General features: G+C 37.4%; 2 protein-coding genes and 2 long non-coding RNA genes across 7 annotated transcripts; 2 read left to right on the top strand and 2 right to left on the bottom strand.

Moving 5' to 3' along the window:
* Positions 1–32,120: 32,120 nt before the first annotated feature.
* On the bottom strand, positions 32,121–47,920 carry MAP9 (microtubule associated protein 9). Of its 2 annotated transcripts, XM_021544760.3 has the most exons (11): positions 47,776–47,920; positions 46,823–46,940; positions 45,158–45,556; positions 43,342–43,535; positions 42,458–42,516; positions 41,831–41,996; positions 40,800–40,889; positions 39,973–40,134; positions 39,384–39,529; positions 38,489–38,621; positions 32,121–33,703 (listed from the first exon to the last, which is right to left on the bottom strand). In XM_021544760.3, the coding sequence occupies exons 1-11, from the start codon at positions 47,797–47,799 to the stop codon at positions 33,581–33,583; spliced, it is 1,614 nt and encodes a 537-aa protein (XP_021400435.2). In that variant the 5' UTR covers positions 47,800–47,920; the 3' UTR covers positions 32,121–33,580. The 2 variants fall into 2 exon arrangements, with proteins under 2 accessions (XP_021400435.2, XP_077639045.1); XM_077782919.1 differs by lacking the exon at positions 47,776–47,920 and having other exon boundaries at positions 45,158–45,577; positions 46,823–47,718.
* A 101-nt stretch (positions 47,921–48,021) lies between these two features.
* Positions 48,022–70,394, top strand: LOC144246223 (uncharacterized). Of its 3 annotated transcripts, none has more exons than XR_013339891.1 (4): positions 48,022–48,243; positions 48,433–48,631; positions 62,203–62,314; positions 70,244–70,394. XR_013339891.1 is itself a non-coding variant. In XM_077782920.1 (4 exons), exons 2-4 carry the CDS (start codon positions 48,586–48,588, stop codon positions 65,835–65,837), a joined length of 447 nt encoding a protein of 148 aa, XP_077639046.1. In that variant the 5' UTR covers positions 48,022–48,243; positions 48,433–48,585; the 3' UTR covers positions 65,838–66,114. The 3 variants fall into 3 exon arrangements, 2 of the variants coding, with proteins under 2 accessions (XP_077639046.1, XP_077639047.1); XM_077782920.1 differs by lacking the exon at positions 70,244–70,394 and adding an exon at positions 65,549–66,114; XM_077782921.1 differs by lacking the exon at positions 70,244–70,394 and having other exon boundaries at positions 62,203–62,432.
* Positions 70,395–74,310: 3,916 nt separating this feature from the next.
* LOC110478224 (uncharacterized) lies at positions 74,311–120,930 on the bottom strand. Its single transcript, XR_002466724.3, has 3 exons — positions 120,914–120,930; positions 120,785–120,828; positions 74,311–74,410 (listed from the first exon to the last, which is right to left on the bottom strand). It is a non-coding gene; the product is annotated as an uncharacterized LOC110478224 (long non-coding RNA).
* Positions 120,931–128,187: 7,257 nt separating this feature from the next.
* LOC116183608 (uncharacterized) lies at positions 128,188–138,279 on the top strand. Its single transcript, XR_004148261.2, has 4 exons — positions 128,188–128,651; positions 133,704–133,730; positions 134,456–134,547; positions 138,265–138,279. It is a non-coding gene; the product is annotated as an uncharacterized LOC116183608 (long non-coding RNA).
* The last annotated feature ends 5,900 nt before the right edge of the window (positions 138,280–144,179 follow it).

Genomic DNA, 144,179 nt, shown 5'->3' with positions numbered 1-144,179 from the left:
AACTCTTTTTGGTCTATTCTGACCTCCAGGGCAAAGGGGGGCACTTTGGGCTAATTTATTCAGTGCAGACAGGCTGAACATACAGCATTTTTGAGGCAGCTTTGACAAGAACTCAGTGTCTAATGGGAGAGAGCACTCAGAGCACCCAGCACTTCTACACAGCTCTGGAAAACCCATGTCTAGAATTAGGGTCTAGAAATGTATTTATTGTCTTTCCCTCAGAAAAACAAATATAGCCTAACCCAAAGCAATGCCACAGTGTATCTTAAATCCTATGTCTTTTAGTTAAAGATGCTGTGATGCACAGAAGGTCTACTACATTTTATCCTTGCAAAACTTCCTTCAGTGTTTTTCTGGCCAGAAACAGGAGGGAGCCACTAAATTATTTTCTCAGAAATGTTATTAAGGCTTTTCCATTCCAACATTTAATTAGCTTTGAAAAAATTCAGTGCAGTGAAGTATGCAGCAAATAGAGTGCAAGGTAAAAATAACATACTGTGTATGACAGAAAAATAAGGTTCACAAATTTACACTCTCAACACATAATGCTACCACCAGAAGAGATTGGTATTTAGTATTTTCATGACAAATAAATATTGAGATTGCCTTTGTATCCATACACAGCACTGCTCAGGGAATGATGTTAGAGGAGACTGCAGAGCATAAGAAAAAACCTTTAGTCCATTAGGAAAAAGGAAGGTGAGTGAACAAAGACAACATTAGTTATAATTACTGAAAACAGAAAATTTTTGAGAGTACAAAGTGAAGGATGTGAGCAAAGCAAAGTAGCAAATGTGTGCATGGGGAAGGTGGAAGACTGCTTACAGGGCAGCCTTTTCTCATGAGCCTGCAGAGGTGATTCTGGCTTTGAGACTCACTTTTCTGGGCAGAAAACAAATTACATTCTTCATGCATTTGTCTTCTTTTGGCAGAGGTTAGTTGAGGGACTACTGCAACCCAGCTGGGGTATCTCTACACTACAAAACCACTTCAGAAGGAATCTCAAGTGCCATTGAAAGAGGAAAATCCCACTGGAAATGTTGGGGCTGTGATAAGCAGTAACAAACATCAGCAGCAGGCTCATCAATGTACAGGTTCCAGACGAAGAAGAAATTTTATCCCAGAACAGGCTATCATGGCAGCAGTTTCCCTGGGTCTATCAGCAGCAACATCTCTGTGTGGAACACAGCCAGCCAAGGGCAGCAGACCAGAAAGGGCAGTCTGCAGGAAAATGGAGCTGGCCCTTGGGATGTGTGGGAGGCAGCACTAAATGGCATGTCCATTCAAGCACTCCTTGCTGAATGCCACAGCCACCAGAAAAATGAATGCTTGGGATTAGTGCCCATTACATAAAGAGACAGTGTCTGCACTTACAGAAGCTATAGTGATAAATCCTGATTTCTTTCATTTTGGCCATGACTATTTTCTCTCCATCTGTTTCCCAAGGTATAAGCCATTTTTCTGGGGAGCTGCTGGTCCACTGGAGGTACGAGGTGGCATCAATGATGGCCCAAGTGACAGTGCTGCTCAGCCAGTTGTTTGCAGCAGTGTGGGAACAGATGACCTTGACAACCCCAGCAGGGATGATTATAACAAGATCAAAGCATTAGGTAGTATGCTCATTTGCTTTCCTTCTTTTCTCAGATTTGTGACAGCAGAAACAGAAAGAACAAGTAGGGTGCAAGTGCACACACTGCACACTCTTTACAACAGTTTATAGGGACCTCATCAAAATGTGCCTGTAAAAGACACCATTAAGGTGACTGGGGCAGAAAAAGGGAATATTTTGGGGTTGTTGGGTTTGATTCATGCATTAAAAAACATAAGCTCAGGAGAATTCATGACATTATGGATCAGTGTCAATCAGTGTCAATCAGTTACTGATCAAAGCAGACTTAACTTGTCCATATATGTTTTACCTCTGCTCAAACTGTATCATTTTCATGGACTGAAAATTATAGATATGCAACTTTTACCTTATAAATGTTTTGCATTATAGACATACCAATAAAACCTTATCTTAAATTAGCAGGTCTCTAACCATTAAGGGAAATACATTGCTTGAACTCTACCTTCATACTGCAGTTAAATAGATTTTCCTTTGATGAACAGAAATAACTCTGAAGTCTGCTGGCATTGTAATTCATATGTGGTTTTAATGCCTTCTGAAGTTATTCTCTCAAGGTTTTTTGTCTCTTGCTGAAGGGGCGATTTACACTTCACACTAAAGAATCTCTTCAAACTGAAAACCCAACTGTGCTTGAATTATGGGACCCATAACATACATCTGACAATTCCTGAAGAATCTAGGACTAGATTTATTTCAAATGGATATATTTACTGTATTCATTCCAAAGAACTCTAAACAGTTAATAACATTGCAGTGCAATACTCTACATCACTAACACTTGTCAGTGTTACTGAACTGTGAGTTGCCTTCCTAGACACCACTGAAACAGGAAGCTGAACAAGAGATTAATCCATAAATTAATCCAGGCAACCAAATACAAGTGTCTCCTTAAAGACTAAAGACCGGCTCTAATGCTTTCACCTGTATCTCAAAGTACAACTATAAACAGGTTCCCTACTAGTTAATTTAGAGGGATTAATAACTGAGTGACTTTATAATTCTCTTCAATAAGACTGGGAAAACGGATCAGTAAATCTTGTCTTTTATCCACCCGCTTGTTCTGCAATCTGTTCTGCACCTATGAAGGATTAGCACCAGTTTAAAATAGTTCCCCGAAAGGTGCTAGTGGCAAGTCCCATTCATTCCTGGATCCTCCTGAAAACAGTTCATTAATTCTCCAGGATTTCAGACCTAAGTCCTGACATCCAACTTAAGGGTGAATCACATCGGTTTCCATTAAGAGACCATCAATGATCTTAGCCATTAGTTCAAATCTTCAGCAGTTTTACCAACTATCCAGTGCATTTTTTGATTTTTTTTTTCATAAAAGCCCACTAAAGACCACCAGATTCCACTGGCCTTTTTTTTCCTTTAAAAAGATAATTTGCATATTATTTTAAATGTAAGTCTTCCTGGAAACAATACTGAAGGTTGGAACATTGCAGTATTTTGAGATCCTGGGACCCAAGGCAGCTAAATTTATGTCACCAATGCAAGGTGTACTCTACCTTGCAAACAAGCGTCTGTAACACTTCTGATAGTACATTAAAATAATTTAATTATTTAAAAAAATCACATGTGTCTTAAAACACTAAAAATAGAATAAGTGTATTTGATGGAAAAAGAACTTGCAGAAATGAGGTGGTAAAGAATATTAAGAATGTCATCAACATAATCCAGTGATTTCTCAGTCAGAGCTAGGATTCAGTTTAATATGGTAAAAATGGGCTCAGTTCAGTCAATAGATGTCCTGTCTTTAGATACAGCAGTTAGAACCAATTCAGCATTGCAGCTGAGGCTGATGTGTGTTCAAGGAGTAAGACATTGCTTACAAAAGAAAAGCATTTGAGGATCAGTGTGAACTACAGCTCTGAGATAGCTCTTCCTTAAAGACACAGCTTGATGTTATAGATATTTCCAGAATAAGAAAAAAAAAAAACAAAACCCACAGATAAAAATTCTGTAGGCGAGCCCCTGAATCTTTGAGGAAAAAAAGTTATTTATGTGTAGTGGGGCATTAAGAGCAAGTACTGCACATGTACTATAAATGCAAATCACACCCTTGAATCTTTAAGCTTGGCCACGTTTGACAGCAGCAGCATGAAAAGGAGCATATTTGCAATGCTGCTATGACCTTTCAGCTGTCTTGGTTATCTTGATCATATATCAGCTTCCAGTCACTTGCAGCAGTGTGAGAAGAACTGACATCAGCTGAGGAACTTTGGGAAAGTTATATTAACTGTAATTATTACTACAGTATACAAAATGAAACTCTCTCCTCTTATCACCAGATGCCAGACTGGGTTACTGGTTTAATCATAGGTTCTGTCAAGAGGACTGCATGGCAGACTTTAGGGAGTGAGAAAAAATCTTTATGGGCTGCTTCTTCCCTTCCTTCCCCTGATTTGTTATATGCTTATACAGGCAGTCAAGGTGGTTTAGCTGCCAATGACAAAGATTGCCTGAGGCATCAGAGAGGAGCACAAATTAGGACCATCTCATTGTTACAAGGATTTTCTTCAGTGTCTAGGCTCTAAACAGCAGCTTTTCTAATAATGTAGGTTACGTCTTCCCATGTGACAACATTTGTGGGTTTTATCAGTAAACAAATTAGAACAAGTGCAGAAATAGCAATTCCTTCTATTCCTGCAAATGCTGGCATGAGGATGACTTTTATAACCCAACTCCTTAGTGAAGTGTAGAGAATTTATTAATCCTGACTTCCAGTTGCAACTATTTTATGCTTTTAATTCCTTTCTTCCTTTTGAATGAGGATAACTGTGCTACATAAGCACAGGCTAAGTTTTACCAACATTTTCTAGTGATAATGAGATAAAATTGTCCAAAACCTTGCCAGATTGCGGAGCTGCCTGTGAATGGAATGACGCATTAAGTGAAGATACCACTACAGCTTTTTTGATCAAGAACAAAACCCTTTAGTGAATCTCAAATCAACAAATACTGTTTGTTAAGATCTGCCAGGGGAAAAAAGCACCTTTGTTGTACTATACCCAGAGAAATGTTTTCTCTCTCCATAAGATCTCCATGAGAGAAGTTTCAATACCCATTCACTACTGCAAGCATGTTTGCTTATACCAGCCCAGGGCAGATAAAGAGAAGATGGACAACAGTGAACAGCAGAGCAAGAAAACACCTTAGAAGAATATCTATAGTCTAAGAGTAGTGACTGACATTTATTCCAGATGAAAAAGTCACTGTTTTTTAGCAAGAATTATCAACACTGGGTACTTACTCAGAATTAGTGGCTAGCACAGGGTATTTTTTGTTAATATTTCAGATGGTATGTTGAGAGCTTTTAAAGAGGATTAGTGGGTCAAAAAAAGACTTTGAACAGTCCCTCAAAGTTGCTCTCCACTTCAGTTGGTCTGTGCTAACATGTCACAGCTGAGATGGGTGACCTGTGTGTTTCCATTTCTGCCCTTCCCTGCTGCTCCAACAATTCCACTTCTATACAACCTCAGTTCTGGTCAGATATTTAGGCTACATGACTTCATCTAAACAACCCTCTCAGCCCATGCAGAATTTTCCATTCTACATTGGTGTCCATAGACATTTTTCTTTTTGTTTGGTTCCTATTCGTAAGCAGTATCAGCTGCTTTCCATAAGGAAATAGTTACTTTTCTAAGTATCAAATTTTGTTCAAAAGAATCTAGAGCTCATGCTCGGATCTCGTGGCTGAGACTGGATTAGGAATTTTCAAGAACACTCTCATGTGAAGAAATCACACAAAGAATGTGCAATTTACCTGTAGTATGTTTTGGGATATATTAATGTAATATAAATACTTACAATTATTAATTGTTCTTGTATTTTGTTCATTGTTCTTGTATTCCCTTTTTGTTCTTGACCAGATGTAAGAGCACTTTGAAAGAAAAGTAATCCAGAGAACCTAGAGCTGAATTAAACTTACAGAGAAAAATGGATTACTATATTAAAATATAGAGAAAAATGGCGAAAAATTGATTACTATATTAAATGCTGGAGAGGCAGTGTTAGCATGAATGCAAAACTGTTGTTTTAAGTTTCACATTATAAATGCTAGCAGCAAGCCTTGCAGCCATTTGCTTGAGACAGTCCAGAAAGATTCTTCCACTTCCTGAGGCAGAGTCAGAAGGTAAGGAGGTCTACTTCCAAAACTCTAGGACCGTACACCATAGGGGGTTATGATATTACAGAGCATTCTGATGCACCAAATGAAAAGTCGTTTGATATTCACTCCTTAGTGAGAAAATATTTCAGAACAGACTGGCCAAGTAACAACAAAGAGCATGAAACAGAAACACAGCATTTCATTGCACAGGAAGACATTTGAAATTCCACACACTGTTCTCATCTTTAACTTGGAAGGCTGTGACAAAGAACAGGCTATTAAAAATAAGTGTATATGGTTAGGGTTTTATATTTAATTAAAAACCCTGAAAAGGACACTCAGATTTTGATTTTCACAGTACTGCGCTCATGTCCATGGAAATGCTACAAACAGGTAGGATTTCCAAACATGAACAACCAAGTGATATTCAGAAGTTACACATTTTTTGAGCCTTCTAGCTCCTGTATTTAAATGAATTTAGATAAAGGCCAGTATTAGGAACATTTCAGCAATAATCCTGATTTATTAGAGGATCCTTATTGTCAGGTATGTGTAGCAGGATGCTCTGCCCTGGACTGTGGGCAAGGAAGCTGGGCAATGCTCTATTTACAGAGGCAGACTGACAGGGGCACCATGCTGGTTCTGGTGTTGAATTATGCTAAAAGCAGTCTGGCACATTAACCCCAAATTAACATTTGGGCAAAGATTTGGCAGATAAACTGCTAAGCTGATCTGGAAACATATGACTGGCAATCAATCAGTTTACACTATAGAAGTGCAATCCACTTTCATATGGTCAGGTTCTTCTAACATATCCCTTCTTAGAGTGTGTATGAAGATTCCCCCTTTTTGGTGGGGATGCCCATTGAAATTTGTCCTCAAGGCTGAACAAAAGAGATCTCTTTTGTTCACCCCAGATGTTGGCATGGGTGAGTTACATCAATCCCTACTTTAGTAAGTATTTATTTTTCCTATCTTTATTACAATTGCTTCAAAATAATTGTTTTGATAATGTGCACTATCCTGTAATACTTTACTAGTAGTTTTAGCTTCTGTACTGTCTAGTAAATAACTCTGATTAAGATCTTTTTGTCAAATCATTGACCATAATAAATAATTCATTTTTTATATAAATATATCTGATTTTCCATCATTAATCCTGAAAATGTACAAAGGTTCAATCACAATATGTAATTTCTTAGACTTGAACTGTTGACAGTGTGAGGATAAGATTGGATCCAGCCCCTCCTGGGCTTCTCTCTGAGAAGGAGTTTAGAAAGCAAGGAGGTCCTTTCTGCACCTTGTGACTCAGAAACTTTGTCTGAAGCTCCCACTCTCTCCCATGACACTGTGTTCCCTAGCACTAGCTGACATGCTGAGAACAGTGGAGTGTCTCCCTGCTCTGAAAAAACACAGATTAAGTGCTATTCAGTAAAAGTTTAGACACCTCTGAAGTGTCTATAGAGGAATGCAAATTTTCAGTTTCATGTTCTATTTTAAAAATCAGAACCATTTCATTTTCATCTCACCTTCAGTGACCTACATATCTTCTCATCACTCAAAACTCTGCAAATTTCTTAGCTACATTTCTCCTGGAAAAATAAAGAATAAAATGAGCCTGGTTTTATAAACCATATTGAGACATGCAGGAAAATTCTTCCAGACAATAAGTATTTCATAAAACCAAAAAGTAGCTGGAGATCACAAGCTGGAAAAACTTCTTCTCACTAGATAAAATATCAAGCCATAGAAGAGACCAGAATGTCTGTATAACAAAAAAAAAAAAAAAAAGGTGTTCTTGTGTAAATATGCAGATCCAGATAAATCCCATTTAAAGATACTTGCAGTCTGAGACTCTAAGCACTGAGCTGATTATATCTTCAGTACTTATTGGGCAGAAGAAAACATTTATTTTTCAGTTACAAAAGAATATATCTTCAGATGTGAAAAACAGATCGCTGATGTGCAGAGTGCCTATGTGCTCAGGGAATAAATGCACACATTGGCACATTCCCTGCTCCCTGTTGTCACTAGAGCCTTGCACTGACCATTCCACATTCCGCCATGATGCACAGGATGCATTCCTGGGGGTGCCAACAGCCTCACCAATTCCTGACCAGTGTGTGCTGGAGGAATTACTTTATATCCACAGGACCACAGATTATTTCAGATTTCTTCCTGTGTCCCTTTCAAATCCCTAGGCACAAATGAACCATCACACACACAGTCTGTATTTTAAATTGCTGAAATTGAGGAATATGGCTTTTTTTTTCCACTGCAAGTTATTGTCAAGACCTTGAAATATTGGTTTCCTTTATATTTTAAGAATGGAAACCTATGTGAGAGGAAGCAGCATGAAAAGTGTAGCTCTGACTGAAACTTGGCTGCAATGATTTAGATTGTAGGTGTCTTGCTGTGTAGCAAGACCTTTATCTTCATGTTTTCTTGACAGTCATTTGTAGCACATTTCTTCCACAGAACATATGTGATCTGTAACCACTCCAATGAGTCTGTTGGTATTATTGAGTATCTGTGAGTAACTAAAACCATGCATTTCATTTTTACTTTCTAGAACCATTACAGTGGTTGATCTCACCTTCCTTGACTTTAACATTTTTGGGATTATTTCTTTGACTTGCCTTGATAAAGGCCAAAGTGAAATTCATTGGGATCTACAGCCCGTCAGTAGTCCTGGGCAGAACAAGATATCAGAGACAGCTCTTAGCACTATGTAGAAGTTCACATTCCTCAGAAGATGTGCACGGGTGTACACACACTACTAAAAGTTAGTGAACTTATTCTCAAGCAGCCCTAGATGGATTAGCTCACATAAGTACCTTGTCATTCTAGTTACAAATTTGTGCCTGACACCATTGTGCCACTGACTTTACCTGGAAGTAGAAAGCAGACTGTACTGACAGAGCTCTAGCAGCAGCATTGGAGCTGCTTTTGTGCAAGGCGTGTGTCTGTCTAGACAGAAGCAGAGCACACAGCAGTTCAGCTATGCACATGAACTGAGCAGAAAACACTGCCTCAGCATTGCTACAGTGTCTGACTTTAGTCTCAATACAAGACATTCTTTGGTAAGATTAAAAGCATCCCACTGAAGATCAAGAACCGCCCTCTGTTATCCTCTGTCATTCCCACAGAAATAGTTTCCTGCTCTCTTGCCTATTAGAACAAAAAATAAAATAGCTAAGTAAAGATTACGTGCTTCTGAAATATTACCACTGCTAAACATTTGACCTGATGACAGAAATAAATACATACGAGTTCAAGTATTAGAAACAGGGTGCCAAGCATGTTTGACCCAGCCTGTGATGTTAATAGAGGTGACGCAAGTTTTGTATTATTTAAAGCATGATGTAAGACTGTAAGATAAAAAACTGTAAGAGCTTTATCTGCTATTGTTACAAATTAAATCCAAGATGACTGAGAGGGAAACTGATCAGAGAGACTGTTTCTTTTTTAGCTTATTTACTCAGTATGCTTGACAATACTTTGTGTACAGTCAGATTCTTCATGCTGGAAAAGATGAGCTTGTACAGATGCACAATCATTATGATAAAGTTTCAGCCAACATAGCTTAGGCTCTGTGTGTAACTCCTGCTCTCTTTTTATTTGCTCCAACCCCATTTAAGGACATGATACCAAGTAGCCTGCAGTCACATTAACTTGGTCATGCTCTAGTCCTGAATGCAGAATGATGGAATTCATGCAAATTTGCTACACGGGTGAGGTTAAAATGTGACAGCTGTTACTCACTAGATGTCCTTTAAGCAATTTCACTCCACTTTAAAGTCATGGCTGAATAGGGCTCCTCAAGCCGAAAACTTGCCTGTAAGAGCCTTTGGACAACCAGAAAACCCTCAAAAAAAAAAAAAAAGCCCAGCTTCACCTCGTCACACAAATGACTCCAGAAGCCCTTGCCAGAGAAACCATGTGCCTCCGGGCAGAACACATTGCTCTCATTTTGGGAGCTCTCCTGATTTTGGGGGTTCTCCTGATGTGACCAGTCAGAACAATGGCTTTCCACAGGCTGCCCTGGGGGCCAGAAACTCCTCTGTGCTCTGCCACTGCCTGCATTTCTAGCTCCACTCCCTGCACGCGGGTGCCACAAAGCAATTTGCTCTGACTTCAGACCCAGAGCTCTCTTGCTCCACTCACACCTTGCTAGCCCACTTTGATTTGCTATACTTAGCTCATGGGTTTAAAAAGCAGCTTTCTGGTAACAAGGAGCTGCTGGTGCACTTATCCAGCCTAAATTCAGCTCACAAATAATTTAGGTGAAAGCTTGTTCCCATTTCATATTAATTTCCCTTGAAATCTGTATTATGCCACTTTATTCCTTGGCAATATACCAGGAAAGATGTCCAATACCTGTGGGAGTAAAGGCAGCCAAGTAGCTGTTGTTTGAAACCACAAGCTTTTTCTCAGTAACACAGCAACCCACACTTACTCATCTAATAAAAATCTCATTAACTGTCAGCTCTGACAGTTAAATAATCAATAGGTCTAAGCAGATTTATCTGCAATAAAGGGTTGGAATATTTTCCATTTAAATCAAAATATTAAGACTTAGAACCATAGGAAGGAAAAAATACAGAATTCAAATAATTAATAATTACCAATTAAATGAAGGGGCAAGGAACACCCGTTCTTGAGTTTTTAACTTAAATGTAAAATACACTAGAGGCATTTCTATAGCATGACATCATGGAGGATAAGACCCACGAGAATTTGCCATTTTGAATCTCCCAGCCTTCAGCCTGTTTTTAAAGAAAAATAAAATTAAATTATTATATGCAATTATATGTAACTATTGTTTTCTAAAAATGTGTTCCATAGTAAAAAGGGCTGTGTTACATCCATTTTAATAAACATATTTTATTACTATGCTACTGTTGTATTCATTAATCTTATCCACCAATTTATATCCATACTTACAACATTAAACATTATATTCTCTCAAGAGAGAAAAAGCACAGTTCACTTTCTTGAGTCATTAATCCCAGGTTTTGACCAGTTACTCTCTACAAAAAGACAAGATTTATATTAGTTTCAATTAATTGCTGCAATACCTAATAGCAGGTGACCCTGCTTTCTCAAACATAAATCCTAACTGTAGAAGGAATAATGAAAATCACAGAAGTCACTACTTGCAAGCAAGAAACTTCTCTCAGTAAAATACCTTACCCCACTCAGAAACTTAGAAATGAACTTAGAAATGAAGCATGGAGAAATAATGTGATTCTGATAGAACACTGACTCAGTTGCTTCATAATCACTTAGACATTTCCCAGAGAACATTTAAGAAAAACGTTGTTAATAAACCTCCCCAAAAAACAACTAGAAATATTCATTATCCTCCTAGAAAAAAAAAAAAAATCACTGTTGGAACTTCTAATTGCTCTTGTTAAACATTGTAGAAGAGGACAGGAGAAAGCTGTGTAACTTTCCCCCTTGAAAGATTCACAGGTTGCAATAGTGTTTGTGATTATGTATTTAACTAATAATAGAAATACTGAGAGGAGGCCTAGGGTAAACCATTAGTACAACCAGATATCTAGGTATTTTTATAAATACACTTCTACTGAGAAGCAAAAAAATTCTTCTGTTAATTTTCAAAGCACAATCAGTAAGCTTATTAACTCTGGTGCAATCCATGAAGATATTTAAATTCAGAGCATCTACTTACTCTTAGTGGCTCTGGAAGATAGCATGGTGATCCCACAGTTATTTATTTAAACAACTTCTCACCTGCCACATTGCCAATAGCTCAACTGCCTGTGCATTTTAATTCTGTAATTCTATAATGTTTCCTAAAAACAGTCTTTGGCCAAATTTTCCAATACCATTTGGCACCATTAAAAATGTTTGAATCACCTGTTCAGATGAAGTCCAGTACAGTGTTGCATTTGGTTACCTCAGCTGGGAATCTAACCAGCTTTAGTCAATACCTACCCTTCTAGTTAGAATTGTTATGCCATAGTGATTTGGCCTTCATTAACGGACAAGATTTAGTGTTTGCTAGTCTTAAAAAGGAAAGGAATCTGATGAGCCAGTGTTGGCTTTGCAATAAAAGTTCTGCTATCACTCACTGCTGATGATTTAATCAAGAAAGTAAATTCCTCAGAAATAGTTTTCCCATTCTACTATTTTGGTACATTGCTGAAAATATTTTCATCAGCATTCTCTATGGAAACCTCACTTCCATCTAAACTTGCTCATGACAAAACCAAGGTTTGCTTTCTGGTCTTTTACAGGAGGATTTCAGTACAAATACATGGCAAAGGATGACAAATGACACTGGGTAGCCAAAATCCAGCATTCAAAGAGTAGGATCAGACAGACCTCAGACTCTGAGTGTCCACAAAAGCACAGTAAGAATACAAAGAGAGTCATCAACAAATCAAAGGCTAAAATAGCTGCACATACACATAATAGCTGTGTATGCCCCTTAAACTGTTGGTTACTCTTAGACTACCCAAGGAGAAGTACACTGTAGATTGCTGGAAAAGACATTCCTCACAATTTTGTTGTATTCACTCTCCTAATGGAAATCTCAGGCTAGGATGATTTCTTTGTTTCCTTACTTAGCATTTTGCTTTGGCCTTTATGGCTACTGCTTGTCTGTTCTCATAGGTAAAAAATAGTACACTTCATAAATATATACATCCACAATATGTAATCATATAAATATGAGCAGCAATATGTTTCTTTCTATTCCTCACATTATGTTAAGGGAAAGAGCAATTTAAGTAGCTTGTGATACTGATATAGTTTAGATTTAGAGATAATATTCCTAATAGTCTACTGAATAAGTTTATTAACACTCTTTGGCACAAGTCAGTTATTGAGTGAATATATGCTATAGCACTTGAATGTATGACTGGTGCCCCTCCTGCAGGTTCTATGTTTTGAAAAACTATTTATTACTTAAAGAGTGAGCTATTACTTCACTGCATTAGTACACATTCACTGCATTGGACACAGGGTAGGATGCAGGAATGTGGCACCTCTGGATGAGAAGGTATTTAGAAACATACAGAGATTTCAGGTTTTCATAGTGACCCAGTTTTTCTACGAAAGTAGAGCATACAGATTTAGTATTAGTGAGGACTGAGCAATCACCTTAAGCAAAGTGTTTGATCTTGATTGTGTATATTTTGAAAGGAGAAGAAGTATGCTTAAATATTCAAAGTGATTAATGTATAAATGTTGGAATTGAAGCTTTCAAGCAGGTATTGTCAGAAATATGGTGTCACAATTATATCCCTTTCCAGCACTAACTCCACTTTTGCACTTGGTTCTTAAAGTGTTTTACCTATATTTAGGTAAATTGTTTTCAATTTGCTTCAGGTTTGTTTCCATTTTCCTAGGGAACAAATTAGTGGACCTAGCACACAACTTGTCCACATAATTAGATAACATTTTTACATATTTTACTATGCAAAAATCCTCACAGAATTTTTAACAACAGAAATGGACACCACAATATTAGTTAACCTATCTTCTGACCCAGAGGGAGAATTTTCATTCCTAATATTAGTCACAGAATCACAATGTCTCAGTTGGAAGGGACCCATTAGCATCATCAAAGCCCAACTCCCGGCCCTGCACAGGGGAGCCCCAAGAATCACACTATGTGCCTATTCCTTGAGTCTGTTTTTAAACAGACTTCCCAGACTGAAGTGCCCTAATCTCACCATTGCCCATCCCATATCAGCGTTAGAGTACTTTTCTTACTTTTTCTAGTGACTTGCTTAAGTCTGCTTGCTATCATTTAAGTCCATTACTATTTGCCCTAACTGCAGCACATGGCAGGGCATTTAATTCTGTTTATTACATGCTTGATGCAACTGAAAACTTTGATCTCCTAAGTATTCTCATCACTAAATTTGAAGTTACTGTTCCCTCACCACTCTGGATACTGACATTTGATGTACATCCCTCCTGTTCTGCAGAATTCTGTGCTAAATAGTTTTGGATACTCCTATTTCAAGACTCTATTTTTGACGATGCATCCACTCTGGTGTGTGTCACTCCAGCAGCATGACATATTGAGTCATATTTAGTTTGCAATCCTCTATAATGCTTAAATCCTTTCCTGCAATTCTGCTGTTCAGACAATCTTGCCCCTCTAAACTTGGCATTCATTTCAAATGAACTGTTAGATAATTACTAAAGAGTCAGATAACCTGATCATGTCTTCCAAAGCACTTACAGACTTTTGAATATACACCTTCTGCATAGGTAAAACATTATTCCTTTAATGAAATCACTGATGAAAGTAATGAATAGTGCTAGACTCAAGAAAGCTCTTTGAATCATGTTTGATATTTTTTTGCCTTTTGGTTTGATATTAAAGCATTACATTTTCTATTCTAGAGTAGATTTTTCTTACCAATTCTGCATTTCCTGATAGTCTCACTTACTACATATTTCCCTAGTTCTTAGATACAGTGAAGGAGCACAAAAACCCATAAAAGTCAAATTATTTTACTTCTATTGCTTCTTCCTTATTCACTCTGTCAGAGAAGAAAATTAAATCAGTTTGACATGACTTGTTCCTGGTACATCCATGCTGGTTCTTACTCATCTCTTTATAATTTTCCAGGCACCTACAAATTGCTTTTTTTTGAGTAAATTCCGGTCTTTTTTTCAGGCTCTAAGTTGCGATGACATCTGCACAATCCTTTGGCTGTTATTTTTTGCTGTCTCAGCACAGGTAGCACCACAACAGTGCTGGCCACCACTGCTCTGGACTCCCTGAGTCACCACAGACCCGTGGGGGAAGTGACCATGGTCACAGGTCAGGTTGGTGTGTGACAGAATGATGTCTCCAAAACGGGGCTGAGGGGAGAGTCTCTTGGGAGAGGTGGGGGAAAGGAACCAGGGACTGCACACGGTGAGGCACAGCCCAGCTCTGGCAAGGATCACCTACAAAACAGGTGATCCTGAAGGGTGTTGGTCCTGGTCTTGAGGACAGAACTTTTTGCATTTCATCCCACTTCATGAAAGCCAGCAGAAAGATTCTCAGATTTATAGAATTCAGCATTGCAACAATTAAGGTGTGATTAAGGAGTAGATCTGAAGAAAAGAGTCAATTCTCTATTTCACCTTTCTCTGAGGCAGATAAACTTCTGTGGTAAGAAAGTAATTGGTATGCAGGTAACCACAAACATCCTCTTAGACAGATTTTACTACTGCTTTCCTAGAAGCCACATTTACCTTATTCATATTTATTAATGTTGTCAACAACTGATTTACCTACATTTTGCCTGCAAAAGAAAAACACAAGAATTTAGCTTAGAAAGATGCTGCAGTAGAAGATTCTATCACAGATGCACAGACAAACTTTATAGATAACAAACCTCATCTTTCACTGACTCTTCCAACTCTGTTATTTCTTTAGCAAGTATTTTGAAACTCCAGATCCAAATTACATAACACCCTGCAGTCTTTCCAAGTCTGCAAAGATGGAATCAACTTCACTTTATTATTTACTAAAAAAATCTTGTTGTTACCCTCCTGCTTGAAGCAACTGGTCTCAAAACCAACAAAATACCTTACTTCACACAAAGTTCAATCTTACTTATAGGCTGCAGAGATCTTGTCATGCTATTTGCATTTTATTAGTGCATTGTGTAATATGGGAATGAGGCAGAAATGCATATAATCTCTGACTTGCTTTCCTAACTGAGGATGAATGTCAAACAACAAATCTGGACTGCTCTAAACATCTGTCAATTATGCTGAATTTCCATTTGATGGAGCAACAGTCACTGAATGTCTCTAGAAATGAATGTAAAATTGGAATTTTAAACGTTATTCCAGACATCAAAAGATAACATTATGTCATCTGCTCCATCAAAGCTTTAAAAGCCCTGCTGGATAAATTAAGGAATACATCCTATTTAATTTAATACCTCCTATGATCACACAGCTAAGTGATATGATACCACCAAAATAACTTCTCAAGCAATGAACAAACTCCACCATCTTAGAACTCGGCAGTCATAAATGTGAATGATTCAACTTGCTACATATGTTGGATATTACAGCAACACAGTGCGCAAAGTGTCAGAAAAAGAGGACGTGACAAAAATACAATTTGTAGTTTTCTAAACAGTTCTAATTTAACTTTTTTTACAAGGTGAAAAAGCTACATCTGAGAGTAGACTTGTGTGCTATTTAATCCTAGAATTTCTCTCTAGTAAGACCCCTGTAGAACTTCTGTCAGATCATGCTTCAGCCTGCAATAAACCTGATTGCTATTACAAAACAAGTAAATAATTTGGAGGGTACGGTTCATTTAACTGCCATAATCTGTCCCCTTTCATCTTTTTCTGTCACACCACTAGGGCAAGTGGAATACAGGTCCTTACACTCAAAGTACCATGAAAGATCCTTTTGTTTAGGATTATCCCTCAAGACAGATCCAAGCAACCACATAATACAACTGCATTCTTGTCACAGAACATATGCTTACCAACAGCTAGTGATGCCTCCCCTGCATCTTCCTTTCTGCATTTAGGAAGTGTGGTGCTAGATTTGTCTGTAAACGAAACAAAGGTGTCAGGCAAGTATAAAGAATTAGTATAAACAAAAAATGAATTGATGGTTGAGTGCCAGCTGAATCATCTGAAGGAGATTATTTTCCTTACATTAAGGTAATTATGTGCTTATAAGCTATTAGGTATCATGGCATAAGAAAGCTCTGTTTTCTGTCTTTATGTCAAATAACATATTTCCTAAAGCCTTTTTAATCATAGTTTCTGGAGTTAGGAGTTAAAAACACAGGAAGGTAAATTATGAGACTCCAGGCCAGCTGGTGAACAAAAAGAAAGCAAGGAAAAAGAAGAGTTTAAGATGTTGGATATCTAGCTTAGTGTTTTTAAAATATATTAATGGCAAATGGCAAAGGGCAGACCAGAAAAAATATTGGCCTTTTACTTGATGAGGATGGTCATTTCACAAAGAGGGACACAGTGCAGAGATATCAAATTCTTTCCCTGGCTCAGTCATCAACACTGATGACAGGCTGGAGGGTCCTCAAGAAGCAGGACAATGACTGCAAGAATGATAAACACTCAGTCAACCCTGAACTTGTGGGATTTGCTGCTCCAGCTGCATCTCTGTGAGTTGATGGGGTCTGATTGGATTCATCCCATGGTACTCAAAAACTTGTCTGAGTCATTCCAAGACCTCTCTCAATGGTTTTTTAACAGTTTTGGGAATCTGGAAAGGTCCCTGTTGACTGGAAGCTGGTAAACATTGTCGCAATTTTCAAGAAGGGCAAGAAAGTTGAGCCTGGTAACTGCAGCCTGTCAGTCTCACTTCAGTGTCTTGTAAAATCATGGAGAAGATTATTCTGGGGGGCATTGAAAAACACCTGGAAGACAACACAGCCATTGGTCAATGGCACACAGTGTGATTCTTGAGGCTGTCCTCTGCAAGGCCAAATGGTGGACCTGATGATCCTTTTGGGTCCCTGCTGACTCAGGATATTCCATAATTTCATGATTCATCAGATAAAGCTGTAACCAGAATGGGAGTACTGCCTAAGTACCTAATGTTCTGCAGATCTCTGTATATATCTGGATAAATGAGGATAGGCATTTCTTGGAACTGATATGAAATATACACAGATTTAGATATGCTGATATTTTTCTATCCTCCTGTAAACCTGGGGAATGCGTTGCTCTGCTGCTGAAATAAGATTTGCTTAAGTATACAAAATTGTTTTCTATTGAATGAAAGAAGATGTATCAATAATCTGGATATGCAGTTATAGTGGATTGTCTTAATATAGATTATGCATGTTATGCATAATGAATTATGCATAAAATAGACCATACATAACTATTTATTACATATTATGCATAATGTAGAGTATGCATGTTCTGTTTTATTACTGAAGGCTGAATGTAGAACACTCAGTTAGTGTTTTACAGCCAATTAAGCAAGAAATCACTTGACAATAGCTTTAAATGATGCATTTATTTTCAATTCTAATTTCTTGGGAATAAATATTATCTTTCCAGATTTCTATCTAAAACCTTCAAAGAATTTCATTTTTTATTAATGGATAATTCAATCTTCTTATTTTTGTGGTTGTGAAATATGCCAAATATGGCATATGACAAACTAATTGTTCACATTGCTACAGAAAACACACAGGAATATATATTTAAAACCATTTCTCCCATTCACTCTAATCTGTACCCCAGAAGCATTACGTTTTATGTGATCACAGAATTTTAGTAATTCATGTCCAACTATGGTAGCACAGAAGAGAATTTGTCTGGATGGGAATAGCTCAGTCTCTGTGCACAGTCAGGGTTTCAGTCCTTTACCAAAAACTCAGTAAAGCCACCCAGCCATCACAATAAACACCCCAATAAGCATCTGGAAGCCTTTCTGCAAGACACAAGACTGAGGAAAACAAAACCGACCATGCATATATATACCACTGAATGTTGTCAATGTGAAGAAACATAGCCAGAAAGAATACAGACAGCTAGGAGTTGGTCACTATAGCATTATAGTTAGTCACTGTAACTAACTAATGTTCAGGCTCACAATTAACACAGTGGGGCTTGCAGACTGTACTGGAAGCCTAGGTCAACATGTGATGGCAAGCTGGTATCTCATCCAGGGATTTTATACAGACATCATGCTGAGAAAATTGTCATCTGGATATAAGAAAATCTACAGGTTATAGGAAATACAGATCTTGCAACCACTCTAGAGTATCCTAATGCTCAACAACAGTGCTGGAAGGTTGTGTCTGCTTGTTTAACAGTAAGTAAACACAGATAAAGTATGGGATGCTGACAGGAAAAACCTGACCAATATTCAGCCTACTCCCACCACCCAGCACTCTGAAGGCATTTTGCTGCCAATGGTTCCACAGAACCAGCAACTTCAGCATCACCTCCAGGAGCTGCAACTGCCAGTTTTGAGCTCAGCCTCCCAAATGCACAGATATTTTTCTCTGGAGGCACTTCACTTTAACAGAGTAATCTATATTGATGACTGCGTGCCTTTTTTTTTATTCCTTCACTTAGACCTGTGAGGTCCTTCTGGAGCTGCCTGCCTTTAGTGCAGAATTTAACTACCCAAAGGAGCCAAAACACTCATTAACTAGAAAGAAAGTTTTAGGCAGCATAACAGAAAAATGTTGATGCTTAGTAGTTGAGACACGTACTAGGGTAAGACCTGGTTTCTGTCTGGAATTTGTTTAAAGTCCTTTGGTATCTGGCTGAATGCAGCCTATTTCAATTTCAACAGAATTTGTAATAAAAATGTAGTCCCATTATCAGTGCACCGAACCATTTACTTACTCCCACACACAAGTCAGATGCATGGCAAATCAGTTTACAGAGATCATTTAATCACTCATGAGTGCACCTTGGGCAATATATCCTAATTCTCATAAATTATCTACAGTTTCTAATGTTTATTCAGAAGAGAAACATTTCAGAAGGTCAGAAAGGATTATTCATCAGAGGCTGAGAAATTGCTCCTCTGTCAGTTTTACATACAGTAAAGCAATACATAGTAATTTTCAGACTTGCATCAGGTTTTATTATTTTTCTGGTAATGGGCTGGTTTTTTTCCACAGAAAGAATAAATTCTCATTTAAAGGGTTTGTGATCTACTATTTTCTTTCCTATTTAATCTAGTACCAAACATAATTTTATGCAATCATCATAGGACTGTGAATATTTTTTACTTATTCTGACACTCAGAATTTGATTACTTTTGTATGCCTACATTTTATTGCAATGTACATAATGTGCCTCCCCCTAAACATGAGAAAGGAAAACAAGCCACATTAAATTTTGGACACTCATGAAGATTCATGCCATTACCCTGAATATAAAGAGAATCTAATTTTCTATTTTACTATTATAAATGCAGGTGAAGCCGGTGGGAAGAAATTATGACTTCTGACTCTAGTTCAGAAGGCTGAATGATTTCTTTATTATAACTATACTATAATACATTAATATACTATTTAAAAGAGATACTAAAACTACATACCTACTTTTTCTAACTACCATATTTAACTGCCTCACAACTCGTGACCCTCTCTCGCGAGAGTCCAGACACAGGCACAGGTGGATTGGATTGGCCATGAGGCTCAAACAATCCTCACCAGAATCCAATCAAGCAATCACCCCAGGTAAACAATTCTCCAAACACATTCCACATGGGAAAACCAAGGAGCAGAAATAAAAATTGTTGTCTCTTTCTTCTTTATGTGCTCCTCTATGAAAAAAATCTGAGAGAAAGAAGAATGTGCTTGCCACATTTAACTACAGAAAATTGAGAATGGTTCTACAAGGATAGAGGTGTTTCCATATGAATGAGAAATGCGAGGTAGAGCTCTTTGCCTTGCTCTCCATCCAGGTATGCCACGCAGGGAGGAAAGCTGTGTTCTCACACTGTGGGGCTGGGGAGCAGCCCCACGACTTGGGGCGCATCAACACAGGGCACCCGGTCACTGGAGTAAGGGTAGCTGGGGAGCAGCAGCACAGCCACAGGGAAACCCTTGAGATCCTGCCCCTCTGCCACCTCCTCCTTCTCCTCTCACTTCCCTGCTACATCTCTGCAAAGCTCCAGGGAATACATGAATCTCCCTGCCAGACAGAGAAGGAAGAAGGGGAGAGGTAGCATTCCCCAGCATGGTCTGCAGGAGAAAATTAGACTCTGCTACAGCTTACACCTTTCAGAGGGCAAGGTCTGCCGAAAGGCTTCCTTCATATAACTGGGAGGCATTGATTTTAATGTCATGACTCGCTTATTGTGTCTCTCTCTATAACTAAAAGATGCAATAATAATGATTGCAGTCCATTCAGCAGCCAAATTCAGAGCTGTGGTGTTCTAAAAGGTTGTTGCAGACAATGATTCTTTGGCTTGGAATATGTTTTAAATCTTCCCATCTCCCAGGAAACATTCATGACCTGCTTAACACACATTAGTGCAAATGCAAGTCTTTCTAAAGTCAGAATTATAGATATTACTATATCTCTACTTTCCTACAAACAGGTTGAAAAATCACTGTGGTTGAAATTTTCCTTGCTTAGTTTAAAAAAAATATTCTGAAGCCAAAGAGACACATGAATGTGAGTTTTAACCATTCAGGTTCCTGGAATTTCAGCAGCTGACAACTGAAAAAAAAAAGTGAAATATGAACTCCTGACAATAAAAATGTATTTGGAAAAGAGACAATGAAGAAGAATAAAAATTGAAATGGGCACACCAAAACCAGGACAGAAGCCATTGTAACTTCCCGACCACAGAATTAACAACTGTGAGGGCAGCCTGAATATCTGCATAGCTCCATAATTCTGTGCCATGTGAAAAGCCTGTGAAAGCTCTGAGAAGCTGCCTGCTCTATGGATTGCTTGTCAGTGCTGATCAGTACTGTTGAGTGCTTATCTGCAGGTGCCAGAGATATCAAATGACCTGAACCTAAGAGCAATGGCCTCTAATCTGCACATAAATTTAAAGACCCCAATTCCCTGCTGACTTAAAAGGGGATTCAAGAATCTCTCCAGCTTCAGACATTCACTAGTAAGAAACATCAAGGCAGAAGAATTAGGGAATATTCCTTGAAGTAAGCACAAGCTCACTGTAACCTTCTATCAGTCAGAAGATCCTGGGTAGCCTTAAACACCCTGCAGAAATAGGCAGCTTTGTGGTACAATGGCATTTGCATTTGAACAAAATATACTTAAGCAGCTAGATCCCAGCATCTCAGTTTCTGATTTATTCTTCTTCTCTTCAAATCACCCTAATAATATAGATAGTTTTTTCAAGGGTAAAGAAATTTAAAGCTGCCCTGTAGAAAGAGCTTCTCCATTTTTTCATATTCTCCATTAAGTTCTTCTAGACTCACACTCTTTAAAATTTCTACTACTGCAGATTGAACAGCTTTCCATAAAATTAATGACTGTACTCCAAGCCTTTAATCTTATCTCTTTTTTTTTTTGACCGATTAGAAACAAATAGCGAATGAGCTACAAAAGAAGTACTGTTCTTCTTCAGCTGACAGAAGGCAATTTACTCTCAAACTCCCAAATATGAACCTGCTGGTTTATAAATAACTTCCAGACAGTCAATCACTTACATCTAAGCCTCCCTAAAAGAGAACTGAGGGGAAGAAACATGTTTGGACAAAATCCCTGTTCTGGACCATTTAATAATTAAATTGAGCCAGGAATACAATTATTTGGCTACACTGTATAGAAATACTTGGGTAATATCTTTTCTATCAGGAGACTGGACACAATTACCCCTCTTGCATTTTTTTAAATCACAGAATCACAGAATTGCTTGCATTGGAAGGGACCCTAAAGAAGATCATCTAGTTCCACCCCCCACACCCTTACCTGGGATGCCAACCACTAGATCAGGTTGCTCAGGGCCCCATCCAACCTGACCTTGAACATTTCCAGGGATGGGGCATCCCTTGGAATTGCTGCCAGTACACCAAGATTGAAAATACTTTTAGTATTTTACTTGCACACTCCTGGTGCCTTTAATATCAAACAAGCAGCATAACAGGTAGGAAGGTGTGAGGAGCATACCTTGGTGCCCTTGGAGGTGACATCACATACCCACCTGCGCTGCACTGAGAACTGAGACTTGCATTAATTTGGCTTCCTGCTGCTTTAACACAGAAAATGAAAGCACCCAGAAGTGGTTGTGCAGGGATATTCAAAGAGGTACATGTTATTTCACGCTAAGCATCAGCACCAGTGGCCTTACCAGCCTGTGACTTTGCTCAGCAGGAGGGTGATGGGCAGGGAAGATGATAACAAAGTCAAGAAAAACACGAATACAGCTGACTGAAGATGCTGGCAGAAAATTTACTTGAACTACTCTAAATGAAAAGCATGACTTAAATCGACACCTTTAACATCAGAAAGGAATGTGCACTGAGCCTTAAGAATTTCCACCTGAAAAGCATCCTGCTCAGTTTTTTGCCACTGAGTAACTCCAAGAATATGTAGGGCAGGAGGGAGAGGAGCACCTTGGAAAGTGCAGATTCTCAGTTTGCATCCCCATGTCTACACAGCATCATTTCTAATCTTGCTCCCACACCAAAGTGTGCTTCACGCAGGAGCCACACAGCAGGAGATACCCATACAATTAGGACTGATGAGATTACACATTTAAAAATCAGTGTGCAGCTCCCAAGTTGCTTTGAAGAGCTGAAGGAAAAAGGAGAGCAGAGATGATTGTTTCCACAGGGCTCTGCTCAGGCCTCTTCACTGATGTAGCCAGAACTTAGCCCTCAAGATGAAGGTCCATTTTAGAACTGAGGTCCAGGACACATCTCCAGCGAAGGTCTTGAGGCTTACCATTTCCTCACAGGGTATCCCTGTTTTGTAAGGTACCCACTGGAATAAAAAAAAAATCCCTTCAAAGGAGGACACTGTCTCTTGGGCCATGTTTTACAAAATACTCTACACAGATGCACATAACTTCCGCTGACTACGAAAATTCTTTAACCTTTCTGATACTAAAGATTTCTATTAAAGAACACTTCAGTGAGCCAGAATCTATTTTCAAGTGGCAGTGCCAGTTTCTAGGGTGCCGTGTTGTAATTTAGCAGTGCCAAGTACTAGCTTGAATTTTAAAGCATGCTTTTAGCAGTTTGAACTGCATTTTCCACAAGACTCTTTCACCACAGATGCTCTGAGTTTGCTGTTACACAGTTGAAGAGCCATGCTTTTGAGAACATTTAAACATCACAATCAAAAAATGACTGCCTGATATCATCACAGTTGCTGTACCATGTCTAACAAAAACAGATTATAGAATGTCATACAATTAGCAAAATAATCTTACAATAATACTATTTCTGGAGAGCAGACATAAACATTCAAAGACACTATCTACAGCTCCTCCAGCAAACATAAGCAACCCAAGCTTTCCCCAAGACTTTTTGTTCTTGAGTAGATAACGCCAACCAACCTTTTCTTAGCTGTGCTTAGTCCCTTTTCTGTCACCTTTTAATTACAGTAATGTTTTATCTTATATTTTTCTTCATGCTTTTGTTTAGGTGCCAGAATTCAGCTTTTCTCTTACTTGCTCTGTACTTTCATTTAATTAAATCTTCCTTTGTTGCTACATTTGGTTTTAACTTTTGTATTTTCATGGAAAGTCCTCCCTCTGGCAAGGCTTACTGCAAGAATTACTGCACCATATTTCTTTTCTAGCACTTGCCAGGTATTTACCATGGATTGTCTGTCCCTTTCCCATCTGTGTGCTTCCTTTTTTGAAATATAGGAATTATACTGAAAGTGGACTGAATAGATAATAAATAACAGCAACAACAACGGTAATAATAATGATTATATTTATCTAGGGGGAGTATGAGTCTTATTGTCTTTCTGCAATAATATATAAACAATCACTTCCCAACAGGGAAACCTATGTAGAAATACGAGGCTGTTGCTAATTACAATGGCCAAATACACAGCCCTAATGCTAGCAAAAGTGTCCAGGAGAAAAGAATACAGAAGGGAGTGGATAGAAAGGACTTGTGACTGCTCCACTCTTTCCACTGATGCTGCCTATCCCATTCCTTAGCATCCTCTCCTGTTGGCCTCCATTTCTCATTCCCTGTGTGCAGCGCCGGCATCACCCACGCTTCCCTGGGCATTGTCCATTCAGATTTCCTCCTCTCCCAGTGCCTGCCACATCAGGCAACATCCCAGAGGCAAGTCAGGAGTGATCAGAGTCTGCACCACAAAACCCCAAGCATGAGGAGTGGAACCCAGGGTTAGACTGTACCTGAAAATACAGTTGAAGAGCTCCTGTTATTCCACAGTTCCCACAGCTGGGATACTGGCAGGTTCCCCATCTTCTGAATTTCTTTCCTAGCGACACCCTCCTTCACAATTCCTGCTCCTCCTTTACATATCTGAATCCTCCAGCCAAATTTGAGGGCACGTAGCCCCATAAAGCACATCTGGGTGACCTCCCTGACCTGTGCTGCTGCCAGGCTGCGGGTCCCAGGGGAGAGGCGGCTGGCAGAGCACGCGGGGGCTTGGTGCCAGGGATTCGCCGGCGTGAGGCTGAGCATCAGCATGCCAGCTGCTTCACCAGGCCTCCTCAGCAGCACACTGGTGGCAGCTCCAGACCTCCAAGTGCTGCTCTGAAAACCACACCTGGGCCTGGCTGACAGCCCCTCCCTCCCTCTTAGACGAGCACTTTCAACCAGCTTGGTGCTTGCTAGCATTTCAGCAAGGATACAGGGCACATGAATACAAGAGATGATTTATGCTACACCACAAGCCTGTTAGGTGCAGGGGTCAGTGTTTTGGACACACATCTAGAATATTTTCAGTGCAGTAATAAAAGATCTGTCTCTAGTTTCCCTACTGCTTTCAGTAAGTTTCTTTGCTGTAAGACTACAGCAACACCTGTTTTTTCAACAACTCAATATAAAGCATGAATGAAGAAAAATAAGCAGTTCCTGATGTCCTTCACAAACTCAGTGACAAATATATGTGTGCACTTGTGCTCAAGGGAGATAAGTTTTCAAGGTCTGCCCATGCCAAAGCTCTTCGGTAGAACATTCATGCTAACTTCTCTGTGTGTCACTGTAGCCAAGAAGGAGAGCTGAATAAAGGTGAAGCAGGGTGTCCCTGCAGGATCAGGCTGGTAAAGGAGACACTCGGGGCAAAGAGCGATTCTCTGCTGGCCGGGTGCAGATGAGGCTGAGTGGGATCCCTCCTGGCTGCTCTCCAGGGGTGTGGTAATGCACCATCTGTATCTGTATCCTATTGTTGCTACTGCCATTTAATGCAGCCTGCTTCATTAGCTGGCAAAGTGAACCTCAGCTGAAAATCAGCTTCCCAAGGGCAGTGAAGGGAGGAGTGCAGCATTTATCCCAGGCTGTAAGGCGACAAAAACAACACATTTCCAAAGCTTTCTCACTTAGAAAAGTAAACTAAGCTATTTTGAGAGTTTCAGTCAAAACAGACATTGGCTACCCATAATTGAATATGGGATTTGGGTTTACTGAGCTGCCCAAAGTGCTTTGTTTCTCTCTGTCTGAGCACCAGCCGGCAGCAGCACTTAGCCCTGTTTGAGCAGTCGCCTGGGAGAGCTGCTGGCCCTATCTGCCCTGTCAGCCCTGGTCCCTGGTCACACAAGCTTTTGTCTATTGGACCGCACGCATACAACTGAAATATTTATCATAATCATATTTACAAGAGGCTTTGCTCCCAGGAGGGACTGAAGGCCTGAATACCACAGCAGAAGTGAAATAACACGTAGTGTAATTTGTTGGGGCTTCTGTTTTTCAATTGCATTCAAAAAGTTTGGAGCCAGACAAAAAGCCAGGTTTGTTGGGGTCAGTGGCCACAAGAAATACTCAAACATGTCTGATGGGAGTCATAAAAAGAAGTAACTGAGCAGAAGTAATGCTTATCAGCAGAAAGCCTCTCTTGTTGGCAGCAGGCTCCATGAAGCCCTGTGCCACCTCTCCCTGCTACAATATTGTTTGCTCTATCCCATCCATCCCAGAGGTACAGCCACACCAGCAACTGCAGCAGGGCAGAGTTATAAATGTGTAATGAATGCTTTTAAGTCTCCCCACCAGGTGTGCAGCTTGAGTCCATGCTGTGATCTTACGTGGCTGGTAGGCTGTGGGACAGACAAAAGGGCTATGGAGAGTGGCAGTGGGGAGATGCAGGGAGCAGGGCCAGGCAGGAACACAGCTGATGGCACAGCTGTGGCAGGGCATCCAGCAGCCTCAAGTCCAAAAAGCAGGCAGATGAAAGCTCCTACTTCACCAGAGCTTAAAGGGCATAGAAAAGTTGAAAAGGTAATGGTTTTTGCTAAAGCTTTTGCCCATGTGCAGCACTGGGGGTAGGTCAGGTGCTGATCACAGGAGGCACCCTGATGTCTGTTTTACAACTGTGGTAAGGGATTGTGCTTGTTGGCTTCATGAATCACTGTCTGTGAAAGGCTGTGTGCTCTCATGTGATTAGCTGAGGGAGAAATTCAGCGTATGACTTCACGGCTATAGCTTGTTGCCTCTTCCCCTCAAACACTTTAATACAAACTTTCCTCCAACACAGAATGTATTCATGGTGGTTCAACATGTCTAGGTACTTTCTATTTCTCAACTTTTCCCTCAAGTCTCAGTGTGGGTCTGTCTAGCCAGTCACACTGGCAACAGTCCTTTGGGGTGAACAGTTTTGGGGTTTCTGTACTTGCCTTGTTTGAGGTTTGTCTCCACACTTCTTTTCCATGAAAACTCCCATGAGCTGTAGTAGAGCATGACACTGTGTCACCTTCAGCTAGCTTGGTGGATCTGCAACACACAGTGCTAATGTTCAGGCACTGAATTTTCTCCTAAATGTGGGTGATAGAGGCTACTGGCAACACTACCAGAATTTGGAGCTTAGAGCATCTTTCCAGGCACACTGGGTCGGTTGCTGAGCTTTGTTCAATGCCTATATGTAGCTCATCAATATATTGCACTGTAATTATCTAAAATATAAGTTCCCATTCCCCTCAACAACCAAAGAGTATGTATGATGGATGGAGCTGGGGGGGGACACAGTGTGATGTGGCAGAAGCTGAAGCCTTTGCAAGGACCTTTGCACAGCTAAAACTTCATAGGAAAAGCAGCAACATCTTCAAGGAACAATACAGATCTGGGAGTTAAGGAAGTGTGTGTTCTGACCCCTGATTTGGTCGTGACTTGGGCTTGAGAAGCCACATTTGTCTGACACAGGAGATCAAGTCTTATCCCTTCCCACAGGACATTGGGAGCATCTCTTTAATGCTTACCCTGCCACGCTAGCTGTGTGCTCTAATTTATACCAGGTATGGCTGGACCTGAACACAAGTGAAATCTCTGGGAAGTTCAGATGTTTAGCACCTGAAAATCTTACTTTGTTGTACAGAGCTAGAGCTAGAGTTCAGTATTCATGTGGCAAAACAGATCTGTCCTGCAGTTACTAAGATTTTAAGAGAGGCCAAAACAGCAACCTTTGCTTTTCTCCTTAAATATTCTTTGTATTCCAATGCAATCTACAAAATCTCATACAAAAGCCACAAATATGTGTGTGCTTATTCTTAGCTGACAATTTTTGCCAAAGATGAGTAAGACTCACTTATTGCCCATTGAGTATTCTATTGTGGCAACAGCTTATTCATTTATTAAAGGAATTATATATTTAAACTGATGAAAACAGAACCTTGGCAGCTAAGACTATAATACATTCTACTCATAGTAAATCTCTCTGGCATGTGTGGGCAGAAGCTTGTTCAGGGCATCTTCCCAAACATTGTCAGGTCAGAACAGGGACATTCAGCTCTGTGAAAGACTGAAATCTGTACAACACCTCACTGGCCAGTTTTGTCATTGCTCTGTTTTACCCATCAGTGGTGAGGCATTGTGACAGCTTGGGGTGTCATTGCAGCCTTGTGGCATGGCCCCACAAACCTGCTGGGTTTTTGGCACAAACCTGATGGCACAGATGTGCAGCAAATGGCAGCTGGGAGCCAAGCCCAGGGGCATCCAGTGCAGGCATTCTGAGACTGGATTGCAGGCTAGCAGACTTCACTTCCTTCCCTCGTGGCAGTACTTTTGAGTGGTACAGTCTTGCTAGTTGAATTTTATTAAGCAACTTATGTTTTACATCCATTCTCATTTCATAATTGTACTTCTACATGTACCTCTGACCGGGAGCAAGAATTTTATGTAGACAAAAACTCTCCCCACTCTTTCTCTTATGAGTGCTCTAAATAGTGCACATGATTATTTTAAAAATATCTGTGTAAGAAACTGTGAAAGTGAATCACAAAGAGGAGAGTGTAAAAGATATTTAAGTTGCAAATCAGTAGAAAGTCTTTGTGGAACATTTAATGTGCACTTGCTCTTAGTTAATCCAGTTTGTTTCCTCCTGTAATTGTCCTGATTTATTTGCACATAACCTCCTTTTCTAGTGATATTTCATGATCCAAACCCTTGAAAAGTTGGGGTCACCATCAAGAGCCCTTGCTCTGGATAGGTTACAAATGCATAGCCTATTGCAAAGAATTTTCCTCCAATGCAGCATTCCTACATTTTATTGATTCGTGTGACGAATAGAAACTTTAAACAGAATGTCAATTTTCTTGCAGTGCAATTTAACAGCTTGATGCACTACCATCTGTTTAAGGGAAAATAAGAATCAAGCTGATGTTAGGGTTTAATGCCATAATAATTCTTTAAATTGATGGCAGATTCATCCTTTGAGCAGATTGATCTCTTTTGGAGATGCTGTATAACAGCAAGAATTACTTGGTCTCTTAAGCAGGAAAGACAGGAAATTTGGTACATGAGAAGAAAGGAAGCCAGAGAGAGGGTGCTTAACCACATAGTCAGCAGAAGAGTCAAGGGGAAATTCAGCACATTGGCTTTCCTGCTGAAGGCAATATAGCAAGCAAGGACAGTTCTGGTGGACTGTGAAACCAAATTGCCAGGAGCTGTTACAATTGTACAACAGCTGCTGTTCAGCAAGATGATGCTGCCTTCCTCATTCTCCTTATGCTTTTCACTAAGTCTCTTTGCATGTTTTCTGGGATAGGGAGCCTTCTGTGGCAAGTCACCTTTACATTTTGCTTGTGTAGTATCCAGCATCATGTTCATAATGCTTTTACAAATGATAAATTGAATAATGACAATACTATTTGCTTTTATTTTCTCACTGCTATTCATTTTGCTTGCTGATCTCTTGCAAAGAAATCTTTCTGGCTCACAATTCAACAAAGAACATAGTCCAGCAGTTAGGCTCAGTGCTAAATCACCTCTGCATATCCTCGTTGTCCTTCAGTATTAGAAGTGCTAAGAAGCAATTCAGGGTAGCTAAGAAAGTTTCTTCCCAAAGCATCATTTATTTGCAGTGATTCTCCAGATGCTTCTTCAAGAAAGTTAAATAGATGGAGGACAGCTAAAATATTTCCCCTTTCTCTAAATTTATTTTCCTGTTGTTTTTCCTTCATGGTTTGGTTAGAAATCAGCATATGGCAATGGGTGCTCCATGTATTACAGCATGTTAAAAGGTGCAAAGGAAAATAAAAGTTAACCAGGATATTGTTAATACGATGCTCCACCTGGACATCACAACAGTTAAATTCTGAAAATTACTGATGTTATCCTTCTATCGTTTGCTGTCATCAAGGACCAGCCAAGCCAGTTTATACTTAATTAACATTAATAGATATTTATTTCGTATTCCTTTCATGAAAAATTATTAGCATATAATGGGAGTTCTTTCTCCTTCCTTAAATGAAAAATTACATGAAAAAACTTTCAATTGTTCTAGTCTGAAGTCATCCAGAAATAAAAGCATCACAGAGAAAGAGAATTCATAAATTTAGGAAATAGTAGAAAAGAGAAACATACCTTGCAGTACTAAAGAACTTCAGTAGAACTTTTCCTCTGAGTGTAGGTGCTAAAATAATGTGCTATGTTGAAATCAGCTCAACTGCCTGAATGCAATCTGCTAATAAGAGCAGACTTCCCCATGCTCTTGGTTGAAATAACAGGTAAGAAGTTTGCAATTACTTTATTAACCATTAGGGGAAAATCTAACTAATAAATGTTATTAAAATCTCAGAAATTGTTCTTTAAAAGCCAACAGGTCAGTAGATATCTGAAGGTGGAAGTGCTGATGCTCTAAGAGATGCTTGGGACTTGACTTTAGTTAATGGATGGTTACAGGGATGAACTAGTCTGGGTCTTGAAAGCTGATGATCTCCTGACTGCTCTGAGAATGTGAAACTTTTAATCATGTAAGAAGCAGCAAAGGAAATAGACCCACAACCTTGGCTTGAGGAAGGATGATAATGGCTTATTCAGGGATCTGTTTGGCAGGATCTCACAGGAGGCTGCCCTGGGAAGCAAAGGGACCCAGGAATGCTAGCTGACCTTCACTGACATCCCCATCAAAGAACAAGAAAAGTCCATTCTGACATGTGTGTAGTCAGGCAAGTGGGGCAGGCAGCCAGCATGCAGGAACAGGCTGCCCTGCTGGAGTTCAGAGAGTAGGCAAGCACAGAGATGCTGGAGAGTACTTGCACCATGGAGCAAAACAGAGACATTACTCTACATTGACTAAAACATGGAAGCATTTACTAAAGCCAAAGCTCAGCAAGAGTTAAGCTCATGCGGGACTCAGAGGTGCTCCTGGAAGTACACAGGCAGAAAGAAAAATGAGATCCTGCTCCTTAGGGGCCAGGTGACTTAGTGACACAGGACATGGAAAAAGCTGAGGTACTTTACGTCCTTTTATGCCTTTTTTTTTTTTAATGTATGAGCTCTAGCCTCAGACACTGAAGCACTAAGGAGAAAGACAGAATGGGGAGCACTTCAGTTATTTGGACACAACTAAATCCACAGAGCCAAGCGGGGTGTTTCCCAGAATGTGGGAGAAGGGGGTGGTGGGAACCTTTAAGGTCAACAAAGACAAACTGTCCTGCATCTGGGGCCAAATTACCTTATGCCAAGAGCCCAGTGGTCAAAAAGCAGCTTTGCAGGAAAGTACTCAGAGGTGCCAGAGGAGAAGCAGCAGAACATAAGCCAGCCATGGGCTCACACAGCAGGGAATGCCAATGGCATCGTGGGCTGTAGTAGATAAGAGTGTGCTCAGCAGGTTGATGGAAGGGATTGTTCCCCTTTATTTGGCATGTGTGACACTGCAGCTGGGAGTGAGACAGCATCTGGAGCATTATGTTCAGTTTTGGGCTCCCCAGTGCAAGAAAGATACCGACAAACTGTAGCAAGTCCAGGTTTTGATGTGCAGCCCAGAAAAGTTTATCCCTTTTAGTTTGAGTCAAGTAACTCAGTTAAACACATAATTAACCAAGTGAAACACAGCAGTCCATGATATACAGACCAGGTAAGATGATCTCATATTTTGTGAATATAAAAGAAAAAAAAAGATAAAACTGAAAACAGCATACAATTTTTCTTATCCAGAATGAGACTTGAAACAGAAAACCATTTATCATCAGCCTGTGCCTTTAGTGCACCAATAGAGCAACTTAATGCCTAAATCAAATACTTTGGAAAAAGTTAAGAGATACTAACCATCTTCTAAGTTACTGTTTAGAAACTATATTCCTTAAATGAATGTTTGCATTGCTGTGTCAGCAAGCGTCAGGGAGCTGGAGGAGACAACTGGAATGCTGTAGAAGCTTGCCTTCTGTGGGATACAGTTCCCTATCTACTTGCCATGTTAACAATGATACCTTGTGCTTAGAGACACTACCTAGTTAATTTCCATATATTAAAGCTTTATTTAAAGATTTGTATTCTAAAATACAATGAAAACATTGAGACTATTGTACTAAAATATATTTTATTAACACAAAATATTTTCTGTCATCAATAAACATATAGATAGGATCTATACAGATATATGTATATTCTTATACATTAATGTACATACATATTTTTATATTTATCCACTCTAAATCTTCTATTAAATTAGTGTTATGCTGTAACATGTGCAATTTTTTACAATGTAACATTAAATGAAGTCCCCCAAATTTTATTATAAAAGTCAAACATATCAACTGTTTTCCCTTGTCTACAGACTTCAGCATCTTTTCCTAATTGAGAAGTTGTGAATTTGTGAGCTTCTCCTCATTCCTCTGAAAAATGTCACCCACATCTTCTCACTTCTGTCTTCTGTCAAAACTTTCTATCCAGTTATAGAAAGGCTTAAAGTCAGTGAGGATGCAGCGTTCAGTTCAGGAACAGCCACATGACAAATTCTTTGATCTCTGCCACTAATTCTACCACACTTTTCATTTCCATCTCTCAAGTCAGCATAGGGACCTTCCTTGCTTCCTCTATCTGGACACTGCAAAAGTAAAGATCCAGACGATCCCTTTCTCACAGGTTTCCTTGTCTCATTCTCTTCAGGTCTGTTGTACAATAAACTCTGGTGCCTGCTACAAATGTCATCCTCCCATGATACTGTAGTTGGAGTTTCTTAACAGACTAAACTCAAATTCAAGGCTCCAAGTGCTAAAATAGCCCAGAGCACTAATGATACACACCACCACCCCAATCTGAAGGCCTGAAGTAATTTAGTGTTCTCTCATAAAATCCAGGACTGCCACTTTTGAATTGGCAATTCTTTTGCATTCTGCTAGGGCTGCAGTTCCTCTCATCTCTCCTGCTGCTGTCTGTAATTTTACTCTCTTACGTGAGCCACTGAAGCTATCACCTATCTGCAATAGGTATTTTCTCTGTGTCTTGTATATTAATGTATGAAAAAAACATTCTGCCTCCATACTAATAGTGTTTTGTCACCTACCACCACAAGAGAGCAAACATCTCCTTACTATTACCCTTACCCAAAGCCTCCCCATATAATTTCTTCAAGCATTAACTCCTTAAGAGTGTGGTCTAAAATAACCATTAAAATTAAAAATAAATTAAATATTTAATTTAAAAAAATTAAAATTAAAAATAACCATTCTGCTACTTATTGGGTAAAAAAATGCCAGAGTCCAGCTTTATGTATCCTGGATATAAATTTTCACCAAAAATGTATGACATAACAGGGAATTTAGCAAAAGTAATTTAAATGAGGAATTAGAAAAATTATTACATTTTCTAAAGCAATGCAAATGTGTGACAGTTTTATTTAAACTGCAGATATCAAATAAACTAAAAAGAAATAATTTAACACCTATAATGGATTCAGTGAATATCATCTGATAACACAAGAGCTCCTGGCTATTGACAGAACTTTGTAAACTATCTGTTCTTTGGGAAAGCAATAAATTGCTTAGAAATTACAAAAATATGTGACTTTGCCAGGTGGTCTCCAGGGAGGACTCATCTCATTCCCATGGACAGCCTGCAACTTCTTTTGGCTCTTCTCAAGCTGTTCTCTCCTCATTTTATTTTCCTGAGAATAAAAAGATATGTGAAAAAAAGCCCTAACCAAAACAATTCCCTCCCCTCCCCCCACAACAACAATTCTACTAACAGAAAAGTTACATTATTGTTATGCCTTTCTTGTGTAAAATTAAAAGAAAATGTGCAATGGAAATTTGCCTTTTGGAGCTCAGCACATCCTTTTTAGAGGCTCAGCCACAGACATTGCACAATGCAACACAAGAGGCTGCACATTGGGTGTCACTTACAATTAGGGTGACTGTCTCAAGGATGGGCTGGGTTTGTGCACTGGCTAAACAAAAGCACAACAGAAGGCCTACTGGATTAGGTATTGGTTTTGTAGGTAATTGGTCTCATATTAATCACTTCTTGTTTTTAAGAGGATACCTAAATCCCAATGCAAAATATATTGTTCTCATATAATGATGCATAATTGTAATACATGTCCAAAAACTGTAGAAAGCAAAGCAACACACTGAAATATCAACCCTATCAATATGATTTGAAATTGTGCCATTCAGCTCTTTGTCAACATAAACCTGAAGATCCAATTCATTTAGGAACATCTGGTCTGGCTAAACAAACACACAATAATTTCATGTCATTACTAATAAGGCTGATTAAAAGCAAGGCAAGATTTGCATGGAAAAGGAATGCCCTTTCCTAAAATAAGCAATACAAAACTTCATCACAGTCTAATAAAAAATATTATCTCTGTAAACATTGTTTCTTTCTGATCACATGGAGTAATTGAGATAAACTAGGCATGCAGCACTGTGACATTCTGACTCTTCTCATCCTTCACTTTTGCCTTCTTTCTCCTTCCATAGAGATTTTGTCAGATGAACATAACTACTGGCTTCAGGTCTTTAGAATAAATTCAAGATATTCTAAAATTCTTCAAGGGAACTGTTTAGTACCCTAAGAGAAAAGTAGTCTGCATTATCAGTAATGTTTTTCAAAAAAGACATCAGGATATGTGAAGCAGTATACATGAGCTTGGGAAAAATATGCTCTAATGGAATACATATATGATACATGCTCCTGTATCTATAATCATAGAATTATATTGTACAAAGATATGTATACCATCAGGACAGGTAAGTGAAAACTCATTAAAAGACTCTTTGCAGCAGTATTGCAAGCATTAGTGAAATTGCATGCTACAAAGAAATGTGCATATTTTATGTTTATGAAGCACTCTCTACTGAATACATGTTACACAACAGGCTCAAGTATGAAAAACCACAACTTAAAATAAAGCATATACCCACCCAGGAAAGGAACAAAAGTTGCTCTGGATTTTTTAACTGTGCTTCACTTTTGAATGTTTGGGTTTGAAGATCCAATTTGAATTAATAAATCCCAGTGACAAGGGAAGAGTCTTAAGTTCCTTTAACTGTTTTCTAAAAGATTAAATTCAAAGTGAAGATCTACTGGCCTCCTCCCTGTCTTCAACACACACAAAGTTTTTATCTTCTTGTCATAACCATAGTGCAAATTCTCACAAGACAAAACTGATAAAAATATTCCACAGAATAATAAACAAGATGTTACTTGCACTAATTGAAGAAGTAACAGAAACAGTGAAAGGTTAAATCAATAACTGTAGCTTGTCTTACACTAGATCAACTCAACTGTATGGCTTGATTTCTGTGGTAGTTTCCTACTCAACAGCCTAGTAAGATGAATATATTTTTCACTTATCAAATTCTGGGAAGAGTACATTCTTTAGCAGTATGACTGCCACATAGAAATTGAATTTTAGATATTACAGAAGACTGACAACATTTAAGAAGAATAACAATAGCAGCCTCATTTCTAACCTATTGCAATGACAGGCCATGAAAATTTCAATTTAGAAAGTATTTTCAGAGAGATCTTATGAAATTGATGACTACATGAAATTAATAACCCACTTCAGCTGTTTCTAACCCAGAAAAGCAACAAATCTATGGGACTTTTCCAGTACATCCTTTCTTGATGTTTTTAAATAGCCTAAAATAGATATTGCACATACTCAAATTCAAGATAAAATGTCAAACTAATTCTAAGGCTTTCAACATTACTATGCTGGTCTTCAAAAACTATTTGAGAGCAGCCTTACTTTTCAGAAGCTCACAGTAGATTAATTCTGATCACAGAAAATGGACAACATCAAATTATCTAGAGATGATACTCACTTCTATCCACAGTAAACAGGTATCAAGATTAGTATCTCAGAAATAACGGAAACTAAACTGATATGTCATTATAAACTTTCCACGTGATTCTTGTCTACATTCCACTCCTCAGAACAGGTGCATGTCAGTGACAAGTGTCAGACACTGGTATTATGCAGTAAGTAAAAATCATCATTTATCACGATAGATTGGCTTGAAGAGTTCTTGGCGAGTAGCAAGAAGCAAATTATATAAAAGAAACAAAATAATCAGAAGCTTGAATTTCCAGGCAATATTAAAGCATCTCACCTCAAGATTATCCTTTTTATGTCAGTATTTTACAAGTGTTAATAGTCTTTTCCAGGGCATTTATTTCCAGGCTTAAAAAGTAATCTTCTCTATCCACTTATGCTATCAAACATTCACACAATGACCTCTAAAAGCAGAAGTAACATAACTTCCATTAACATAAAAGCAGAATGTTTCTTCTATTTTAGAAGAACTACAATGAGATTTTTATGTCTGTTTTACTTATGCATTATGGTCAACACCTGCTTCAGGAAACCTGAGGATGAATGTGCACATTTCTTTCTGCTGAATGTTAATGAAAGCATATTAGAATACTTCCCACTATATCCCTCCTATTTTATTTCCCTTAAGAAAATTCCTTTTAGTTGAAAGAATACTTTTAAAAGACTTCCAAATTCTGCCCTCAGATCTGATGCCTATCTACCTGCAGACAGATGCCACCTGAGTTCTCTTGGTAATGCAATGATGACTTTACAGTGTTTCTCTCCTGCAGCTACCAATGGTCTGTATTTTTTCTGTAACTCTACAAAGTGAGGCAATATTCTGGCCTAAAATTATGATAAAGCCATTTCCCAATATGTTTTCTAAAATAAATGTGTGTAAGTTGCAAAAAGCACAAATTCTGAAAGTAAAAAATTTAAAGACTAGGCACGAGACACAGCAGTCAACACTTGCACAGACACTGAAAATGGGATCATTTTAGAGGTACCTCTGCCAAGCAGGTCAGTACTTATCCCACCCTACACTTGCTTATTTCTCATATAGGCACATGTATATCTAGTTAGATATGGTCTTTCCTCCCACTACTAAAATTTTCATTAATAATCCCACGTAGGTGATCACCTCAGGAATTCACACACAATTTGAATGGGAGAGCCTGTGCTAGGCAGCATCTTTCGCTTCCAAATAAAGGGATATTTTTTTTTACCTTCATACAGAGTCCAGGACAGCAAGGAAACCAAATGTACAATGAGAAGTAACATTTTTGCTTTGGTACAACTAAGCTGATTAGGACAGTCTCAGTGAACAGAGCATACCAGGGCAGTGCATTAGTTATCGCTCAAATCATAGTACTCCCTGCCTTGGCAATCAGGAATACTGACCAAGCAAGAAATAACCTAAAATCAGACAGTAATAATTTGCTAAACTGAGCTGAAAATCTCTTGACAATGGTGACCAGAAAAAAACCTTCTTATCAGTGATTACAGAAATGAGAGGTATTTCAACAGGAGACCAGGTCAAGCATCTATAAACCTAAGATTAAAAAAAGTTTGGAAACAAAGAGAAGGGAAAACATGCAGGCTCTTGCTGTTTTGTGCAACTATGTATTTCTGAGTTAGCCAAGTAAAGGATGATTGTCCTCTCTAAATCCTCTCTAAACCTGTCCCACACTTGAACAGCTGCCTGACTCAGCTCTCAGCTATCTGCCACCTCCTAAAAAAAAAAAATAAGCTATTGACACTAAAGAAGAATTCCTCTAAGGACCATAATCCAGCTGGGTTGCAAGATCCCGATCTTAAAAATGGCAGCAGAGACCATATGTACAAGGCATGCCAGAAATCACATGGAAGAGAGACAACAGAAGAAACACTTTCTAATTAAAAACCCTTAACAGTCATCATGAAGGAAGACTATGTCACAGGATTAAAACAGGTTCTTCTTTAACTGTCAAGTCACATACCTTTAAGAAAACAACATGCTAAGAATATTAGAGATCTCTCTTCCAGTCTGTCTTTCTGCAGCAAGGAAAAATAACCTGACTTATTTTTGGGACTAGAGCACTGGATTAATTTACTGCTTTACAACAGGGACACTGCTGTGAGAAAAATATAATTGGGAGCATCAGAGTTCCACCCTTTCTTGCAAATGGAAATCATCTTGAACCTCATTACAAGTGCTTTTATCAATTGTGAGGTCTCCCAGTCTCCATTTTCAACACTTCCTTGAATGTACACGCATTGATTGTTTCAGCTGGCAATGCTGTTTGACTTTGCAGGTTTTGTGCTCTGGCTAATTGGCCCTTCAGAGATGGTTACTCCTGATACGGAATGGCAAAAAAAATGAAGCCTAATGGAAATTGAAAATTCTATGTAGGTAGAGTGAATATATTTTCTGTGTATGCCAGATATCAAGTGCACTGTACTTAAGCAACATTTTGCTCGCAAATTCAAGGGGACAGGCGATGTTGCCACCATCTGGCCTCTCTCGTAACAGCACAACACCCCATGAGTATTACAATACTCAAGTGCTCACAGTACATCAAACATATTGACTTTGACAAAAGATCAAAAAAAAAAAAACAAACCAAACCCAACCAAACATACCAGCCATCTTTCATATTCCTCCATAGCCTTTACGCTTTTTTCTTCCTTTTTTGCCTGTTGTAATTCTTGCTTTCTTTTCTCTTGGAATTTTTCTACTTTCTTCTTTTTTATATATTCTTCTTTCTTTTCATTCCTGAGTAGTGAGAGGGAAGAGCAAGAGGTCATCATGTACAAACTAAAAGCTGCATCTGGGACCAGTTAAGTAAATTGAATCAAAGTATGTATTTTACACTTTTAATAAAAGATTGAGAATATGTATTTAAAATATTCCATGTCCATTTTTATATGTCACCAAGGTATAAGTGAATCGACTACTCTATCTATTATGGAATTGCCCTTTCTCTACTTTGTTCTCCCTTATTTAGTATCATTAAAAAAAAAGCATTCCGAAATTCTTTTTTTTTTTTTTTTAAAGCATTCTGAATTTCTATAGGTAACTGTAAGTTGTGCATTGCATGTGAAAACTCTTGGCTTGTAAAACAACTACAGAGTATCTCCAGCAGATACATCTCATTTCCTTCTTCCTACATCTGCATTCCTACATTGTATTCCATGAAACTTTAAAGATTTACCTTCCTTGCTATTGTTTAATAATGAAGCATGAAAATAACCATGTAAGACATAATACTACTAAATGAATTTTCTCATTTGCAGATCTCTGCCTGGGCTTAGTTAATATACTCTTGGGGAGGAAAGCAACTAAACTAATAAACGGAAGGGAGCTGCACAGCTGGTTTTCACTGCTAGACATTGTCTCTATTGGGAAGGAAGAGTCTGATCCCAAACATTCCATTGTCTTTCAATTACAAGCACATCAGGCATTCACGGAAGACCTACTACATTTATAAGCAAAGATTTTTGAAGCTATGAAATAGCAAACACAGTAGAGAAGTACCATTTTTCAACTGCTGATATACTGACTCTCCTCTTCTCTGCAACTAGGTCCTCTTCTATCTTCTTCTTCATTCTTTCAGACTGTTTTTCTTTCCTGCTTTGCTCTCTTAAATATTGCACTTTTCTTTCTTCCCATTTTTTGAATGCCTAAAGATAACCAGAGATCCATGAAAAAATCTTACCTCTCACCTTTCTGTCAATACTCCACTAGTGTAATCTGCATTATTATTTTTCATAATTACTACACATTCTAAATTTAGAATATTCACTTGTAGAATTGCTCAGAAGTGGGTATCACTATACCTAAAAGAATCTTATTTTTCCAGTAGGTAATAGTTAATTGCTAATGTATTTGTATGAAGCTTATTTTACACTCAGTTAATAGACTCCAAATACAGAAGCCTGTCTGGACGTGTAAACATTACATATTTCTTACAGAACAAAACCTAATAAAAGTTTTCTTCAAAAACTAAGCATGTCTAGATTTAAGATTCTGGTCCATTTCCATCTCTTTCTGGATTAACCAAAATTATTTTTACCATCTCCTGAAGCACATTCAAATACACACTTAGGTACATATTTCACATCACCGCTTGTGCTGCTTCTGTTTTTTCCTTATTTTGTTCTGCTGGTTTCTTTTCCTCAAGTTCCTCACGCTTTTTTTTTTCTATTAACTTCTTTGCTTCTTTCTCTTTCTTTTTTTTCCAGGCTTCATAACATGCAATTGATTCTTCTCTTTTAAGTGCTTCTTTCTAGATTGGAAATAAAAGTCTACATTTAAATCAATTTCAGTATAAAATTCTAAGTGAAATAGTATGCTTTAAACTTATTGCTAAATGGAGAAATAAAGAAACAGCCATTCATTTGATGACAGTGTTGCAAGTATTACAATTAAATTTTAAGCATATATAGGATTATTTTCTATGCCCATTTTTAATTTAATTGAATGAGATTAACTGCTCCTACAAAATATGTGTAGAAGGATATGAAATGCATGTTAAATGCTTAGAAATGAAACATATTAAGTACTTAAAAGATAAACCAAAGAATGTGCATGATACTATTCAAGACAGAGCCCTCTCTAGGTAGGCATCTCTTGAGACAGGGAGTGAATACCTCATGTTCTCATGCACAAAACAAAACTTGGCATCATAGGGCTGAGCATCCCAAGGTCTCTGTAAACTAACTTGAAAATTACTCTAAGAAGCAGATTTCTAACACACCTTATATAAATGTGTAGGGAAGCATTGGACAGACACTGCTTGCCACAACCCTAAGAAGTAGGACATGCCATTTGTTGTTTCACATCACCTCATACTATTTGGAGAAAAACAGATACCTTAAAACAGCAGAAGAACACTCCAAAGAGTCAACTTTGAGTTTGTCAATTTCTTTTTAAAAAACAATGTAAACAGACCTTTTCGGTATTGCTCCTTAGAATTTCAGCTTTTTCCTTTTCACTTCTCTTTAATTCCAGTAGAAGGAGCTTTTTCTTCTCCAACCAGTTCTGTAAGAATCATTAAAACATTTTTTAAGTCCTTTTAAGGTATTTGTTACTCTCAGTTCTTCCATATGCTAGTTGGAATGCTATGTGGAAAATTAAGATGTCACCACATGAACATTGCGATCAAAAAATTTAAGGTTCTAAAATCACAGCTACAAAATCTAAAAAAGCTTAAAGATCCTTTAAAAAAGCATCTTCCTAGAAACACCAACAAAAATGTAAGCATTAAGCAAAATTAAATAGAAGAATGGAATAAAGGTTCTTATCACTTGGTATATAGGAATATTATTTACATTTGTGTCTCTCTTGAAAATACCTATAATTAAAGAGAATAAAATCCTACTGGGAAAAGTGAGACTTCAGGCAGCCATAAAAGGTTATGAGCCATCTGCAGAATCAGGCTTAAATTTTCAAGAATTAGCTGTATATTTGATATGCAGCTCAAAGATAAAAGCATCCTAAATGAAGACTATTCTACCTTCAAAAACTGTGAAGACAATATAAATATGGATTTCAGGGTCTAAAATTAGGTTTAGGACCATAACAAGTATTAAAAATGCATACCAATATGAATGGCACCTGCTAATGGGAGTTGTTCTCAAACAGATTAACAAAAATTTGTTGAAACCCAGCTGTAAGTAGACACTTATGTTAAGAATTAAGAATGAAGTAGAAATAATGGCAAATATGTGCCTGAAAATAGTCTGAAACAATAAATTATGAGCCACATAAAAACATGATGTCCCTTTCACTGAGCTTGTTGTTCATAATATGAGGAAAAGGCAAAGCCAATGGAATAAAACGATTACTATACCTGTAAGCCAATTAAAAGAATATAGTAAAAAATACAGATTTCATATTTCAAAATATGAGTTCTTGACCCCTGTATCAGGACCCTTATATGCACAATTTTGTTTTTTGGCTTGTTCATTATTAAAACCTACCTGAAAAACAGCTGCCCTTAAATTATCTATTTTGTTGAATTCTGGACTTTTCTTCTGCATGCATTTATCATCCAACACCTTTAACGATCCCAGATACTGAGATGAAACGGGTGAAGTTGATGGAACAGCTTTCCCCTTTCTCTTTAAATGCACAAAAGTTGTAGACCTAGGAAAATACCAGGACACAAATACATTAATGAACTTTCCTTTTACTGTAGCTCATTCCAAGCAATGCTGCTCTTATTTCAGTGCATACCAAAAGTTACTTTGTTTTGTTTTTTTTTTTCTAGGCACTTGACTGGGGACTGGAGAGAAAAGGAGAAAGAACTTACCTCTCATAAGTTTACAAATTACTTACACATTCATCTAAAATCAGCTCAAAGCCTATAAAGACTCCAGTAACACACTCAGCACAGACACTGGCAAAAGATCTGTGAGTCTGATCTGACATAAAGCTGAGCAAGGGTCATAACAAGATGCCACATGCACTAAACTGTTTTCCACAGATGGTCAGAGGTTGTCAGCAGCAAAGATGACGCTGACAGAAAATGAGAGGGGAGCAGCATTGTTGGGGTGCTTACAGGCATCTTAAATGGCTCAGAACAGTGCTTGGCATTCTACTCTTACCTGTCAGATAAAGAAGCCTTTAGGTTTTGTGGAACTTTCTCCTTTGTTTCACTTAGTTTCTAAGAAACACAGAGGAAAAGTAAAGTTATAGAGTCTCTTAAGCAACAGATCAGGATGAAACAGGTTTTTACAAGATAACAAGGATACTGAGAATTGGACTCAGCCCTTATGAGTCCCTTCCAAGTCAAGATATTCCATGGTCTCATCATGTTATAAAACAGGCAAGAAAGACACCCTAATAAAGAGAGGGTATAGTACAGGGTAAGAAAGTAAGGAGAGAAAAAAAACCAAAAAACAAAACAAAGAAAGCCCCCAAACCAACCAACCAGCCAACCAAACTTTCAGAATGCCTGTATAATTTTGGAATGGCAACTAAAAATGTTCATTTGTATTATGTAAAAATACAGTCAATAATTTAGAAATAACAAAAAGCAAAAAGAACACAGATGGTTTTCTATAAACAGTATTTAAGTCTTTTGAATACTTAGCTTTAATAATTACATGTAGCTGCATTCTTTTTAGGATAAAGACTAGAGTGCTTTGCATCCTATCCATTATTCAGGTCACACATGGATTCCATCCTCTGCTAACACACACTGCTCACTGGTATTCAGCTATCCTCACAACAGACATTTGACATTTTCACTTTGAGAAGGGTACTTTCTTAAGGCTGGAAAACACATTTCAATACCTTTATCTGACTTAATTAATTTGTGGAAAAGGTATTCCTTATATCTCTCATAAAGCTTTAGAAACCAGACATAAATTGTCAGCTTTACACAGTGTTCTACACACTTAAGATACCAACAGTAACTTTACAAAACTCTCCACTGAGCGTTTTAGGACATTGTTCCAAACACTGGTAAACTGTGTATGAGCAATACCTTGACAGAGTTCTTGGATGTGTTTTTTGCCTCCCCATGCTCAGATTGATCATTCACTGACACCTCCTGCATTGTATCAATTGTTTGCTCTTCTGTTATTTTCATCATTCCATCTGAACTGTCAACACAAGGGGATTTCCTACCATTGTCCTCCAGCTTCAAGTCACTGGTGCTGACAGTCTTCTGATCTTGATCTAAAGGGAGAAAAAAGATTGAGAGGACACATTAACAAGAACTTCATTGGTTTTGGGTATTGTTTTTTCTGTACAAAATGTATTTCTAGAAAAGCCATCTATGACAGTTGTTAATTTTTTACTGAGTTTTATACAGTATAATGTATTTTCTGTATGCCTCCTTCTAAGAACTATATACAAATAAGAGCAGTATTCTCTTGCATTGTCATGTAAGAATACAGTAGCAACTGAAGCTTCAACTAATGTTAGTGAATGTGAGAGCAAGACAAAGGCAAAATTTTCCAGCTGCCTTATCGGCTCTAGTGCAGAAACCAAAAGCAAGAGTCATTGCAGTCACAGCAAGAACTCTTCTGACATCTAGCAAATTTCTAGTGAAGTATGCCAGTTAACACTCTGGGTAACAAATACTGCTTTCATTGTGTACTGTTTTTCAGGGGTGTGGGACACATGAGAGAATAACTGAAAAATTCCACAGCGAGGATTTAAAGAAAACATCACCTCAATCTGAATGTTTGCCTAAGTGGTGAAATTGTTACTTATGAAACACATTATTAATAAGACTTAAAAAACATTTTCATCAGATTTTAACTGCCAGTGATGCAGAGATCTAAATTTGTAAAACAATTCACACAGAAGCCAAAAAATGCCTGAATAAAACCAAATTAGAAGTCTTCCCCAAATTTCTGATGGAATTCTTTAGAAAAATAAACTTTTGGATGACAAATAAACTCCAAATTACCTTAAAAAAGGAACATTAATGTCCATAATCAAAGAAATTTACCCAAAGTTTACCCTAAATTTACAGTGATGAAGGTAAGTTCAAGGTAACAAGAAGTCTTAATTTACTGAATTTTAACCAATAATGCAGTGTGTCACTGCACTACTTTGATTCACATAAAGAACAGGAGTAGTTCAACTTCTTTTCTGCTAGTCTAAAATGACACAGGCACACCAGCCAGGAAGGAGAGGTGTTTGCACATTCAAATACCTTTGATGGCACTTTGGTGCCATCATGTGGAAAGGAAAACAAAATCATGCTCTATCAATTTCAAAGTTTCAATCTTCCATCACAGGTAATAACCAGCCATAAACTTATCTCAACATCAAACAGCACAAATTCCTCTCATATTAAAAATTCCATAAAAAAAAGTAAGTCTTTTGACACATATAGTTTATTAGCAGAATTCCAAATTCTGCATTGCATATTAAAAATGTATTAGCTATTCTTATACTGAAGTTTGGGGGGGTTTATGTGTTTGACTATACATCCAAACTGTGTTAGTGGACACTATGTGACTACAGTTTTCTGTGCCATGCACACATTTAAGAGGCATTTTGGCAGCCCTCTCATGCATTCCATGCACATGCACTGATGGAGAGCTGGACTTCAGGGACCTAAACAGCTGTTTTTCATCTTCTGAAAGGAAAAGGCAAACAGGAACTTCCTGCTCTTGGCCCACACTGGTTCAGTTTACTACCTGAGCATACAGTGTTTGTGTATCTTTAGAAGCTTTGGCTGTGAGCCAAAGCAGATGATAGTTAACACAAAAATAACCCAGATTGAAACACTTTAAAATAGTGTAACATGGCTAAGCAGCAACATTAAAATACTTTCTTTTCACCTGATGCTGAAGCATTTCCTTTTTTGTGCATCTGAGGCTTTGCTTTTGGTTGGTTTTCCTCTTGATTTCTTTTTTCATGTAGTTCGTTAATAGGCAAGTCATCACTTTCACTATTATCACACAGTACTTCTTCGTTATTTTTTCTGTCATTATCCTCATTTTGACCTTCCAAACATCCTTCTTCGCCATCGTTTCTGTCATTCTGTATGCGCTCCCCTTCTACACCCATTATTTGCTGAAGCTTCTTTTCATGAAAGGATAAATTCAAGTCATCAGCAGCTTCATTTTCCAAATCTACTGCTTTTTGTAAAGCATCATCATTCAAGAGAGGACTCCCAGCAACAGATCTCTCAGTGCTTGTAGAACCTGAATTACTTTCAGCGAGTTCTTTCCCAACATCTGCAAAAAGCATATTACCAACTTCTATTGGATATAAGTGGGGAAAAAAGCAACACAGAACCTGTATCTTGTATAACTTAACAGTATTTTTCATGTAGCACCCTTCTGATTTAAGTTTCTGAGCATTTCTTTTTCTGTGCCCCTGATCTCTGCAAAGCCACCAAACCTACAGCCTTATTCTACTTTCTTTCCTGTTATCTATTTTCCTGGACCCAATCCAAAGAAAAATATTCACTCATTAATTATTTTCTGCCATGCAATTTAAAGTCCTTCTGAAAAAAAAATGTCTCAATATGATAGAAAGTGCAAGCAAGTCATCACCAACAAAGCTGGGCACGTTTGGTATTAGAACCTATCCGCCCTTTCAGTCTCTTCACTTCTGCCCCATTTAAAGTCTACTAGAAGATACTCAAAGGAAGTATCTTCTACAATGCCAAGGTTCACATGTTTAACAAAAATATTTATCTTCCTCTAGCCTGTTATTGCTAATTGACCTAATTTTGGACCTCAAATGCTTGAGCAAGGTGACAAAAGAATGTCATGATAGTAGAGTAATGCATTTACTGCTAGAGAGCTTTTTTCCTAAATCTTGTCAGCACAGGGAAACCAAAGCATCCCACAAACTGTTAAAATATGTTTCAGGTGAGAATGAAAAAGAGGTCACAGAGGAAGTCCTTTTAAAAATACATTATCATATTTAACATTCCTACTTTCCTTAACATTTAGTCCCATACCAGGAAGGAAGAAGAGTCATTTGGCCAATCTTATCAGACTAAGCATAAACATTAGCAAACATCAAATGCATCCTACTCCAAGAAAAACAGCCAGATCAAACTGATTTCTGGTTTACATAGTCTACCAGGGAAGTGTCCTGCAGCCTTTATTCACTGATTGTACAGACTGGGAAATCAATAAGAAAAAAACAATGCCTTTCTCTCTGCCCATGCCTACTTTAATTTACAGTACTGTAAATTACTGTGCACTACTGTCTGATCCAGGTGTCAAGTAAACAAGATGCCTAGGTAGGAGAACTGGGGACCATAATGGTAGGGACCAGTACAGACTGTGTGTGGTCTAGCAGGCTGGCACCTCTGCTGATTTCATTGGGAATTCTGCTGCTAACTTGGCAGAGGAGGACAGTTTTAGAAATTGTTAAAATATGAAATCTTGGAACATTAAATCATATTGACACATAAAGATTGTCTAGGATCTAGTAATGAGTTAAGAAAGGAAGAACACAAGGAAAAATATTTAATTTTGTTTTACCATTTAACATGCCATCTTCATCACTTTCAAAGTCGTCTGAATATTCATCCTTTTCCTTGCTTCTTACATAATCAGAAATTGCTTCCTGTAGCTCGCCCTGAAATGGCTTCACAAATAACTTTTACAAAAAAGAGGATTCACTTGTTCAAGTTCAGCACTAATACTCCCTCCCACACATACATAAGTAAAACTGAGCAACAGAGATAAGCCCATTTAATTGACAATTATGCTGAAGCGTAGTGCATCCATTCTATCACCATTCCCCTAACATATCTGCATCCAAAAAAAAAGTCCCCAAATTTCCATGTATTTATTTCTATTTCTTCTTCATAAGAAATCTATCTTGCAAATCCCTTTCCCATTTTTGGGCGTGTATGATGTATAATCATGTGACACTTCTCCTCTTTTGTATGTTTTGATAGGCAAGAGCACAAGAGGAGGCTGTATGAGAGCAGGTGCTGTACGACAAGAGCCTGATGCAGGTGCCAGGTCCAAACCAATGGAAGAACTTCACATATTTTGGACTCTTTGCTGAAGGACATCACGGACACAGTACATTTACATGATTCTGAAGGGCACTGGCCTTAATTACAGATTGTAAACACATAAAGAAATGCACCAGCATCTCCAGACTGCGGACCCTGGCGCACAAACCACGAGGAGCAGCGGCTCATCCCGGGCCTTGCGCGCCTCCCGAGGCAGCGGCTGCCGGCCGGGCTGCTCCTTCATGCCGGCATCAGGGGCGGGCCAGGCGGGCCGTGGGGCAGCTCCCGGCGTCCTCACCGCGGGCAGCCTGCTTGTCCGCTTGCATAGCCAAAGCAACGCGGATTTTTGTGCGTGTGCCGCCTGTAGCAGCGAGTGACCGTACTCCCCATGGCACAAACCCGTCGGCAGGCCCCGTCCCCAGCGCCGCCTTTCCCCTGCCCTGCCCTGCCCCGGCCGCCGCCGCTCACCTGCAGCCCGCGGCCGCCCGCCATGGCGGACGGGTCTCGCTGCCGCCCAGCCCTCCGAGAGCGCTGGCAAACAGCCTCGGGGGAAAGCCCCGGCGGAGAGCCCCGGGGGAAAGCCCCGGCAGAGAGCCCCGGGAAGCAGCCCCGGGGGAAATTCCCGGCGGAGAGCCCCGGGAAGCAGCCCCGGGAAGAGCCGCGGGCCGGTCCCGCCCGGTCGCCCGGCAACGGCCGCGCCGGCGATCGCCTTCCGTAGTCGGGATCGCCGCACGCCGCCGCAGCGCCGCTCCCTCAGCCGGCCACGGCTGCGCTGCCGGGTGTGTTATCGATGTGTGTCGGTGCCCATTCTCTGCCGGGATTTATTACCGATGTCCCTGTCCTGCAGATAACCCCGTTCCCACAAGGAGCACGTCCATACATCCATGACACTCGTAGCAGGGCTGACACGTTTGTCAGACCCACTCTTGCAGTCAGGTAATTGTCCAAAACCTTCCTTCTTGGGATGAGCTTTACGAAAGAAACATACTCACTTTAATGCTTTCTAGAATACAAATCTGATAGCACCTGTGTGTTAGTTTAAATCAGATTTTAGGCATGGAGAAATTACAGTGGCATAGCCTCATCCTTACACCTTCTAATACTCCAATTTTTATATCCCCAAAGAGAGGTTGTATATCCACCTGGCGAGCTGCAGCCCCCCAGTGACCAGACACTTTGCCCAGCACACATCCCTGCAGAGCTGCTGTCCCAGAGGTCATCTGTCCCCTGTGTGGACCACGATGAAGGCACCCGAATCCCAGGGCTCTGGAAGCACCCATGTCGTGCATCAAAGGAAAGCTGTCCACTTCGGGACCCTTTACAGGTACAGACATTTCTATTCTTCCTCCAGTTTAATTGCTTCTGATCTCACCTTTCTAAAATAAGACTAGTGCTCCAGTTGTCTTAGTGATAACAAAGAACTTCTGACATGTTCTCTATACTGGTGTTATATTTATTTATATTAACGTTCCCCAAAATGCATTGCATTTTTGTAAGTTGTGCAGAAGAAAATCTCTCTGACAAGAAACAGGGAGAGAATATGTGGAGCACAGCCCAGAGCCTTAGGACTTGTTTTTCTCTTGTTTATTGATGTAGAGCAATATTTTAAAAGCAATGCAGTTATGCAAAGGGCACAATGCACTTGGGGAGAAAGAGGCCCTGAGTTCTAACAAGTAACCTTGGATTTTAACTAACAATTATTTGCCAGTGATTAATTGATATTTAGGTATCATCCGTTAGCAGCTCCTTTCTTTGTTTACTGCTGTTTATTTATGGCCAAATAATGCTTGATCTGCTGACTAATCATGCCATTTATTGAGAGTTATGCTTGATGCACAAATTTTTTTACTCTATTTTCTTCACATGTGAAAGCCTTAAATTTGAATATGTGCTATTCCATCTCTCTGTGAAAGTGAAGGGTGAAACTCAACATACTTGTTAAGAATTTAAAAAGGAAGAAAGAAGAAATGAATATATTCTTTCTCTAATAATGTTAGTGATTGCTGTTGAGGGCTAAATTATATATCCCTGTTACTAACTACTGAGATGCACATTTTATTTAATTCCAAAAGGTGGCAGCAAAATATTCTAAACTTGGACAATTGGTTGTTTTTTTTTTTCCAAATGTTGAATTTATTCTAGTTTCTTTTATATTATTGGCAATATTTTTGGGATTTTTTGAAAGACACTATATTCATTTAGCATTGCATACACTGTAGAGAAGGAAGACTCAGTTTAAATTATTGTGTTATTTACATGAGTCAGACAAGGAGTCCTCATATCACCTGTATTATTAAATATTCAATGTACGGAGTTGGTTGAATGCAGCAAAAAATGTATCAATACTGTCAGCACTGAAGAACTCAAAATGTGTGAAGATGTTTTTGTCAAAACACATGAACATCAGGTCTGAATCTTCTTGTCTTACCTGAGGCAAAAATCCCAATGAGACCTGCTGAGGTGGATGGGCCTTAAGTCTAAATATGAATCTAGTGCTCTGGGCATAAGAGACTTACTTAAAAAAAAATACCATGCACAACAACAAAAACAACAAAACCCACAAACAAACAAAACACAAGCCCCAACCAACCAAAAAAACCCTTACTGAGGACAAAAATCAGAAGATTTTATGGTATGAAAATAAGCATTAACCTCTGTTTTTTAATTAGTACCTGACTAATATATCACAAATGTAAACTGTACAGCTTTTTCTCTTGTGTAGAGATGGAGCATTAAGAATAAGGCTCCAAATGATTGCAGCAATTACATTAATTTGGATAAAATAAACTTAGAAGTAACATTTTATTCTGCTGACCAAATGCGTGTGAGTCTCTGCCATGCCTGGAGCCTTAAAAAAAGCACTTTTTAAAACAAGCATCATGATGCAATGTGATTACCATCTGCAGGAATGGTGTTATATTCAGAAAGCAGTCAAGTATGATGAGATTTTTGGATGGCTAGCTTATATGCATAGAAAGAACTTCCTTAAGTGGTTTATTTTATCAATATGTTTAGAGTTTGTAAGACAGGTTTTGGGATTCCTTCTGAACACATGACACATAGATCAAGTCAAAATATATAAAACCCTTTACTGGAGGGAAATATTCCGCTTGCCTAGGTTTTCCTTCCCAAAGTTAAAAGTTATACTTAAAAGGAAATGTAATGCCATGACAAAATCTCTGAGTTGGTGTACATTCCTGTAGAAAGTGATTTTTGTGTTGGTTGCCAGGGTCTCGGCTCATAAATGACTATTCTTGTTCTTGACATCGGTGGGAATTAGACATCATCTGCAAGTGCATCTGGCTCTTGGCCCTTGCACATGTATTATTTTAGCAGAGTAACAAGTAGCTTCAATTCTAAACAACAAAGTGCTCTTCTATCTAGGGGTCATCATCACAGACATTCTTAAGTACAAACATTGCCAATTATTATTCTCACATTCTCCTCCCAGTTCATATGAAATAGTCTATTACAATGTGCCATGTTTTGCAGGGCTATGCCTGTCCTGCCAAAATATACTATTCTTCTTATGCTTGTCTTGAAATAAAACCAGAAGTACAATCAACTTTGAGCATCAGATGGAAATCCCTATTGTCATCAAATTCAACCTCTCACTTTTACATCTTGACCTGACTTGTAAGTAAATAGAGAAGATGCTGTCAGGGTAAGAAGGTATGCAACCTTGGCTTAGTAGATTGTTGTTCTTAGGCATTCAGCCAGGAAAGTTGAATTGGATAAAATTAATAAATACAAAAACATAGATACTGAAGGAACAGACTGCAAAAAGAAAGAATAAACTAGGATGAATAATTTCATAACTACATCACTTACATGGCAGTTTATGAATACACGTGTTCTGGACTGGTTAATTTATTCCTGAGCATTAGACTTAGAAGTAACAGATGGAGGTAGATATCCCAAAAGGCAAAAAAAAATATATCCTTGACTTTTGAAAGTTATTTTAGGCTTTATTTTTTTAAGCTGTCTTTTTTTGTAAATAGTACTTGATGTGATTTTAAGGAAAAGCATTGGAACACGGAGGAATGAAACAGCTGTCTCGGTGTTGTGCTTGGTCATAGTAACAAGGCAATGAACTTTTCAAAAAGACAAAGCTTGTTTGTGTTGGTGGCAGCAGATTTGACTTCCTGTACAGGGTAGTCAGAAAAAGCAAACCTTTTCACATCAAGTGGAGTCATTTTGTGTGCAAATGACTCAAGCTACTGCTGTTGCTTGTATATGGATACATTCTTTTAAATCTTGCAGCTGTGAGCTCTGGTTAAATAAATAACTTTGAGAGAAACCTGGCAGACCTGTAATTGCTTAAAAACATCTCTCACTCTCAAAATATCTCCATGTCTAATGTTGTATTAGTGCTGTCAGGAGAAGCCAACAGCTGTTAAGTGCTGAGCAGTAACTCACTTTAATGCTGTGGCACGTTTCACAGAGAGAGGAACCATGCTTGTCAGATTATCACCTATGTATTTGAGAAGTGTCAGGGCTCCAAGCTGCTGGCACCTGAAGAATCACCAGAGAGCCAGACACAGGACCTTGGGGGAAAGACCTGTATAATGTCCTGCAAACTACCAGCCCCAAGGGACAAGAAATCTGACATCATAAAAATTAATCAGAGAAAATGGATGCAGTAAAAGGCCAAGTTAAATTGCTTTGTGGTTAGAAAGACTGGCTGGCTAATTCTCATTGACAATAAAAATGGCTTCTTCTGCTTTTTACATCTATATTCCTCCCTTGTCTCCTCTTAATTTTTGGTGCTATTCTAGTTGCACTGTGGCAGGAAGATTTAAAGGAGAATAAAGCTGCCAGGTCTGATTTTTCTACCATTATCCTAATGAAGATAGACCTTTACAGTGCAAGTAGCCTTAGGAAGTAAAGATGAATGATCATCTTACTCCAGTGTAGCAAAACAAAGGCCTATTGGAAACACACTGAATGTATCACTTTATCTTTTTAGATTTATAACTGACCATATATAAGATATTATCTTTTTATATCTTTTGAATGTATTGATTTGTCTATCAGTTCACCTGTAAGAACCTTCCATATCCGATCACTTAGTCTCGAAAGGAGTTATCAACTTTCCCTGCTAGACTGCTGAGACAGAATTATTATTCCCATTTTGTCTATGTAGAGAGAAGACTCAGAAGCTGTGCTAGTGACACAAAGGCATGCAAAAATTCTATGGTGGTGTAACTGTGGAGGATTTCTATCTTGCCTGTTTTGCACTAGCTTATACCCTTAACCAGTGAAGAAAATTCAGACATCACATGATGACTTGTACCTATTAGAGGCAGTGATGCAGAAGATGCAGAAGAATCTCAAGAACATCAGTGTTATTTCAGTGCTTGATAAAAGATTTAGGCTTTTACTAACAGCTCGTGTTTTGTGGTCCTCTTTTGAGAAGAGAGCAATTTATTTTCAGCTTACACTAGAGACACGGTAAGATTCTAAGATAGCATAGAAGAAAAAGCTATAACATCAGACCCACACCTGGACAAATACATAGACAAGTGTAGTATATATAGTTGGACATTTTCTATTTTTTCTTTAGCTCATAAATGTGTAGGTCGCTATTATCTCGTAGATTGGAGACCTGGTTTCCTTATCCTTAGATTCACTGTATTCAGCTGCTCCTTTGAAGAGAGTGATGGTAAGGGAGCATACTTAGATACCCTTTCCCCCTTTTAGGCTATCCAACACATCCACTGCTCAGGGCCAGGGCTGCAGATTGAGCTCCACACTGATAACACCGGAGAAACCTGAAAAATACAAGCTCCAGATTTTATGCAGTTCCTATGGAGACCATGATACATCAGGATATTTTTATTATGGATTAAAGATTATATTGACTTTCCCATTATTAATATTTCTGTGTACTCTTATGTCATCTCTGTAAGGGCTATGGAAAGAACATTTCATTCAGACTCGTGAATGGAAAGCATTGATTAATCCCAGCACTTGGAAACAAATAATCCAAGTTAGTAATCTGGACCATTAAAGCAAACTCTGTATTTGCAAAGAAAGCTTAACAGTTCATCTTTTCTTGTTCTCCATATTTCCTTCCTTCCGTCTTGTGACTTAGTTTATAGCTCCTGCAACCGATTTGAAGTTTTGCAGCTGCTGAGATGACTTGGCTTTAGTTTAACAGCAAATGTCATCAACCCAAATCTGGGCTTTGTGTGATCTTTCTTCCATTTCCTATTTCTTTTCAAATTGATTAGTCGCCAGTTTGGGGGATTATCTAAAGCTACCCTAAGACTGGTTCTCCGTGCCAGAGCTCTTCAGCCTGTTTTGTCAGCAGAAAATCCTAAAGAAAAGCTAATGGGCATGCCAGAAACATGTGAAGGGTGGGAGTAGGTTGGAGTGTCCAAGTCTCTCAAGAGGGACTCTTTTGTAGTGCAGGAGGGAGTCAGAGAGAAAGAGGCATCATCTTAATCTTAGTGCAGAAAGCAGCCAGGCTGGACAAGGTGAGGAGGAGACAGTGCAGAGGGGTGAAAAGGGATAACTGAGCTTTTGTGTCAGACTATTTTTGACTGTGTACTCTTCAGGAATGGTGCTTCCTCTAAGTACGTTTTGTGCACACATAGTGTGAAATTGTGCTTTCAGTTACATAGGTCCACCCATACTGTTTGGGGAAGTGGGAAGGAGAGCTGTAGGATCATGCTAACAGCTGTGCTGTTTCCATTCCTGAGCTAAACTCAGCCATACTGCTGGTATTCCTTACCACCAATACCTCGTGCCATTGAGATATGTGTTAAATGTCTAGGTACAAACACAGCCACTGAAGCACTGCAGAAAAAGATTAATACTTGAATACTTGAAATTGAAAAGATAATTTGTAACATGAACTTTCATCACCTATTTAATTTCTTTCTTAGTTCCAGTGCTTGAACTTTTAAAGGGACAGTGGCTGATGCTGAATCACAGAATCCCAGAATGGTTTGGATTGGAAGGGACCTAAAAGATCATCATGTTTCAACACCCTGTCTGTGGTCAAGGACATCATCCACTAGAGCAGGCAACTCAAAGCCCCATCCAACCCAGACGTGAACACTTCTGGGCATGGGGCATCCACAACTTCTCCAGGCAATCCTCTCCTGAAGTTAAAACTTGCTATTTAAATCAGGGTGTGCTTGCAACCTCAAAAGCAGCCCATGCATATGTGCACACATGTTTATACTACAAAACCTGAGGGCCTACCTGTCTTTTTGGTCACTGACTGTCTATGTTGAAAACAGGAATGCTTCATGAGAGGAACCAGCAGGATCCTTTTCATCTCTTGCCTATGAATTATCCATAGCACAGCAACTGCACTTCCCATCAATGGCATTTTCTGAATCTTTATAGTTCTATAACATTGGCAAGCTTTAGATGCAAAATTAACAGTCAACATCAACAAAGCAAAATGTATTTACCCAGCTGCTGAGAATATTTTCCTGATAATAGAGCTGTGAGCTATGAAAGCCATTTCATGACAAAATACAGCTGGGAACTGCATTTTGTCTTGTATCAAAACATTTTTTTATGTGTAGATGAATAATGGAAACCAGATAAGAGACTGATCACATGCTGATCTTTTTATGCAATGTTTCAAAGTTGAAATGTTTCATAAAAACTCTTCTTGCTAATGATGTGAGATCCATTTACATTACAGCAAATTGATAAATGGATTGTTCAGTGCTTTCCTTAGATGTGATTGCCTCTTTTTCTCTTCTTCTGTGTTTTTTTTCCCAGACAACTATTTACCTCATAATCCACGTTAAATATATCAACTATATATCCAGATCATCTAGGGAAACAGATAATTTCTGCATGCAACTCAGCCATTGCTAATAGGAAGCACAGTTCACACTGACAGATGTGGATGGCTTACTGCACAGGAGTACCTGGTAGGATTTTCTCTAGGATTGCCTTCTTAGTTTTGGTTCTCATTTTCTCCTTAAAATCACAAAGGGATCCCTGGAAATCAGTGGGAATATACCAAAACCAATCCATATTCTTCTTGTTCTAATTTGTGTGACCTGCTACTGAAAGAATGCTCTTAAATAAAAATCCTGGGTTTTTTGATCTTTTTTAATGCAATCCAGTTAGTGTTCAGCTCACTGGGGAAGAAAAAGAAAGGGGGGGAATATCTCCAGCAATACAGTGTCCATTATACATGCTTAAGGAAACTGGATTCAGTGCCAAAGCAGGCAGTGGCTTTCCTATGTGCTAATCCACGCACTCAGGATATTCGGTGATTCGGTGGATATTCACAGTGTGCTATTCACTCGATGTTCACTGGTGGCCTAATTCTGCTCCACTCCTATTAGCAGCAGGACTATAATGATCTGTGAAGGAGCAATGCTGAGGGTTTTACTAATTCTTTACTACTGCATTATCTCAGTGAGAGCACTCTTCTGGTATTGAGCTGCTGTCTTTTATCTGTGCCTTAGTGCTGTGTAATGAATGGTTTTAGCCAGGTCGGGATTTAGCACAGCAAAGTTGTTAAGTGAGCGCAGAAAGGTGCTAAGTGAGCCTCCACAAAGGAGTCAAGCGGGGCCCTTGCACAATTCAGCGCCTCCTCTGCCTGCTATTGGAGCTGCCTTTAATCTTACCTAATACGGGTAAAAACACTGATGGAATCTGGGCTGCGGAGACTTCCCTGCGTGTTGTACAAATCCTGTTCATAAAACTACATATGTATTTACAGCTGACCTCTGTTAAAGGAGAAGCTGGCTGTCTGGAGAACGCTACTCTGTGCTGTAGTCAAATGAAACACATAGGAAAAAGAAAAATCCAGAAAAGTACTTAAAGCTCCAAATCAGTGGAGTAAAGCACCTGAGTACAATTGCAAGTGGGAGAATGGGATGGTTGTGCTTTTTTTTTTTTTTTTTTTTTATTTGAACTCGGACTGAATGTATTCGTTTGAATAAAGCTGGAGTAATCCTACAATGCCTTGTAATGAGAGTTCTCACTGAAAGTTATAATGTCACCCTACTTAATCTGAAGAGATAATAGACAAGTAGAAAGAAACAAAGCTAAACAACAAAACAGAGTGCAAATTAGATGTGAGCTCCCAGTTTTCAAAGTGGGGGAAAGAAAAACTGGTCCCGATTTTATTCTCAGGTGGTGCCTTTCTCTCCTCATACTAATAGTGCTGGTGTCATTATAGAGGATTTCACTTGTTCAAAGCATTGCCATTAACAAGTGATTCTTACAAACCCCCAAGTGAAGTAGCAGCAAGTAAATAGTACCTGCCTTTTAAATAAAAGAAAATGAAATTTGCACAGAGTCCTGTGATGAATATTTAAATATAAACAGTACTTAACCTTAGAAACACTCTCCATAGAGATTGAATGTTTCTTTGTTGTTGTAGTGGAGTTTTTTCTTTCATTTCTACCTGAACATGCTTACTGCTGGCCAGCAGAAAAAAAAAAAATTGGTGTGACACCCATTTTTCCAAGTGGATGAACCGTACAAGCTACTGATCACTGTGATTGTTGAAACTAATTTTTCAAAGTGAATGTTCAAACAGCCTGGCTTGCAAATGTGGAAGTGACTGAACCACTTCTATGCTACAGGTTCTTGGGTGTGCATTGGGTCTATAGGCTTTTGTCATAGCTTCTGTTCATGGAAATTTTAGTGTTGCCTTCTGGAGAAGTTTCTCTTTGGAAGATTATTTGCATGTTTTCCCTCTGCCTTTCTTTCACTGTCTCACACACACACACACACACATATACATAATAATTTGTGTAGCTGTATATTATTTTTTGTAAGATTCCTATGTCTATAGGCTACCAAATGCCCATTATATTTACTGATGTAAGATACAGGATACAATGCATACACCAGCCTCTGTAATAGAAATTATATTTGCAGCACTGCTATACTACTGTATCATGCTGCATGCACTGTTTTTGCACAGATACTATGAGTGGTATTTGCAGTATTACATATTGAGCTAATTCTCTCATTCAAATACTTCTGTGGGTAGTGATCTAGTCCCTTGGCTATGAATTCTTGTGAAATGGACTTTTTTTTTAATGACATCTTCTTATCCTAAGATAAACAACTATTACATTTGATATCATTTTGCTGTAACAGAAGAGTCTACACTAACAGACCAATAGCTGTTAATTTGTGAGATGTGAGAATTCAGCAGTGTGAAGCTTGATTTATTTGCTAGCCCAGTGCTATGTTCTATAATTAACTTTGGCTTCCTTTCACATGGGACTTAAAAACATAGTATGCTCCTTGGGGAATCATCCAAGTGTGTCAGATTTAATACTTAAGTCCCTTTTAATTTAATTTTTCTTCTACACTCTTTATTACTTAACATCTCTCACTTAGAAAGATTTGCCAAGGTAAAATACATTTTTGAAAGGTAGAGATGTGTACTTAGAAACCAAGTTTCAGATATCCAGATTCTTTCTCCTTTCTTTTTATGAAGTGAGAAAAGATACAATGATGTGCTAAAGGTTCTTGTGATGTTTGTGGTCTCTAAAGTTATAAGGAAGTGATGACAAAATGTACAGCCTGTTAAGGACTGGTGGAATATACATGGAATTCAAAGGCTGCAGGTTTTGGCAGATATAAGTGCTGTCTTAGGCTGAGGATAGTCAAGTCTAAATTATGTGGACCCTGCCGTCCTTAATGTTTTACCAAATGCTTAGGTAAGCATTCTGTAAGAATCTAGGATAAAGTCTTTGAACAAAGTATAATACTTTTTTAGGTTAGAGATGGTAATCAGATTGAGAAAGGAACTAAATTGTAAAATCTTGGTCCTGCACATGAAAGGGGCCACTTAGGTTTACACAATTGCTATAAAAACATACCCAGGGGCTAAGCAAACATTCCTTTCTTCATTAACCGTGACAACAGGGTGTCTCCCAAGTTACCCCCCCGACAGCAGAGATCCCGGTTACTAGCGAAAGCCTCTTAAGTATTTGTTCTGAGAGATTTAGAAAATACTTTCTTATAAAACGAAACATTTTGGAGCTAGTTAGCACATAAAACAAAATGGAGAAGTTATTTAATTAATTTCTCAAATACCCTGTAATTAAAGGAATATTGGGGCAAGTACATTTTTGCTGCTATCACATTATTGGTAATTGTCTAGAGTCCATAAGGAAACTAAGTTTATGGAAGTAATAATTGCTTCAGTGTTTTTTGTTCCAAACTGAAATGATGGACCAGCACTGCTTTTCCACCAGACGACGAGGTGCAGCTAATGCACCAAAATTTTACCTGTATTAAATAATAACACTGTTTTTACAAATCAACAAGGTCCAAAATGTCCAAATCTGCCAAAGTCTTACTGCCTTTCGGCAAATTAAGTATCTGCCCCTACACCACAGGATATCAGAACGTATTACTGAGATCATGTGAGCTTAAGAACTGATCACTTGCCATTACAGACAGATGTTTCCACTGTTGCCCTCTTCTTCCATGCAGGGTTTTAGGTCTTTCAACCAGCAATGTGCTTCCTTTTTTTCTTTTTAAGCTTGGCTTTTCTCCCAGGAAATGAACTTCAGAGAGATTAAAGACCTCATGCCTTTATAGAATTAATCAGACCCATTTGATTAGATGCTGCTGCCTTTCCTAATTCATTACAAGTTTTTAATTTGTATTTTGTTTTAGAAATCAAATCCATCAACACACTTTACATCTCTTTTATTAATGATACACACACACATACACAATAACACTACTCAAATCTTAAACATGAATTTTTGTTAATTGACTTTCTGTCTACCCGTCACACAAGATTGCTGTGCAGTATATTCATAACTTGTATTCCTTTGCAGAATGGCCTTCTTTAGAAATACACACAGGGATTGGAAGAAAGGAATACATTATTCTTTAAACATATCCTCAGAGACAAAACAACTGTCTTTCTGGATTTAGAGTGTGAGGAATGGAAACACTTATTCCACCTCTTTAACAATAAAAAGTTTGTTTAGTTCCATTCTATTTATACTTGCAGAACTTAATATTGGATCATGGTCTGATTTTCCATTTTGGTCTTTATCATGGATTTATGTGGGTAACAAGGGACTACAGACATAACTTGTGATCCATGTACTCCTGTGATTTTAATATTTCACTAGTTTAACACTTTTCACCACTATCCATGTAATTTATTACTGTTGAGGTAATAAAATTTTATGATTATCCATTTCTATATCAAAGGTCCATGTACTTCAACATCCCATGTCAGCACCAAAAGAACATGGTGAGCCTATAGTGGTATTTCTGTGGACAGTTTTCTCACCATGTAGCTGTGTGTTGCTGAGAAGGTTCCTGAGTTATGAGTAACAGCTTTCTATTTATATTTAATAGCCCTCAGTGGATTCTTGTGCTAATGATCTGTGTGTGGTGTGACTCTTGGCCTGCAACTCCACCCCAGTCTTTTGGATGTTTCTGTATACACTGAGTCCACTTACACTAGGAAGGGAGCAAGTCACTGTGGAAGTTTAAGAAAACAGAAACACTTCTTGCTGACTACCCAAAGAAAACTAGGGAAAGTTTAGCCCTTAAAATTATTATTAAATCACTGTGATTTAAGCACATTTCCCATTAATTCTCTGCTACCTCTGGAAGATCATTTTACTATTTCAATATTAAAAATGCATAGCTGAATTTCAGCAGCTATATAGGAAAGTAGTTGCAAACACAAAGAACAGATCCCAAATAGGACTAAAAACTCAGGACGCAAAAATCAATACCTGTCCTTTTCAAATAGTTTTGAAAATTTTGCTGTAAAGGGTTTTTATTTCAATGTGACTACACACAGAAGTGAAATGGAAGACACATAAATGAGCATGAGAAACAGAAATGAGGTTTTTCCAGACATAAATTCCTCTACTTACTCCAAATATAGACAATTCCATTTTATCTTCCTCTGTTGTGATCTATCCTTACATATTTTGCTTTAATCCAAGAATTATACCATCTAAACCTTCTCACATGGAATGCAGTGAGGCAAGCTGTAATGGCAATGAGATCCTTACTGAGCATTTTTGATCCCTGCTCAGATGCAAATCACTAAACCATGCTTGTAACAAATGCTGATATTTTATTTTCAGCCACTGGCAACTTGTACTTTTAGTTTGTGGGCTTTGTTTTTGGTTTTGTGGGTTTGTTGGTTTGGTTTTTTGTTCATTGTAAGCATGCAAATATTTTGTCTACTCTGAACACTAAAGAGTTAAAGACTCATGACTCAGCTTTGCTGTCTCATTCATTCTGGTGAAACAACCTTTGAAACTTCCAGTGAAGGAGAAGCTCCTCATCCTACCTTAAGTCCTCTTCTAAGAGCTAAATGCTATCACTTAGAGGCACCAGTCACCAGGCTGCTTTTCATCAATTTGCAATTAAGCAATAGAAATCAGTAAGGTGTTGCTGTCCCAGCCTGAGAGCAGCTAGGGAAGGCTATTGCTTCCTCCAGCTGCTTCTGGAAAGCCCACCTGCTGCACTGGAATTCTCCCAGGAGTTATTCCTCTACCTCGGAGGCACTGCAGGGAGGAAAATGTTGTGTTGCACTCAGTCTCAAACTGTGTCTCCTCCTCCTGTCCATCTGTGCTGGGGACCTGCAGCAAACCTGCAGAGCCTTTTTCCTCGATGTGCAGCAAACAATTGCATAAATGATAAGGCAGGAATCCCTTTGTGGCCTAATCTGTTAATAAGAGTCCTTAATTGTCGGGCTACTGATTAATTAATTGGGAGTGACCTGGCATAGCAGAATTCAGTCTGCAGCTGAGATTTTATAGCAAAGATTCTGCTTGATGAAATCAGAGTAATGTCTCTTATGATTTACAAAGCATCCATTCTCTCAGTTAATAAAGTACACATAAACTGAGGATATAATTCCAAATATAAAATTGTTTCTGTATTATCATCTTTAAAATGCTATATTAGAAAGTTTTTCATGTTAGCTGTTTCACCAGTAATTATCCTGGGTCATTTATGCACTTCTTTATTAGCTGATATGTTTTACTGTAATTCCCTAATTTCTAGAGTTCCATCTTTCTTGTGAGCTAAACACAAAATACAGCTCCAATCAACACTGGTATCAGGCTGCTATTGCTATTGTGATGCTACATTTGCACAGAAAATATCTCAATTTGTTTTTATTTTCATCCTACTCCCAGATTTTAGTTTCATTTTACTCCTGAAATTCTGGCATGTCTCTAGGATTTTTCAAGAACACGGCGCCTGAAAGCTCAGTGCTAAGAGTCCTAGACATTGCCCTTGTGTTTACACAAAGCTTTTAAGCCTTGTCTTGTATTAGTCAATGCTTTTGTTAAGCTGCTTGGCCTTTTCCATATTGAAGTCCTCTTGAACACATTCAGCAGTCAAACTTTGGGGGTTTTTAAGTGTTAACAGTTGGGGACTAATATTAAATAGAATCCCTCCTCTGTGAGAAAGTATAATGGTTAATCAATCTTAACAAAGGTGATGAAGGTTAGCTGAAAGAATCATTGAAGTAAACTCTCTTGTGTGCTTTAAAAGGTATTTGGAAGAGTGTTTAGTAATTGATATAGTTTTAAAGTATCAAAGGATGATCATGATTGCGGTCTATTTTTTATTTCAATCTGATCTAACATCAACCTGGCCTTACTTGGATGCTGGATCCTTTTTTGAGCACCTGTTTGGACTATATAGCTTCTGGTAGTCCCTTCTAATCTTAATATTGCATTATATTATCCATTTTGATTTTGCATAAATATGATATGCATTAATTGCATTAAGGCTATTTGTGATGTAGAGTAGTCTGAGCTCAAAGTTGAAGACAGAAGCAAGTATTATTACTACAACAAAAGATGACTCCTTTTGCTCCACTAAATCTTTTTTTCTGCTAAAAATTATGGCCATTTCTATTATCTGTTCACTTTGAAGGTTATCCCATGAATGTGAGCAGAAAATCTGTGGAAGAAATGAACACTGACATGAGCAAGGATGACAGAGCAATGTGGCCTGACAGATTTTTGCAGTTGTCTTTGTTTTATGGGTAAGTATGTACAAACCAACTCTGTTTTCTACATGTGTGGCCATTATTTGATTTTTTTTTAAATCAGAAAAAATCAGATTGTAGATGGTTAGCAAAAGATTCATATTGAATGCTCACTGTTCATACTATGTGAGGAGTCAGTCAAATAAGAGGGGGCAGGTTCTGCTCCCCAGAAGAATGCATCTTTATTTTCTCTGTACTGAGATTACTGGTTACTATTTGATCTATTTAACCAGCTCCTTAGACATTCTGAGAAGGCATTTTCTAGAAAATATTATCAACACTTCTATGTATATTTAGGCTCAGCCCCATGAGCTCAACATCTGCAACTCTTTGCAGTAAAAGTCTTTAATACCATTGTCCTCCAGAAGCATACACAATTTATGTCATGACTGCAATGGGTGTCTGTACTTTAATCTTCTTGTTGGGTTTATGGTTCACATAGAATAAGTAATAGACAAATATAACCATGTCAGACATGAACAGTTTATGAGAAACACAAAACCTTTAAGGACATTGCACTCACTTGAGAGAACATCATAAAAGAAAAAAAAAAAATCTAGTATATAGAATAGTGTTAATAGAATTGCAAACAGAAATGTTTAAAGCATGTTTAAGTGCCAGTTTCCAAGATCTGTTTATATAAACATTACTCATGCCTTTTTATGTCTGGTATTTCACTTGAATCTTCTTTATAGATTTTGTTGTTTGCTACAGATTACACTAAAAAGGCACTGAGAGTCAAAGTTTTAAAAAGTTCCTCATCTCCTTTTCTCTCCTTATAACATTTTGCATGTAATATGATTGGGAAGTTTGATGTTGTCTTTGTAGCTGAACTGAGAGACACTCCTGTTTTTTCCCAAGGCCCTTATTTTCAGAGCCCTGCTACAATTTTATTTGACTGGTATTTTTTTTTTGTTGTTTTCTGAGGGTACTATTTATGATTCTCCTTTTAATGGAGAAAATGAAAGAGTAAAGAGGTGACTTTCTGAGTACAGAAGTAATATGTAATCTCTCCTCCAAAAGTTAAGGATTAGTCAAATTCATGAACTGTGAATGAGCCTATGTGCCTTTGTAGGTTTTGGAGGGAAGAGGAAAATTTCAGTGAGAGGACCAGGGCTGGAGGTGACAAAATAAGAGTGCAGAAAGGATACATGCTCAGTAGGAAAAGCATGAAAATGCTCTTTGCTCCCATGCTCTACATATGAAAGAAACATAATGAAAGCTCAGATGATCACCTCAATGGACAAATCACATGCTGTGATATTTAGTTTTTGAATGCTCAGCTACTGATGGATATGCTTGTTAATATTTTTAGAGTGTATCTGAGAGCCATATGTGAAACATACAATCCAAGGAAACATAAAATAATTTTTGGCTGAGCTCATTTTGATGTATACACAAAATACTAAATCTTAGTTACTTGCATTAAAAAATAGACTATGTGCTTGATTCTTAAAAGTTGCATGATAAATTAAATAGCATTATCTGATTTGTAATAGCTCCTTGATCTATGACAGGTGGCATTAGTGTACAGATGCTTTGGCTTTTTTTTTTTTTAGATTGGGTTTTTGTCCTGAAAGTTTTCTGTGGGAATTTTGCAAAAAATTACAGAGAATAGAGAAAAAAATCAATTTATTTTCAATAAAAAATTTGGAGCACAGGTATGTAATGACAAGTTTCATGGCAAAAGTATCTGTTTCAGAGCATCTGTATCAGTTTAAGTGAAGATGGACCAGCTGGAAAAAATTAAATCAGCATGAATCATACATCCAAAAGGTCACTGATCTAAAAATACACATCTGAATAAAAAGATAAAAAAGTGTGTATGCAATCTAAAATTGTCAAGTAAAAATTATAATCCTTCTAAACATTCTAAACTTAGGACATTAATTAATTTGAAAGTAATTTGGGAAGAGGCAAAAAGCTACCCTGTGATGTCATTTTCATTATATGGAACACAGCTAAGGAGATAAAAGAAGATCATGCAGGGCCCAGGAGAAGATTAAGCCTCTTTATCTCTCTGTGGGAGGGGGGAGAGCATAAATACAGGTAGTATTTCGTGTCAGAGAAGACGCAGGAACTCAGAATAACTGAGTTTTAATGTGCACTTCTATCACTGAAGTGCACTGAAGCATAACAGGAAATGCACACAGGTGCCGAGGATCATTAAGTCATCCCAGTCAATCAAAACTAGAAAGTTAACAAGTAAAAGCAAGTCCCTCTTAATAAAGTTCCAAATACAAATTTTGGAAGGAGGAGGAAGAAACAAAGTTCTGGTGGATGCTGTACCTTCTTGCCACTACTTAGCAATGAGGGAAAAAGAAAGCATAAGTGTATGGTAGGAAAGAAAATTCTGTTCAGGTACTTTTGAAGTTAAAGCCTTATTAGCAAAGCCTAGAGACATTACAAAAGGAGATTGTACAGCATTTTGTCAAAAGTGGGTTGTATGTATGTGCATACCAGAAATCTCAAAGAGACAATAATTTACCTTTCTTTTTCCTGTGGTAAAATCTCATTACAACATCAAGGACCAGCGGAAGCAAAGACTGAGATGCCACTTGCTGGCTGAACAAAGATTGGAGCCAGGGCTCACTGGGAAATAACACATGCATTTTCCCATAGAACTTTTCCTAGAAAATATGGTTGTTGTTTAATTTTATCAGTAAACAACCCCTGATTTCCTTAGCCATCCAATTACAGCAAAAAGGGCAGATGTAACAGTAAGCTGTTGTCAATAATATGCCATTACATGCAATGGAGTATGACTGATTTGTAGTAATACCTTTAGCAGGCCCAGAATATTTACAGAAAGGTTTAATAATTTTTCTACTGCCTGCCAGTTGCCTTGGGTCTGTTTTGAAATCTCATGTACATGCATCTCCCTCTCTCTACCTCTTCTTTCTTTGCATCTCATAATATCACATCGTGGGGGCACCTTCTGTGTAATACCACTTCTTAATTGCAAAAGTCCTTAATGGGTTTAATGAATTTCTCTTATTTCTTGGAGTGTAGATTTCTGCTTGATATCAGGGTTCCTTCTTCTTCTGATAAGTTGATTGACTTCATTATTTTGTTTGTGCTTGTTTTTAGTTTTTTTCAGAGAAAGGTAGTAGGGCACATAGAAGGAGGAACTATTGCCATAAAAACTCTTTGGGATGATAGAGATTAAGGGGCTTTCCACCACTTTCTAAAGATGGATAAATTCCAAGTTAATTTCATTTCCCTTGGCAGTCCTTTTCACTGCCTCATCTCCTTGACTCTGGGCTATCAACACAGTTGTAAATCTGAGATTAGACCGGGTGGTGAATCACTGCACCAGCAAGCAGGAAGCAAAATAGAAGGTCAAGCAGAGGACAGTGGCTTTACGAAGAAGGAAGATAGTGATGGAGTACACCAGAAAATTGAATGGAGGAACTACAGAAGAGAAGTTGAAAATAACATTTTGAGGCTATCAAAGGCTCAATTTAGCACCTCCTTCAGTGAGGTTGTGATAGACATGTACATATCTGGTGAAGACTGAGAAGATACATTCAGATTAATTAGGATTGAGTGATAATTATATGTAAGGGATGTTTGCCCTGTCAATTAATCCATGAGAATGAAACAGTGTTTTAAGAAATAAAGCAAATGATCCTAATTTTGTACAAGCATATGTATTATTGTTTCTGTTTGTTGATACAGCTATCATTGGCAGGATTCCTCCCTCAAGTGACTTTCTGAACAACATTCCCAAACTGGCACATTTTGTTGTGGGCACTATAATGTAAAACAAATAAAATGTTGATTTCCTAATTGTTTAGAGTATTTATGGCATAGTTTCTGGAAGACCAGTGTGATGTATTTCTAGTTTTCTAAAAAAGTAAACACTTGTATTATTTGTGTCTTTATAAAACAAAATGTCTTTCCAATACAAAGCACAGCTTTAGATTATCACAGTCATGGTCTGCAGCACAGTAAACAATTCCTTTTTCTGCTTTTACTTTTGGGCATTGATTTTTTCAGTAATTTTTATAGCAATTTCTCAAATTTAGCTTGCACTGTAAAGGTTTTGTCCAAAGTTCTTGCTGATTAAACCAGTTTTCTGTCTCCAAAACAAAACTGCTCCTGCAAATTACAAAATTATTCATTCAACTATGACAAGAAACAACAACACTTTCAGCTAAAGATGTTAAATTAAGAAATACAAAGGATTATCTAGTGCCTCTCTCCAAAGCATATCTGCTCTGGCTACCAAAAAAGTTCCGGTCTTGTTTGGATTACCACTGCCAAAAGTGAGAGAGGACATCATTTCAGACTGAAAAGAAGGATGCTGGCAGCACCCAGTAACGATGAACTTATTCAGGAGAGGAAAAGGGACCATTCAGATAACCAGGAGGATTCAAATCAGAGAGATCTGGGCTGGTGCGTCGAATCTATGGCAAGAACCTGCATTCAAGTCATGGGCAGGCTAAGAACAGTTAGCAGCCAGTGCTCATCTCCAGCTACTTCCTTTCAGTAGTCTGGTGCCACTCTCACAGTCCTTTCTCTTCTCACAAACACCTCTCTAGAGACTCTCACGAGTGTCTTCATGTTTGTGATGTCTCAAATTATGGAACAGCCCCAAAGCACATACAACCCTTTTCAAATTTTCACCAAGATAATTTTATTTTTTTTCCGTTGATATTTTATTCAATGTGCATATTTGCATTTTTCAAAGTCAGGGTCCCCTACTAATAGATCTTGATTAGAAAATCAGAAGAAGCAGGGTAGCTTACATTCCCCATGCTTCTCAAGTGTAATTAATAGGAAGTGGGGTACATGAAATGATATCCGAGAGTTCTTGAGTCCAAGAAAAAGCACAAAGGGTTTAATGCACAACATAGCTGAAAAAAGCAGAAGGTAGAAGACAAGTATTAGAAGAATGATGAAAGCTGTAGGAGGTCTAGGAAGTGTGTAACAGGCCTTACATGAGTAAGACAAATAACTACAAGGAAACATACACTGGCCTGTGGGACAAAATAGAGGCTGTGTTGGAAAACACTTCACACACAGTGTTAAGCTGAAGTATTAATATTCAAGTTCATGAGCTCTGAAGGGTATTGCTTCTTGCACACATGGTTTATCACAATTTAACTTCACTTTCAAATTATGAACAAGCTAATGAGTATGACATTCCTGATTTTACATATTTACAGGCTCTTACTATCTTCTCTACTCTGCTTGGGACAGAGTTATGAAGAATCCAAAGCCAAACCAATTATGCAAACAACTGCGCAAGGAAGTGGTGAAATCATCATCTGGAAGTGTTCAAAAGGCCTGTGGATGGGGCACTTGGGGACAAGTGAATATGGTGGTCCTGGATTAATGGTTGGCCTTGATGATCTTAGAGGTTTTTTACAACCTAAACAATTCTATGATTCTAAGACAATGAGGTCCCATATGTTCACAAAACAAGAAATACTGAGCAATTTCTTGCTGTTTCCTTCAGTATAAAATACAATGAGCATCAGATTGAATTATTTAACTCTTCAAAGCAAGCTCATTAATTTGGTTCCTTGGAAACTTCCAAAAAATTTGTAGAACTTCTTACCACAATTTGTTGTGGATAGTAAAATTTTACAGAGATTCAAAAAGCAACAGCACAAATTACTGGAAAAGCAATTAATCAAAGACAATGAAATACAATGTGAAAATCTCTAACTTAGGAAGTCCTGAGGCTGGGAGGATGTTCAGAAGAAGTGCCAGCACTTGCTTGCTCTCCTTTTTTACTCTTCTCTCAGCATCTGTTGCTGACCACTGCCAGAGATTTTGTCTAGGCCAGCATAGCTGTTCTTCTGTCCCTATGTGCTCAGAGGCACAATGTGGTGAGCTGGGCTGGGTTGTGCAACACACTTTTGCCTCTTCTAAAATTATTCAAGTCTCCCTGTTGTACCTCCTGCCACAGTCCTGGCACACCTGACTGACAATCTGGTTCCCATGCTGAGCTTATCCACCCTGATCTCAGCCTTTGGTAACTGTCTTGGACAGACAGAGCCAAAGTTTAGGTATGAAAGAAGAGGGAGGCTGTGCCTCCATATGGATACTGTGAGGATACTGTGCTGTGCCAGAGCAGATGTGCCTATGTAGTAGTGCTGTGGGAGGATTATATTCTCTGTACACTTCCTGGCCTTTCTTGCCCCAAGTGAATCAACATCTGGGCTGAGGGCTGCAAAATGAACAAGCTCCATCTGCTTTCACCAGTGTCTCTGTGCCAGAGGACATTTCAACCTTCATAAAATTTGGGATCACAAATTTGTAGTGCAGTATAATAACATGGCACAATCTTTAACAGTATCTTCCTGCTGCTCTATTGTGCCATGCTGAGCACCAAATGTCTAAAACATCTTGCCCTTTTCATGCCCTGCCATCATCAGCTGCTCCACCTTGTGTCCAGCATGGCTCCACTGGCTACCTTGGGAGTCGAGCCTATGGCAGGGTTTGGATGTGAGCAAGCTCTGCTATGCAATTGATGTCTCTAGGGCCCTATTTCTGGTTGAGCAACTGAACAGAAACATGAAAAGGTATCATGGAAACCTACAATAGAAATGTGAAGGTCAAAGAGTAGGAAAAACATGGTGGGCTAGAAAAAAGGGAATTACGAGAATTTAAACTTGAACTCCTTGTTGACATCTAAGAACACACTTCAGGATGTCCCTGAGGAACTGGGCTTGGCAGTGTGATTAGGGTCAATAGAAAGTGTGTATATCTCATGTTTTTTTGGTTTTTTTTCCAAAATTGACCTTTAAATAGAGGATATTTGGCTCTGGCACAGGCAGTTCAGCAAGTATGCCTCTGTCCTTCCAGTGCAATGTGTACAAGTTGTAATCAGCTCAGAGTTCTGCCAGAAGAACTTTCTGTTGTAGACATGACCTCAGTCTTTTACAGCAAGAAACACAGGCTAATATTTGTGCAACAGAACTATGTGTGCAAAAATCCCTCCTGCAACCATACAGGCATGTGAGACTAAATAACCAGTTAGATGTGATCTGACTGTTCATACAATCCCAAGAACTGTGTATATACAGAAACCATAATCTACTTAGAAAAGGTATAATCATGCTTTCTTGCACATAATATTATGACATTTTTGGAGGAAGCTACATTTACCTTTTTATTTCTATCTTACTTTTCCTCCTAAAGAAAAGGGTAGTTTTTGTCTGCCTTCAATAACACTCTGACCATTTAATAAAAAGGTATCACATGTTCATGCTGCTTTTATTATTTATAAATGTATGATACTATTTCATTATGTAGTTTATTACAAGGCTTTTTGGTTTTCAAACATAATTTCTTCCTGTATTCTGCATTTTGTTAAGCATCTATTATAGGTACTGCCTCATGTACATGGTACAAAGTCTTTTTATCTGATTAAAACAAATTAAAATGGAAAACTGTTTAATCAACATGAGTACTAAATTTAAATGGAGAAAGTGCTTTTTGATCAGAAGAGATATCATGTCCCTCTCTCCTGTGATTAGAAGAAGTGACATGTCTTTGCCACTAGCTGACTTGTGTGTGTCACTTGCGTTGCCAGCAGCAATAGTTTCATGTGCTGATTCTAATGAGTCGCGACATGTATTGTTAATTATTCTGACACAAATTTTTATTGCGGACAGACATTGTACGTAGCACTAATAAAGTACCAGCCAAATACTTTGCTGTATTACTGTTTTCAAAGAAAGTTGTTCCACAGAAAATATATTGAAAAGCAGCTTCCTGTAAGGAATGCAGTTTCAGCTCTATATTAGGACGAGCATGTCATCATAATTATTTTGGGGTAACTTGGGAATGTGCAACAGGGTAACGTACACAGAAATTACACACTGAAAATCCATTTATGAAAACAGAGGACTGGTATCAGAGTGATATAAATACATACCAGACAAATAACTTTGTTTTTTATTACAGAAATCTACAGATGAAGTCAAAATAATGAAGACATGCATTTGAGAAACTGAGGGAGCAGTTAAAGCAGGCAGTAGGAGACCTTCAGTCTGCTGGTGTATGATCAAACAACTTTAATCAGCAGCCCATCTCCTTTGGCATGTAGAACTGAAATCCACTTAAAAAAAAAAAAAAAACAACCTGAAAAAATACCATCAGCAAGGTTATTTAGGGAATTCAGTGTAAAATGATAGCTTTTCATTTTCTGAAAAGAACATACTGTGTCTTAAGAGCATGTTGCATCTCACTTTCTTTCTACAATCTTTTAGAATGATGCTGGGAGCTGATTTTCCTGACTGGAATAATTTTTTCTTGAAAGTCAAAAGTCACTGCTTTTATCATGCTTTCAGTATTCTTGCTTGGTACCATACAAAATGTGGCTGCCCTGGATAGCTAAAAGCAGAATGGAAGGCAAGAACATTTTCCTTTTATGTTAGCTGTAACGTCGGGGAATACCCTCTCCAACATATACTGCAGCCTCATGGGTAGGCAGTGTACATCTCTGGAGAAAAAAGAAAATAATTTAATAGAAAGAAAAGTAGTCTTTATAAAAAACAAATACCCTGTGCTTTGTTTCTGTAAACCTAGAAATAAATTATCTGAATTTCAGTCTTGGGTTACATTCCTCTGTGCCTGTGGAGGCACAGAAGGATAGTCTGGCTTTATCCAACCTCCAATTTTGGTATAATTGCTGCTGTTTCTCACAGCTGCTCCATTTGATTTCTGTACTTTAAAGGGTTTCTTTTGCTGTCCTGTGCAATAACATGGAATTACAGCCTCACTGAAAACATTTAGTAAGGAAAGATGCTATGACTATAAATCCCAACAATCAGATTTCTGCACACATGGTTATTTAGCTTTGCATATCTTCTTTAGACCCAGAATCAGCCCTTCCCTGAGATACTATTCATGTCACAGAGAGCTAATGCATAAATAATAGATTCAAAAGAAAAGTATAAATAACTCTCCTCCCTAAGCAGACATACAAATAAACACAAACCCTAGCTGGAATATGCCTAAATAAAAATCTCTTTTCTAAATCCTTTTAGAAATCCTTTAAATACACCAGTTATTTGCAAGACATGCTTTTCTTAGGGATGCATGAGTTCGTAAGTCAGCTGCTGGTATGAGATGGAAACAGAGGTACTTCTTTTTTTCTTATTATTTGCATACTGCAGTTCATAATATTTTAAAGAAACACAATGAATACTTGCAATATGGAAATTAACATGACACAACTAATTCCAGCAATGCAGGAACATCTTCTTGCTCCTTATAGTTATTGGTGATTTTATTCTCCCTTAAACATTTTTACATCAAATTAGTGGAAACACCAGTATATATTTAATCTGAGAGTTTGCTAAAGGTATTCAAGGCTATAACTTACAGCTACAGTCTGATAATTTAGAAAATATCAATTTCATAATGGAAAAAAAATCTTATTTTTTAAAATGTTGTGCCAAAATCCATTTGAAGGAAGAGGGGAGGGCCCCAAAGCCATGTAACCAAGAGATGAGTAGGGTAGTCAACAGAGAAATGACACAGCGTCAAACCGCTCCTCTGCCTGACATAAATAAATAATTTGAACTTCACAAAAATTCATAGAAACATGAGCTCAGTCGCAGGACTAGAATATGTTCTTGTCAAAATTTGAACCTGAGTTTCAGGAAGTGGATTCACTGTACAAGTGAATTTTTTATCTGACCAATAGGTATCTGTAAAATGCTTTGAGGCTTCTGGAATGGGTGTTTGGTTTAAGTTGGGTTGGGTTTGGTTTGATTTTCCTTTGTGGTTTTTTTGGTCTGTTTTTAAAGAGTCTTTAGATTATTTAAAACCTAAGTAGTATCCCTTGGCTTGACTTTTGTTTTTGTTGCTCTTCGGTTTATAGCATTAGACAAAACGAATCAGGTTATTTCTCACAGCTTTCTACCTCTTGATAAAGGTCAGTGTTTAGCTATTGAAAATGTTGGAAAGAAGATACATGTGGCATTTTGGGGTATTGATCTGTTTATAATGTATCATTGTGGCCTCCAGTGCTTTAATTTCCTTAATAGCCTATTTTTAAGGCTGCTGTCAAGGTAGGAAAGAATGTTTCCTGAGTTTTATGTCCTTACCTTCTGCCTACATTTTAACACCTGACAAAATCTTTTTATCTTTGGATTTGGGCTTTCTGTATTCAGGAGTAGTTAGTTGGTCTGTAGCCTTTTACACTTCATCTCTTGTGCCTCAAAGAATTTAGCACCATATCAGCTATGTTGCTATCCAGTAAACACTTGCTGTGGAGAGATGAGATGCTGAAAATAATGTAAAAATTAAATATTCATTGACTTGAAGGTTAATTAGACTAGGAGTGCGTGTGTGTAGGTGGAGTATGGTTTCCAGCTCTATAGTAAGTAGGTTTTCAAATTATATAAGTGACAGGCTGATTTCAGAGCTATCATTTCATCTGACCGAGAATGGAAATGAAAATGAATATACCAAAGGAAAAAGTTCTTGTGAAAATATATTGTCTCACTTATGCTAATAGAGAAAATCTGTACAATCCAGATAACAATGGGGTTAATCCATATTAACATGTTATAACTGGGATCAGGGTGAGGGTTCTACTAATTTGGTCCTTAGCACCTGCATTTGCAATTTCTAAATACCTGGGATGAAAGGTTGAATTTTTTGGTTGTGTAACTTCCATGGTAAAGCTGAGAGTGCTGGCAGTAAGAAAGCATCCAAAAGTTACTCATATTGCCTCCATTTGAAATTTGCTCTGTAGAGCAGAAAGGTGCTTCTGTGGGAAATGTAGAACAATATTCTGAACACGAGTTAAAAATGAAAAACTTCTGAGAGTTTTGCAATACATGGAGATTCCAGACACAGGAATGGGAGTGGAATAGAAAAAGAAATAATCCAAACACAGTACCATGTGTTGGCAGATGGATAAAAAGAGGGGCTTCCAAGACAAAAACATCTGAAAGCCCAGAGATCTAAAAGAACTAAGTAAACTTTTAAATTTTTGGTCTCAGTTCTGCAGAAGACACTAGCAACTTTAGAAATGAGGATACAGTTATCAGCTTTTTCAGCCTCTTCTCGGGACAATTCATAGTTGTTTTTAGTTACATCACTGCTGTTGGTCTAAAGAATTAGGAATTTTTTCCCATTCCTCTGCACTAGTTTTTAGCATATTTACAAAATGTGGTCAGAGAGAAGATTAAAAATAGATCTTATAATACTGAAATGTACTCATTAATTTCAGTTTGGAGCTCCCACTTTTGTTCACTGTTCTATCTAGGAGAGAATTTGATTTCTTTTAAAAGAGCATTGCATTTTATAGTCTATGAGATCTTGTGTTAATCTCAGAGGCTTGTATTTTCACCAGTGACACATCTGACACATAGTTCACTCATCATTGGAAGTAATTGCTTACTTTAAAATACTCTTTTCCCCAGTACTTTTAAAGCGCCACTTCTCCCCGGAGCTTGCCTAAGGCTGCTGAATTCCTTCTCTGAGCATTTCCCAGTTTTGTGATGCTTGTGTTAATGGCTGATGTTCTTTCACTCAATAGTTCTCTCATATTTTCCATGCTGAGTGCTCCTATGCATGCATCTGAGGTGCCCTGTAAATAAAATAAATCCTGGCAAAAATTCAGCCGCTTAAAAATTATTTCTCACTCATCATATAAGTTTAGTCTTTGTATTATGTTCCTTCTACAATAAATATTTGAGTTGAACTTAATAAAATCTCATCTTAACTTTCTGCCAAGCTGTTAACAGTGAAGTTTGCTTCTGAAATCTGCCTATGAAGTCTGCCTTCCTCTCAGTGTCTGAATCTGTTTTCTCGTATGCGGACACATGCACAAGCCTTTATCTCTGTGTAGTGATTAAACATGCAGGGCATTCTTTCTTTTTTACAAGTGACTTAGGAAGTTAAAAGGAATTAAAATTACAATTATCAGAGAATTTAAATTAACATGAAGAGCAAATAAGCATCACTTGAACTGGAGAAGGACTCTGCATGCTTTTTTTTACCTCAGTGGTGCTTTCAGGATAAAGTATGACTTCTCCCCATTCCTTTTAACTCTTGTTTTACTTTTCAGTGCAGGAAGGCCCAGCATTAGTTTCAGGACTTAATGTTCCTAGTCTGGAAAAAACAAGAAGAAAGCTGAGTATAGTAGAGAAATTAAGATTGTTCTGAAGGGCAAAAGTCAATACAATCATCAGTTTTAAGGAACTCAGTAATAGACATAAACTACAGGGTTACAAGATAGGCAATGACAGACCAGGGGGTAATAGTGGGTTTAAACTGAAGGATAGTAGGTGTAAATTAGGTTTAAGGAAGAAATTCTTTGCTGTGGGGGTGGTGAGGCACTGGACTAGGTTGCCCAGAGAAGCTGTGGATGCCCCAGAAGAAGTGAGGCTGCTGGCACCTGCACCAAGCTCCATTGCAAGGATTTAATGTTCACTAACAATTGCAATGTCCTGGCACAGCCAGAGGGCAGTTAGTTCTCACTCCAGGGAAGTCCAAGCTATGTCTAGAATTAATATACAAACCTGATGGAATACTAACACATTTATCACTTGCACTTTGAATTAACACTCTAAGTAAGTACAGAATAGTGCATGAAACTCTTTTAAAATGGCAAAGGTAATGGAGGAAAACCATCAGCTTTTGCTGCTTTTGGACAGAGGTACAGCAATTGACAGTGAAGAAAAGTTAAAACTGACACAAAAAAGGACAGCATAAATTGAAGCTTCTATATAGCCCAGTGCTTGTTTTGCTTATAAGAAGTATAAATAAGTGAAATGCAGAGATTAAATGGTGCCCAAGCAAGCAAGAGGACCACAGATCATGCTTTAATGTTGGGGAACAGTGAAGGGAAAATGAAAGGTTCTTATGCTTTTAGCATCTGGTACTTCTGTGTTCTATTTGGATTTTCTAATAACTTTCTCCAGTATTAACAAACACTGTGTATCTGCTTTTTTTTTTTTTTTACTTTTCATATTTTCACCAAACTATTTAAAGTGATACATTACTTTTCTCTATTATTGTGGTTTATTGTGACAGAACCAGTCCATGATAAATCCTTCCACATTGCTGCAGTATCTGCAGTCAAATAGTCTACTGTTGATGTTTCACTGAATGCAGAGGTTAAAATAAATGTTAGGCTAATGTCCTCCACTGCCAAATATTTAAATATCAATCTAAACCAGATTTTTTTTATCTCCACTATAAAACATTATTCTAGAGAAGAACACCGGAAATGCATTGAAAGCTTACGGTTTTTTTTGTTTTCCAAGTGGTAGGATAGAAGAGAAAAATGATCTTTATCCCTGAGATGGAGATTTGAGACTTAATAATTCTGTTTCCCAGACATACTGACAAGCAGGTAAATACATCTGGAGAGGCTTTCTTCCTAAATGGTGAACAGTTCATGCTGTGCAGAAACTTTGACATGCAGTTTTGCTCTGTACTTTTTCTGTTACAATTTTAGTCAAAATTGCCTGGTTTATGACCAGGGTATAGTATGTGGAACTGAACAAGAAAGGATTTCCTTTCTTATAGAAAAGTGATAGTATAGAATATAGGTTTGGACTGTGCATTTGCTTTGTTAAGACCCCAGAGATGTATATTTTCAAAGCTAGAAAGATGAATTTTCAGAGTAAGTGTATGCCCTGAAAGGAGGGAGTCTAGGTGGGCATTGAGGATACAGAAGAAAAAAATTCTGTGCTGGGGAGAAGAGGGAAAATTACAGCAGAGATTTTCTTCTGGCAAATTCATGGTGTGGAGAAAAAAATATGCCTTCTAAGAAGTAATTAATATCTTTTATTAACATCATGTCTCAGAACTAGACACTAATTTTGTTTGAAATTATCTGCCAGTAGCTAAATTAACATGATTGAACTGAGAGAGGTGAAAGCCATAATTTGAATGCTTTATTCAGATAATTATTTAAATTATAGAAAAGTGATAGAGGAGGGACTTAGATTTTTCTCTATCACAGAATAATCATGTGTCAGAAAAGTATGCAAAACTTGAAAAGAAATGTGTGTGAATTAACAATTTGGAATTCTTTCCCTGGGGGTAAAAAACACTAGGTGTAATCTGTACGCTACTACACACACATTCAAATAAAAACAGCAAAAGGTGGTAAAAAATACCGATCTTTGACACCTTTTTTATTTTCAATGATGAAGTAATTTTTAAAATGCTTTATGAGTTAAACTGCATAAAGGAACTTTGAAAGTATCTAAGCAAGTGGAAATTTACAAGACACACATTAAACAATTATTAATTTGTATTTAAATAAACTGGAAATGAAATTGAATGTGGAATTCTGAAGTTTATGGCTTGCTATATCCTGTTAGACTGATTTATTTATTTTGCTTTGCAGAAATGCTCTTTTTAATATCTTTTTTGAAGTGCTTAGAAGAAGATAATTCAAATGAAAACTGAAATGGCAAGTAAAGCCAGGAATATGTATAGATGGAAAATTTAAGACAATTTAATGCTGAGGTGTTATAGAGTTGAATTAATCTGGTTTAGATACAGAATTTTTCTGTCCAACTTTGTATCATACATAAAATGAATGAAACTTTACCTGAAGTTTCAAACACCTGAAGAATTTCATACAACTATTATGTCTTGTTGATTTTTTAAACATTAATGTTTTCTCATGTCTTGCAATATATAAATAAAGCCCCTCAAAAACCTGCAAGAATCAGTGCAGGTGAGTTTCCTTTGGTTAAATTACTTGCTTGTGGCTGTGTTAAAAATTCAAGTTTAAAGTAGTTCAAACAACATGATGAAATTGTCCTAGTTTTATTTGCTTCGCATGGGCAGTGTTGCAATTCTACCCCTGCCACCACACACAAGAAATCAATTTGCCAACCAAGTTAGAGAAGGACAGGACTGTTAAAGAAATCTTTCCTAATCCCTCCAGGGTTCTGGCATGACATGGGTTTAACATTATCCTAACATATTTTATATAGATAATAATTTCTAAGTTGTCAGAGCAGTGTTCAGAGAAAGTTTTTGCTGTTCAGAATGCTGTAGGTGGTCAGTAAGAAGCAAAAAGTCATTCCTTTACTGATACAGTGGGAGAGAAAAAAGGACCATGAGAAAAAGCTGTATGGTGATAGGGCTGAATCACACTTTATATTCCTAGACTATCCCATTTTGTTGTGGAAAGAAAAGGTTTGTAGAAGAAGCTACATCATTAAACCCCAATTAATAATGAGTCTTTTATATAGCAAATAGGAGTCAGAATATATAATCACAATAAAAACTATATTATTTTGAGCTTACCTAACAGTAGTCTGGTTATTTTGTGGCCCTTACTCAGTAGGAAGGACAATTCTGTGCACTAGGACTCTGGTAAGCACACATAAAAGCATATTGCTGGCAAGTCATGTACTGATGTCATGTACAGGCTCTGATCCATTTGAATGACATATGCCATTACAAAGGGTAAGAGAAATTATGTAATCAAAGCAATGAGAGAGAGAAAGAAAGAGAGGACACTTCTTATTTTTCTGATTTTGGGATTTATTAATGCTGAAATAAGGAAAACATACCAGACATCACAGGTAGATTTTTTTGATAATATGTTTTTTCCTTCAAGTTATGAATTTTTTAAAGCAAATTTTTTTTCTGCTGAAACCATAGAGCCTGATTTTCTACTCACAGTAATATCTGGTCTCATAACTGGGGAATTCCATAGTCTACTCTCACATATATACCTACTGTTTAGTTAGCAGTGGCATGTTTGGATTTCCATTTGACATAAGATTGTTGGCAGTTCTCAGTTGCCTGTTTATACAGATCAAGGAAAAGCTTTGAGTTCTGTGTCTCAAACTGCAAATAAATTTTAAAAATTTCTTCATTATCTCTGAGGCTTTTCCCCAGGAAAGAGAACACCATGGACATTTTCCCAACTGCTGCTAAGTGTCAGTTTAAAATCAGGGAAAGTAGTAAAAAATAGTTCAAATATGTAATCCTATACATTGCTTGAGTGTAGCATCACCATTGCTGGATTACTTGACTTTGAATTCTTTGTTTTAAAAAATACTTTAAAATATTATATAGAAAAATAATATTAAATACAGAGGTAATCTTCATTATCTTATGATTTTTAATGTATTCAGCATTTTGCATAGCAACAAGTCATGCTGATTCAATAATTTAAAAAATTAAGTACTGTTTCTAAATACTGAATTCACTGAAAATACATTTAAGAATCCAAGCAGGATGGACCTGGCAAGATTGGCACTCCAGGAATCTGGAGATTTCACTGGGTGTTCATGTTACATTCTCAAATTCAGACAAATAGGCATCTCCTAACCACAAAATATGATTCAAATTTTCAGATGATGTTAACTGGAACAAGTGTGGCCTTCATACAAGGCTGGAGATTTATGCCAGGGATGCCAGGCTGTGTCATGCAGAACTGCTCAGATGGGAAGCAGCAGTCATACTGCTGGGACGTTTTGCTCCTGCTAACACTGCTTGCAATGTTCAGCAGAGCTGGTTGGCTCAGAACCCTGGCTGATGCTGTTCTAACTTTCCAGGGATGGATCTTTTTGGATGGTACTGCATGATGTTCTATAAATGCAATCATTATTTTCATAATGTTCTATCATGGAAAACAAAAAAATTTAGAGCTATATAACAACACTTGTGCCAAGTCCTTTACATTACCTGGGGTACCTTGATTAAAGATACATAATTTAAGCCATGATAGAAGGATATTTTTCTGCTGATCTGTCAGTGAAGTAGAAGATGTGGAACAAAGCTATCACTTAGGAATTTCATTCACTTGTCTGAACTGCATATAACCAGCCAGAGAGATAGCAGAGATTATATTTTTAATTTGAATGAGTATTGGCTTCCCTTTATATTTCAATTTTTCATCCCATCTGTCAGAATGTCTTTCAAATTTTTTAAGTTAAGTAGAATGACATGAAAACAATTCAGTATATACAGGGATTTTTTTTAGTTAGGCAAAACCACAGGTTTTCAGTATGTCAAAAAATCTGGTCTGATCTTTTTCCAAAAGTTCTATGTCAAACCAAAAGAGAAGGAAACTAATGTCAAGTAAACTCCTTCAACAATGTTTTTGGGTGATTTTGGTTTCTTTAAAAAAATTAATAAAACTAACAAGAAGGAATATTATCTAACCCTGGAACAGAAACAACAAGAACTCAGGAATAATCAAGAACTTTATATACACACACACACACACACACACACACACACACACACACACACACACATATATATATATATATGCATTGTATATGCATATAAGTGTGTGTGTGTGCGTGTGCATGTACACCCAGAATTTTTTCCTTTAATTAATTTTTGCATTCCACTGAAAAATGCCACCAAAATGATCCGTGGTAGTTTTGTCAGAGTGAGTCAACTTGGGGATTAGCACTGTCAAATTCAGAGAGTATATCAGTCGCACTTCCTTTGTGTGAAGGATGCCAGTTTGATGAAAGGCAGAGCATGTTTTAGCAATTTACCCCTTTTAACCGTCTCAGAATAGAGCACCTAACATGGCCAGCAGCCTCATCAGTGGGTTCATTGTTCCTCATTCTGCTGCTGCAGGTTCTTCTGGAATTAACTGGGTGGGCCACAGCATGCAGATTTACCTGGATTTGGACAGCTGTAATTCCCTGAAATGCAGGGAGCACAGCAAGTGTGGGCTTTGAAGAGAGCCCAGCAGACACCCTGTGGGCTTGTTCACGTAACTAAAACTGGGTTACGTGGGCTATGCCTATGCCAGTGCAGAACAAGCTGTGCCTGCCTGCTGGCCCCAAGGGCAAGTGTCACAACACAGCTCACGTCTACACAGCCACATTCTCTTCATTTCCCAAAATGGAAAACCTTCAACTTTAGTCCCAACTGGGAGCCATTGTTGGCCTTTGCTGTCCCCAGCCTACTCCCCAGGAGGGCAGTAATTGGCACTGACTACAAGTGGGCTGCCGGGCATGAGCACAACAGGCAACCGCATGCCAGGGCTGGGGGCCATGGGTTCATCTGCATCAAGTGATGTCTGCACACAGGGCCTCTCATGGCAGTGCCCAAATGAGCTTAACTAAAGCTGCCCTAAATGTGCCTCACCCAACATCTCCTCAGAGTTGAACCTAAGTACAGCATGAGCAAGAAACTAGCTGAGGTTAAAATAGTATTCACACTGGAACTTGGCGTTAACCAATATAATACCAGATTTTTCCACCTCTCCATCCTTCTCTGTTTGTTGCACAGGAAGGGAAAGTCTAAATCATTTTTGCGTGTTTATGAATTCCCAATGTGCATTAACATTCAGTGCAATAAACTGGAAAATGCCAAGTACTATTTTAAAGATTCTTTTTCTAGAAATGTAGGACTCGTGTTCCTTGCAGGCACTATAGCCTCAAAAGAAATAATGAAGGCTACTATAATTCTACTATGTTAAAGAGAGTTATCTCAGCTTTTTACTTTAAAGTCTTTATATTAAGGGAATGTTTTCTCTAGGTTTGTTTAGGTGTTTTTTCTACAATGTTCAATGTTTTAGTACCTTGGAGCTGTAGAAAAGCAAAACTTTCTATTTTAAAAATCTATAAAATGATATGATTCATTCTCCAGAAATCAATGATTTGATAAAAATCATAGCATGTTCTTTACCTGTATCACTGAGAATAGTTGCACCGCTTACCTGGGAGGAGATTACAGTTTATGCTAAGAATCTCCCAGAATCTGGGGATAAACTGAAACTTGGATGTGGTGACTAGCAACATGACAACGGTGAGTGGACATTGAGTGGGAAGAGTGTCAAAGAAGGGAAGTTGAGTGCCATCAGTTCTTTGAAGCTGAGAAGCTGATAAAAAACACCCTTGGCATTTATCCTTAGGATCTTTTTGGATGCACATTCCCAGAGAAGTGGAACAAATTCACACATTCTAGTGTTTGCTATGATTAGAATGGGAAATAGAAGATTCAGAATGATTGGGATTTAAGGAGACAGTGGTTACTAACACTGCAGCATCCCAGGTAGGGGAGGAACAATGCTCCAGCTGAACAGAGATCATGCTGTATCATGGCGTCAAGGTGCCAGTGGACTCTGGTTTTCTATAAATAATATTAAACCCCCAGTGGGAGGGAAGGAACTAGTGGCCAAAGCATTGGGCTGGAGTGGATTTGCACACCTCTCCGTAACTTATTACCAAAGCTATATACTATCCTGTTTCCTAGTTCCTTTCTATGTCCATTCTGCCAAATTCTCCTACCATGGTTACACCCACCAGGGAACATTTAGTGCAGTCAATGCAGTTTCTCAGGCTTGACAGCAGGGTAACTGAGTCAGTCTGAATTATCTCAAAAATAACATGACAGAGTCAAGAAAAAGCAAAAGCTCAGAAATGCTGCTGTTGTTTTCTAGGAGAAGCTGATGGGAAAATTGAGAAGGAGAGGTAAAAAGAATTTGTTGTTCTTTCATTAACATAGGATAATTTTCTCATGTCCTCTGCTGTCTTCCGTATTATTCAAAGAGCCAAGAACTGGGATAGAAACAAATAGTGAATTTGATTACTCTCATCATTATGACTTTAAAAGCACTGAAAAGTTTTAATTTCTGTGTATTAGCAAGTGTTTTGCAGAATCTGAAGCCTCACACACAGAGGCACCTATACATATAAAGCACCAGTCCTGAGCTGATAGACTTTTCTCTTTTGAGTTATTGGGAAGGATTGTATCTTAAGAACACAAATAGTTGAGAGCTGCAAAATGTTTCTGAAGCATTAGAGCAATTTTGCATGGTGTTTGTTAATGGCACAACCCAATATCTACTAAAGTGGGAGAGAGAAGCAGAAATGTTCAGGGTCAAGCCACAGACATGAACATATCATAGTCTGATTGATCATGTTTAGCAAAAACATTCATTTTCCACATTAGCAGCACTGACTAACCAGTAGGCAAGGCCCAGAGAACTATTTACATTACATGAACCACAATTGCTAAAAACCTTTGCAAATGTACTGCAGCATTTTTCCTTAATGTCAGTAAATCCTTCAGAGTAAGTGACCCAGATATGAAATATAATTTGAATGTGTCACTCACATATCTCTCCACAGGTATGCCAGAAGCCAAACACCAAAGATTTTCAGTTTAGAGACACTAAATGTACTTAGTGTAAACATTGCCTAAACTACTCTGAAACTGAAAAAACAATGGAAGATCCTGGGAAAAAAAATTACCTTCCTATGAATAAGGGACAGAATTATCTAAAGGACCCAGGTCAATCTAAACTTAGGGTTACTGTTAAAATGCTGATTGCTTGCCATAATAGGGCAGCTGTACCAAGAAAACTACTGACAGAGGATCAAATCTGATATGTGCAATAGCCACTTATAAGTATATGTAATATGAAGTGATGAGAATTTATGTTTAATAGCAAAACTATCCTGGTGAAATTTGCAGGCTGTCCAAGCACACTGTGCTCCATAAACAGTGAATAATTTAAAAGACAAAAAAAAATAATTGTCCATAGTCTGAGGCAGAAAAAATATTTCTTCTTACTGCTTTTCTCATAGTCACAAGCTATGTAAAATGCCCTCTCATTAAAAAAAATAAAGAGAGGTAAAGTAGTTCAGGCATATAAAATGTATTTTTTTCTTAATCTTTGCCAAGTCTATCAACAGAACTGCCTATAGATAGCATCACATGGTGACTGAGGCATATATCCCTACTGCAGAAAATGTCTATTAAAATGATTATGAGGATATGTATAGGGTATGCATAGGTGTCCAAACATTAGCTGCCCACTTCCCTATGAATCCTGCTTCAGGAACTTCCAAACTGCAAAAATATTACAATATAATCTTGGAAACTCTTTTTTAATGAACCAGCTGGCTTTCTTGAAACCAAACTGAATCCTTGTATGCTTATATCTCCTTTTAATATATTTATCCCCAATTATCACTTGATAATTGGGGATAAATATATAAACCACACACACACACACACACACACACACACACACACACTATGATTGTTCCCATGGAGGGTCTGGATTTAGTGCTGTGAGCTGGGATGTGAGCAAGCCATGAAACAGATTTTACATGCTCCCAGTTTCCAAATTCTTGCCTTCTCACAAATACCATTGCAGCTACTGAGCTTTGACACCATAATTTGAAGTAGGTTTATTCCCACTTCCACTGATGACCCAGTAAGAAAGACTTGAGAAGATATGCCCTTGGACCAAACAGTTTTCTGAGGGGATGCATGCCTGTCGGAATGATTTATATTTTAAAAAGAAACATTTTACTGACAGCCCTAAGTAGATCAGCAATCCTTTCTGAATTCTAGGGGTTTGAAATTTTATCCAGCTCTCTGAATTGGGTCTCTGCTATGAAATGGTATATTTCTGCTCAAGGAAATTATCTTTATTTTACATTGTTACATTCAGCAAACCCACTAGGAATGGTTTGTACATTTTCAAAGAGGGTCACAGAATTTTAGTACCACATAAATACTCTTTGAAGTATAAGAGAATACAGATAACAAGAGGAGACCATAGATAGCCATTTTCTTTCAGATTGTACCTCATCCTCTCTGTAAGGGCAGAAACAGAGGAATTTCAAATGCACTGAAAGGACTTTGAAGCATAAGTTCCATTAATATTTTTTATTATCTTGCGGTGAAAATGTCACCCCATACTTAGGAGACTTCTCCTTACACCTTCAGCTTGAGCACTTCTGCAGAGCAAGCACCATCCAGGTCTGTGGGGAACCTGAGGCAAAAATCATTGTCCAAGTACTGGTGCCCCTGTAAAACACCTTAGAAACCATTTCATAGCACACTGTGACACTGTGTGATAGGACAGGACCAGATTAAGTGCAGAACATTTCACTCATCAAGTGATTGCAGCCATTGTTTAAAATGTCAACAAACCAGTGAAAGCTATAGGATATATAGATTGCACTAAAGTGACTTCAGTTCTTCACACTGTCTGGATTGTAACAGGCAGAATTCAGTAAATGTCTGTTTCAAGAATACACTTAAATCCTAAATTAATTGTCAATGTACTTTTCTTATCCATCATAAAGAAAATAGGAAGCTTTAGCCAGTATGAAAACTAAATTCCTAGGAAATCAACAGAAACTAAGTGAGAGTATTTTTTACTGATCGATTTTAAATAATTATCAGTGGAACTGTTCTGTGTAACACTTAATAGGATAAACCATTGTCAAAAAGTTATACTGTACTGTCAGCACTGAGAAACATAAATGGTATTTAGAGATAGTTAATTAATGTGGGAGAGCAAATGAGCAACAAACCACAGAAGACAACCAGTTCATCTGCAAGAATACAAGAAGATAAATGGCCTTTACAGGAGAAGGTCACTTGTGAATCTTTATAGGCTGGCATGCTAATAATGACTTGCTGTCATCAATAAAAAAACTGCTTTCCAAAGCAGTGATAACTATTGTAAATTGTTCTCATTTGCAGTTGAAACAAAGAAATAACAATAGCATTTCAAGCTTTTTCCCTTCCTTTCTCATGCTACTCCTTTTAGAATCAGTTTATTTCACCATTTATTCAGATTTTATTTTATTTTGGTTTGGTTTTTAGTTAGCTGAAGGTGGTTTTAATTTTGAAAATGCTGAGGGCCACAAGGAGAAAGTTAAAAAAAATAACTACAGCTTTCAGGTTGTTAAATACTTCAAAACCATTAGCTTTTTTAGTGTGAGTTTTGAAGTGTTCCTACAGTTTCCACTACTAAGAAACTGTGTTTGAAACCCAGCTCCTGACCCAGGATCAGCATGTGATAAAAAAGGCTCTATGACAGTGGTAGGTCGGCCCAGTTATCAGCTGAGCACCCAAACAGCTCTTTACTCACTTTCCCTGCCCAGCAGGATGAAAGAGAAAGGGCGAGAGAACAGGGGTGAGAAAACTCAAGGGTCAGAACAAAACCAGCTCACTAACCAAGTACTGCTGTGTGAAAAACAGACTGAATGTGAAGAACTTAATGTTTAATGATTATTTTGGTAATGGGAAAGAAACAAACAAAAGACAAACATCTAAAACGCCTATCCTTCTTCTTTGGCAGGCTCAGCTCCAGACTGCCCTCCTGACTCCTTGTCACCACTCCAGTTAGGCTCAGTCCCTTCAGGGAGGCAATGAGCAGCATGGGGGAAGGTGGTCACAGATGCAGCTGTTTCTTTCTGCAGGTCCCACCCTTTTATGCTTTTCCTGTGCTCCAGAGTGGGTCCTCAGCAGACTTCAGTCCCTTTGTTGGTGTGCCTGTCCTGCCATGGAGCACCTCCTTCTCCTCTAACTGTGGTGTTCTCTGCATCATTTATCATTATCTTTCTTCATTCCTCCTTTGCTGCTCCCTCATTCCATCCTTTGATGCCTCTCCCATCAGTTTTTTTCTGGTCTTAAGCATATTTATACAGAAGTGTCACCAGTTTGGCTGAAGGGCTCTGCTGTGTCCTATGGTGGCCTATGCAGAGCCATCTGTGCCAGCAGAACTGGTTGCGTCCAGCACAGGGCAAGCCCTGACCTCCTTCCACAGAAGGAAGCTCCCCTTCTAACAAAACCTTGCCACCTACACCCAGTGCAGTCAGGAATTTTAATTCAATGCCAAGGTACAGGGAGTAATGCAATTCACTTCCTCTTAATGACGTATTATCCAGCTAATAGTTCTGTAGATGCCACCTCAGCTCAAAATTGTAAAACCTTTGACAGGAAATTTTGCTGGATATTCCTAGTGGGGCCACCAGGCACTTTTGGCCTCTAAGCTCCAGAAGTACAGCATGCAGTTATGGGTGGAGGTGCATCCAGGTCCAAACAGGCAGCTTTCACCATAGCAAAGCTCCAGGAAGTAAAATAGCTCACAGATACAAAGTGCTAAATACCGTATTCAATAATGGTTACAACTTCTTCATATCCAAAAATAAACAACATGCAAACTCTAACAGGGAACCTAAATTTTATACTGGCTCTGATTTGATGGGGGTGTTTCAAGCTCACTCTTTGTGCTATGTGCCACCATTCAGGTCAGCTAACTTTGTACTGAAGAGCTGTAAATCTGATTTCTGGGATAAAAATATGGCAGAAGTCCAGGAAACTCTCTGGCATACAAGGGATGCTAGCCAACTTTGGAAGAAAAGGAAAGAATTGGGGAAACAGGGGTATTACTCCCTCACACTACTTATCCACTGACTGATTTGAATTAGCTTCCTTTCTGTTTTAGGTAAGCAAAAAATTAACTCAGGAGAATGGAATAGGCTTCTACAAATATTTTTCCAATTATCAATATTCTTGAAAAAAAATGTTGGCTTAAGAGGACGAAAATAACGACAGAAATCTCAACAGCCTTGCTATGTCCAACTGCTAAAAGTTATTTATCTATTCTGTTATTCGAACCTATGCTTGCCCTTTTGCATATAAACCATTTGCAGTGCATAACTAAAGGCATAGCAGTTTTAATAATAATAATGTAATTGCCCTTTGAGTAATTGTGCATATTGTATTAAATTCAAAAGCTTTGACTTTGACTTACAGCAGTATCAGAAAATGTTTTGATTCTACAAAGCACTTTCATCAGCCCACAGCCTTCAGGCACATAGGTCTCTTTCCAAAAATAGTTTAACTCCTTTTACCAAGTGGAGAACACCTAAATCAAAACTCTTCAGTGTATATGTCTGCTATGTATATTGTGTAGCACAGATAGTACTGCAATTAGTCATCCCTTCCCAGTGGTAATTACTGGAAAAAGTTTAAACTTCAGGAACAGTATGTCTCTTTTCAAAACCTATCAATCATTTCTTAAATTTGCAGATTATATAAAACATTCTATGTGCTCCCAGTCTGTTAAATCTTATTGTTACATCTAGCCTGAGGACCTCAGTTCACTAGTGTTTTAGAATGCAGGGGGATTTAAAATTTATATGTGGAGTCGCTAACTTTATTAACAGCTATAGTCTTCTTATATTTTTCCGTTTCCTTTATTTCAGGAGCTGAACATCAGAGTTAAGTGAGTCATTAGCATCCCTGTTAAGTAATATTTGATAAGACAGACTTCCCCAGGCAAACATTTCAATTTTAATCTGATTATTTTATACAGTTCTAAATCTTTAAATAAGTTACTTTTACAGAAGAAATATTACATTGAGAGCTAAACCAGTCAACAAGCTTGCAAGGTTTTATTTCTGAGCACATAAACACTTTTGCTGCTGTTCTGCACCTGTTGGCTCTTAATGTATTCATGTTTCCTTTTTAATGGAACAAAATACTGCTTACCCTCTCAAAGCATAGAAATCATATATCAGATTGTGGGGCAGTTTACTACCATGATAGTAAAGGTAGCACTAGCTTCTGGTGATTGCTGTGAATTGGAAAGGATGTGGTGGTAAAAAAACTAAAGATTGTGTTAGTCTTGATGAGAGAAGTGGGAAAAATTGAACGTATAATGCGTCTTGTGAGGGTGTGGTTCAAAACAGCAGGCAAACAAGTTGTTCATGTGAAAGTTTCAACCTCTAGCAATCCATTCATTTACTGTAAGAATACAAGAAAAAGATACCTGGAACAAAACAGCCTGAAAACCTCATTGTTTCTATTTATCTGGGAAGTTGAAAGGGCTAGTTAATGAACAGTAAACAGACTTTTTACTTATTGATCACAATAGTAGCAATGTGTGTGCTTGATGACAAAAACAATGTGCCCCATAGTGCAAGATGAAAAAAGGGATTTTTAAAGTAATATTTAACATTATCAGAGAAGTTACTCCTAACAATGTATGGGGTTTGGAATAAGCCCTTCAGTATAATGATCAAGGATTACACATAATATAACACAGGTAAACTAAAACTGTACCATATGAATCATCTGTACAGAATGATGTTGAGAACACAGAGATTAACTAGCAGTATACTTTTCAGTTGTTCTCAGTCATGGGATACTCAGTCTAGAAAGATCTAGTCTCAGGATATTCCAGTATCAGGACATCACCTGAATACCTTTCAATTTCCACAACCGTAGCCAGTATTCTGCAGCTGTATTAGATGCACATTGTATATGACTTTTGTGGATGTGTGTGAGGCAGGGAAGCTGAGGCCCGTGCTGCACAGGACAGGAAATCCCACTGACAGCATAAACTAACCATCTTGTCACTTTGTGTCACCCTGCAACAGGTATATAAAGTGTGATAAATTTTGTAGTTTTTATGTGAGCTCATTGAATGAGCCATAGGAGTCATGATGACAGGAAGCAGCAGAGCAGCATACTGTGCTTTCTTGGTTAGCAGGACTTGCTGCTGGGCTTTGTCCTGTCCTTTGCAGGCATCTTTCTGAACACTAACTTATTGTAATGAAGATCTGCAGAGACAATTATATCATAACCCCAGCAAGGAGAAATCCTCAATAGTCATAAACCCAGGTCTTTGCAGTGAAGTCTTTCTCATTGCATTTGAAATAAAATTAGACAATATGCTTGTAGAGAGGCAGATATGTGCACCCTTCTATCAGGAGGCAAGTTTTAAATATGGTGATGACATTTCCATGATTTTGCTATAAAAAGCAATAAGCTGGAGTGGAAGTGTCTCAAACCTGGCATTCAATAACTTGCAGTAGACTCAGAATACTGTTATTTTATATCTTTTACTAGTGAATTATTTCCAGTCTTACTATAGCTATTGTTGCTATGGTTCCCTATGCTGGAATACATGTTTATCTGCACATTCCCTTTTGCTGAGGTTGCCTCATATGACAGTGAAATAAAAGGAGACACGTGCTTGAAATCTTTATCCTCCAGAATCAGAAAGTATCTGGTCTGCTGATGTAAAATATTTCAGAATAATGACCTCCAACACACTACTGGGTAGTCTGAAAGTGCAGTGTAGGATGAATCTTAATTTTGTAATGGAATGTCTTGTAAGTGCATTAGCTCAGCTCTGAACAAGCTGGGTCATTTTTATAGCACAGAAAGTGCATCTCTGCAATAAGATTTGGTGCTAGACAAAGAATTTTCAGCTCAGTCCCAGCCAGTTAGCACAGATTCCAGAAACAGCATTGCCACTTGTTCTGCTTGGACAGTCTCTTTGTCCTGACTCAAAGTAGCTTTCTGTGCTCTAGTGCATTCTGAGATACTAGCTTGCATCCTAAAACTAGCAGAATTGTGTCAGCATAACTGTTCCACCACCAGTAAACTCAGCCCCATGCTGCTACTATTGCTTTATTGCTTTCAGCAGACAAACCAGTTTGTATGGAGACCCTAGGATAGCTTCATGGTAATCCTTGGAACAGTACTGAATGTGTTCACTGGCCACAAGCATGGTCATTGACAAGAGCAAAACAGAACCTGCTTTAATTAAAAAGAGAGCTTTTAAGACGCAGCATCAGTCAGGGTTCAGGATCCACTCCTCAGTGAATACTTTCCCAACAAAGTACCAGGTTGCTTCTCTCACCCATGTTTTACATGCTGTAAGAAGAGATGGACTTGGTAGAGAGATACAAATGCTTGTGGGTCCCATGGGTGCTATGCCTGAGATAAGTAGCTCTCCTGAAAGAGGCTAGGATGGCCATGAATATATTTCAGCTGAGCCAGGTTTTACTTGCAAATATCAAGTAAAAACAAAAAAAACCTACCCCCAAAAAAAACCCCCCAAAAAAACCCAACAAAAAAAAAAGGGAATGGAAAAAGCAAAAGATGTATTTGTTTAGTTCTCAGTGTCTCCTCAGTGGCTCAGTTATACTACTCACTGCTGGGTGAGGCAGGAGGAAGGTCTCCATCACACATCTCCACAAGGATTGATCTTAAAGTTAACTCTGTTACGCCCATGGTAAATACTGCATCAAGCCCCAGCATAGCACAAAAAGTGCTATAAATCCCAATGGGAGAGGTATTTTTTGTACTTCTTCTGCCCCCTATAGTCAAGTAAAAGCCAGCCAAAAATTCTCTCTCGGCTTTTGTAATATGTGAGAGTTTTTTAATCCAATCCCTTCCTCTTCCTTTTCCATGCAACACTGACCTAAGCATGCTCAGTGCAGCAGAGTCATGCAGAGCAAACAATGTTTTGTTCAAGTCAGCCATGTTTATTTATATAGCTAGACTAATCACTGCAACCTTCTGATGGTCACCATGTGTCTGGCAAGCTTCAGCTGCGGTGTTCTGGGAAGCTACAGCCTTGCTTTCTCCCATGCTCCATTCCCCTATGGAGCCCCAAAGGAGAGAGGGAGCACTGGGAGACAATGAAAACCCAGCTCCTATATCTACATATTATACCAGCTGAACTTTTGCTCCCCCCTTATTCTTCCTGCCCACATCCTGCAAATCCAGCAACTGCTTGAGACTGCTCTTTATACAGAATACATTCTGAGGTGAAACATTCATAAGAGCTAGTGCTGCATGCATTTTCACATGAACCATCGCACTTAGAAACAAATGCTATTTAAAGTGGTTTGTCCCAGGAGTCACTCTCAGTTAGCACAATGCACTTTCCCAGAAGGGGTTCAATTCCAGGTCTTGAACTTGTCCCACGCTCCCAGACCTCATGGGCCAAAGAGAGTGGCAGAGTTCTTAAGCCCAAACCCAGGCTAATACCTGGCACTCGGATAGCTCAATTCTGAGCCAATCAAAAATGATGTTTGTATCAAAGGGGGACTCAAACTTGGGTTTTGTCAATCACAAGCCCTGTTACCTCAAGGAAAGGAAGTGGTGTTCTAACCACTCCTGGGAAAGAAAAAAACTGTCCATTGCAATTTTTCCCTTCCCAGAGAAAACCTCCAAGGAGATTTGTAATTATGAGCAGGGGGAAATTTGAAAGAGCAAACTGAAAACTACAAAAATTTTTGCTTTTCTTACTAATTTTTAATGTAAAGCTATCTAGAGACCTGAAGGACTTCAACAGGGACCTGATTTATTTTTCTGTAGTGCTAAACATCTGCCTTTTGTGAAGAGTGTCCAGTCTAGAATGATAAAGGCATTGAATTTGATAGGAAATATAAGTATGTATACAGAAGGATGTCTTGGAATAAAAGACCCTTTGTTTTTAATATTTTCCTCTCTCCTCCTGTATACTAAAATTATCTGGTCAACAATGCAGATGATTTACAGCTGTCTGTTTCCTTTCAAATCAGTGATGCTGCACTGATTGGCACTTCTAGGGAAACCCATGAAGATAGTGACAATCTAAGAACTGAAATCATCTGCTTCAGGCTCAAGAACATTTCTTATCAAAGGTTTTTCGTTTGGCTTTAGAAAATATTGTTATGATTTTCCTATGTTCAGGAATCAGGGTTGAGAAACAAGACCTCAATTTTGGTATTGTTATTTGTATTTAACATGCAAGATAGAAGTCATGGGTTCTCAGGAAGCACTTCCTTTTGCATTCTGAGGAAAGAGGACACAATCACTCTCATTGCCCTTTCTGTGTTTATGTGCTACCGAGTTTCCCAAACATCCAGTAATAAGAACAGAAGCTGGAGTTTTGCCTGCTGTCTGGGAATTTCAGAACATGGACCAGAATAAAGCCACACTTGCTATCATGTGGCTTCCATGCATTCAAAGATAATTGATACAGAAAAAGGCTATTACCATGCATCTCCAGCAGAATTTCCATTTCATCTGTTCCATTGTTCATGTATGCAAAAGTAACTGTCTGCAGAAAGAAAATACTTAATTTTAAGATCAGACACAAATTCTTCCAAAATCAAGTTTAAGACTAGAAGGAACCTTAATAATCTCAGACTTATTCTTCTGCATGCAAGTGATTGGGTTGGTAGACAGCAGATCTATGTATTTTCTAGTTCTAGCAGATATTCAAGGTTGATGATACCAGAAGTGCCTCAAGAAAATGAGAATGATTAAGAGAGATCTTTTGACAGATAAATGGAATGGCCAGGTTGCCATCTCTTTAACAGCTGCTGGTGGTTTTGGCTCTCTGTTACAGCAGACTATGACTAATTGTAATCAGTTCATGTCTTGATACTTATAGACTGGCAATTAGTTTGGGCAAAGCACTGATCCTTATCCCAGTGTTTCAGTAGCCAGTCATTTATTTTTGATAAACTGTGGAGGAATTTGTGACTAAATGCATAATATTTTTTTTTTTTTAAGTTTCAGAGCAATGCTCCCTAATTATATGCTCATCCATTAATTCCAAGATTTTCTTACAGTATGAGAATTTGCAATGTCTTGTTAAGAATTTTGGAGCTGAAGTCCAGGATCTATTGTCAGATGGAAGACCTTGTATATCTCCTCTGATAATGAAAAATAGCCAAGAGAACTGGGTAATAGCCCTGATACTGAGGTCAGTAGAATTGCTCCAGTGTGCTGACCCAGCTGGGCTGTTTAGCTTTAATGATACAGAGGATAAAACTGATGGGCTTCAAGCTCAAGCATTACATTCCTTCAGGACATTTCTTTGTAGGGGGAAAAGTCAGGAGCAAACACATTTCATACTTAATCAATGATCTTTTCATGTTGACACCTCCCTGCCTCCTAAAGAAGACAGCCCTCAGGGCATAGGGAATGAAATGGAGTCACTGAACTATGGTTTAAAACCTTTCAGCAGATTGAAAATAGTTTTCCAATATTAACAATTAATTCAATCTCTGCCTGCAGAGGTTTTCTGAGCTTGTACTCAGACAAAACCTCTATTGGTATGAGAAGATAAGAGAACATATGAGAAAGATTGTTCCTGTTAAGCCTTTTGAAAGATTAGCAGTATCAACAGTGATGTATGCTCTTGCAATTTCTATTTGCAGCCATTAATTTAACCTCTTCAAATCTTTGATATAACACTAGAGGTACTTATAAACCTGATAGAGTGCATTTTTAGAATATAGACCTAGATAGAAGTTAAACTGGGCTCTAGGTACAAAGAATCTGTTCTTTATTATTTTTATTTCAGTGAGACATAAATTTCAGGATCTACATTTCAGAGTATATACTCCAGGATTTAATTCATCCCCTGGGTCTCAATAATGCTCTGATTTACACTCCACATAATCCCCTAAATCAGTCCTCCTACTCCACTCCCTATCTCTAGCTACCAGTTAATGCTGTGCTTATTCTTATATCATGACTCTCCCTCAAGGCTGTGTAAACCCCCTTGTTGATCAGAACAGAGATGGTGTATGTTCCTGATGGGCAGAGAAATGGAAGAAATAAATACCAGTCCTGACACCTTACTTACAACATGTGACCCCATTGTTACACACAGCTGCTGACAGTGAGTGCTGTGTGCTCAAGGGCACGGCACAGCTCTCACCACACAAGAGCCAGCAGGAGAGTTTGTGTGCAGTAATCTCTTGTGATCTCTCCCTTTCTAAAATATCTATGTAAGACATTCTGTGAAAGTTTGTTCGCCTTCCCTCAGAGAAGTAACACCACACCTGCACTTCGATGTCTGAAAGAAGCCTCCTGCCCTTTTAGCGAAAGCAGAGGGATTGGAATGGCAAGCAAACCACTCCTGCTGAAGTAATTTTGCTTTTCCTATGTCACTAAGAGATATAGCAAAGAGTGAATGGTGTTTTTTCTTCTGTTTCAGAAAATCCTTGATTTGTGTTCATGTATTTAAACAAAAATAAAACTGCTTGGTATATGTACATGATTACTTGCTATAGGGTCATGAAAAATTCATGTGGTATGTACTGGTTAAGAATGTCTTTCTTTCCTTCTTTCCTAAGACCCAAAAGGTAATACTTCACTGAATATTGTTTCAAAATAAAAATATCACAGAGAACTTGTCCCCAGCATGGTACATTGCACAGCCATTTAAAATGAAGAAGGGAAGAAAGGTCACGTTAAAAGGAATGCAAGTTGTATTTAATTTGGATAAACAGACAAATTCTCCAGGGCAGGAACTGTCTCCTTATGTGTCAGTATAGTGCCTTACACAGCAAAGCTGTCATCCAGTGGAGCCTTCAGACCCCTGAACAAAACCATCACTCAGGATTTTTGGAGTTAAGGGAAAGGCTGAGGCCTTAACTGATTTCCATTGGCATACCTTTTCCCCTCTGACTTTTATTTGCATCCTTTGCATCTCACTGCACTTACAATGAAAGCAAATCCTGCTGCAAGTTACGTTAGATAAACTATGCCACTGAGGAATATAATTTTCTAAAAAATTTTAGGACGAAAGGCACACAGGCCTTTTGGTTGTGTCCATGGAGGAATGTAAGAAAGGACCAGGAAAACAGCAAAATAATTGCATGTGATATGTTGATTTAAAAATCTCCAAAAAGGGACAGTTTACAATGTAATCTGAACTACTGAATTTCAGAATAAAAAATTACCTGCTAATAAAAATATTACTGGTTTCAGTTCTCATATGAGTAGCCACTTACTGCCTTTTATTCTATTAACAATATCTACACCAAAAGATGTGTATCTCTGTAGGTACAAGTGAAATATTAATTTCACAATTATTACATTTATGGTCTTTAACCAGTGGCCTCATGCAAAACAAAAAAAGACTAAAAAGGATTTGTGCAGTTGTCTGTACTGCCCAGCAAAGTGGAAGTCTTGCTGCACACAGTGTGGGATTGGATATATAGAAGAAGTAAAGGCATTGGAATTTGCAAAATTTAGGGATAGAACTAAAATCTTTAGACCAGCTAACAGAGGTGAAAAAGAGAAAAAATTCTTTCTGGCAGAAAACCACTTCTACAGGTTTTACAGCTCTTCACTCTAAGAGTCCATCTATGGTTTTCCCAGTGCAATATCTGAGTCTGCTGAGTGGCCCACTTGTGAGCTTACCTTGTAAATCTTGCCCTCCTTCATATTCCATTTTTTCATTCCACATGTCTCTAGCCAGCCTGTCCAAAGCATGGAGTAGTAACCCTCCTTCCCCATTTCAACTACTGCTTTCCTACTGTGGAACAGATGAATGCTAAATTTATTGTATCTCCTAGCAAATTTTCTACAATTGCTTACTTTTCCCTCTTCCACAAACTGAATGTATGCTTAAATAAGTCCTGACTACCATCTTCTGACTGTTTGACTGTTTTAATGAGGGACAAGCTGTGCACTAAGTAGTAGAGGGTTAATCTCAGGACCTTTTTATGGCTCAAGTGATTTCATCTTAAAAGTACATGAGTTATGAAGGACAGTAATGAGACATTAAACAGTTATGAATGTAGAAGATGGTGCTCTTGTATAAAAAGAGTACAGAATTAGTTTGATAGCTCTTATCTTGTGTATTTCCAGTATTTTCTAAGATAATAAAATTACCTGTCCAATGAGAAATCTTATCCATATTCTAGTAATTTGATTCTCATTACCTTGAAATTTAGAAAGTCACTTAATAAATCCTAAATTGTGCACTTACGTGGTAATGTTCTCATTTTATTGTTCTGCTAAATTTGCATTCCAAACAATAAGTATCTTTTAGTGCTGCCTAAGTTAGCCTCAGACAAGTGATTTTTTTTCTACCAGGAATGGCAGCTTTGCATTTGACAGTTGGCACTGTCATTTTTTTCATTATTGGATCAAACCTAATTTAAATCACATAGATTCCATCTGTCAGAGTTTGTTTATTTTCTTAGAATTGAATAGGTTACTATTTGTCGCGCATTATTAGCATGTTAGGGAGACCATGGAACTCCTTTCCATTTAAAGAAGTACTTTTACTATGCACAGCTCCCACAAACACAGTGCCCTTCTTGTCCTTTTCAAAAGAAAAGTTACCTCAATCATTTGGGATTACCATTTTTCTGCATTTGATGTAAAAACACTTGCCTGAATACTGAATTTAGTTAACCTTCAGTAAAAAAATGGGAAATATTTCAATCAGAAAGTTTTCTACAAGCTACAAAGAAGCTTTCTTACTGACTATGATGTCCTGTGAGGTCAGGTTGGTGATAGGTCTAAATGGCTATTACACAGTAAATCCTTTTGAACTGCTCTTCACGGGGAAAAATCCTTTGCCTGGAAGTGATTATTAAATACATCCTACAACACACTTGTTTTGAAGTTCCTCTGTTTGGGGATGAAGTATTAAAACAGGTACAGATTTACACTTGCTATAATTTAAACTTGGTGATGCTTATAGCAGCCTTTCCTTCCAATTAAAACTTCTGTCCTCTCTCCTCTACTACCCAAAGCTGCAGCCCCTTTCCCTTTCTTACTTTAAAGTCTAAATACTGAGACTTCATGATATGAGGGCTTTTCACTAAATAAGTCTAGAGCTTTCCAACCTTTAGAGATAAGTCTGCCCTCCTTTCAGGCTTTCATGGATGTGCATGATCTAACATGATGTGAACATCAGGTTCCTCTGGTATAAAAAAATGTATTTTGGGCAAGTAATTTAAAATTACCAAACACAGCTTTTTCTAATTTCAGAGTTTATATCCATCAGCCCCCTTCCTTAAGCTGTGGAAAGGTCACTGCCAATTGAAGAGCTGTAGGAACTATATGGGGCTATAGACAAGACTGTGGGACTGAAATAACAGTGCAAAGACATTGGCCTGGCAAGAGTTATATTGAGTTGTGTTGCAAGTATCTGTCAGATTATGTTGAACTCTTCAGCTCACAACTGTTGGCAATTCCAACAACTGGTGGTGGTTTTTAGTTTTTTGCTAAACAGAGAAAGAAAATACCTGAACTTATAGGAAAAATCTTAACTCAGGTTTCTTCATCTCATTTTTACATCTCACTATTAAGTTCAGAGACAAAGAAAACCTCAGAAAATACTGTGTATTTCCTTGTCCAAATTTTACATGACACAGTGGATTAATATTTGATCCTTAACAACACTTTGCCTATTCTTTTGTTATTCTGAATGCATGTGAAAAGAACAAAGAAATACACAGATAACATTAGCCTGTTAATATTAACTTCTCTCACAGAGCAGTAATTCAGGAATTGCTTGATTGATATGGGTCTCACTAATAAAGACTTTGTGTTAGTGAGATAAGAAAATGATCGATCAATCCAAATTGCCCTCCTTGTGTTTAATAGGCTGTATAAGGTATGCAATACAAAATTCCCTGCGGAATCCTTACGTGATTATGTGTACAGAGCCAGTGACATATTAGAGGGTTTATCCTAACATAAGCATGATTTCAGATGCATTTATTTCTGACAAACTTTAAATAGATTTGGTCATAACAGTGTGCTTTCTTTTCTGTGCTTTCTGCTAGAATAGTTCAATTTTTTGCAATGTAATTCAGCTTTCCCTTTAAAACCAAACATAAAGATTGCTTGCAATTCTTGTCAAATCCCATGTAAATACTGCTTTGCCCTTCTGCTGTGCCTCCCAGATCAAAAGCATCTGCAAGTATTTCATAAATATTTTTCTAGCCCCCTTGGAGGCTAGCTAATTAAATTGCATGACTTTGGAGATATATGTGGAAACAGACTCTGAAGTTGAATAATGTGCCAGAGAAAAGGACAGAAATCTGCATCTTAGTTAAGAACAGAAGCCAAACCATGCAGGTAGTAGCCATCCATTTTAAGTTATGCGACTGCCTCTCATCTTCTTTTGGTTAGAGCTATTTTTTGACCATATACACGATAGTATAGTGAAATCTGGTGGTTTATTTTCCTCAATGTGCATAAGTTAGAAATACCTCTTCCTTTATGTCTATATTAACACGTTTTCCTGGTTTGGTTTCTTGGTGAAATGATTTTGACACTCACTGTTCTGACTGCTCCCTGGATGCAATCCCTAAGGGTGGATTTGGAGGAAAAGCAGCATTGTTCTTTCAGAAAACATGATCTCCCGACTGAGCTCCTGTGACTGGATTGATTTATAATTGAGGCAATTCTGATTTTACACTAGAATCCCAGTTCTAAACCAGCTTTGCAAGTTTTCTGTCTTAAGGAGCGTGCTTTACACTTAGAAAGGAATGAATTTAGTGCAGCAAAGTCTTTTCCCTGACAAGCACGCAGGACTAGCAGTGGCAGTGTTGAACTGCTGGCTTTGATGTGAGCAGGGAGCAGCTTGAGCTGCCTGGGGTGCTTTCCCTAGGACAGTCACAGTTCTGCACCACTGGGAACACTGAGTGGAGGAGGTCTCTCATAATCCTGTTGCAGGGAAGCTTGGATTACTTTTGGCTTTTGCTAGCTCACTCACAGCCCTGAGGGAGCAGCTGCCACAGCTTTCATCACTGGATCTGGCAGGATTTGTGCTCCAGTGATGAAGCCAGGACACTGGTAACAAAATATTCTTTGCCAGATTTGCTCCACAAGGAAGGAAGCAGATTCATCCTGCTCAGGGATAGCAACCCAGCATTTTATGCGGCAACCAGAGCTATTCTAAGCACAGAGGCTGTCAGATTGCAAATATTTGGATGAGGCATCACAAGAAATACAATGTGAAAGAATCCTACTGCTTTCTTCTTAATACAGTATTCATCATTATCTGAATCTAGCACAAGCCCAGGCACCAGTTGGCCATTGTGTTAATCATTTTTATGTCTCAGCTCCAGTCACAGAACAAAAGGAGTTAAATAACTCAGTTTACTGCTGCTAAAAATAAACTTGCAGACTTGCTGGATTCCTCCACATTAAAATGTAAACAACTGTCAGCTCTTCTAGAAAAGCTAGTTTTGCCCTGCTAGTAACTTCCCCAGGAGAATTTCTGTGTTTTTTAAAAGTTTTATGCTGAAGATTTGTTTCCATAATTGGGACTGGCCAGTTTTCTCTCAGAAAAATGAAAACTGAACTCTTTCCAGTTAAAACAATTGCTACTAGAATGTTGGCATGCAGTCCATGTAGAGAGTGGTGTGAGCTGCTCCAGTGGGGATTGCAGCCAGTCATTTTCAAATTTGAGTGCCTCAAGAGAGGCAGTTTAATCCATATTTAGACACCTATATTGGAAGTGTCTGGTCTGGCTTCACTGCCAGCACCCACATATCCTATGGGTGTCTTCCACTGTCTGTCAAATCCAAGATATTGGAAAGCAAATCTATGTCTTTTAAGGGCCTAAATTAAGAAACATTTTTTTGGCATTAAAAAAAATATATCTCAGGCCAAAATTTTAAATGCTTTGATCAAAATGTTCTTATTATGTTGTTAACTGCTCTTTAAAACTGGTGTATTAAGTATGTGCTCATTGCTTTAGAGTACCACGTGACCCTACCTGAGATGGACTGATGGAGAAATGGAAGTCCTGGGGTAAGAAAACAGATAGAATATAATTGATTTAGTGCAATTTGATTGATATACTGCATTTAGTTTTATGCTGAGAATCTTTGCATGGGAATATTTAGACTATATTATAAAAGTATGTTGAAGTCATTGTGTAAATAATACAACAGTTAGCTACAACATTCAGCTGACTGCCATATACTACTATTTATATTAGTTTGGAGGATCATTTTTTGGGATGGTTTAGACATCTGTCAGTCATGGATAGCTGTTATCTTGCAGAATGTTCACACCTCACACATACTTCAGATTTGGGAAGTAATGGGTTACATTGATAACCATGGAAAGCTGGCAAATGGGTTAACAACTTAAAGAAATGCAGGAAAAATAATCACAAAAAGCCAAAGTAAAAGGAGAAATAATGTTTCGTCTCTTACTTTGAGGAGAGGAAAATAGCATAAGAACAGATAAAAGATTAGAATATCCCTCAATAAGCATTGTAGACCATCCTCCTATCAGTGTGTAATCACCCAATACTCCTGTCAGTTCAAGAAGCCTTCCAAGGGTAGAGGCTCTACTGTGTCTCCAGGGAATCTCTTCTAGTGCCTCACTACCTTTACAAATGTATTCCTGCTATTAATTAGTTGCAGACATAAGCTTATTCCTTTTTGTCCTTGGAGGACACAGAGAACTTAGCTCTATGAAATAGCCTTTTAGGTACTTGAGAACTTACATCTTCCTTCAGTGATCTCCCTTTTATTTAAAGCACAGGAATTACTATTTTTCTGTAAATCTTTTTCTCCTAGCCACCAGTCTTTTTCTTTGTTCTCATATGAGATTTTTCCAATTATGAAACAAAAATCTTCCCAACTGGACAAAAGTCAAATCTGGACCAAAAGAAGAAAAAAACCAACAAAACCAAAAAACCCACTAAACCCTGCTTTATGATAAAAGGCTTCACAACTAAAGTAATGAGTGAAACATTTTTCTTTTGAATCTCACAAAAATTAGTTTAATTTGATATTTGCTTATTCAAGCATTAGAAAAAATGATGACCAGCTTTCAATACTTTCTGTAACGTGCTCCTTTCTGTACAGTGTTATGGCAGTTGCCTCTTTCCCAGCAGGGTAGCGCTGAGCTACTTAATCATTTATCATGCTGAAACTGTTGCAAAATCTTGATCTTTCTCTGTACTTTTATATTGTTCTCTGAACCTTTTTTTAAAAAGTCTTTCCCTTCCCAATGAGACCTTATACCTAGGTGGTTTTAAGTGAGAATTTATGTAGTCTGGCTATGAATTTATATAGTTCAGCCATTTCACGTTTGCATTCCATTAGAACTTGGGCAAGTGCCATCCAGCTCTGGTGGTTTGAGTATTCTGTCAATTTGTTCTATAATCTGTTCCACTAACACTTCAGTTTGTGACAGATTCTCTAACACCTCCTCTAAAAAGAAGAGTTTCAGCATGGAAACTTCCCTAAGTTTGTACATTGGCAAATGCTTTTATGCCTTCCTTATCTATTGGCTCTCACATTTCTCTGGCAAGCTTTCTGCTCCTGATGTGTTGGAAAAAGAATTTATTATTACTTTTTATGTCTTAGCAAGTTTTTTTTCTCAAATCCTAATTTGGCATACACTTGCATTTAACCTGCCAGGGCTTGTGGCCTTGTCTGAGACCCTCAGACAGAACCTCAGCTTTAGGAAGGTTTGACTGAGGCCTGGTTGGAGGAGTCATTGGGTCTATTGGACTTTTCCACTTGGTCTACTGGAAGGTGTTCCTGACCACTACAGGGAGGCTGGAACTAGAAGATCTTTAAGGTCCATTCCAACCTAGGCCATTTTTTGATTATGACTCTATGATTCAGTTTAGCTACCCTAATGTTGCTCTTTTAGGGCAGGAGGTGTATGTCTGATGAGAGCTTTTGATACAGCTTCTAATACATTCTACATCACCCGCAAAAATATCATACTTTGGACCATCCCATTTACCAAAATATAGAAGAATGATTTTGATTTAATTCCTAGAGGGTCCATCATCTCAAGTAGTGGTTTCTTTCATGTTTAATGTTTTTCTTCCATTCTTCTTTCTTTTTTCCCCACTAAAAAAGCCCCCTGTAGCATTTTCTTATAAAGCATTAGCAGCTGGTTTCCACTTTGGTTTATATGAAATCCTTATTCCCTACTTGTTTAGATCCCCTCTAAGTGATTTGGTTTTTTTTGTTGGTGGTGAGCTTTTTTGGTTGGTTTTGGTTTGATTTTCTGCTTGATTTATTTTTAGTGGTATTTTCTTTTTCTCCTTGTTCCCTGTAAATCACAACCTATATAATTTCTCAACCATGCATTGCAGCTTTTCTTTTCTGCCTAAATTTGGTCCTCAGCATGGGAGGAAGATTTCAGAGACTGTGACTTCTGAACATCCTGGTTTGCATGATTTAACTTTTGCTTCAGAACCTCTCTCTTACCCCACTGCTACTTTGAAAGTGCTAAGAGGTTAAATCATCTGCTTTACATACAGTCTTATTCATCTGCTTTCCATATCAGGATATATTTAGTGAGGAGACTCCATAAATATGCTTGCAGACCCCTTCAATTATTTGTATTTATGAACATATTTTGGTTTTTAAAATTTGCTTCTGCCCAGAAGGATTAGCTAAGGAATGCATCTCTCCTCTTTAATTGGGAGAGCATGTTTTATGAATTACACTATTTCTGTATATTTGTGCTGCAATCAGATTTTAAATCTAAGATAACTAAATTAAGATATAATAGCAGAATAACACTAAACAGGGAATTAATCAAGGCAGTATACTGAAGAAAGAATTGTCCTTATACCAGGAGACTTAAATATATCTCATATTGCACAATTTGACTGTTGATCTTCCAATGCCCTTAGTAAATATTTCCATTTAAATTATTTTGCAGTGATTACATATATTTTTATTCTTTTATGTGTGTGTGTGTATGTATGTGTATGTGTATTGTGTGTGTTCTATTTCTTAATAGCGCTTTTTATGTGAATGCCGTTTAAATTATTTGGGGTTTTTTATTTTATTGTTTCTCTTTTCCAAAAGCTTTAAATTTTCTTTCTTCTGTTTAATACTCTCTAATTTCATTTTGGAAAATTAGGCCAAAAGTGAAACTGCCACAATTCAGCTTTCTAAACCAAGCTCAATGTTTTCACATTGAGTACTGAGTATCCCTGAGTATTTTTTTAGGAGGAAATTATGTGTTCAAGTATACTTTCCTTATACACAAACAGTTTACATTAGCACACAAGCATATATTTTTAAAAATCTAAAATAATAGATTAATTTCTATATATTAAGGTAGGACATCGTTGTGGAGATGAGTATTCCAGAAATCACCAATGATTTTGCTTTACTATGCTATCAGTGTTTATTCCAGGCAATCTTTTCTCATTCTATTTTGTATACATTTCATGCTCTTTCAAATTTTCAGTGAGATTGTTATCTTTATGCTTCACAGGCTTTGGGAAAATAAGAATCCTATGAAAATAGTTGTGTCTTGATGAGGAGAAAAGACATACTGAGAGTAGCTGAACAATTGCATATTTTCTGCCAAAATTCTCCCAGTAAGCCATGGAATAAGCCCTCTTAAACACATACAAAAAATTATAATTTGTAATATGCTTTGGTTCAGCTTGTCAGCAAAAAATTTCTTTCCCAAAACGAAGAGCTGTTGAAATTGTACTGCAAATTTGTATTGGAAATCACCCTTGATGGTTTTGGTAATGTGCAGCTCTTTATTTGGCTGCAAACTAGAGTTGGATCAACACCTTTTGTCTAGAGAGCATGAACAGGAGCAAAGGAAAAAACACTTTGTTGTCATGCTTCTGAGCTCTCCAAGGAGTGGGGAAAAGCTTTGATCTAGTGAAACTAGGCACAGTGTATGTTTCCTCAGAATCTCAGATCCTGGTAAACTTCAAAAAATGCCGTCACATTCACCCAAGTCTTAGAGCATCCCACGATTTAAGTGCTCTTTCCTCATGTCACAGCTGGGACAGAATTTTATGTCAGAGGCAACTAACAGTCACAGGAATTTGTTAAACAGAGGGATCAATGCGGGAGAAAACACAGTAATTCTCCTTTCTCTAGAAGATAGTCCTACTTTGTTTATTACAAAAGGTTCTTTAAATACTCACTGAATGACAATAAAAAGTTAGTCATTAACTTGCACATACAGATGTGCTGTATTTTTAAAAAGAAGCATCTCCCATGTAAACAAGGCGATACTATGATTAAACATCACTGTGTCAGCTCTGATGAAAATCATCATGTTATCATGCAGTAGCTTCACCTAAGCCTAATTTTATCAAGAGTTGGAAGACTTTTTCTGACAACAGCAAATATTCTTTCAGGTGCATCAGGCTTCTCTTGTCAATGAGAGTTGGTTCAGCATAGCACACTGGATACTGACAGCAACCACAATCATCCATCTGTGCTTTTAAATAAGGTTTTCCAGGTTCAAATCCCCATCCAAACAAATAATTGTACTCACTGCAGAAATCAGCTTGAAAGTCAGACAGAGTGTTTGTACACTAAACTCCAGGACTGAATCTCCACCTGCTCATACTTTTTGTCAGTTTGTGTTCTGTATCTTCACAAAAGAAGTTGACCTCAATATTTTGCAACCATTTTATGAGCATTATTTTCCTTTAAATGTTAAAGGAAAAATATTTCCAGATGCTACATTGCCTTGATATGCTGCATACACTAACTCTCCTGTGTCCTGCAAAATTTGATTGTTCAGTGGAGAATAACCATCAAAGGTTTTTCTTGAAGAAAAATTATTTGTGAACTAGTCTTTTGATCTGTTATTTCTTTCATGCAACTACCACAGATTGTATTTATTTATGTGATTTTTTTTAAAAAATCAAAATTAAATTAAAAACTCTGATGTGTCAAGCTTTTAAAACTCATTAAAGACAAAACAATCTTAACAGAAACTATCGAGACAAATAGAGAGCAGCCCAGAGGCATAATAAGTCTCCAGCTGGCTGGACATCTCTGCAAAGAGAAAAAGGAAAGGCAGTTTGTCTTTCGGAAATGTACAGGCAGAACAGACCTCCTAGATGTAAGAATAGTAGTTACAGATTTTGGCAGGTTTATGCCACTTTATTATGCTAGTAGAGTACAGTGCTGCAATTTCTGCAGAGCAGGCTGCTTCTGCCACTCTACTTGAGATTTTCCACCCAAACATGACAAAGATAATAGGAGTAAAATAGGGTAATTATTCATGTAGGTATCTTAGTAATACAGTAATATAGGCCACAGAAAGCATGAAAAGAACATGTAACACTGGAACTAATCAGGTCAGAAGTTCATAATGAAAGACATTGCTGGACAAAAAATGGTCAGTTCATTTAGAATAAAGTGGCATTAACAAGGAATACATTGATCAGTCTTTAGTGAAAATTAAATCCAAAGGAGAATAAAATAACCTCAAACCGTTAATCTACTAAAATTCTCAGTGATACTAGAGGTTTCATCTCAGTGTTTGGAACTTTTAGCAATAGAAACAAGAATGGCTTCCTCCTGAGTACTCAGTTTCTATGAAGCCAGTCAGCTAGTGATGCAGACACTGATGCATTTGTTTTGTGTCATTTCAAACACGATCAGTTTGATATGATGTGGCTACCATTTTTCTTAGGGCTTACTTAAGTTTCACACCATGGTTTCAATCATGTGCTTGATCAGGCATGCATTTGGTGCAGAAAGATTTTGTTGGTTGTGAAACCATGTTATAGAACAGAGGACCACTGGAAGTGTCCTGGCCTCACTCACACACTCTTCCTGGGAAGGTTCTAAACACATGAACTTACAATGAAATTTAATTGTAATGAGATAGAGAAGAATTTTATTCTACTACAAAATGCCCTTTAAACCATCTATTCATTTCTGCCTGCTTGTCTTCTATTTATTCCCAAATGTGGAGATTAGGTAACAGATTGCATTGCCATGTGAAACTGAAAATGCAAATAATCTGCATTTTTTAACACTTTTTTATGAAAGTTCCAGAAAATGAGAGTGTGAATTGTGATTTATGTTTGTATTGAAACTAAGTGGGATCCTGCTTTTGGAAAAGCAAAAAATAATTCCTCAAAAATTCCTCCTGCAAATTGAACATAAATGTTAAACTAATGTGATAATATTTTAAACTATTTTGCACAAACACTGTGTTTGCATCTAGATATAAGGTATGTCTATTTTGGCTCATGAAGTTGCAGCTGAAATATAAAGGAATTTCAGGTACCTAGTTTGAGCAAGACAGTGACTGCAGTTAGCGAAGCTATAAATGTCTCCTAAATAATCACACAGAGAAACCTCTATATGCAAGCCAAATACCATAAAATCTCACAATTATCTTATGAGATAAATGAGACACATTTAGAACAGAACATAACTTTCCTGTCATCTTCAATTCCAGTAGAACTTTGGGGAATATATTTAAATACTGAAGTGCAACATCCACTTAATGGTCTTTGTGTTGTGTTCAGAAAATGTGCAAATATAGCTTATAATTAAGTTTTTATCTATTTGAAATCAATTCTGCTAAGAACAATGAGAAATGGAAAAAATAATAAAAAATCCCCATATTTTTATCTTACTTTGTATCAATTAGTTTGTATCACTGTGGCCATCTGTATGTGTTCAAGATTTTGACACATATGATGGTAATATTTTTGTTGAATGCATGATGAAAGCATTTATCATCTGCAAGCAACAGTCATCTCAGAACACTTGCCAAGAGAATGCTGCCCATGGAAAAGAGCAAGAAAAACCTTGCTGCTTTTTCCTTCAAGTTTTTTTTTTAAATTTTGCAAGTAGACAGTTCATTGGGATGACTGTCCCACAAGGAGACCAAACAGCAGCAGAGGAGATTGGAGTGTAATTGGAGTGTTATGGTAATTCAGCATAAACAGTGGGATTGGCCACGACTGTTGGGAAATGGACAGTAGCCCTCATTGTAAATTAGACTTCTTGCTCAGCTGCTAGTCCCCTCAAGACAAACTGATGAGCAAGGCAAGTGTGAATCAATTTTTTGCCCTTAATTCAGCAAATGTAAAAGCCTTAAGTTAAAAAATTAAAATATGGGTTTATTTCATTTTGATAGCAAATGATCTTTTCTGAGAAGCTGAAAAGCAAGTTATTTCTTGGTTTGACTTTGAATAACCTCTTTGCCTTAAATTAAACTTGTACCTAGAAAGTCACTATGTATTTAACCTTCCTAATAGCACCATATGTAGGAGTGTATACTTACTTGACATAAAAAAATTCTCCTCCTCTACTACCCACACAAAAAAAGAGTTACTGATGATCATTTCAATCTTTAGATACTGTTTATAAAAGTAAGGAGGAAAAACGTTTCATAATGGATTAACCTTCACATCTTGTCTGAAGTAGGAGTCCTGTAGAAATGAATAATTGGCAGCTTCTGGCTCTTTCAAATTCATGAGAACTCCCCACATTTCCTTGCTTCAAAAATCCTGCTTATTTGATGTAAATTAATACTCACATTTTTTCTAACAAAGTCCATTTGCCACTAAGGTAGGAAAGTAAATTCAAAGTATAGCTATGTTTTCTTGCATCTGTATGTCAGAAAAATGAACGTGGCTAAAATGCTCTGAGAACCACACAAAGGCACTGAATTAAAACGACAAGGAGACAGATGTCAGAGAACACAAGCAATATGGAGAGCATTTTTATATTCCACTCTATGCTAGCCCTCTAAAGCTGAAAGCACTCACCTATGTTTTACATTAGACGCTCTTTTGGTGGGCAGTGTTGGTTTTAAGCCAGAATGATAAAGGCTCAAATGCAGGAAGTGAATTTTCAGTTAGTTCAATCAGGACAGAGTTTGTGTTTGGTGTTGTCCCTATTAGCCAGTAGGTACAAGCAGAAGTTCTTTTCTCCTACCAGAGCAAGAACTTGTCTCCTACTTTTCATTTAACTTGACTACACTGAGATTTTTCTGGGTTTCAGACTTAGCAAATATTGATTTTCTTTCCAGTCATATCAGAAAGGAAGTAAGCCAGCTTCATCTTGCAGCTCTAACAGCACCAAGGAGATATATCAGTATTTTAAAGCATGTTTGAAAAGGGGAGTACAGAATTTGAAGTGGCCCTTTGACACATCAATAAATCCTATCTAATCAACATAGTTAATTTTTCCTTTTACTCCAATTCGGTGAAAAAAGCCAGAGTGATCTTTGCAGCTGCTACTTTTCAATACAGATACTCAGACATACACATCCAATAATATGTCCAGGAAACTTTTAAATGTTCTGAAGTGTTGTAAAGGAATAAATCACACAGCAATAAATCCATGGTACCATATTTGGATACAAGGTTTGTGAATATACACTGGTTTTTAGAGGAATTGTGGAATCCTGAAAACACTTTCTATTACCCCTTTTCTTTACAACCTTTTTAAAATTAATACATAGTTAGCAAGTAGAATATACTTTTTTTATCTTTTTGGGGCTTTGCATCTATCTTGGGTTACCCTAGGATAACAAAAAACAATTCTCCTTTGCTATCATCTGGAAAGGAGTATAAATATAAATAGGATATAAATAGGCTTGCAGGAATAATTTTGAGAAAAATATTTGGATATATTTGAAACAAATAAATAGTTATCCAGTTGTATACTTTCAACCAGAAAATGCAAGTCCTTGAAGTTTCCTACTGCATGAGGCCTCACAAAAGAAAATACAAAATCTAAGAAAAAAACCCCAAAACAACAGCAACAAAAACACAAACAAACAAACAAATGCCCCACCAAAAACCCCCAAAACAAAACAATCCCAGAAATTTAATTTTAAAGCAAAAGAATTTTTATATAATTATGCTACTACCATTGCCTTCTTGCCCCAGCAAGGAATTGTATCACAGGCAATGTCTTCAAGTGCCATGAATAACAAACACCAACTGTGATCTTGAACAAGTCATATTTTCTTTATGCCCTGGTTCTTTCTGTGCAATACTGGAATAGTAACACTCTTCTTCTCTCATAGAGGGGCTATTAAGACATGCATATTAAGAGCTGTGAATGATCTCCAGGTAGACCACTGTAATTATCTAACTATGAAATTTAGCAAGATATATGTTTCTATGATAGGGAAATTTATTTATTCATATGAGGGGAAATCAAGTGTGTTTTTTCTCTTCTGTGTGTTTCTTATTCTCCCATCCTTCCCACTGAATATTATGCAACAGTTATTGCAGTGATAAATCACAACCTCCCAAGGGTAGTCTGACCTGTGTCCTTCACCTCCAGCCAGAGGTGTAATCTTCCCTATTTTGGCAGTTTGGGTGGGAAGGTTAATATAACCCCATAAGCCTCACATCCTCACGTTTAGTGTGCTCATGTAGGGAACAGTTCCAGGCTGAAATCCCATTTCTGAACATTCCAGTTCTACACTTGACATAAATGGATCCTGTGACAAGCCACTGCTGTGGCTGACCCCAATTGTCACATCAATTTGGGAAGCATTTTGAGGGCAATTACTTACAGCAGAGCTGTCCAACTATCACACAAAGACAGGGAAAGGAGAAAGCACTTGCAAGGTCTGCTTGTGTAATGACATCACATTGTCATTGCCTTAACTAACTGTATGCATGGCTAAAGTATAACCTCCCTCTGTTTTTTTAAAGGACAAAAATGAAAAAGAAGCAGCACAGAATCACAGTTAAAACCTGCAAGTCACTGTAGCTAAATGCTATATATAGACAGCATTTCCTTCAGGAATTAGTGAAGAAATGTGATTATTTCAGCTGAAGCTATGCGAACAGGCAGAAACAATTGAAAAGTGCTGGAGCAGAGATCCTTAAATGGTCTAGAAAGAAATACTGTCTGAGTAGGCTATTATTTTAATGTCCAATTCTCTACACTATGGATGCTTCAGTAGTAATTTTTTTGCAGTTCTACTTTAGTCTTTGTTCAGTTTCTGAAATGAGAATAATACCAGCACAGCAAGGAGATAGTACCATTTATGCATGATACAACAATGATAACTTTCCTCTAAGTATCATGAGTATTTTGTGCAATGCTGCTCAGTCTCACTTGTGGCCTCATCACAGAAATGCCAAATAGCTTGTTGGAAGGGACCCTTCTGCTGTGGATGAGAGTTTGTAAACCCTAAGCTTTTTTGCTATATTGGATGCAGAATGGCTAAAATACCAAAGGAGCTGGTGAAGCTCTATCTCATCCCAGCTTTCTCTTCTCTAACAGGCTCTGATGCTTGTGTTTATTCCACTTCCAAGTTACATGCCGCCAAATGACAAGAAAGAAATCAGGTCATCTATGAGTCAGTCTGTCTGCTCCTTTCGGCTGGCCAGCTGGGGCAACAGAGGTGTAGTACTTTGATATTTAGCTGGGTTGTAGATTGCTCTTAAACAGCCAGAATAGAAGAGAGAGAAGTATGTGACATTGCTTGTCATTCTCTGTATGTAGGACAGATCAAATTCCCTGATCTGAAACACCAGTGTGCAAATACACAGCTCAATAGCATCTACACTTGGGACAGACATGTTAGTATTTCCCTGTCAGACACACTATGTGAATGTTAGTTTGCCCAGTTCAAACTGGGCGAGAGGTATGCTGAAAATAGAATAAGAATTAATGAAGACAGAGTTTTGTGAGAAAATTACTTCCTGACCATAAAGTCATTAGTTGCTATTGCTATGAAGCAACAAGTAAAGGTGCACAGTTAATTACTCTGCTGGCATCTGTCAGGATAAACACTAAAGAAGAATAATAGTTATTCTCAAAGCTAGAAAATGGGGAAGAAGTAAGAGGAATTATTTGCTTATAAATGGAATTGAAACTTGAGAGCTAAATTCTGGCCATGCTCCAGTTAGTAGAAGTGGGAAATGAGTGTCAAAGATCACAAGAGTTATGTAATTTTTATTTGAAAATTCCAAGCCTCTTATCTTTAACACATTTATCAGAAAAATACAAGAGACTATATTTCATGTGAAGGAACAGAATAAGTCCATCACTTTTTAGAAACTGTATTTTAAAATTATTTAAAGGATGGAAAAATGCATATTTTTTATTTCTTGGCCCTTCTAATGTTAATACATATAGACTAACATTGTTTCTATAGATTTAATGTGAAACTTCTGCCAGACAAAGCATACTCTTTGTTGACTCTGCAACAGGCAATTTAGAAACCACACAAACCAGAGGGGAGAGCTGTATGACACAGCCAGTGATTTAAGTATATAAGAATTTTGACTAAAGCAAAAATTTTAAGGTTAGGCAACAGATAAATGGTCAAATATCACATAAAATAACAAATATTTATACTTTTTAAATGTCTGGTAAGACAGTGAGAAATTAAACTTTGAGATGGGTTGCTACAAAAACCCACCCTGAAATAAAAGACTGGAAACAATTTTTTTATTTGAATAGTGAATAAGGAATAACCCCTCACACTGCAGTAGTAATTGTAGCTTCTATCATATGTGCTGAAGAGACATTAAAAGAAGTGACAGAAAATTCTCTACTCAATTCTGCTGGTGTAAAACAGACAAGAGTACAAGCAGAGCCTCCACACAATATCCTGGAGCAGTTTATCTTTGCTGGAGGTGTGCAGTGTCAGGATGACCTGTTGATTGTTTGGTAGACATTGTCAAGGGTAAGTAGTAGCTCCACTTTTTGATTAAATATTAGCTAGCGTGAGGTCTAGAAATTCCTATCAAACAATGATTTGGTTTAATATATGCTATGGAGAGTGAAGGACTTAACCAGCAGTCTTAATGGCTGTGTTGCAATCAGAGAAAATTGGCTCAAATATATACAAGTCTAAAAAGAAGAAGAATCTGATTTGACTGATTTTTAGTAGTTGTTACCAAACTGCAAAGCCCTACCCTAAAAGACACAGTCTAATAACACTGCAATAAGAATTATATCCATTAAAAAATTATGATGTCTGGGAAATTGTTACAGTGGAGTTGAACTGATGAAAATACCACTTCTGATTAGATATATAGCAAGATTAGACCACTCCACTCAGGAGCTGAGATTCTAAAGCTTTGATTGTCTGTAAGGCACAGCCCTGTCTTCAGCATTTTTTTGTTACCTAGCTATTGATCATTGTATAATAAACTGCATAGACAAAAAAATTATCACAAATTGCATCAAGCAGAATGCCAATTAGTAATAAGAAAAAAAATCCTCACAGTGAGAATAGATAGATACTCTCTGAAACTGGTTGCTTATCTCTAGAGATTTTATAACTAATTGGAATTTTGCCCATTGGTACAGCAAAGTTGTCTCAGATGGTGCATAATGTATCCGAGTTCCAAAACCACAGGAAGGTCTTTGCTTACCTGGATGACCAGGAGGCAAAGAATTAAGCTTCTCAGCAGGTGACTGTAAGTAGTTAATAGAGGTTTACCAACAGTAAACTATGCTTTACAGACCTGTTTACCTTCTACAATAAAATAAAATAAATAAAATTGATAGATGTGTAGGTGATCAAACAGTTGCCTATGATGTCTATCTTGACTTAAAAGGTCATTTTTACACCATCTTTCGTTATACCCGAGATGGAAACCTCATTTTCTGGGTCAATGCCTGATTAGATTTATGAAAAACTCCCTGGGTCATGAGGGCAGTGGGTAATGGTCTCTCCTGGAAATTCAGCTCAAAATGGATTTCCTCAGGGGTCTATCCTGTGAGCTCTTCTGCTTTGTGGCATCACCAAAACCATGGATGAAATGAGACTGATGAAGCAAATGACATACTAAAAAACAGGACAATGCTTCAGAAGGTCCTAGATTGACTACAAAATTGGGCAGACGCAGAACTCACAGAATGCAAAAAGATCAGAGGCACAGTCCTGTGCCTGGCATGAACCAACTCTCTGCATTTTTAATGCTGTACACTTCCCATCTTATTAGCAATTTTTCAGAAAAGGAATTGTAAATCCTGGTAGACAGCAACCTAAACACACATCAGCTGTGCTCCCTGACAGCAGCAAAAGCTAACAGGCAGTTGAACTTACTAAGCAGAACATAGAGAGATGATCAAGGAAGGTGACTGCTCCCCCTCACTCAGTATTTATTAGATGACACCTGGAATGCTACATTGAGTTTGGAACTCTTGCTGTACAAAATAGGCAGTGATAAACTGCAACAAGCTAAGTGTCACCAAGATAATTGAGGGCTGGAGCACAAGGCACAAGGGAAGGCTGAGACAACTGAGTGTGTTCTTCTTGGAAAAGCTGTTTTGCTACTAACAACTTTCCAGTATCCATGAAAAACTACAGAAAAGATGGAACCGAGCTTTTTACAATAATTCATGATGGGAGGACAAGAAAGAATGGTCAGAAATTGGGAGAGAAGATTATGACCAAACACTGGGAGAACTTTTTTCACCAGAAGGATGCCCAAGCACTGGAGCAGGTTTCCTTTTGTGTAAGGCTGTGGCAATTCTGTCCTCACAGACCTTGAAACCAAACTGGACAAAGCCCTGAGCAGCTGGGGCTGAATTCAGGGTTCATCTGGTTTTAAACAAGTGAATACTTGAGCAAGAGGCCCAGTGGTTTTATAGCATGATGGTTACTGTGCTGTGTCTTCCTGATTGTACAAAAGATTTCAGTATAGAAACAATGTAAATAGGTGAGAACCTGAAATCTGCTTTTCTAGCAAGCTATTTTCTTCTTTAATTTCTCTAGAATATTACTCATTTAACAGAATCTTTTAAATGTTACTGTATCAAACTCTGTATCAGACTTCTGAATGCCACTCACACACCATACCTTCTACAGCTTCTCTGATTGTGGGCACAGAGTCCAGCATATGTTCCTACTGCTGCACAGTATGCAGAAATTTGGCTAGATTTTTCATCTTACTCTCCTGTAAAAGCCTGGCTTTGAAGACCAAGTTATCAGGAATGTTACCCTATCTCTCACTGTATCAGGATGCCTATTAAAGGCACATGCAGGGGAGGAAGTTGCATTATATATATGAGCAAGGGTTTTAAATCTTCACTGCTCTTTGTCTCCTCAAAAAATCTGCTCCCTGTCCTAAATGTTCATTGTAATAGCTAAAAAATGGAGACCGAATTGCTTTCCAGCTTTAATAATTTTTTGCAAGTGAAGGAAAAAGGTTTTGTCTGAAGTTTCTGGATTTTTTTAATAGCAGAAATTGCTTCATTTAATTCATTTATGTAAATATTCCCATGGAGTAACTGCGTCAAACTCCTTGACAACTTAGAGCTGCTATGCTTGTGTTACTGCAAAGCCTCCTGATGCCTGATGGCTTTGGCAGAAATGTAGTAAACAGACATAACTCAATTACAGGAGTTTTAATACAAAATGAATTATTTTTTTCATAACATTGCTGTTCTGAATGTTTATTAAACTGTCCTGATTTCCTTATGTGTTGATTAAATGGAAGTCAAACTGTTAAAAAAATTATTTGATGATATTATGCTGAGTTTTCTGCTGATCTAAATTGGCACAGTACCAGGTTTTTCTAGTAGTTTCAGTGGAACAGCAGAAATGTAACAATCATGCTTTATAGCCTAGGCAACTTAAAGCAATTAAGCATAAACTTGAGGAACTAATCAGCAGGCTGGAGAACACAAGTGTCTCTAGTCTTTTTCCTTTGTTTTTTTTTTTTTTTTGTTGCCTTTTTTGGTTTTTTAATTGTTTATTTCTAAAAATAAATGTTTCTGTAGAAGCACCTCTAGAAAGCAAATGAGGGGAAAGATTCTGTAGTGCTGCTTTGCTTCTTCTGTGCTTTGGGAATCTCTGATATGATGAACAAGATAGCAATTAAGGTAATCTCAGACAATACAGGCATTTTCAACAAGAGCTGGCAGTAATATCTAGGTTAGATTCAAGTGTGGTTTTTACAAGAAAGCTTGTAAAACTTCTTCAGTTTTGTTGCTTGGTAAGTTTGAAATCTGATAAGATTTTTTTCAAAAGCAATCTGGTTTCAGTATTTTTCAAAGCTGTTGCTAACACAGCTTTTGGTATTTTTTGTTATTTGACTGTACTATTGCATACAATGAAACTTTAAAGAAAGAAACCAAGCAAGATGGTTAATGGTTCATGAACAGTTGTCTGACACAGAGCAAAATAAATTTACTTCCTAGCACAAGGCACTTACTTGCTAGTTGGAGCCAAATTCCTAAGTCCTTCCTAAGTACAGGAAGAAAAAGGGAACAAGAGAGAAAAATTTGAACAGCAAGATTAAACATAGTTTGTATAATACAGAGAAAAAGCTAAACAGAAAGCTAGAAAATCAAGCAATTGCGAATGAGCATGGAACACATAAGACACACATATCCGCAGCAGAGAAATCAAAAACGAAAGGGAGGCAAACTAAAGTGGGTAGGAAAGTCACATGCTATTACACCAGCTGTCTTTTGATGAATCCTAAAAACCCATTCAATGAGAAGGTCAAACTCTGAGTGGTAGTGACAGGGAAAGCAACGAGCCTGTCACAGGCACCTATTAACCTTGAGACCTAATACTGCTTTGCACAAATAATGGACAATAACAACAAGCATAAAGAAATTCTAACTGCTTATGTATTTCAAAATGCTCTGAATTATGAAAGCATAGTAGATCTGAGTGTAAGCATTAAGGCATCAGTTACTGTGTTTATGCTTGCTTTGGTTGATATATATTTAGGTAAATTTGAATTTGATTCTATTTTGATCCACTTTGAACATCAGCATGACTCTAGGGTTGTTCCAAATACAGATCTACTGATGATCTAAAATGGAATTGTCTTCAGTGGTAAAAAAGAACTATCTTTGAACCATATTTCTAAGGCAATTTCCAGTATTTAGTCCCAAGTCTTCTCTTCACATTACTGTAAAAGTTCAGACTAATGGACACGATGGCTCTAAGAAACTTTTTTTTCTGTTGGTTCATAATTTTGTTGAACACACTAGTGTATGCAATAGATTGTTTCCTGAATTTTTAAAAGTTTTTCTCATTCATAGCTAGGGCTGATATGCTTAAGGAACCTAGACAGAAAAATGACATATGAAAATAATGATTAAAGCTCTATTGGTAATCTATTTTCTGTTGCTACTAATAGAAATGTGAAAGCACTTGTACAGAATATGAGCAATTCCAAGAATTAGAATAAGAGTAGCCTAGATATCACTGGAAATGGGATTTGGAACTATGGCAAAGCAGAAGTAATCCTTCCTCCACAGCCCAAATGGAAACATAATTATTCTGCTGCTGAAAGTTTGAAACATAATGTCTCTATAATTTGCTTGGAACAAACATCATTGGTTTAGGTGACATAATTGTCTTCATCTCAGTCTTCACACAAATCAGATCTACCCTGCCCTCAGGGATTTTTAGAGACTTTGAACAATGAGTGATATTGAAATATTTCTAAATATTCCTCTCAGATACTTGCTAAATTATTGATGTCTGTCAACTCAGTGATTATTTGAAAGAGGAATATTGACATAATGGAATTAAACTATAAAGCAGAGTTTTTTGACATCTCTGTCAACAAAACACCAGTAACAAAAAAAAAAAAAAAAAAAAAAGAAGAAGGGAAAGATAATGGGTTTTTAAGGTTGGTCTGGACTACAGCCTGAACAATGAGACAGATCAATTTAGGATTTAAAAGGAAATTAATATTTTCTCAATAGCTCACATTGCTCTGAATGTGTCATCAAATTCTCTAACAATTAGGTTATTTTGAGATAATTTCAGAATATATTTACAGGGATAATAACAGAATACTAAATTTTTCCATTGGTGAAATAATACTTGTCTCACAGGACAATCTGACCATGATAGTAGTTTTCTTTTATTTCTCAATTGCATGTTGATATAGAATAGTGAAAATAATTACTTTTACAATGAATCTTCATTTTCCTAAAAATATCTGCCTGGGAACTTGTATACAGAGTAGCTGCAGTGATCTAATGAAAGATGTAACACTAAGGCAGTTTATTTTAAATGGTGCAATTTTGTCTGTAAACATTTATTAGTTTTGCTACAAAAAAGATAACAAACTTCTCATGCATCCCAGAGAGAAACAACATCACACCATGTACTTGCTGATTGTGTACAAACACAAAAGATTCAACTACAAACAGACAGACTTCTGCCAGCTCACAAAGCACAGAACATACTGGGATCTTCCACCAGTCTCACAAACTATTTAAAAGTTGAACATTTAAATTTAATATTTCAATACAGTAGTTTATTTTAGTGTTAGCTTGCAGCTTTCTTAGGGACAGTTTCCCTTGGAACCTGGAGCTAAATTAAGGCCCAAGGTTCTGTACAGCACATGGGGCATTAGGAATCCCAGAAAGATTCTTTTATTTACAGTCACATTCAGCACTTCCTGCTGGCTGGAAGGAGAGTCAGAGACTTCTCCCCATCCCAAGGACTGTGGGGACCGAGCTCAGTTCACTTGGGGAGGGTACTGCAGAGCTCTCCCCTGGGGGTTGTTCCCTTTTGAAGGGCAAGATTAGTGCCTCAAGAGACAGTCTCAAACCACAGAAGGAAGACGATCTTCCTGCAATGTGCCAGAAGAACTCTTAAATAAGTCTTGGCTCTACATTCAGTCAGAATGTAGATTCTTCAAAGATTAAAGCCAGCTTTCCTTTCTACAGACTAACCTGTTGTCTTCAGATATGTTATTTATAAGTTTACAAATTTTAGGAAGAGATCACTACTAGGAAAGAAGATATCAGCCTTTTCCAGCTTCAGGCATTTAGTGGGTAGGAAATACCAAAAATACTGAGTGTAGCAGAATAGAGACATGGCCAGCCCCCTCTTTTTCACAGCCCTTCAAAACTCATTTGAAAAAATCAAGACCTACAGGTCATGCAAACATGCTTTGTAAACAAGTACCCTGTGGCAGATTTTAAAATAAATTTGGGTTCTGCATATGTGAAGAGATGCTTTGCTATTTTGTTAATGCCAGAGGAGTTATGAGTAAACGCAGGTGCTCTACCAAACACCAAATGCAGAGCTCACATGCATACCCTATGGTGCACAAGGTGAAGTGAGACTGGTTTATGCTGGGTTTCCTTTACTTCACCCTCCCTCATATCTGTATTTCCACATGAGAAAGACAGCAAGCCTTGACAGGTGCACAAGGCCCAATCTACAATTAAAGTCACCACATTCTGATAAAGTCTGGTATTACAAGATCTCTGCTTGTCTGCTTCCAAAAGATGTAAAATATTTGGCAACAGGATTTTTCAATCCTGGCCCTGTAACTTTATATAGAAAAGGAGGTTAATGTTGCTTAGAAAATGACAAAAAAATTCCTGTTTCTCCAATGATTTATAAACATCTGCTCCCCGTATTTGCCATTTCTTATGGCTTAATTAGGTAACTATTCAATTAATGCACTGTGTGTGAAGCTTTAGATACATTAATGTATGTTAATATTTTATTGGACTAGCTTACCTAAAACCTCTATTCCTCTTTTCTCCCTGAATGTTTGACTTTGTTCTTCATTTATGTGGAAATCTTGGAGGCTGGAATAAAAGTGTTCCGGCAACTATAGTGTCAATAAATACCATGTGGTATATAATTCAAGCAAGAAATAGTCCCACTTCCTATTCTTTTATTGCAATGTACAATGCTCAAATTTACTGCATTTGTGTATAAATAGATACTCTCTTACAAAGGCTATCAGTCCCTTTACACATGAAGTATATAACTTTTCAGAATACTAAAGTATTCCCTCGGGAATAAATCTGAATGGAATTATAACCAATGCATTTACTATCACTCAAGCCATACATGCTATATGAGTCCTAAATATGCTATATGAGCAATGCTACTTTTACACTTCTACCCATGCCCATGATCAACACTCATGCACAAGTGCACCCTTGGGAGTGCTTTACAGTAACTCTTGGAAGGATTGTCTCACACTGGAGCAGTTCATGGTGAACTGTCTGCTGTGGGAGGGACCCCACACTGAGCAGGGGAAGGACTCCTCTCCCTGAGCAGTTGCAGAAACAGCCTGTGATGAACTGACCTAACCCCCATTCCCTGCCTCCCTGAGCCACTGTGGGGGAGGAGGTAGAGTTGGGCAGGAGGAAGGAGTGAGGGTTTTAAGATTTGCTTCTCATTATGCTGCTCTGATTTTGATTGGTAATAAGGTCAATTAATTTCCCCAATTTGAACCTGCTTTGCCCATTATGACAATTGGTGAGTGATCTCTGGCTGCTGTCCTCATCTCATCTCATAAGCCTTTTATTTCATTTTCTCTCACCTGTCCAGGTGTAGAGGGGAGTGATAGAGTTGGTTTATTTGGTACATGACATCCAGCCAGGGTCAACCCAACATACACCACTACCTTTTGCTCTCTTCCTGGATATTAGTTTATTGCTAGTATTGATGATCTAGCACCAGGATTTTCTACAACTTTCATCTTCACATTTCAAATCAGAACTTTGCAACTCACCAATAAGATAGCAGAAACAGAAACTGAGAAGTTGGTGCTTTAGCCAGATAACATTCAGCCTTTTCATCAGTTACTCTAGCAAGTATTTTTTCTGCCAACCTGTGCTTTACAGCTTTCCTTTGGCTTTCTGTGTTTATCATGAGCTGTAGCTAAAGTACGTGTGAAATATGGAAACATAGTCCATGGGCATTTATGTAGTTAACTGACTAAAGAGCCAAGCCATAGCTGCTTTTCACAATGTTCTGTCCAAGTTTCCAAGCTAGCTGCAGTATCAAGAACCAAGGCTTTCACATTTAACTCCACTTTTCATACACTTTGAATATCATCCATCCTGTCAAAGACAGTAATTTGTATTTTTTCACTGAATCTCATTATTCTGTATATATAACTTGATAAAATGCCAGTATTCTGCTCAAGTTTGACTGTGGTACAGTACAATTACTTTTGTAAAGGAATTACACACTGAACTCCCTTCAATTTAGTATAGAGATGTGCACATGCTGTGATGTGCACATGAGGTGACAGTCTAACATGCTGGAGAAAACCTGAAAGGACTTATTCAATATGAAGATGAGTACTAAATTTCCTGTCCCAGACCCTTTAAGATTTTTCCATGAATCACAACAATTGCTCTCAAAGACAGAATCTTATGAGAACCAAGTTCTCTTATGCTGGTCATGAACATATATTTTTCTATCAACAGATACAACAGAGTTGTATTTTTACTTGGTGGAAGGATAAAAAAGATAGTTTCTTGCCTTCTTTTTAGCTTTAAAACTTGCACACACATTTCAGCTGTAAAGTTTGCAGATGATGCTCATTTTAGAACATACACCCCTCAAGGATGGTAAAAAAATGCCATTTTTTGAAACCTTTTGCCCATGACATTCTCCAATATTGATACTTCTTTTTCTTTTTCTTTCTTTTTCTTTTTCTTTTTCTTTTTCTTTTTCTTTTTCTTTTTCTTTTTCTTTTTCTTTTTCTTTTTCTTTTTCTTTTTCTTTTCCTTTTCCTTTTCCTTTTCCTTTTCCTTTTCCTTTTCCTTTTCATTTTTATTTTTTATTTATTTTTATTTTTATTTTTATTTTTATTTTTATTTTTATTTTTATTTTTATTTTTATTTTTATTTTTATTTTTATTTTATTTTTATTTTTATTTTTATTTTTATTTTTATTTTTATTTTTATTTTTTTCTTTTTTTTTAAGTGAAACCTAATAACTGAATCTGAATGGTAAGATATTAAGTAATGATTAAAAGAGATTCATGGAACAAGACAAAATCTGAAGATTTTTTTGAAGTGGCAGGTCTACCTGATATCAGTCAGGCAGCCTGAGTGAGGTAAATTAACAAATTCAGAGTGAAATTCAACAACATAGGTCTCAAGTGTGCTGCTTTTAATCCTAACATTTACTTCTGCAAGCCTAAAATTATGCTTGTTATGTAGAATGATAAAACCCTGGATGTTTTATTTATACTGATATTTGGCAGTGAATATGAAAGGCTATTATGTATATACTGGAGCTTGAGCTAGTGTTCCATATGTGCCTGAGCACAACAGTTTGTGGATGGCTGCATAATCAGTGAGTTTGGCATATGATGGATGTGAGAACAAGCTTGTGAAATAGCAAAGATATGGAAGGAACCAGCTCTTTAATGCATCAAGATTAAAACACATTTTTGAGACTGATGAAATTTTAGTTACAGCATGTATGCAAACTTGGTGTCTGAATTAGTGATGAAATGGGGTACAATGTCCAGAGAGGCATATATTAGATTGGTTTACTTAACTTTACACAACAAAAACTGAGTGCTATTTTCAGATATACTTCCTGATGTGTCTTATGTAATACCAGGGAAGAAAAGAACTACCAGTTATATGAGAATTATATTAACAGTGGAGAAAATTTAAAAAGCCAAACCTTGATCTGCATAACTTCAGGCTCTGCATAACTTCAGGAAATAAGACAAAAGTTTCTTACCATTTTCAGTAGCAAAGGAATGGGACAGTCCTCCAGTCAGAGTTCTGCTAGGAAAGAAATCTACCTTAATTGGTTTAAAGACTCATAAAACCATCAGCTTAAGAGGAATCACAAAAGTGTGTATCTTACAATAGCCTGGTTTATGCCTCCTGTCCTTCTTACAGCTCTGGGCTCCTTTGGGAGTGTATTAGCAAGGATCAGCATTCAAAATGCCTTTGTGGTGTAAGTGGCCAAACTTTCCCCAGGAGAATCAGAGAGGGCTGGCATATATCTTCTCATATTTGATTGCCTGCCTCAGAAACCAGAGAATAAAATGTGTCAGCCTTGAACCCAGTTCTGTTTGTTTTCAGAGTAATGATCACTGCTGGCAACTCTGACAGGAGAAGGAATGACTCAGAGTGAATCAATATGTCCACAAGCAAAAGCAGAATGTTCACAGCCTAAACAGGACACAACCACAGTTGCATAGGCACAGCTATACTACAGTCATAATAGAGCAGCCTACTGTACATGATACAAACCAGAGATCAAATTTGCCTGCCATTAACATGTCCAGTGCACACAAAACCTTAAAAGCTATTCTATAAAAAGGTTTAACAAATAGCTACCTATTACTCTGGTCTGAGTGAATGTAGCCTGCAAGCAATGTCAGCACATTTTTGTACTGAAACAGATCAGGATTTGCAAATCTCAAAAATTAAAAAAAAAAAAAAAATCAGCCCAGGACCAGAAATAAAGTTACGGTAACTGTGGCCATGAATTGTGAATATAACACAGCCCAGCATAAATTACTGGCCTTTGCACTTGGAGCAGTCCACATTACTCTACTGCATAATGTAAAACAGCTTTCATCTTGGGACACTCTGATCCAATGGAGTTTCCTGCACTGTGGCTTAGTTCAACCAGGGAAAAAGCATCTGTCTCAGAATAACAGAGGTTATAACTTGTGGGAATAGTCTTCTAATGCAAAGAGGAAAATTGGAATTGGAATTCCTCTGGATTCAGGATGATATGATACTAGATCAACTTTCTTGTCTAGCTCCTGCCTATGAAAAAAAGGGTTATCACCTTCTACAAGACATATGTGTCTTGTAGCAGGTGATAACCCTTTTTTTCAGCTAAAAACAGATAAATCTGGACTATTGTAGCATGGCTGTGTCTGCAAAGATCTCAAAGTAAAAAATAATCTGCAATGGGCTTGAGGGATTGAGCAAGTTGTCAGAATATTATACTTAGAGAGAATTTACATTTCTAGTTCCACTTCAGACCAACTCTCCTATACCTATGTTTTATTATCTAATGCTTATGGGCCCTGTGTCACTCATTAAAAATTTAAGATGTCTGGTCTGTCCTGAATTTGCTGCAGATCTTTGTTAGCTGCTACATTCCAGAATGCTCTTTACTTGGCAAGGTAAATCTTAAGCAAGTCTGGGATAGCAGAGGTATGTTTCAAATTACTTTTAAGGCTATTTAGCCTTATGGCACATGAAGCAAAAGAAATTTACAGTGAGATACTCCATAAAAGATGGCACACATCAAATATTTACTAAGTAAAGCACTATCTTAATGAAAGGCCATTTTCAGAGCTACTGCTTAACATTTAAAATGCAGTGGTGGGTGCATCATTTGTTGAATTAAAGACTTAAATATCTTCACATCTTCTAATTCATCATACCATTATTAAGAGTTGAAATAAGGGTAATGCTTCTTTTTTGGTCTTTGTTGGTTTGTTCTGTCAAACAGATTTTAAGACATAAACTGCTTGCAAAAAAAGGACAGTCACATCCAAATTAAATGTTGAATTGATGGTCACCAGGCAGTTGCCATAACATCTCTACTGATAGGAAACTCACATTACTGCATTTTTTTTATTTTTTCAAAATGACAGATATTCAGTGCAGTAATTAAAAAATTTTTTAAAATTACTTCTATAGTACTAATATTTGCCTGAAACCTTGTGGTACCACTTTTCACACAGATTTCTTTAATGAAAGATTGTAAAACAGTTCTGCCACAAAATAACACTAAAGAATTTATAGCAAGTTCTGAAGATATGAAGAATCCATCATATGTTTTCTTATGTTTTCTCTTTTCTTTTCTTTTCTTTTCTTTTCTTTTCTTTTCTTTTCTTTTCTTTTCTTTTTATTTTTGTTTGTTTGTTTGTTTGATTTGTTGGTCGGTTGGGAATTTTTTGTTCTTGTTCTGGATTTTTTTGTTTTGTTTTTGGTTTGGTTTTTTTGTTTTGTTTTGCCTTGTTTGTTTCTTCATTGTGTTGTTCTTTTTTTTTCTTTGAGGAACAACAGCAATCTATGTGCAGCATAAAAGAAATCTCAGTACATAAATAAGAACATATTTCCTCCTTCACTGGACAAGCATCAAAGTGATTGCAGAGCTACATGCTTTGACTCTAAAAATTCCTCAGTGCACATATATGTGACCCTGCATCACTGCAAGGAGCTGTTTCTTGACACGCTGGAGGCATGCATTACTGCACCACTGAAGAAGTGACCCTGCTTCTCAGAGAGTGCCCTGCCAAAGAGACACATCCCAGTGATGCCACTTTCTTCTTTCATCTCAGCATCACATTCAATAGTGTAGATGCACATTCCGTACAACAGGGCTTTGGCCTTATCTGACTCAGTGTGATAAAAGACTCACCAAAGGAGGGACAAAGCACCTGGCCACAGTGGAGATGGTCACATCACATGGCTGAAATGTAATTGCAGTCTGCTCTGCATACATCCTCTTCCAAGTGTATTACTCATATCTGCCTTTTCCGTTCTTTGAAGTGGAGCTGCATCACTGAATCACCACAACCCCATGTCAAGCAGCCCAGTCCCATGCAGTGACAGAAACACTCCATATCTATGCAACCACAGCTGGCAGCAGCTGATTTATAAAAAAACCTGGCCATGCCCATCTATCCCGGAATTTCACCAAGGCACCACCTATGGAGAGAGACTTCCTTCAGTCTCTGTCAACTGAACTGACACCTCTCCTCTGCAATCATTTTGAAAGTAAATAGGAGAGGATTATTTAAATCTACAGCAGCCTCCTAACACTTCCTTGGCCGTTATGGAGTCTGTATTGCTCATTGGGAATATTTTCTATTTCAGTGCTGTGCCTTTCTTACAAAGCTACTGAACTTTGCTGTATGGTGAACAACCTCTTCCATAACTACACTTTCAGCCTTTTTCACTGTCTCTCAACACCACTACTCAATCAATACCTAGTACATCACAAGTGAAGGAAAATGTGTATTTTTGAATCTACTTCCTATATCAGGTGACCATTTCCCATCAAAACCAGTGAGTGCTTTCTGTTGTCCTTAATGTATTTTTACCAAGATCAGTGAACTGTCACCTTCTTGCTCAAAAGTCTGTTTCTTTCATGTAGAATATTATAGTTTTTAAACTTTGAATTATATTACTGACTTCAGAACAAAAAAAAAAGAAAATAAAAGAATCCCAGCTATTTTTTGCACCTTCATTTTATTTGTAATTCTGGCAATGTGGCAGCAAAATTACAATAGGCAGGCTGGAAAAAATGCTGTGGTTTATCTTAATTTAAAAAGTGCAAATATGAACCTCTTTTTCAGAAATGCAGTTTCCACAGTGACCATGCAATATCATCTGCTGTTTGTCATATGGTGGTGTAAGACGCCCACTTTTACTTGCTGATGTCAAAACAATAAATGAAAACTGAGAAATCCTGGCATGCATTGCTACATATTCTTAATATAGGTGTGAAAATAGATACCACTCACAGTTTTGTTTAGTATAATCATTTGATACTCTGACAGAGAAATGTCATAGATAAATATATATAGACTGATCATCAAAGTTATTTTATGTGCCTTCTGCTATGAGCTTCAGTAAGGATGTTTGCTCAGGCAGTGGAAGCAGTATTAGTTCTATTCCCCTTATCCCATTTCCCATGTTTATTCTCTGGAATAGGATCACTGTAATGCTGGCAGTGCCCAACAATTCCAGGCAGGTTCCACCCTGTACCAGTCACTGATGAGCCTCATCTTTCCAAAGCTACCAAATGCATTTCATAAAGTTTCTTTGTAGATCTCACCTCAAACTCATTTCTGTAAATAAAATTCCTATATCTTGTGTGAACAAAATGGGAAAAAAATGGTACTATGGTAACCCTAATTTTTTCCCACACAAGTTGGTAATTTTTTATGTTCTTAGCCATTCCAAATACTATGCACCTCTATCTCACTGGGACCTTTTACTTACTCATTGCTTGTGTGATGGTATGCTTTGCTATCAGGTGAAGTTATCCAGGATTTGTGGTTTTGGAATGAAACTCCAGTCAATATAATATATTTATATATTAAAAGTGAATTTGCTATCCCTGAATAGCAGTTTTGCTAGACTGAAGGTGTTATATTTTAACTTAGTAGGAAATATTAATTATTAGTAGCAAATACAGATTGGATTCAAATTTCCACATATATTTGATCAATAACTGGAAACAGAAAGTAAGTCTCTCATATTTGATCCTCATTCACAGGTAGGATCCTCATTTCCACATGAAAGTCAATGTCATTTTTACATGAAAGAGTTGACAGCCCTTGCTGGGGGGCTGGATTTAGTCTCAACAATCTTTGCCCTGGTGCCTTGCACAGTACTTTGAACTGTGCTCCAGGAATGAAGCAGTCTCACAGCTGCAGGTATTAACCAGCCAGTTTTACATCCATGCCTTTGAGGAGGCAAACTGCTTGCTTTTGGATCTCCCCATTTTCTGCTGGGTTGGGGGGTGCTGAAGTGCAAAAATAACTGCAGGGAGATTAGAATGCTATGTTGTTGTGCCAGATATTTCTATTATTACATCTAATTATTGTGAAAATCGAAAATCTTTCCCCAATTCTCACATTTCTTTTTTCACTGAAATAATGTGTCATAATAGTTGCTATCAAAGCTCTTTGATTCAACTATAGTTATTTTAAATTCCCTAAACCATACTTGGAACTGTCTTGAGACAAGTTTACAGTGACATATGCACTGCACAACTCTGTCAGAGGCTAAGCAAAACCTGACTCCATGAGTCGATTTCTTTTTTTTTCCTGAAACTATTCATACCGACATGCTTTGTACTATAGATGGGGTAGGAAATTCAAGTTTTAGTGCTAGACTTAGATGTTAAAGCAGCAAAGGACATGAACTTGTCTGAAAGTGTAAATTTTTAATTGCTCTTAGTGTATTTTCTTGTGTATTCCCCTCACTTACTTAAAATACCAGCAGGCTTGTGGAAGTTCTCAGCTGGTTACTACCCCATTTTATTCATTTTTACTGAGACCATAGCCCTAGGAAGTAGGAACTTAGTTTGAAAAAAATCTCAGTTTCAGAAAGAATGAGCAGAAAATTTCAGAAAATTTTCCATAAAGGTTTAGAAGTTATTTAAATATCTGATATCCTCCAGTGTGACCACCAGACTTGAGTTTCTCCTATGATACGATATATCTTTATTTCCCTAAATAGCTCAACAAGTAAATTATATGGCTGGTACTTTGTTTTATTCTGAGCTCTTTTTTTGTATGCTCATGATACTCTAAAATCACAGTTCCCCAGGATTTTACCCAATAGAATCCAATCTTATTGAGTTTTAATACTTTAAGAGATAGTGAAAAAGCAGCAAATTAGGCAGATTACAGACCAGGTCCAGAACACATTTTGAGGGTTTTTTTTCTTAGAAAGTTGCATTTTTTTTACTCTGACTTATAAAAATGTAAATTATCAGACTATTTCTAATGTTTACAAAAGATAAAACCAGTTAATAATATATTGACTACACTGCAGTATCCTGTTGCAGAAGGAGAGGGATTGTTCCAACTTCACAGTGCTCCCAGGAAGGCAGAACACTGTTGCACAGGCCCCTTGTCTCTGTGTCCTGGTCATAGAGTTTGCTCCCTTAGCTAGCCCTCAAGATTTGGAATATAACAATCAATTAGCTACAATATATGCAGACCAATCATGACAGCTATTCTGTATAATTAATAAAAATTTATATTCCCACAGTTGCTTTCCTGCCATGTGTCTAGGAACTGTTTAAGCCTAATACTTCAGAAACAACCTAAAAGGCAGTTCTTCAATCATGTTTTTATAATCATGTGGATAGTTTTACATTTTCTCATTTTATGTCACTAATAAGTCTCTATATCCCTCTCTGACTAACTATTGCTATATCAGCTTCAGTAAATTCTTTCCTTAATAGGCTCTACTACATAGGATCTTAAGAAAGCTTCTGGATAGTCTCACTTGGTCTGTCAAAAGGACTAATAAAGTTTACTTAGCACTTTGTTAGATTAGAATTATTGTTATGTGGGTTGAATGCTACTCCTTTTATATTTAATCGTGTCATGTTTGAAGAGCTGCAAGTGAAAAATCCAGTTGTAATCAAGAAATAATGTTTGCAAATCTTGAATGAACAATATATACAATTTAAACAAAAGTGTAAATCAACTCTGGCATTTTAGTGCCTTGCACGGAGATTTTTCTTTTTTAAGAAAAATTGTGATTTTGTAACTTCCCATAATCCAGAGTACAACAAGCAGGTGAAATTAAATTTACTTTTTGTTATTATTTTCAGGTTTATTCCACTGCAGACATGAACAAAAGACCAAAATACTGACACTGGTTTTAGAGGATGGCAGTGCAGTAGCCACGGCAACAGAGAACTGTGTGTGTTCCCTCCCAGCTATTTCCTGGATTTGACAGGTGATGTGATCATGCACCAAGTTACTGCTGCCATAGACACATTTTGTCTGTACCAAAGATGATGAGACTTAGCTATAGCCCCTGAGCAGCCCAGGTGTACTAAAATCAAAGTGTTTTCTTCTTCCAAGACTGACAGTCAGCTGTGCTGACTCCTGTGCACTCTGATGCTCAGGCAGAGAGTAGTTTGCCCTAGCTTTATTGAAGGCAGTATTTCAACCAAGAATGCCAATATAGAGGAAATAAATGAGTCATTTTCTTCCATAACAAGATATCTGTGGCACCATTGCAGACCTCTCCCTCACCTCTGAAAGTATTGAAGTGACAAATGTAAAACATTTGGAGACAGTCAAATGAAAAACAGTATTCCAATTCAAGTCAAACATTATGAAAAGAAATGCAGTGTGTTGATATTCCTGATGAAAAATTAAAAAGGACAGAGAAAGTAGTCTTTCTGAGTACATTTTCAATGCTGTTTTCTCTGGATTTTGTTAAGAAGTATTATTTTTAGCTGGTTAATACTATTTTAAATTATTTTAAGTTGCATTGTTTGTGTAGCTGACCGAATGGAAATTTGTGTGAACATAAATTTTTCTTTGCTTAGACAAAGGTTTTCTTGCATTTTTTCTTCATGCAAAGACTTTATTTTGCATTTGTCCTTTCTCAGTGAGTCACAGAATGGGTGAGATGGAAAAGACCTCTCAAGATAATCTAGTCCAACTGTCCTGCTAAAGCAGGTTCACCAGGTTGTACAGGATTGCATCCAAATGGTGTTTGAGCATGTCCACGGAAGAAGATTCCACAGCCCCGCTGGGCAGCCTGCTCCATTGCTGTCACCTTCAAAGAAAAGAGTTCTTTTGCTCATTTTTAGATGGAACTTCCTGTGTTTCAGTTTGTGCTCATCACCCCTTATCCTGTCACTAGGCACCCCTGGAAAGAGTCTGGCCCCAGTCTCTGAATACCTGCCCTCAAAGTATTTGTATGCCTTGATAAGATCCCCTCTTCTTCAAGCATCTCCTCTCAAGGCTGAACAGACCCAGCTCCCTCAGGTTTCCTCCTGAGAGATGTGCTCCAGTCTCCTCATCCTCTTTGTGATCTGGTTAAACTCTCATGGTGAGACTCTCTCAGTGATCAGTCTGAGGGTGAGTGGATCCTTTTCCTTTGAGTTGTGTCCACTTAAAACAGCTTTGAGAAGTGCTACAAGACTGAACTGTTATGTTAATACTTAAAAACATCCTGCACTTCAGCAAAGTCTAACACATACATTTTAAAAATTTGACAAATAGGAATGTTGATTACCTGATACCACAGGTTTTCCCAGGAGCACTGTGGAGGAGTTCCTATGTTAATGGTCTTGAATATGGATTTGAGGAAGATTCAGGTCAGTCATAGCTGTCAGTGTAAACAAAGACCGGTTCATTTCAAGGCCAGGGGTATTCTGATATACTGATAGAAAATTATATGATAGAAACAGAATACCAGGTTGGAAGATACCTCAAGGGTCATTTGGTCCAACACTTCTTTGCAAATAAAGAATAAGACCCAAGAACTGTCCTTGAACTTGCAACCCTAAATGAGCACTAGTAGATTCAGAATTCCTATCTAGCCATATTTTTCTATTTTAAATTCAGTATATAAGTAAACTAAGATAATCATAGAAGTACTATTTCTTAATGCTTGTGCATGTGATCTATTAGCAATATGACCAAGGGATCTGCCAATATTTTTTTTTTTTTCATTTTGCTATATCTGAGGCCTGCTGCACAATTAGTCAATGTAAATAAAAGCTGTGAACCACAAGAAAAAATATTCTGAGAGTACATCATTCAATATGTCTCATTGCTGCAAATGTGCTATAGTGTTTCCCCTTGCAGATTTTTATCAATCACCATGAAATTTCCTACAGATTTATTAAGTAGCTTGTCTCAGACACCTCAGTGTATGTATTCCAGCTAATTTGGTGATATTCTATAGTTGTTCTGAAATTCTGTTAACAGACACAGCAATAGCCTAGAATAGATATTAGATAGCTATTTAGCTATTATTAGCTAAATATTTAATGTATTTATTAGTTAATATATATTATTATATAGCTATTATATTATCAGCTATTTATATAGCTATAGGCACAGAAATATACTTGGGGATATTAAAATGTTCAAAAATACATGTATATTACATTGAAATAAGTAAGTACACTGCTTTCTTAACCAAATGACTTAAGGTGTGTTGTTGGGAGTTTGTTTTAATCTCTTTTTAATCATTATATGGACACATTATTTATTTTAAACAGTGGTAAATATCCAAAGCTGTACCAGAACTGCAAAAGTTGAAAAAGTAAAATGGAAGTTTAAAGTTCATTGTTATTTTTAGTTATTTGTCAAACTGTATGAAGGATTTCAAAAGTTTGACCCTTGGAACCCCTTCCATCTACGCAAACCTCTAACCCAGTTTTTCAGTTCACAGAATGCATTTTTCTCTTCTGTTTTACTTGGCTTGAATTTCAATTGGAAGTTCTCTTTCCCACAGTGTACTCTTAAATGTCAGAGGAGAGAGAGAGAGATCAAGCATTTTCTTAATGGATGGTGGAGTCAGCAGCGAAGGTCTGTGACTTGCTAACTTAGAGTCAGCACCCTCTTCTGTAGTGTATATCCTAATTCATCACCATGCTCTTCAAATTTGAAAACACATTTATAATGTGCCCTCAGGAGGCATGCCCTGGCCAATGTGCTAAAGGAGGAGTGTGCACAGCAACCCTCACCCTTACTGCAGGACATCCGGCTGGCCCCTGCAGGGTAGGACAGAAAGTCACCCTGTACTGCAACAACTCACGTCATCTATTTCTCATCAGCTACACAGACTTCAGTAATGCCAGTAAAATATTCTAAATCTTTGCACTGCCTGTTGGAAACTGACAAAAAAAACAGGCTTTGCATGGTTCATTGTATGTGAAGTTGAGGTTGGTTTATAAAATAAACTGATGAAAAGTAACGATGTGGTTCACTTTTAAAACTTGCAATAAGAGCAGCAAGTAATATGACAGTAAAAGATCTTATGTTACTTTAGCCCAAGTAGTCTGTTTTGTCTGATGCAGTCGTGCATGTCCTAAATAAAAGATAAAACCGATGTAAAACAAGTTACAGCTCTGTAAAAGCAGCAAAAATCATGGCTTGCATATATGTATATATTTTTTCCAGGTAAGAAGGATATGACTGCAACTTCACTGGACAGCAGTCTTTGCTCTTTGGCTGTGAGAGAGTATTCAACCACAGAATTTCTGTTTTCAAGTGTTGCTCTGTATATATATAGATGTGAAAATAGAAAACACTGGTCCTAGCATTACGACTGCAACACTATCAAACTTATCATTCTCACTATAACTGTAAATGGGTTTGGACTATCAGCTAGCTGTTAACCTGCGGGGAAACACCCTCTGACTTGATCAGTGCTGTATGAATCTACAATACAGACAATTGGTCATGCTTGCACATCAGTATCAGCTGTGGGTATGACCACTTTCATTCTCTTAGCAAACAATAACACAAATTCTCGACACGTATTATAAATTTCCCAAGCTGCTGTCAGCCATTCTGCTAAGAGTAAAACTATGGTTTAGTAGAGCAGCTGACAAGTTGATGCTCATGCATAATCAGATAAGGTAGAAAGTCTGTCCTCTGGGATGGTGTGTGCTGTGCTCAGAGAGACGGTTTAGTGTGTGTTTGTCTTTGAATGCAAGTGCAACCTCATTATTTTTGGGAGCTGACTCAAATGTTTAGTATGATGTATGTGTTGCCCAAGTTGGCAGAACTGAAGTCAGAATACTGTGCACTTTGCAAGGCTGAGCCCAAGGGGCCTTTTATCTCAAAAAACAATGGTTGCTGCTCTTACTGCAAAGTCAGCCACTCATTACTGTTACATGCTGAGCACCAGTCAGCTGCTCTGCAAAATGCATCAAAAAAGCAGTTAGAATAAAGCTTTGTGTTGAGATTATATGTTGAAAAAAAAATTAGGCAAAAGTGCTAAAAAGTTTGAACCAAATTGTAACATTATAAGTTTATAAACTTTAAATTACTTCATATATGCTGACTCCATTGTAGCCACATGCTTCACGCTGAATGCAGATTTTGGCTCTATGACTACTTAAAAAACAAAAAAAAGCTTTCAAACCAATTTGTGGATAAATACATTGTACCAAAACCCTGAATTTTCAAAAGAAATTACTTACAACACTTTCTGTTTAGACAGTATTTTTTTTTCAAATCAAATCATCCTTAGGAAAACCAAAAAAACACATATATTTGTATTAAAACATGGTTGTGTTTTTAGTATAATTCTAAATACTCATGACATACATAGTTATTTTTCAGCTGCTAGTGATGCTTATGGGGCATTTTACTAATTCATCTTTACATTCTGGTATAAGAAAGTCTGTTAATGAAATTGAGACACTATAGCAACTGTTCACATAGTTTACATAAAAAATATGCAGATGGGATATACTCCCATAGATGATCACATCTAATTTGAAACTTTTGACCACACTCACTGTGAAGAGCATTTTCTTTTCACTATCTTGTGTTTTATAACCTTTATGAAGTTTATTTCTGCTCTCTTGACACCTTTTGCAGTCTGCACTGTGAAAATTCTGGCTGCATCATTTGTATAGACTTGCATGAAATAATAAAGAAACCAGTGAGACCCTCATAAGCCTCCTCTTCTCCAGACTGAAAAAATTAAAGTCTATCAGCTTTTCACATTATGTGTTCCAGCCTGCCAAATGTTCTGATGGCTTTACACTCGTTTTTCAATATCTTTGGAAGCACAAAAGTGTGCTTTTCACACATTTTTTTCCTTGTGAGCAGGAAAGGCTAATAGTTCCCATGAGATGGTGCCTTGGCAATTCATCTGCAACATCCTCAGTCTGGATTTGTGCCTTCTTCAGATTACTACTGTGTACGTAAATTGACTCTTACATAACTGGAGTAACACATACTCAACAGGATGATATGCATTAATTTTGGCTATGAAATCAGGTTCAGGATGTCCCAGCACAGAGTCATGCTGGCACTAGACTGGAAACTAGAAGCACTATAGCAACATTTCCATTGAAGATAATCCAATTGGAATTTTAATACACAAACCATATGATGAAAAGCAGTATGTATTAATCCTAGCAGAAATCTTAACTAATGTGGCTTTATTCCTGCCAGTATTCAAGGTCCCCCTTTTATATGTAACTCTGGAAATTCTACATTGTACTGCAATGTGCAATTTAGACAGTCTTTAGCAGAGCAAACTGCACTCACTGTAACTAGAGCCTGAAAACTTCCCTGTCATACCAGATGGCATAGTTTTTACTCCTGACATAGAAATGAACTTATAGTTGGTCTTTAATACTTTAAAAGAAAAAGCATTTAACTCCCATTTTGAAATCTGTTTATCTGCTTTTTCAGAGCAGATAGTACTTCTGACAGCCCATTTCATATTAATCCTGACATCTTTGATGGTCTGATGGTCTCTTTCTATGTGAAGAAATGGTATTTTTCTACTATGCTGGCATTTCACATCCCACTGAGTTCAGAACAAAGGTGGTTTTGCTATGTTGCTTGAATGTTAAGTTTAGAATAAGAGCTGACAATTTAAGACATGATTGATATGCAGAATCTGCATCAGATTCTTAAAAAAAAAGTACTGTCATGATAAAATCCACAGTGTTTGCTAGACTGGTGCATTAAAAGATAAATGTACTGCTATCAATAAATTAACATTGCGTGCTAGATAACACTAGTGTTAATTCTCTTATAACAATTACAAGAATGGTTAATACGATTCTTTCTACTTCATCTACATCTGAAGCATGTCATTTTGATTTAAACAGACAAAAATAAATCTCAGGAGGAAATTTGGATGCTTTCTTTGTGCCTCCTTCTAACTCTATGTGGTGTCTACATGATGGCATCAGAAGATTGTAGGCTATGTCAACCTGGACATATTTGGGATAGAGGACCAGGAGAGATGCAAAACCTGTTTTCTTGGTGTTACTCCAGCCAAGGACAATTCAATACCAGCTCAACTACCAGTTTAAAACTCATGCTTTAAAGCTTCTCTGCTCTATCATGTAATACAAAAGGAACATTATATTGTCTGCCTCACAACATATCTCACTGACCTCTTTTCTAATCTGTTTTCCACAGCTTTGCTGGAGCAGTCATAGGGATTTGGTAGGTTTTATTTTATTCCTTTGAAGCTATGCTTATTTGTTGATTTTTTTACTGTAATCAGCTAAGGCAGGTGTTTGGATTCAACTGCAACTGTAATTATGACTCATTTAAATGATACTGAAGTGTGGTTTAGCATCATACAGCTAGTAGGATCAGCTTTATTCCAGAAACTTACTGCTTTTACTAAAGATAGGAAGTCTAATAGTTTATGTGAAATGTATAATGCTCCTAAATGTTCCTAAATAGCATTAAAGATCATCCTCAATCAATTTTATGATGTTAATGCAAAATTTACACGTGTAAAAAATCTGTGTATCAACAATAACAAACACTGGTGCATCAGACTTGAAACTACAATTATTTTTTTTTTATCTGTTGACTTAACACTGTGTCACAGCATATACACCAAGTTCATCTTTAAGCTGTAAAGATGCAAATGGGACAATGCTAAGTTCAATCCTCTTTTATGAAAAATGATCCTCCATTTTATGAAAAGTTTTCCTCTGTTACGAAAAATCCTGCATATTCTGTTTCTTACTGTGGTGTCTTATCAATGAGACATATCAGCATATAGCACTTGTAAGCAGATCTGCTGAAAGTAATTATAAACAAACCAGACTGGGCATGTTCATCCTCACTCTGTTGTGTACATTTACTTTTGGTAGAGTTTTTTTTTTTTTTCTTTTTTTTTCTTAGCTTTTTCAAGATATTTTCTCATATTGCAGGTCTACACCAAGCAGCAGACTGAAAGAGCTATATAAAGATAACGACTCCATAAAAAGACATCGATGCAAATATTTTTGTAATCTTTTGAGTGGTATGTCTCATACTGGTGGCTCAAAAATACATGGCAAGAGTACACCACCCACACTGCAGCATTTCTCATGCACCAGGGTGGGGAACAGAGAATTATCCTTTAGTCATTCTGCCCATTTTGGGCAGCTGACATTTGTGCAGTTGTAAAAAGAGATAGCTTTCATCTACTATGGGATATTGGATCCTTTAATTTGTTGAAAACAGGGTTCATTTATAACCTGGCCTAAATGGGTTAGATAATTTTTTATACATAAGCAAATATACAGATATTTATAAACTCTATACATAAATATGAAACCATTTGAAGCTTCTGTGTGTCTTCCCTGGTTTGCAAGACCAAAGAATTAATGGAGCAACTAACTCAGAAAACACTGGTCCTACAGAACTGCAAAAAGCAAGAGAAACAGTTCCTAAACTTGTATGTTTATTTTGATTTACTGCTGAGAAATACAGATGAGAAGAATTTTGCTTGCCTCCTGTTCACTCATAAATTAGTAGGCTAATTTCCATAGAAAAGTTAAATCTGATTTTGGAGTAAGGACCCTGGCAAAACACATGCTTAATGGATTTGTATACATAGATTGTCACATTATGGATGAAGAATACCAAAACTGAATGTTGCCACTAAACAGATCCTTCCAGCAATATTTACTGAATAATGATTTGAATGCACTGCAGCATAAAAAGGAATTCTGTGTGTTCTCCTGCTGCACCCAAGATGGGCTATCAAGGTCCAGTTTAAATATCTTAAAGAAAGGAGTCTGTGATGGAGCAGTTTTCCATTCTGATTACAATAAAACATAATTCATAAACTGCCATTTTCCATTCCTGTCAGAAACTTTGTGGAAAGAAGAGATTTTCTGCTTAAAATCAAGTTATCTAGAATGCTCCATTCCACTATTGTTTGTGTGAGAGATACTCAGTATTTTAGAGGGTCTAGCCCAAAACTTTCCATATTCTGTAAAAGACTGCAGAAGGGTGATGTTCTTCTTATTCTTCTATTTTGCTCAGTTGGCTTGTCCTGCTTTTTGTTAGGGGCTGAAAAAACTTTCAGACAGAAACATAAGAATCTAGCTATTCCAAAATAGGTCCTTAAAAAGGTATGTATAAACCCTATTTATATATTTATGCATCTACTCTAATGATATACTGTTTCTGAACACTCAAAAAATTGAAACAGATTTATATATGTATTTATGCAGTGTGAAAGTCTAAAAAATTAAATTTTATCTAGAACACATGATGAAAAAAATTAAAAGTATCATATTCATAAAGCTTTTGATCATCTTGTGCATTGATAGTTACCAAGACTTATTTTCCAGGTGGTTTCTGAAATGAGTAAATTAAAATTATTCCAAGAGCTGCAAAGCACTAAAGGAAAGGAAGGAAAGAAAACCTCAAAAAGCTACCAAGAGAAACAAAGACAACATAAAGAAAAACAGAACAGGCTCAAATTCAGCTAACAATTCATTAATTCTTTATCTCAGTGGTAGGAAATACTCAGAAATAGGAAATTCAGGCAGCTAATACAGGAAAACAGCAGCTAGAAGGCTTAGTCCAATGTAATACAACCCAGAACCATAATCTCTCTCTTATTTTGGAAAGTCTTGCCCCTTGAATAAGTTGCAGTATGTATTTTACAATAAATTTGTTTGTTTAAATGGCATGGAGAATTATTTTCTAAAGTACATACTTCTTCAGTGGAGATTCTATTATGTTTGCTGAAATTTCATGTACTTTATTTCCCAGTTCTCTGAAGCTTGATGGAAGTCAGGAGGTCAAAAATAGAAATTTTTCATAAATTCTTCTATTTCATGAAGTTTACTGTTTTGCAATTTCTATGCTACCTTCCTTTCTTTTATGCAGCTTTATTCGAGAAGACTCAACTTGTACATATATTATACTTAGTTATAACAATTTCTTCCTATAATCAGAGCAAATTACTTTTGATGTAATTTGTCTTTGGAATCCATACTAAGCTGTTGAATTTTTGTGTGCTAATCCATAGCAGGAAAGCATGAATAATTCTGACAGGTATTCAGACTGAAGCAAACATTACCAACATAAACAAAACACAATGTGTTTACAATTAATTAGTTTGACCAGAGCACTTTAATGACAGAAATTTGAATGAAATCAAAGAAAAATAATTTAATTATAAATATACTTGCAGTTGAGCATAATGGTGCCATCAATTTTTTAATGGACTCCACGTTACAGTCCATGGGGGATCTGTTAAAATATTGATAGCAGGATATGGCCCATTATGAGGACACACATTGCATTCTATTTCAAACAGAGAATTAACAAAGATTTGTTTCAGCAGGATATAAGAAGGATAAACAGTAAGGCTTATTTCCGTATGTCACTGGAACATAGAAGGAAACCTATTGCCCTCACTTTTTACTTTGCCTTGTAGCATGAAATTTGGAAGGAGGGAAGGAAGGAAGGGAAGGAAGGAAGGAAGGAAGGAAGGAAGGAAGGAACGTAGAACAGTGTGAACTAAAATATTTATATTACAAGATATATATTTTTTCCTCCTCTATTATATAATAAAAATTAGAGTCCCCAAATTGACCCAAGTACTCAAGGAAGTGAAATTCTTTTATTTCTTTCTTGCTTTTATCTCATGCAGGTTTGCCAGAATGGCATAAGATTTTTCCATTGTTCCGAGGGAAGGAAATAAAAGCCTTCATTTTTAACTCAACCTCCTTGAAGATTTACAGAATGCATAACAGTCACAGGCACTAACACAGTATTTCCTATCTTTTGTCCTTTTCTTTCTTCCTTGGAAAAAATACCTTTTTTAAATGGTCTCTTTAATACTTTGCAATGCTCGAAAGAGGAGAATATAATACTGGTGGCAATTTACTCTTTTGAAATTTTATGTGATACTCTTATTTTCACTACATTCCCACATAAAACATTCACTCCTCCCCCTAATTCATTTCCTCTACCTGGGAAAGGGAGAGAAACACAAGTGCAGTGAGGAGCAGAGGATAACACAGACTGTCAAGCTGGCATAGTTCTTACGACCCAAGAATTCAGACTGGCAGTCTCCTTCTGTTCATTGTACACTGAGTTCTTCTGCCATTTTGGGCCAGCCAAAACAACTTTCTTTGAAGAAACAGGAAGTTTATTGCCTTCTAGACAGGGATCTTAAAAACCTAATGAACAAATCCTTTATTTTCAGGTTTCTTAGTTTTACTAAAGTGGGAGCTTACATAACTTACTGTTACAAATTTTATCAAGCACAGCAATATAGGAAGATGCAGAGACAGCCAGTTGACAATGATGACATTTTGGCTGAAGGACGTTTTTGGCTTTTGATGTTGGCAGGGCAGGGACATCTCTCAGAGCACTGATTAGGGAGCTTATATCTCCCCTTATCCCCCAGAAGGGATAGAAATTTGGAGTGTATATACCAGCTGCCAAGTCTGATTTGAAGCTGGAAACAGTTTATGTCAGATCCCCTATGCAAGGGCAATTAGAATTTATCGTTCTTGGAAAAACAGCACATGTACAAATACCAAAGCAGCTCAAAATTGGTGAAATTATGCTAAATAATGATTAAAATAATCAGATTTGACTGAGCTATCAAAAAAAAAAAAAAGGAAATAAGTTTCTAATTTTCTTTCCTCCATCTTTCACCTGTGTTGTCCAAGTCTATTCTAATACAGAGGTCTGATCCTGGTCTCACTGACATCATTTTCCACAGGGCAGGAGTTACAACATTGAGTTTGTTCAAACATGGCAAATGAAGAAGCTCCAGCTGACTGCAGCTTTGTACAGAACTGAAACCATAAGTCTCAGGGTCATCGAGTGCTTGACAGAGCTGCATTAACACTTGGTGCAAGGAGAATGTCCCTTCCTGCTACTAAACAGGTCAAGAAGTCAAGTTTTTTTGGTTTTTTTTTTTGTAATACAAGCCTTGAAAAGGTACTTTATATTTGTTTACATGGAAAGGTCTTTATATGAAGCTCTAAAGCTTTGCATCAGGCAATACGATGGGAATACTCCTTTAATGTCAGGTCATGTTTTGTGGACATGTGGACAGCATGAAAAGGGGATTTTAAGAGTTCCAGCACTGAGATAAGAAATAAGGGATAAGACTAGCTGAACAAGAAAGGGTTAATCTCAGAAATCCTTAACTTCAACTCCTAATAAGATCTATGGAAATTAGAGAATAATATTTCTTTCTATACTCATCAACATTTTACAGGCATAAGAAAATGCATGTTAACTAACATATCAATAAATCAATAAACAAAAAATATAATGAAATCTGAATGGCACAAATTTGTTTGCACAGGTTTTCATAGAGAGAATTTATTAAATAGTCAAAATAATTAAATTTCAATTTTGCTTTGTTCCAAAGCTAATTTCTCGAGCATTTGTAAACTTTTTTCCTTAATATTTAAGGTTAAAAAGCTAAAAATAGCTGTTGAATAAATACATATTTATTATCTAAGACATAATCTTTCTTATGTAGCATCCAACTATCTGAGGAGTAACATTACTGAAGTTAATGAAGAATGGCATCCAGTAGAAATCAAATAGTGAGAGAGAATTTATATGCTGCCTTACATGTGCCTTATCTGTGTATGTCATGACTGTCCTTGAAGCCAGCATGCCAGTAGTGTGAAGAGAGTTTTGCACCTCTGCTTTCTGCACTTCTTGCTTTTGGATTTAGTGATAATGGCAGAGGAGTGTGAAGCTGGGCTATTAACATGAGCTTAGTCCATAAGCAGCAGCCTTTTTCATGTACCAGAAATTTCATTTTTTTTCCAAAAAAGCCAGATGGAAGTGACAAGTGATATGTTATATACACTGTATTTCATGTGCCTGCCATGCCCAAAAAAACTGCCTGAGAGAGATGAACACAAATGAATGGTCAGTCTTTATTACTTTCAGTATGTAGTGTCATTACAGAGCTGAAGCCAGAAAGATGGATGCAAGGTTTCTAAGTAAGGACCTAAAGCTGCAGAAATGAAACAGCAGCCAGGGTGAGCATTTGGTGGTGGCACGGCTCATCCTGTGCTATAGCACTCAATAGCCACTCCTACACATCACATCGGAAATATTACATTGTACATTTGTGTATACAGTTCAATTACAAAATACTGAGCAATATCAGCATATGTACTTCAAATATGTTTCAAGTTATTCCACTTCATATGATAAAAGAAAGGTCTTATCTACATTAAAGACTGCAGCAGTAAAAATGTTTCCTTTGAAGCAAAAAATAAATTAATTTTTCTGGTATCATCTAGGGACAGGAAAGTTAAATTTCTTTAGACAATGCCTGTCAACCAATTGCATAAAATAAGCTACATTCAATCCTGTGAAATATTCCTTTACATAGAAAAAAGCACATTACAATGTGCATATTTATTCTCATGCATAAAAGAAATGTAAACATTGCTCCGAGTCTGTGCATATGAGAGTAAAACACAGTGAATCACCTTTTGGAAAAACAGAATTCATATGAAAAAAATTGTTTTACTTGGAACCTGAGACACAATGTGCTGCATGATACTGCAATACATGATACTGTTGTCATGTTGTATCGTACTTCTTTAGAGGAAACAAGGGAGAAGAACATTAGTCTTTCAGCCAGATAAGCTGAGAAGAGAAATGTCTGTGAAGATGTGGATTGTAGGGTTCCTCTGGGGGGTAGAAGTCAAAGGCAAGGGAGGGCAAAGGGAAACAGAGCAGCCAGGGGTGAGGCAGTCACAATCAGATGATCAATCCGCTGCATTGTAAAAAAAACAGTATTTGTCCTAAATACACAACTGCATTTCCTAAACTTTCATGACACAATTGAGTGTATTTCCTTAATCATGTTTAAAAAGTAGTTGCCTATGTGCCATTCCCTCAGGAGATTATGAATGGAGCTTTTGTAATACATAAGAAGTTCAGTGACCATAAAACTGTATTAAGCAGCCATTTCTCAAAAACATTTCAAAATATGTCTATCTATGTGTTAAACTACAGCAGGGAGCAAAAATTACTATAAATATCCTTTATACATTGTATCTATATTTAACCTATATTTGCTTTCTGTAAGATTTTATACATAATTTTTCTGCTGGTGATATTTGACAGAGTCATAGAGGAGATCAAAGAGTAGAACTAAAAATTAACAATCAGAATTATTTCTTCTCCTCCCTCCTTTTCACACTTCCCATTTTCTGTCAGTTCTGTTTAATTTCTACTTTTTCTGCTTCTAGTAAATCTGTGTCCATTTAAATTTAGCCAAAGCTCTGACAATTTTGTTCTGGTATACCAGTGATAATAAAGATTCTACTGGATAAAAATTTCTGTTGCTTAACAGAAACCTAAGCTATGCCTCACAGATTAGGTAATCAATATTTTCCATAAAACCTAGTATTCTCTATAGGTAAGATACAAAGTTTTAAATTTCAGATCGCAGCAGGAACATGCCCTATAAACAACACTTATTGCTAAACTTTCAGTGGTTTGTGATTTTATTGTTTTTCTTCCAGCCTGCAACATGGTTAAGATGAATTACCTGCAAAAGGTTAATATGAATAACTTCAGAAAATTTATCATGCTCTTTAAAATAAATTTCTTGTTGATTTAATATAAAAATTATTTGAAATTCAAAGTTCTTCTATTAATGTATGGCATACTAAGAGATAATATATTTGATAGCTACAACAATTAGCTCTTCTAAACCTACAGAAGCTTCAATTAAGGGCTTTGCAGTAGCCTGGATTGGTGAAAGAGACTTGTATTGGCCTCCTTCACTAACAAACTCTTGAAATGCTGCATTAAACTCCATGTTTGTGAATAGACCTGGGAGGAAACCTTGGTGTTACTGAGAATGAATAAGTCAGTGCTATGCTTGGATCCAAGGCAGGAAGGTCCATTTGGATGCTCTGAGATTCCTCCTGAAGTCAGTGAGCCATTCCAGCTGTTGTTTTACAGACCCTTAAAGAGAGGTTGGTACCCAACTGCAGACCACAGCCTACTCTAGTAACCTATTTCAGAAGTCTCCTGTGCATTTCTACAACAGGACACCAACACCTGTTTTCTGATATTAAGAAGAGGCTCTTTTGTGTCACAAATTACAAAACCACCAGAGGGACAGCAGCAGTTTATGCATTGAGGTGATTCATAAAACTGAAATAGAATTAAAGCAGATGGAGGGAATTTGACCCCTGCTTAGAATTCCTATGCATATGAGTTGTCTAACCTTGAGACGTTTTTGTAATTGTCAGCTCTTTGACAACATGAAGATTGAAAGAAAGGAAGAAATGCAACAACACCTCAGTTTTGGCGATTCTAAAGCTGTGGCTGCTAGGAAAAAAGGATGATAATGGTAAATGTTCAGATTTTCAGCTCTTTAATTATCAGTTTCTCAAGGTCAGGACTGAAGGCCCTTGAGACGATATTTAATGTTTGGACTCAGGTGTTTATTGTTTCTTCTCTGTGTTACAGTCTCACTACCATGAGTTCGGCAGCCTTTTCATTAGTAAAGCACAAAATAGCTAACTAACTCTTGTTACAAGGTCTTTAAAAACTAAACCATCCAATTAAGAAAGGAAACCTAGATTATTTTCCCTTTTAACCCAATAACTGATCCCTTGAAGTCCACAATGCGGACTTTTCTGTCCTATCACGAAACAACACCCAAACCCATGAAGAAGAAGGAAGAAGAGGGTAAAGAAGAACAATCTGCCTCTACCTTAAAACCTCTATCCTGCTTCATATTTATTCCTATATTTTAAAATCCCATACTCTAAGTTTTCCACCCTGTGATATTATAAACTTCTAATCAACTACACACTTGTAATCCCAGTGCTATTAATCAGCTTTAAAAGCCTGTTCCACAACCTCAGGTCAAATGCAATGTTCTCTTGTGGGTCTGTGCCTTTCAACACAGAAAGTTTAAAATTCTCAGCATCCAGGATTCCAACAATTCATGAATACAGTAAGTAGATAATACTTTTACCCATGAACATTTAGAAGCTGTTATAAATAATCCATCCATTACAGACTTTTCCAGAAACTGGATTGTCTACATGTACATGTTAGTAAAGAAACAAGAGCTTGGCTAAGTGTAAGCTATACAAACAGGAAGAGCAGATTTTGTCAGGCTTCTTCCTGAGTATAGGTAAGTATTTGGAATATACATTTAAATTAGAATCTGATTGTAGACATGTTTCCATCACACACAAGTAGGCTGGCTTGTAAGGTAGGCTGGCCTAGTTCAATCAGACGTTAACGAGGAAAATGCACAGAGCAACTTAAAGTTACAAGCAACTTAAAAATGCAACCAGAGAGTATAAATAAAGCATAGAGTACCTGGGTAAAAAAGAAGTGGATAAAAATTCTCAAACTACTTTAGAACCTCTTTGGTTTCAGCTATTTCAGTATACAATCTAAACCAAAAAATATAAAAATCTCTTTTGCAAGAGAAACATGTCCAGACATTTCAAATCAACAACATAAGTTGTGGCCATTCTGTATACCAAAATAAGGAAATATTTTTATAAGAACAATCCCTTTTAGAAAGTCTAGAATTTTTTTATTATTTTGACTAATAGCATTGAAGACATATGCATTTTTAGATTTCAATGCAATTAAACATTTATGGCTTAATTCAATCTGTAATTTAATTACATATTAAGACCAGAAAAATTAAAACTTAAATCACTGACAAGGTCATGTTGCTGCAGCTGTTCAAACAGATGTACCATCACCTCCAAAACCTGTGAAGTTATGTTTCATTCTAAAGCTTACTAAATTAAGCTATTTTTTTTAGAAAGAATGGCAGGTAAGGAATCTTTTGAACCTTTTCTCCCTGGCCCTGAAAATTCTTCCTTATTTGGATGCATGTTGGACAGGCTTATTAACAAAGTCTATTTCAGTCTTTTGACTGAAAAATCAAACTGAAGGAGACCAGGACAGACAGACCAGGACCATAAAATCATTTTTATCTTTTTGTTTTGTTTTGTTTTGTTTTGTTTTTCCCTTGGCTTTTGATAGTTTGTTTGGAGGGGTGTATTTGTGCTTTTCTTAATCAGGAAAAATAATAAAATACACTTCTGAGGTTAGAAGAGCTTTTATAAAGAGACAATCTTTAACATATCACCTAAAAATTATACTAGTTAAGCTACAGTGATATTTATATAGTTCCTTTCTAACTGAAAAATCCACAGCTTTGTAAATAACTTAGTACACAGTGAAGCTGTCCATGATAGCTTTGAAGCATGCTCATTTCCTTAGAGGGAATATTAGCAACTGGAAACAGAATAAACCCTTCCTGAATACCCATCAAGGGATTTTTCCATCATCCACATTTTCACTCTTAAAACAGGTTTTAAAGTAAACAATTGTTTGCTTGTTCGTTTGTTTTTAATTCAGACTCATGGTAAAGGAGCTGTGGTTCTGTTACAGGGAATGTCATGGGTGATGCTCATGGCAGCTGTGGGTGTGTGGGAGGACAGTGAGCACTGGCGCATGTGTCTGCAAAACCATGCATGTGCTTTGTGGGTTTTTGGTCACTAAAGTTAAGTAAGTAATTTGAAATTATTACAAACATATTAAAATGTACTTTAGACTGCTTTCTTAATATCTTTCTACCTAAGGAACTACCTCAAG

This window comes from Lonchura striata, chromosome 4 (assembly GCF_046129695.1).
Source record: "Lonchura striata isolate bLonStr1 chromosome 4, bLonStr1.mat, whole genome shotgun sequence".
Lineage (NCBI taxonomy): Eukaryota > Metazoa > Chordata > Aves > Passeriformes > Estrildidae > Lonchura > Lonchura striata.
This window is presented reverse-complemented; position numbering and strand designations above follow the sequence as displayed.

Coding starts and splice junctions, on each gene's coding strand:
- MAP9 (XM_021544760.3), bottom strand. CDS start 47,799: ATGGCGGGCGGCCGCGGGCTGCAG. Junction 46,941..47,775: donor CGGGCGGCCGCGGGCTGCAG/GTGAGCGGCGGC, acceptor TTTTTGTAAAAG/TTATTTGTGAAGCCATTTCA. Junction 33,704..38,488: donor AGGAATATGAAAGATGGCTG/GTATGTTTGGTT, acceptor TTTTATTCTCAG/GAAAATAAAATGAGGAGAGA.
- LOC144246223 (XM_077782920.1), top strand. CDS start 48,586: ATGTCGTGCATCAAAGGAAAGCTGTCCACTTCGGGACCCTTTACAG. Junction 48,632..62,202: donor CACTTCGGGACCCTTTACAG/GTACAGACATTT, acceptor TTCACTTTGAAG/GTTATCCCATGAATGTGAGC. Junction 62,315..65,548: donor CAGTTGTCTTTGTTTTATGG/GTAAGTATGTAC, acceptor TTCCCTTGGCAG/TCCTTTTCACTGCCTCATCT.